General features: G+C 33.4%; 2 protein-coding genes across 4 annotated transcripts; both read right to left on the bottom strand.

Annotated features, from left to right (window-relative positions):
* Nucleotides 1-10,867: 10,867 nt before the first annotated feature.
* On the bottom strand, nucleotides 10,868-21,747 carry LOC145293224 (small ribosomal subunit protein uS9). The gene is made up of 6 exons (XM_080139768.1): nucleotides 21,639-21,747; nucleotides 21,481-21,529; nucleotides 16,089-16,190; nucleotides 14,505-14,601; nucleotides 13,978-14,025; nucleotides 10,868-11,064 (listed from the first exon to the last, which is right to left on the bottom strand). The coding sequence occupies exons 1-6, from the start codon at nucleotides 21,641-21,643 to the stop codon at nucleotides 10,919-10,921; spliced, it is 447 nt and encodes a 148-aa protein (XP_079995894.1). The 5' UTR covers nucleotides 21,644-21,747; the 3' UTR covers nucleotides 10,868-10,918.
* A 16,182-nt stretch (nucleotides 21,748-37,929) lies between these two features.
* LOC145293223 (DNA damage-regulated autophagy modulator protein 2-like) lies at nucleotides 37,930-113,911 on the bottom strand. Of its 3 annotated transcripts, XM_080139764.1 has the most exons (8): nucleotides 113,408-113,911; nucleotides 98,721-98,786; nucleotides 81,574-81,698; nucleotides 74,521-74,588; nucleotides 55,069-55,211; nucleotides 52,139-52,316; nucleotides 47,600-47,670; nucleotides 37,930-45,163 (listed from the first exon to the last, which is right to left on the bottom strand). In XM_080139764.1, the coding sequence occupies exons 2-8, from the start codon at nucleotides 98,757-98,759 to the stop codon at nucleotides 44,975-44,977; spliced, it is 813 nt and encodes a 270-aa protein (XP_079995890.1). In that variant the 5' UTR covers nucleotides 98,760-98,786; nucleotides 113,408-113,911; the 3' UTR covers nucleotides 37,930-44,974. The 3 variants fall into 3 exon arrangements, with proteins under 3 accessions (XP_079995890.1, XP_079995892.1, XP_079995891.1); XM_080139766.1 differs by lacking the exon at nucleotides 98,721-98,786 and having other exon boundaries at nucleotides 81,574-81,700; nucleotides 113,411-113,910; XM_080139765.1 differs by lacking the exon at nucleotides 98,721-98,786 and having other exon boundaries at nucleotides 113,408-113,909.
* Nucleotides 113,912-144,179: the final 30,268 nt, after the last annotated feature.

Below are 144,179 nucleotides of genomic sequence, written 5' to 3'. Positions count from 1 at the left end.
AACTTTGCAGCTAATTCTACCCTATGCGACGAAGGCAATCAACTCCCCATATTTCCTCCTATAACACAGAACAAGCTAGGTAACATACAAATATCCGTGCATGAGGTCGCCAAGCTAATAAAGAACCTAGATTCCAGTAAAGCAACTGGCCCTGATGGCATCCCAATTATAGTGTTAAAAAAGCTTCAACCAGAACTTGCTCCCATACTTACAAAACTATTTAAGCGCTGCCTTAAGGAGAAGTGCTTTCCGACTCCCTGGAAGACCTCTTCAGTTTGCCCTATATTTAAGAATTCAGGTGATAAGTCATCTCCCTCTCAATACAGACCTATAAGTCTCCTGTGTGTTATGAGTAAGTTGCTGGAATCCATATTAAATACAGAAATAGTCAACCACCTCAGCAGGAATAACCTTCTTAGTGACACACAATATGGTTTCCGCTCTGCAAGATCTACCGCAGATGTGCTGACGGTTATATCCCACAGGATAAGTGAATCTCTTGACAAAGGCTTCCTTTCTAGGGCAATTGCTCTTGACATATCAAAGGCCTTTGACAAGGTATGGCAAAGGGTCTACTTCACAAGATTTCCAGCTACGGTATAACTGGAAATGTTTTCTCAATCATTAAATCATTTCTCTCCGATAGGCTCATAAGAGTAGTGGTAGATGGACAAAAATCGGAGGCCTGCAATATAAATGCTGGAGTCCCTCAGGGGTCAATCCTGGGCCCAACTCTCTTCCTGATCTACATCAATGGCCTCCCTAAACACATACTTAAATCATTCGTTGACATCTATGCTGATAACACGACCATCTACGGCAACACATCAAAGGCTGTAAATCACAAAGCTCTCTCTGATTCTCTCTCCTCTGATCTCGAGCGCGTGGTTCAGTGGGGGAAGTTGTGGCTGGTTACCTTTAATGTATCCAAAACCAAACTCCTATCCTTACATCATCAACGCTCTGATCCCCAGCTGGCATCAATTGTGATGGATGGCTCTCGTCTGGGTGAGGCTCCGTGTTTTGACAAGCTTCTGGGTTTGACCTTTACTCCTGATCTGAAATGGAACACGTACATCAAGTCTGTTGCCAAGGTCGCTGGAAAGATGGTGGGATCCTTCTACCGCTCCAGAAGATATCTCACTACTGATGCAATTCTCTATGTATATAAAAGCCAAGTACGTCCAAGGTTGGAATACTGTTGCCATATCTGGGCAGGAGCTGCTAAAAACAGCCTATCCTGCCTTGACAGAGTACAAAATAGACTTCGTGGCTTAGTGGGGGATGCCCTTTTCTCTACCCTGCAACCTCTCTCCCACAGAAGAGACGTTGCGAGCCTGTCCTTGTTTTATCGTTATTTCCATGGTAGATGCTCGTCTGAACTCCAATCTCTGGTCCCCCCTCGCCAATCTTTCACGAAAAACACCCGTCTAGCTGAATCCACTGTGAAAAATTTCCCCCACTCTATATCTGTGCCTAAATCAAAACGCGGATTCCATGAACAAAGCTTCTTTCTTAGAACTGCATGCCTGTGGAACTCTGTTCCGTCTGCCTGCTTCCCTCCGGACTACAACTTGGATGTCTTCAAGTCCAATGTTAACAAATTCCTAATGAACCGCCCTCTTAAGTAAACACTTCAGCAAATCTCCTCACTAACTTAATGTATTTGCAATAACCCTTATCCCTGAGTGGCTTCCGGGCCTTGATAAGTGGTGATCACTGTGTAAAAAAAAAAAAAAAAAAAAAAAAAAAAAAAAAAAATTTTTTTTTTTTTTAAGAAAAACATGAAAATATCTTATTGACGACCGAATGTTGTCTGTTTTTGTATTGTTTTAAATAAACACAGCTAGTTTTTTTTGTGCTTATGTACATATTACCGTGCTATATTTTGAATAATATTTTCAAATTAAAATGAAGTTTCACAATATCTCTTTCGTCGATGAAAGTACAAAATAGTTACAAAATATCCTCCCCATTTTAAGAATGGCTTTCTAAATAACATTACTTAAATTTTTGTTCTCGGTTAGTGGCGGAGAAATCTTTCATGGCTGAGACAATTCTTATTTTTGCTCCTTTTCTCCAGTTTAAAAACAACCCTGGTGTCTAACTCTGCCCTCGTGGGGAGGCAAAGTAAATAGGAACATTAGTTCAGCATGGTAACATAAGTACTTAAGTACCAAAAGAACTTTAAAAAGCTTTTAATCCTTTAAAAAATTAATTAGGAAATTAACCAAAAAGAGTTTTGCAAAAACATTTTTCTTAACACTTAGAAGTGATATATTTTCATATTGCTTTTAAAAAATTATAAAATCTTTAGAAAAATGTGACTGGCGTGGTTGCCGCTGAAACGTCCCATTCCCTATAAAGAGCATATTTATTAAACAGCCCTAATCGATGTAATCTCCCTATTGAATCAACGATTAAATTTATATGCATTAGTATATATTTTATATAGTTCTTTTACACACACATATAACCTTGTCTGTAGGAGGAACGGTCTGCCAATCATTATCGATTTTTGGTCTAGACTTGAAACTTGACATATAGTGGATTAAAAAAAAAAGAAAAAAAAAGCCTGCTAATGGATCAAAATATAAATAAAACCAAGTTAATTTTAAAAATTGATTATATCCAACTGTCCTAAAGTTATATAATAGTTAATACTGCTGGAGAGCTAAATGTTTTGGTTTAGATTCTAACTGATGGCAAAGTTTATTTTTGTTTTAAAATATTTGAAATCATTACTATATATTGGGTACAAGATAAGAGAATTGGATCTCAAAAAATACAAAATCTGCATAAATTAAAATATTTTGAAGCGCATTTTGTTTTATTGGGACGCCTGCTAGTGTGTTTGTATACATATATATATTAGTGGTTTGGTAAGGCCACAGGGAAGACAACCGATGCAGCAAAACAGAAGCTGGCCTGCCAGGACATGTGTGTGTATATATATATATACATACACACACACACACACAAAAAAAAAAAAAAAAAAAAATTTATTGGTCTGAAAATATAGGTTCCTTTTTACCAGTTATCATAAAATTTTAACCATAGAATAGTATTAAAATGTTCAAAAAAGCCTGCAAATTTTTATGTAGTTTCATCCCATAGAACAACAGATATGAACATTTCAATATTCAATTTTGCTACCAGTATAAATATATTCAGAGATACCACCTTTTATGACAATTTTATAAGTTCCAAATCTTGGCAACTATTGATCAGAATTTAACAAATGAAGGCTCGTTGAAAAGGTAATGACTTAAAAATTGTAGTGGGCTATGTGTCATTTGCCCTAAGGTCATACATTAAGGGGATCACCCAAAGCCTATTTTTGACACTTTTTTTACAGCCATAAAATTTTCAGTCATTTGTTTCCCTAGTTTTACATATAGTTACAAAATATTTGATATTTCCCCCAAAACATCTGGCCTTGATAGAGGGGAGACTAAAACTTGCTGTTATGGTTTCAAATGATCTGAAATAACAGCAAAGGAAGACTTGATTCCAAATATTTCTCATGTTATATCTCCCATCTTTGGTTTGCATACATAAAGTAAATTTCAGTGTATGAAGATTATTTGATACTAGAGATATTTATAATCGTACCCTATTTCCACAAGAGGGGAAATATAACATATGAGAAATATTTGGAATCAAGTCTCCTCTTGCTGCTATTTCAGATCATTTGAAACCATAGGAGCAAGTTTTAGTCGCCTTTTTATTTGGGGGGGGGCATCGTCGAATACGCTCCAAGAAAAATCTAGATAAGTGGAAGGGTCACATATGGTTAAAGCAAGGGAACTAAGCGATCCATTTGTTGGATTGATGTGAGTGGCTTCTTTTTGGTTGAACAAGCATAGATTATTTTTATTTATTAGATTTTCAATTTTCTTTCCCTTTCTATCCGTTTCCTTGCATCCCCATAAGGAGTTGTGACTATTTAAGTCCCCTAGGAAAATAAAGGGTTTGGGTATTTGCCCTATTAAGTTCTCCAATTCATTTTCATCTTTGTTTATGTGGAGGTACGTATAAAGAACAAATGCTTATCAGTTTGTGTAAAGTTGCTCTTATGGCAACCGCTTGCAAATTTGTTTTTAATTCAATTTGGCTCTGTGGTATGTTATTTTTAATGAATACTGATACACCACCAGAGGCTCTAAGTCCTGTATTATGAATGTAGTTATATTGTTGATAGTGTTTTATATTCAAATTGTCCTCATTCTTAAGGAAGATTTCTTGGAGACAAATAACCAAAGGATTAAATTTGGTTTGCAACAATAAAATTTCATTGTAATTTGCCTTCAATCCACGGCAATTCCATTGGATTATCTTGTAATTCATGAGGATTTTTTTTTGGTTTGAGGAGTAACTTCAGTTTCCATGTCTTCTGATTTCGTAAATCTATTTATAGTAGTAGTAGCAACTTCTGTTTGTGGTAATTTCTTTATATTATTTTGTTTTTTTGGTAGATGTATCTTTTGTTTGTTTTTCAAGTGTTTTTTTTTTTCACCACAGGGAAGACGTATTGGTGACCTGTGTTCTTTCTTTTAACTGATTTTGCTTTTCCTTAGTTTCGTCTTTTTCAGCATCTGCACGACGTACTGGTGAGTTTTGTGGTCTTTTGATCGACTTTTCTTGGATGTTCTGATTTTGGTTGAGAATTTGTTTTATTGGTAACATTAGTTGATGATTTAATGGGATGATTAATTTTTGATATGTTTAGTTTGACTCCATTTATAAATTTGGGCATCATTTGGTCCCAATTGTAACAATTTGTTTATTAGTATTTGGAGTCTTGGTTAGTGATGTTGGATGATATACAACTTCAGAGTACGTCTTTTCCGTCATGTATCCATCTACTTTCCTGGCTTCGAGGAAGATGTTTTTGGTATGTTTTATTGACACTTCCTTTTCTTTCTTCCAGATTCTGCATGCTCTAGCATAAGCAGGATGTTTTTTCTCCAGAATTTGCACATTTGCAATCAATAGACAGTGTGGTCTAGATCTTTCTGGTCACATCTGTCGCACATTGCTCGTCCCCGAGATGCATCCTCATGGTGCCCAACTTCTGTCATTTAAAGCACCGAAGTGGGTTTGATATAAAGGGTTCAACTTTTTCAACGTTAATAAAATTTTATTCAAATTGATTATGAAGATTCAAAGTTCTACTGCAAATAGGTTTCATTTAGATTATAACAAGTCGCGCGTGCATGGTCCCCCTCTTGTGCTGAATGTGAGATGATGCCACAAAAAAATAGTGAAGAAATGATGAATGTGAGAAGTGTGAAGGGCCAACATTGCCTTCACATTTTCGCTAAGTTTCAGAAAAATCTAATGGATGGGGCAAAAGTTATTAGGTAAAAAGTGTCATTTTTTTTTTTCTTTTTTGCATTTGTGACCCCTTTAGAGCTCCTGGGAACACCGAATCCCAGTGAAAACGGACAAACAATGCAGTTTCACGCCTTAAGACATGTATATTTGAATTCAGCACCATGGAAAACTACCATATAGGTATACATATCAAGTTCTTAAGTAATATGAAAAAAAAGAGCTCCAAAAAGGCATTTTTTTTTTTTAGCCCTAAAAGTCCCAGAGAGATGCAAATCAGAATTTTGCCAGGGTCATCCATACTGAATTTGGCACTTGTATAGTTTAATAAAGGCATTAAAAAAATGAAAATATCAAAAAAATTTTAATTGTAAGTATCCGTTATGTAAGTTCTCAAAAAAAAAAATTTCACTTAATTTCATTTTTTTTTTTTTTTTTTTTTTTAAAAACAGCAAAAAAACAATTTATGATACTGAGCAAAAGGTTCGATTTTTAGGAAGAAAAAAAAAAAAAATAAAGTTATTACCCCGTGATATTTCTAAAAAGATCCAAACAAAAATTTTAAAAAATTCAGTAATGCTATCATAAAAACGTGTTTTTCCACTGTACAAAAAAAAAAAAAAAAAAAAAAAAAAACTACTCGATCAAATCAAGTGAAATTTTTTCCCCGGAGATCTCCAGTTCAAAACGGATAAGTACAATATAAACTTTTTTCGATATTTTCATTTTTTAATATCTTGATTAAACTGTACAAGTACCCTGAATTTATATTAAGAACAATAGCCTCCACATTTTGGGCAAGTTTCAGGAAAATCTAATGGATGGATCAAGTGTTATGGGGCAAAAAGTGTAATTTTTTACCTCCTTGAGTCCCTGGAGATGCCAAATCTCAGTGTAAGTGGATAACGGTGCAATTTCAGGCCTTAACACATGTATATTTGAGTTGACCACCGTGAAAAACCACTATAGAGTCAAACATATCAAGTCTTTGAAAAATATAAAAAAAGAGCTCCAAAAAGAGGCATTTTAGCACAAAGTCCCTGGGGACGTGAACCAGAATTTTGCAAGGGTCACCTATACTGGATTTATATTAAGAACAAGAGGCTCCATATTTTGGCCAAGTTTAAAAAAAAAAAAAAAAAAAAAAAAAAAAAAATCCAATGGGTGGATCAAAAGTTATGGGGCAAAATGTGTCATTTTTGACCTCTTGAACCTCTGGGGAGCGCAACGGGAATTTTTGTAAAAAAAAAAAAAAAAAAAAATTTTCTTACTGTGCACAACTAATTAATGAAATACAATTTGTGGCAAAATTTCAGGAAAAACTAATGGACGGTTATCTGGCAATAGTCCGGACTAACGGACACTACTGAAAACATTGGTCACTCTCCGATAAATCGGGGAACCTAAAACAAGTTTATATAGGAAGACAACACAAAATAGGATTAACTTCCGACAAGGAATCTAATATATACAAAAATTAGAAATTGTATAAAAATGAAATCCTAGGTTATTTTTTAACCTAAATTACATAGAATTTAAGAAGGTTCTGAAAATTAATCTCAAGGTTGGTAATTTTGTCATTAAAAGTTTTCCGACAAGTTTTTTTTTTTTTTTTGTAAGTTTGAACTGTCTCAAAATGATGACATCAGCATTAGTTTACTGAACAAGTAAACAGGATTACCAGGTTACTCCTAGATTCCTTAACATAAAAACCAAGATTTGTGAAGGAGTTTGAAGTTCCTAAAAAAAAACAAAAAACAAAAAAAACTCATTTGCCAGCGTCATTTGATTAAACAGATAAAAAAAAAAAAAACTTTAAAAACCCATTTTTTTTTTAACATAGGCATCACCACTTATCAAGGCCAAGAGGTCACTCGAGGATAAGGGTTAAACAGTGTACAGTAGAAATTGGACAATATAGTAATAGTTAGTAATGGAAATTCAGTAAATTTGTTCAGTGGACCGGTTCATCAAGAACTTGTTTACGTTAGACTTGAAGACAACCATATTGTAGTCAGCTGGAAAACGGAAGACAATTCCACCCCCAAGATCGCCATGGGCATGAAATATGTGCCTACATTAAAGATGGCTTTCCATGTGGTAGGGATATCTCCAGAGAAGACCCTAATTTACCTTATATGTGCTTTCGAGTTGCACTAGCTTACACCACTGCATTTATATTTGCCCTCTATCGTCCCCACAACAGTGGGGTTACTATCTTTAAGAGTATCTGAGAAAATTGATCACATCCTGTATGCTTATCCTTCGGCTAACATTCACATTTGCGGTGACTTCATTATCCATAATGTGGAATGACTGACCCACTCAAATAAAACCGATGACAAGAGGTTTTGTCATGATTTTGCCATTGCCTATGACCTCACTCAGATTGTTCATGAACCCACCCGTGTGCCCAATACTACCAGTTCGTATGTAAGCCTTCTAGACCTTTTCCTCACAACTTCCCCTGAGCTATGATCATGTTCCATTCTATCTCCTCTGGGATCTTTCGACCATTGTTGTAGCAGTTAAGATAAAAATGAAATGTAATAAATCTTCAGACGTACTTCTCCACCATACTGTATATCGATACTTTACGGCTGACTGGGACAGCTTCCATACATTCATATCTGATTTACCTCTGCATTTCATGTTTAAAAAGGATGTGTCCTCTATAGTATCAGACCTGACCGAATGGTTAATTGTAGACATAGACCGATTCATACGATCTAAAAAATTTCAACAAAAACTTAACAGCAAGTCATGGTTCTCCCCTGAACGTGCTGCTGCCATCGTGCACAGAAATCACTTTTTCCATAGCTACCAACGTAATATAATAGATGTACTGAGACTAAAGCTGCTTTCAGGATGCCAGCAACCACTGTAAAAGAGTAATAAAAAATGCAAGAGAGCTATATGCTCAATCTGTTAAATTCAAAGTAGCTGAGCAGTGGCTTGGTTCCCACCAGTTCTAGCAAATAGCAAACAGGATCTTGAACAGAAGTGTGCGTTCTATCCCAATTATTATCAAGGGACATGAGGTCATCTTGTCAGTATCAGACAAGGCCAGATTATTTGCCAAGAACTTTGCAGCTAATTCTACCTTATGCGACGAAGGCAATCAACTCCCTGTATTTCCTCCTATAACAGACAACACGCTATGCAACATACAAATATCTGTGCATGAGGTCGCCAAGCTAATCAAGAACCTTAAAGCAACTGGTACTGATGGCATTCCAGTTATAGTGCTGAAAAAGCTCCAACCAGAACTTGCCCCATACTTAGAAAACTGTTTAAGTGTTGCTTTAAGAAGTGCTTTCCAACACCCTGGAAAACCTCATCAGTATGCCCTGTATTTAAGAATTCGGGTGAAAAGTCATCTCCCTCTCAGTACAGACCAATAAGTCTCTTGTATGTCATAAGTTGTTGGAATTCATATTAAATAAAGTACCTAGTCAACTACCTCAGCAGAAACAACTTTCTTAGTGACATGCAATATGGTTTCCGTTCTGCAAGATCTACAGCAAATGTGCTAACGGTTATTTCTCATAGGATTAGTGAATTTCTTGACAAAAGCTAGGACATATCGAAGGCCTTCGATAAGGTATGGCATAAGGGCCTACTTCACAAGATTTCCAGCTACGGTATTACTGGAAATGTTCTGGATTATTAAATCATTTCTCTCCAATAGGTTCATAAGAGTAGTGGTTGATGGGCAGAAATCAGAGGCCCACAGTATTAATGCTGGAGTCTCTCAGGGGTCCAACTCTCTTCCTGATCTATATCAATGATCTCTCAAAACACATACTTAAATCATTCGTTGACATCTATGCTGATGACACGACAATCTATGGCAACACATCAAAGTTCTAATTCTCTCTCCTCTGATCTTGAGCGCGTGATACAGTGGGGGAAGAGGTGGCTGGTCACTTTTAATGCATTTAAAACCAAGCTTCTCTCTTTACATCATCAACGTTCTGATCCCCAGCTGGCACTAATTGAAATGGATGGCTCTCATCTTGGGGAGGCTCCACGTTTTGACAAGCTTCTGGGTTTGACCTTTACTCCTGATCTGAAATGGAACAAGTACATCAGGTCTGTTGCCAAAGTCGCTTGGAAAATGGTGGGATCCATCTATCACTTCAGAAGATATCTCACTACTGATGCAATTCTCTATCTCTATAAAAGCCAAGTACATCCAAAGATGGAATACTGCTGCTACATCTGGGCAGGAGCTGCTAAAAACAGCCTATCCTGCCTTGACAGAGTACAAAATAAACTTTGTGGTTTAGTGGGGGATGCCCTTTTCTCTTCCCTGCAACCTCTCTCTCACAGAAGAGACGTTGCGAGCTTGTCTTTGTTTTATCATTATTTTCATGGCAAGTGCTCGTCTGAGCTCCAATCTCATGAAAAACACCCGTTTGGCTGAAACTACTGTCAATTTTCCCCACTCTTTATCTGTGCCTAAATCCAAACGTAGATTCCATGAGCAGAGATTCTCTCAGAAGTGCACGATTGTGGAACTCTCTTCTGTTTGCCTGTTTCCCACCTGACTACAACTTGGAGGTCTTTAAGTCCAACATAAACAAATTCCTGACAAACAGCCCCCTTAAGTAAGACACTATCAAATCTCCAATACTATCTCATTGATTACTGTACACGCAATAACCTTTATCCCTCAGTGGCCTTGATAAGTGGTGACACCCATGTAAAAAAAAAAAAAAAAGAAAAAAAGAAGGGGGCATGCAGTTCTAAGAAAAAAGCTTTGTGCATGGAATCTACGTTTAGGTTTAGGCACAGATAAAGAGTGGGGAAATTATTGATAGTGTTTTCAGCTAGAAAAGTGTTTCTTGTGAAAGTTTGGCGAGGGGGGACCATGAACGATAAAGCAGAGACAAACTCGCAACATCTCTTCTGTGAGATAGAGGTTGCAGGGAAGAGAAAAGGATATCTCCTACGAGGCTACGAAGTCTATTTTGAACTCTGTCAAGGCAGAACAAGTACTTTCTAGCAGCTCCTGCCCAGATGTGGCAACAGTATTCCATCCTTGAACGTACCTGGCTCTTATATAGATAAAGAGCATCAGTAGTGAGATATCTACTGGATCAATAGAAGTATCCCACCATTTTTCCAGCGGCCTTGACAACAGATTTGATGTACTTGTTCCATTTAAGATCAGGAGTAAAGGTGAAGCCCAGAAGTTTGTCAAAACTTGGTCTCCTCAAGACGAGGGCCATTCATTCCAACTGACGCCAGATGGGGATCAAAACGTTGATGTAAAGAGAGAAGCTTGGTTTTAAATGCATTAAAAGTAACCAACCACTCCTTTCCCCATTGTACCATGTGCTCAAGATCAGAGGAGAGAGAATCGGAGAGAATTTGGTTTACTGACTTACATGTGCTACCATAGATGGTAGTGTCATCAGCATAAACGTCTACAAATGATGTAAGAATGTGACTTGGAAGATCATTAATGTAGATCAGGAAAAGAGTTGCACGTCAATCCGTTAAAAAACACAAGACAAAGGACTTTTTTTTTTTCAGAAAAATCCTACTTTTATTTTCATAACGAAGTCCATTTTTAACGGTAGGATTTTTGGTAACGGGCACGAGCACCTGGACCACCAAACTTTTTGGGCTCGCAACGTCGGGGATCTGCTACCAAGAGAGACCTGTCATATTGAACAAGGATGTCTTTGATTTCTTTCTTTGAAGCTTCATCCACATCTGAAAAAGGAGACACAAAAATAGACTTAACCTTACAAAGAGAATTCTATTAAGCAGATACTCAACCATTCTAAAGCAGTGTCAGATAAACATTAAAATCACAAACCAAGTAAATTGTAAATTCCAAATTTTTGGTGCATCAATAAAATTTATAAGAATGAAATAAAACTAGTTTGAAATTTTGCCCTCCTATATAAAATGACATTTCTAAGCATTCTAAAGTTTCCAAAACCACATCAATATTGAAAAACCCATGTATAAAACTATTTAACATGAACATCAATATCATAGAATTCTGATATGAATCAATCCAACGAGGTCCATGTTACCAGACTTTACCTTTTCTAAGAGGAGATTAGTTTGTTCATCATCTGAGGTGCCCCTACTGAGTAATGTCAAAATGTGTTGGCTTCTTAAAACTGCACTTAACTGTTATAGTTCATAAAAATCTTGAGGGAGGGAGGTCTTTTTCAATCAATAGTTTTTAAAATCCATTATACATATATATAACTAAACCAAAATTAAATCCATCCAATCCACAATGAAAAGACAAAATGCTTTTCATTCAAACTTACATAGATTATATATCTCTATATAAATAAAATGAACTCTTTTTCCCCGTCTGATTTTGACATTAATAGGATTAAAAATCAAAATATTTCATGCAAATATAATATGCACAAACGGCAGAACAATATCTGAGGTGTGTTATAGGCTTATTATTTCTCAAATTCCTCGATAATCTTAGATTTCTATACTTTTTCTGCTGAGAAGTCACGGCCAAAATCGGTTAAGATCAATGGAAGTGGTAAAATATTTCTCTCTAATAAATTCCTCCTCCCCCTGCCACCACTTAACACCGTTTGGGGATCGTTCACAAGGAACAGTTGAGAAGAGAACACCGGGTTAGCTTCGTAGTTCTTTCATGTGAACTTATTTAAAATCACTAAACTAAGCTGCAGTGCTCTGTGGCGTAGTGGTTAGCGTGCTGGACAATTCACGTTATATTTTCACGTTCGCGCCGACCTACCGTAGTCGTTTTTTTTTTTTTTTTCCCTAAACAACTGGAATGGACTTTTCTTGGTGGCCGAACTGTTAACGGTGCAGATGTTTTTTTTTTTTTTTCACACTTTATTTTCCTACTTTTACTCATGACTCCGGGTTTGATCTTTCCTATTTACCTACCATAACATTTTTTAAAACTCCCCCCCCCCCCCTGTCCCGGAAACAAACACTCGGGCAACGCCGGGTACCCCCGCTAGTATTTAATAAAGTGTACCAGAATTGTTAGAATAAAATGGCTTGGCTGTGCTGTACTTAACGATTTACAAATATAAAATCAAGCAAAGATCACTTGTTTAACCCAAAGCTGAATAAGGAGAATTGTAGACACACAAGAACCCAAGTTTGCCCAGCTGCGCAAACTTGGGTCTTTGTACCGGAAAAATACTCAGTAAATAAAACGTTTAGTAAATCGTTATTTTTTTGCATTTCCATACACCAAACATGGATATAAATATCACTAAAACATCCGCTGGGTCATAAGCTTCATTTTGGTACCTTACTTGCCTGGGTGGATTGCCTGTAGGCTGAGATAAATCGTGTCAAACACACACACAGACATAAGGAAAATTTATAATAAGACACATTTTAAACAAAGTGAATGAAATACAGAAAGATTTGAATTAGCTCGCATCCATCTTGTGTGTAAACTTTTATCAGAGTGCGAGTGAAAAGACGTCCTGATTTCTTAAGGTTCTTGAGTTATTGCCAATAACATGTTTAACTTAGCCAGGTTAATGATGCTAAAGCTACAAGATTTATATAAACATTTTTTTCATCAATTAATGAAAAAAAGAGAGGGGGGCGTTGTACAGTACTTTGCTGTGCTATGTCATGGTTCTACTGCAGGAGTTAGTTGAGAAAGGTGGTTAATAGGATCGACTCCTAAGATTGGTAGGGAAACCAGACGAAAAGACTTCAAAATCACAAGCTACTGGCAATGTCGATACCCTACAAACATTTAGACAGGAAATTTGGATTCCCAACATGCTGATCAAATAATAGCACCTTATGGAATAACTGCTGTTCAGTAGTTACATATATATTATCTAAATTAAGAAACTGATTGTGCAAATTTTATAATTTTAGTCATCAATCACACAGAACTTGAATGCCTACTAGACACTATCCTTGAGTGCCTTAGATCTCTCTGTACAGGCGTTTGTCAAGACAACCTAGCATGAGGATAATTTTCCATACAAGTAAACCCTGATCAAATATTCACAGACCAAATAAGATTTCACTATGGCTAACCCATAGTGGCTTTTACAGAGAATGGTGCACCTTCTCAAAATGATGTTATCTTAAGTAACAGCACAAAGCTGGATACTCCACCAGACTAGATGAATTCTTGCCCTGGAATCCAGAAAGGCCAAGAGACGACAAAGATATACTATAAAATATTTAAATGGTCGATTAGAGAGATGAAAATTATGTTCCAACTTCTTTTTTAACCCAGTATTTGAGAGATAAAGGGAAACAAATGGAATATTTGAATATCTATGCATCTCACGTAGAGATCAAGTGCTAGTCCCCCACCCCAAGGAGGGCGCCTTGATTGTGAATTTTAATTGAAGTAAAATGAAATAAAGAAAAAGGTTGAATCATGAAATCAAAAACAAACATTGAAATGGGAACGAGATCATATGTAGGTTTCTAATCAAAATTTTGTTCATTTGACAGGAAACGAATGTTAAAATCATGTCAATCCCATTTAAGAAAATTACAAAGATTCAAACATTAACAGGTGAAAGTTATTTCATAAAAGAATTTTAATTCCTGAGCATTTTTTTTAAACACATTTCAAAATATATATATATAAGACATTTCTTAATTAGAAAGAACACTTACATTTCTGGAAATAAGCTACCAGAGCTTTGGAAATCGCTTGGCGAATGGCTGAAAAATAAAAATAAAATACAAGATAAAAGTTTTGCTTTTAATCAAGTGATTGATCTTTAAAAATTTTATCTATTTTATGCTTTCTCCCTTCCAATGCAAAATTTAAAATACAAAACATTGAAAATTGTTATATATATATATATATATATATATGAAAATTATGATTCTAGATGTGGTCAAGTCTTTCAAACCAGTTTCTGTTCTATGTTGAAAATTTGTAATTAAATTAGTTTAAAAAGTCAAAGGTTATAAAAAAAAAAAAAGAAAAGATAAAAAAAAATCATTGGTCAAGTGGAAGTAAATCATCTTTGAATATTAAATTTTTAATTAAATTTTGTTAATTTTATCTAATAAAGGAAAAGAATTAGTTTTCTTTCTAATAAAAAGAAAAATGAATTTGTTTTTCAAACAGGTTCCAAATTTTTTCAGTAGATAAAAATGGAGAATGTAAATTTCAATTTTTAAATTCCCCTTACCGTAAATCTGAGCTACATGACCACCACCTCGGACTTTCACTCGGATATCAACTCCTGAGAATCTGTCTTTACCAAGTAAAAGAAGGGGTTCTTGCAACTGAAACATACAGAAATAAAAAAAAAAAAATTATGTACTATAATTAAAAAAGTTTTTTTTTTGGTTCTTATTTAGAATTACATTAAAAAAAAAATCACATTTCAAAAATCATGTAAATTGATCAAGTAGTTTCTAAAACTAAGAAAATCAAATTTTACCAGTAATACTGGAGCCAGGAACCACCCTGTTTTTAGAATTTAAAGGGCGACAACTCAATTCGATATTTCATAAAAATAATTTCATTATTAATTGCTATTTTCTTCATAAAAATAAAACTTGATCAATTTATGTAATTTTTGGAATATGACATTATGTGACAGGTACATCATAAAAATTTCTATACTTTTTAATGGTGCAATTCTAAGTAAGAACTTTTTTTTTCTTCTGACTAGCAAAAATTTAAATGTTTAACATTGAAATTAAAATTTTTTTTGACCATTGCAGACCCATTCATTTAAAGAACATGTTGGTGCACTAGTGCACTTTAGGATCAGAAATAAATTTCATTTGTAAGGGCCAGTTAGTTCCCAGGTAAAATCTTTCATTTATTAATAAGAGCAGGAATACTCATCTAATCTTAAATACCCGTATGAGTATTAAATTGGTCATTGTTTTAACAAAAATCTTTTTTGGAAATCTTAAGTAGGACGGTTCGTGGAGTAACTGTGGTATTATATGGTGATTGCGGATTCTAGCTAGGAACTCTTTGTTAAAGTAACAAAACACGACCATAGGTCGCCACACTTTTGAATGAATGTGCCTTATTAAATTTCGATGAAAGTAAACCAAATTTTTACAATAGATTTTAAGGTTTCAAATGTTGCCTAATTTTCTTTTTTGCCTCCGCATTTTCTAACAAACTAAATGGAAAGGCTAGGACATTTACAAAGAAGCACTCCTTGTCAGAGGCATCATAACCAGAGATCATGAGTAGTTTGATTGCCATGATGACAATGTTTTGGTCAATTTTTATGACGTGCTCCAGCGTATTGTAAGCACCCCAACCACACAATGTTACCTCAAAAGCCGTTCTTAACATGGGGAGGTTAGGAAGATGTTTATTCCAAAAGCCGTTCTTAACATGGGGTGGTTGGAGTGTTTATACTACACTGGGGCAGGTTGTAAAAATTGACCAATGTTTTAATCAATTTTAGTGATGTAGGTGATGTATACACATCCATATTAGTTTTGAGATTTTAGTCTGAATAAATAAAAAAAAAAAATCAATGACATTTAATGTTTCTGCATCTTCATGCAAACCTGTTGCAAACATAGCTTCTTTTTAAAACAGTTGCAGATTTACACCAATTGTCAAAAATCTGAACCTTCGGTAATGTGTAAATTAGCTTCTATTCTTATTTGGTGTGCTTTTTCGTTTCTTTGTTGCTATGGACTTATTTACGGAAATTAGTTCAGCTGCCATGACCAAATGAAAATATACAGCTGTGAACTTTAAAATTTCATTAAGAAAAACAAAACATTCTTACTTTGTAGCGAAGAATTTGAGGTTCCAAGATTTCCAAAGGACGTCCATTTACTTTAATCAAACCATGCCCTCGTTTGCAGTGAGCAACGGCTGTCGCAGTTTTCTGAAAATTAATGGAGACATTAGTTTTACAAAGTAAAAATGCACTGACATTAAAAATTTATATATATATATATATATATATATTTATTTATATTTATTTAAAAAGTGATGAAAGCTAAATTATTAGAAATAACTTCAAAAGACACCACCTCAACAAGAATATGACAATCAAATTTTGTAAGATTATTCAACCACGTGGATCATAAAGTGATAAAGCAATCATTTGCATTACTTTTTAATTAAGGCTTAAAAAATTAAAATTAAATCATTTTTTCATCACTTGTACAGTTCAAAAAATGAAAATATCGGAAAAAAAAAAAAAAAAAAAAAAAAAAAAAGTTATATTGTACGTATCTGTTTTAGACTGAAGATCCTCCCCACCAAAAAAAAGTTTCAGTTAATTTGATTAAGTAGGTTTTTTTTTCAGCAGAAAAACATTTTTATGACAGCGCGTTAGATAGAAACTTGATTTTTTTTTAACACCCCACAAGGAGATAACTCAATTTAAAGCGCCGACACTCCCTCCCCATCTTTAATACTAGCTTTTCTTCATAAAAATCGAACCTTTTTCTCGGTATCAAATTGTTTTTTTTTTCGCTGCAAAAAAGAAAAAAAAGTTTGTATTACTGTACACATAGATCCGAAAAACTTGTCAGAAAACAAATATATAACAAATGTAATCAAAGGCAAGATAAGTTACTTTTCTACCTAACTGGATAATTTTTTTAGTTTTTTTATTTAATGTAACATGTTTAGCAGCTGGAAAAACATACAATGTTTACAGATTTATTTGAAAATTGCAAATGGCTCGCCAGTCTCTGGAAAACACAGTAAGCGTGGGGAAAACGAGTTAAAACTAAAAAATACACAAAATACTTTTAAAAACCCACCGAATATATGTCAGCCTATGTTATGGTAACATATATTGAGCGAGTTTCTAGCAATATTTTTGTTAGTTTTTTTAGTTTTAACTCATTTTCCCAAGCTTACCGTGTTTACCAGAGAGTGCCCCGCCATTTGCCATTTTCGAATACATCCGTAAACACTGTTTTTCAAGCTGAATAAACATGTTACATTAAATAATACTAAAAATATATCCAGTTAGGCAGAAAAGTAACTTATCTTGCCTTTGATAACATTTATTTGTTATATATTTGTTTTTTGACATTTTCGAATCTATGTGTACAGTAATACAAACCCAGAGAAAAAAAATTACTTGATGAAATTCAGTGAAATTGTTTCGGATACGTACAATATAAACTTTTTTTAATGTTTTAAAACTGTACAAGTACCGTTTTTTCTAGTGAAACTAGGTGAAATTTGAATATATGAATTGCTTTGTTAAAACTGATCACACTGATCAATAGAAATTAAATTTCCCTGTAATAGATCTAATTCTAGCTCTACAATATTCTAAAAGAATGTTCAACACAACATATACAATTTGGTGCTTAATACAGAATTTGAACCAAACTTCAGAAAAAACGACCACAATGTATTTGTTACGCTGCCATTTTTTTTTTTTTTTTTTTTTTGCGAATGCTAATGCAGAGTGATTCGTGCTAATTTTTTTAAGCGTGTTTCCACGTTTACTTTAAGTTTTGTTTTTTTATTCAATTGTAAGGTTACAATGTTTACAAAATGTCTACGAACGTGCGTAGACATTTTGTAAACATTGTTTTTAAAAAATAAAAAATAATACTTCTATTATGTTTTAAACGACTGTAATAGTTTATTTTGGAAGTATATTTCATAAAGAAAATTGACAACCCACTTTAAAAACAGAAATTACGAGTTTTATATATTTTATTCGCAGTTTTTTGTTGACTCTTCTGGCGGCCATGTTGTAAGCCATAACGGTATTTTTGGAGATTACCAGGTTAAGGTACAAAACACCCCCTCCCTATGTTAAGAATGGCTTTTTAAATAATGAAGTTATTATTTCAGCACGGATCAATCTCTGCATGGCATGAGTACCCGAATGCGTAACGCTCGACATTACTTGTTTTGAGACAAACAAATATTTTACATTAAGTAAAAACACTAAAAACCTACTCAGCTAGGTAGAAGAGTAACTTATCCTCTTTGGTAACATTTATTTATGATTTTTTTATCACTTTCTCGAATCTCTGGATTATAAAACAAACTCCGAAAATAGGAATTTTATTGGCGCTTATTAAAATTGGCACTTATGGTGACAAAAGTAAAGAAAATACAGAGAATCCTGTATTATGTACGTACTCGTCACAGAACGAAGATGTCATATTTAAAAAAAATCACCTAATTTGATCAAGTTTTTTTTGTAAATTAAGAAAATCAAAATTTACAACGACGAGAGTTGTTTTCGTCGGGCATGATGAAATCCAATAAATAAAAGAGAACTCAAATCGAAGTGTTTAGGTAAAAAAAAAAAAAAAAAAAAGCCTTTTGTTTAATACAGTTTAATAAAATCACCAAAAATTCATTTTGGGTTTGTGTTACTATACATAGATTCGAAAAAGTTGTCAACTCAAATGTTAACAAAACGCAAGTTTTGCTAGTTTTTAGTGGTTTTACTCACTTTAAACCGTGGAATCTTTCGAAAAAATCAATGCTTCTTAATATATTTGAAAAAGAAATGGCGGCGTGCTCGCTGTTGAATACGGTAAATTAGGGAAAATTAGTTAAATTATACAAATTACTGTTAGAAACTCTTAATGTTACCGTGACATATTCGATGGGTTTCTAACAGTATTTTGAATTTAGTCTGAACTCATTTTTCTCAAACTTACCGTATTCAACAGCGAGCACGCCGCCATTTTTCTTTACCAATAAACACTGATTTTTTTTTTTTACCGATTACACGTTTTAAAGCGAATAAAAACCACCAAAAACTTTTGCAGATAGGTAGAAGAGTAATCTTGCCTTTGATAACATTTGTTATATATTTGATTAATTACTTTTTTCGAATCTACATGTATAGCAACACAATCCCATTTATTTTCTTGAATAATAAAAATTGATCGATTTACATCATTTTTGGAATATCTTCTTTCTGTAAACTAGTACAGAACTGAATTTTCTTTACTTTTAATTACTAATTTGAATAAGGACCATTGTATTTGTAGGTATGTACAAAATGAATAACCGATGCTCAAAATGTATAAACATTTTGACTCCCTTAAAAATCAGAAAATTAACTAATTTTAATTAAATTTTCAACATTTATAAAACAATGATCACGGATATTTTTACCGCATGACAAAAATATGCACGCGCTTGCACGTACAACAATGGCCACCACTTATATAACAAAGAATTACATGGCTTAATATCCGGAAAACTGCTTATTTGCGGAAAATTTAAACCCAATATTCGTTTTCAGCACACTCGAAAACCCCAAGGTAGGTTTTGTGTTGGTCTACTAGACCACAATTACCCATTTTATGTTCAACCTTCAACAAAACGTGCATGCCCATCTTACGTTAAATTAATATATTAAAGTGATCCCCCAGGTTTATTTGAGGATGGAAAGATGCTTAGGTGTGTCAGAAACTTGGTGAAAAATATTGAATAATTCGAACACCCCCCCCCGTCTTTCCAAGCTTATAACTTCTCGAAAAATGTAATTTAAACCTTAATTTCTTTTCAATTAAAGGAACAAAGACCAAGGTTTCATTTATAAAAAAAAAAAACTTAAACCTGTTATTTATAGAACTTTTTCGAATCTATGTGTACAGTTTTGTTTCTACCTAACTGGCTACTTTTAATGTTTTTATTTAATGTAAAATGTTTATTCGGCTCGAAAAAGTGTTTACCGATGTAATGTATTTGAAAAGTACAAATGGCGGCGGACTGTGTTGAACGCGTTAAGTTTGGGAAAATTAGTTACAATTAAGAACTATACAAAATAATGTTAGGAATTACTCAATATATTTACCGTGACATAGGCTGACATATTCAGTGGGTTTTTAACAGTATTTTGTATAGTTTATTTTTAACTCATTTTCCCAAACTTAACATGTATAACAGTTCTCCGCCATTTGTATTTTCAAATATCGGTAAACACCTTTTCAAGCCGAATAAAACAAGCAGTATTTGATATATTTGAAAAAGAAATGGCGGCGTGCTCGCTGTTGAATACATTAGGTTTGGGAAAATGAGTTCAAACTAAAAAAAATATACAAAATACTGTAGGAATGTCAGAACCCCACTCAATATGTCAGCCTATGTCACGGTAGCGTATATTGAGCGAGTTTCTAATAGTATTTTTTTTTTTTTTTAGCTTGAAATCATTTTCCCAAACTTAACTTATTATTCATCAGCGAACATGACGCCATTTGTTTTCGTTTTTTTTCAAATAAACCTCCCTTTCGAACTGTCTTACGATCGTTTTCAAACTTTTTAATTTTCTACCTTATCGATTTTCGTAATTTTTGGATATAATCTTAAAAATATGAGGAATACATAGGTACCATTGTTTTCATGTGAAATTTAGTAATACGATTTCCGAAATTGCCCCAATAGTGTAGAAGCGCCCACTCGACACTTGTTTTTCAAACTAAACATTAAAAATTCATTTTTTTTATATAACAAATGAATGGATTTGATAAAATACAAAAAAGGCATAGTCAGTTTGAAAAGGTGCTTGTGCACTTACTGATCCGTGCTATTTTTAAAATCGTGAATTAAAGTTTTTTTTTTTATTCAATTGTAAGGTTAAAGTATAGAATAGGTACAAAACATCCTGCCCTCCCCATGTTAAGAATGGCTTTTTAAATAACATTTCAGCACGGATCAATAAGTGCACTAGTACCGAAGAAAGTCACATTCAATCTTACTTCACTAAAGAAAAAAAAAAAAAAAAAATTAAAAAGAAAATGGCCGCAACCCAATAATTCGTACACGTGGGGGAAGACCAAATATGAAGAAACACGTTTAATACACAATATTAACTAATCGAAAGATGACAAAATATATCACAACTAAATATTTTCATTATTTATCCAATAAAATTGAATCAGGAGAAAAATATATAACAGCGACCATAATCAGATTTTTTTTTTTTTAAAAAGAAAATGGACCCAAAATCTCTTACAACACGAGACTATACAGTAGTGCGATATAACAAGTTTAGATATTAATTAAGCGGAATTTTTTTTGTTTTTAATTGTAGTCAATTAAATTATATCAATCGACAAATTTTAACAGATCACACAAATTTAGCGCCAAATAAATTCAATTCGATGAAGACACGAGTTTAGGCTATCAGTATGCCGCCATATTTTATAATGTCGTAAGATATTCCTTACCTTTCGTCCGTAGACTTGTACGGCCTGGATAGGCTGTTTTGGGGCGCCTCTGAAAAAATAATAAAATAAAAATAAAGAACAATACTCGAAGAAGGAGTTAGATCCAAAAATTGTCAAAATTACTGGTAAAAATAAGGTAAATAATAGTAAATACTTACGGCATGTTGGCGAATGTGACGTTCAATGTCCGGTTGAAAAACCTAAAAGGAAGTAGACGGAGTTTCAAAAGTAAAAATTCGAGGATTACTCTCAAACCAGAGTTCAAAACTTTTTTATTTTTATTTTTCTTTATTACGTTAACTAAAAAGTCACTGACAACATTTGAAATATTATTAAAAGTATTTAAATTTATATTTTCCCTTTTATTTCTTTATTATTAGATATTATTTAAAATTTTGCGATTAGAGATTAAGAAGTTACTTCCGGTAAGATTTGAGTTCTTCCTGTTGGCTACCTTCCTGCTTTGATTTTGAATTAAATTTTAGTATATTTTTTTAGATCACCTTTGGTAAATATCTACCACATAGCTGCAATCTAAAAATTAATTTAATTAATCGGAATACTTTCGATTCTGCACCAAAACTTTATATTAATAATAAAAAAAAAGAACAGTACATATGGAGATATCTACTCCGTACTTAAAAAAAAAAAAGACTCCAATGTACTTTTCTTAGACAAGCAACTTAAAAAAAATAAATAAATAAAAGCGATTGTGATAAAATGAGAGATAAATTTGACGGAAAATGACCCTCCATTGTAGGCATTAATTACCCTCTCTATAATTCAGACCTTGCTCCCTGTGACTTTTTGGTAATTCCCTAACCTTAGAGGCTGCCATTTGGAGATAAATTCAGGTGTGGGGGCGGCATGCTGAAAAGTTAAAAAAAAAAAAAAAAAAAAAACTAATAAATTTTCACTTACTTTCCACCTTAACAATCACTCTTAAAACTGACAACTTTGAATGGTTTTCGGGTATGCTGAAAACGAATATCGCATTTAAATTTGCCGCAAACAAGTAGTTTTCCGGATATTAAGCAATGTATGATGCGTCAACAATAAGGAATTGCATTACTTAATATCTGGAAAACTACTTGCTTGTGGAAAATTTAAATGCCATATTCGTTTTCAGCATAACGGAAAACCTATAACCGTCGGCATTTTAAAGGTGATCGTTAATTTTAAAGGTGATTGTGGAAAGTAAAAATTTACCAAAAAAAATCTTTCCCATTTACCCTAAGTCCGAGTGGCAAGCTCTTCGCTTAAAATCCTTACCACTAACCCTAATCAAAAATGAATCGTGATTTTACATTAATTTTATATGCGAAACTGATCCCTCACTCTAACTTCTATTATAATTGTTTTCCTTTGTTTTGTTTTCTTCGCAAAGTTTTTCAGAGTGTACACACATGAACTGCTAAAAATGTAGGATTTATTGGGGGGGGGGGTACAATATTATCATTCAGAAATAATAGTAAAACATGAATTTTTCACACTTATCAGATTAAGTATTTAACAAAATTTTTAGGGAATGTTACTTTTTAGCAACAAATTATTTGCAAATAAATAAATGTGAGAAATTACTCGAAAAATGATTTACCCATTCATTTGTGACCTATTTGTGTTCTAAATAGAAGTTCTAAGCCTTTTAAGTTGCAGTAAATATCAGTTCTGAGCAAAGTTGCCAACTTTATTTAGTCAAAGTAAGGTTCCTTCACATAAAGAAGATGGCTACTCTGCCCAGAATTTATAATTACAGCAGCTCCAAAGGCTTATAACTTCGATTACAATGTGCCTTCGATAAGTTTCCAGACTTTTTCCTATGAACACTTTTATTACACACATGAAACTCTAGTTCCCTTCAAAGTGATCTTCTCCAACTGTAATGCACTTGTATCGTTCCAATAACTTCTGAAAGGCTCCATGAAAGTCTTCTTGTGTGAGTGTGTCAATGACCCTCGTCACAGCCTTTTTCATCTCCTCAATTGTCTCATAATGGCAGCCTCTAAGGTTTTCCTTGAGCTTAGGGAACAACCAAAAGTCATAGGGAGCAAGGTCCGGACGATATGAAGGGTGAGAAATTGTCTTGATGCCCATCTTGGTCAAATAGTCTGTGACAAGAACGGAGTTGTGAACTGCATACTTGTGACAAACTTTGCACAAATTGTCCGCATCTCCAGTTCCTCACAAATAACTGTAACATCAAACTGTGCACTTATTGTCTCTATAGATGCACGACGGTCCTTATCCATGAAATTCTTTATTTGGCTAATCAACTCTATTTTTCTGACTTTGTCACTCCTCCCACACCTCTCATCATCCCTCACATACTCCCTGCCTTCCTTCAATCTCTCATGCCACACAAAAACTAATGCTCGATTCATGCAAGATGGTCCAAAAGCAGTCCGAAGCATTCTACACGTTTCTGTGGCATTTTTTCCAAGTTTAAAACAGAATTTTATTGCATATCGTTCTTCTAAAATGTCCTCATGTCCAGATTGCATTTTTGAACTTCAATAGCTGTGACAATCAGGCTTTGGTAGGGTCTATTCCAATTCCTGCCGTAGCTGTTCATTGAAACCTAAAATCATAATAATTGATCAGTCATCACATAGATATATGGCAATAACATACTGAATTTTCAAAAATCTACAACAATTTTAAATGACTACAAAAAAAGTCTGGACACTTATTGAAACCACCTCGTAGATATTTTTTTAATGCTAATAGGTCACAAATGAGTTAATAAACCAAAATAAATTGTTTTTGACTAATTTTGTGACAAGGTGGAATGCTTGAGAAAAAAAATGGTCCTATGGAATTTAGAAGCTACTTATATTAGTAAAATATTTCAATTGTAACTTTATGAAAAGAACAAATTATTTCGGCAATATTAAATCTGCACTGTGGTGAGATGGATTATAAGGTTGACAAAGTAAAGTCGTCGGCTGTTTTGACAGACAAGTGTGTTGATAGCTAAGAGTTGATAGCTAGCCAACACCTGCATTCATCACAGCTCAAATGAATATGACGATAGAAGTTTGGAACATATGCCCTTAGCCACATGAGAGGAAGATGGTGCACAAGTCTGAGAAAGAGCGAGGGGTGACTAATGGACAAGTAAACTAATCAGAAAATATATATATTAAAGATGTTTTTTTCAGCTGGGCAACGCCAATGATCCCATTTTATATATTATATAGGAAAAAATGGTCATGAGCGTTTGTGTATGTTTATGTAAGGCTTTTTGCATCGGGCTTCTCACGTCGGTTAGATTCTGCAAGAAGTTTTCGCATACATTCGCAAACGGACATCATCTCTATCTTTTTTTTTTTGATTGAGTTAAACAAAATACTCACTGTGCTGTCATCTCCAGTGTTTGTCTTTTTTCGTATAAATAAAGTGAAACAATTCCAACACAAATGCCTGGCCTTCGGGCCAGATAGTATCTGTTCTGTAATTGGTCCTTGGTCAATGTAGGGGAAACCCTTCATACTGAGACAATTACTATTTATTTGGATACTGCCAGAATGCCCCCTTTTTGGGGAAGCTGGTTTTCCCCCCACATTAAAAACGAACTTGTGTCTAATTTGCTTTCGTGGGAGGTTTAAAAGCAATGCCATTTCTGCAAGTCATCTTCTGATTGACTACGTTAAATTTGAATACTTTAGACTGCCGGTCGTGTCATGGAGTAGCAGTAAGACATCAGATTTTCTTTCACTTTCTTTTCCACCTTCTGCCTGCCTACTACCATTTTTTTTTACACCTCCAAACACCCGGGCAACGCCAGGCACCCAGGCTAGTATAAAAAGAAAGAAAATCTTTTCTTCTAGAGAAGAGAAGAGAGAAGGACGGAAATTGAGAGAGGATCGAAAATTTATTATAGAATTGCCTACAATTAATTCGGTCAATGCGATGAAGATTCACTATTAAAAAGTTGATATCTAGGGTATTCGGGTCTGGTATATACGAATATCACAGTTAAATTTGTCACCAGCAAGTAGTTCAGCGCTTCTACAGAATTGGGACGAGATTTTATGAAATCATAAAACTGAATTTCACATGAAAACAAATGGTGTCCATGTATTCCTCGTATTTTTAAGAGGATTATATCCAAAAATTACGAAAATCGATAAGGTAGAAAATTATTTATTACAGAAAATAAAAAATAGAATTTGATGAAAACGATCCTAAAACACAGGAGAGTGTTGTGGGGCCGGTCTTCTGGGGACAATCGACCCAACAACTAACAAGGTAGACACAGGTAAAAAGTAAACAGCAAAAAAGCAAAGAAGAATGACAGACACAGGTTGTTTGGTTAAAGACGAGGGTTCGCCTTTTGCAAAGGAAGCGAAAAATCGTATGATCTGGATGCTGGTTGTCCGGAAAGTCGCACATCACTGGAGGCTAGGTCTGGAGGTTTGGAACAAGTACTCTAGACGTAGTGTGATTTAGGGTTGTTCGCTCGGGTCTGGAACGATCGGTTGGACGTCAGGGCGATCTGAAATGGACGGTGGACACTGAGAATGAGGGGGGTCAGTGTTAAGGAACGGATGACACTGAGAACGTAGAATCAGTGTGAAGGAATGGACGACACTGAGAACGCGGGGTCAGTGTTAAGGAACGAACGACACTGAGAACGCGGGGTCAGTGTTAAGGAACGGACGACACTGAGAACGTGTGGTCAGTGTTAAGGAATGGACGACAACGAGAACGTAGGGTCAGTGTTCAGAAAGGTAGGAAGCCAAGTGCAGGCGAGGTTGCAGACTGGAGGAGCAAGGTGCATGCGAGGTCGCAGGCTGGAGAAGCGAGGCTCAGGCAGGGTTACAGGCCAAAGGAGTGAGGTGCAAGCGAGGTTGCAGGCCAGAGGAGCGAGGTGCAGGCGAGGTTGCCGAAAAGCTGCAGCAGGAGCTGGAAGGCACCAAGGGCTGGAAGGCTGCAGGAGTGAGCAGGAAGGTGCTGGAGTCTGGAAGTGAAGTTCACTGCTGGTGAGACTCAGGAGGCAAGCAGTAGTGAATCGCATTAGTAGAAAAACATTAGCCTTGATAAGGGCTGGTTGTTTAGCTCTAATAAGGGCTGTTTGAACTGCTGCTGAGAATCCTTCGGCTGGTGGATTCGGTCGACATGACTGGTAGTGTCAGTCGTTGCTCCGAGAGCCTCCTCCTCACCAGTCGATTCGATCCAACATGACTGTATTCATTTGGTAGGAGTGATATTGATGGTGTTGCTCCCTGCAAGACAAACAAACGACTCTAATTAATTCCAGAATGAAATTTATGCAATCAAAAGTAGCTTGGGAGTTTGTTGATTCCATTTAAATTAATTTCGTCTAAAAGTAAAAAGTCAATGGTTTGAATTGTTGATGTTAAGCTTGATATATTTGAATTCCGACGTGCATAGAGGAATCGAGGATGGAAAGAAAGGGAAGGTGAACGTATTCACTGAAACCGGATATCTTCATACGTTTGGTTGGCATTAGCCTATTGCGTCCTTTGTTTAAGGGAAGGGAAGAGAGGGCACAGAGAAACAGCTGGGGTAAATAACAAAGAAAAACAAAAAAAAATGGAGGTAGTGATTTTGAAACTGTGACAAGAGTTCAACAGGGAGATAATTTTCCGTTCAAATTAAACAAAGATGGCAGCAATTTTTCACCTGCTAACACGATTAAACTTTTTTTTTAATAATTCAGTAATATTCAGGTAATTTCGACTGCATAATTTGGAAGCTACCATTGTAACCTTGTTTTTTTATCTGAAAACTCCATTTAATCTGTAGAAAATTAGCAGAAACAATCACATATTGAAAAATAACATGTAAATTGCATTTGTCCAAAAGTTAGTCTGTCTGATACAAATGTTATTTAATGCTATAGACCAGAAAAAAAGGGCTGTTAAGGGGATCAAAATTGAAAAATTAGTACGGGGGAGGGGGGGAGTCATCGGATTTTTATCTGCTTGTCAACTGTTTCATGACTACGCATGCACAAAATTTTCACATGACAGCTTCCTTATGTTAAGAATAAGTTGGTTTGAAAGATCGTGGCCTCATGGTTATCGTACTTGACTCACTGTTTTTAAGTTTGATGACCACCAAGTACCATTTTCTTTTTAAATTTTGACCTCTTAGCAGCTCTTTTTTTCTGGATGAAAACTGATTAAAAAGTTTTCCACATGTCTGAATAACCTATATACCAATTTTCAAGTTTGTAGATCAAAAATTCGTTGAGTATATAGGTTGAGAATTGTCCTCTCTCTCTCACACACACACACACACACTCTCACTTTTATAAATATACTAGCAGATGTACCCAGCTTTGAAACCTAAACGTTTAGCGCTCCAGGCTTAACTCCAGGCTGTTATTTATCTCTCCAGCATCATTATTGTCTGAACTACAAACAGATGGATACGAAAGGTTAAAAAATAAGTTAATTTGAGCTATGAATGCTTAATTTTGCGCATGTGCAAAAGTAACAGCAGGAATAATGTTTTATTCGACTTGCCCTGCTATGGTTAACTGTTTTGTTTTTAATTTTGACTTATTAGCAGCAATTTTTGTCAGCTGAAAACCAAAAGTGTGCTACAGGTCCAAATACCCTATGTATCAAATTTCAACTCTGTAGACCAAATATCTAGTGAGGAGTTTAGTAGAGACTTTTTACACACACACCGCAAAGGTCACACAGACGCACACCTTTCCTTGTGCTAAGACGTTTTCATTTTGAATCTTACACAATTATGCAGAATGTAGAAACTATGCATAAATAGAATTCAGCATAATAGTGAAATGAACCAAATCATCTAATAAGAAACATGAAACATAAAAAGAATGAATGAGTAATTAATTTTATTTATCCATTTATTTATTGCGGACTATTTTCCTCATCTTGTTGTTGTTTCACAATGTTTTAGCCACCTATTCCTCTGGCCGAAATTGGGTAGTTAACCGTGACGGGATAGGAACGCCGATCTCCGAACTGCATCCTCAGCAATTACTGCCTTCCATAGTTGTTGTCGTCTCACCACGTTTTGGTCAACTAATCCTCTGGCCGGCTTTGGGTAGGATTGAAACCGCTATAAATGGATAAATAATACAAACTACTCATCTCAATAATGAATTCCAATTAAATATATACCATTCGGTACGGACCTGACAATGGAAGATCAGATAACAAAGAAACATGGATTTATAAGACCAAAAACTCCAACCTTGATTGCTCTTTGGAACCCATGGTGCAGTGGATAGAGACATTGAATTTCCCAGTTCAAGGTGAGCATTGTCTGAAGATAGCCGTTTCAATCCTACCCAAAGTCGGTCAGAGGATTAGTTGGCCAAAACATGGTGAGACGACAACTATGGAAGGCAGTAATTGCTGAAGATGCAGTTAGGAGATTCGGCATTCCTATCTTATTGCCTGATGAAGACCAACAACCTGATGAAGGCCAGAGGAATAGTTGCGGAAACGTCATGAAACAACAACTAGAAGATGAGGATAAATAATACGAATTACTTATCTCAATAAGAATTCCAATTAATTAATTAATGCTCGTTTTTTTTTTTAAAAGAATATACAAATTAGTTAACCTTCATGTAGTCGCATGCATATCCATTACTGAGTATATTAAGTTTGTTTTAATAATTTTTAAATCGAAAAAGTAAAAAATAAAAAATGATGTGGACATATTTTATACCATTTCGCTTTTAGTGAAACTGGTTCTCCCATACCTCATTCTTTTTATCATTTTGTTTTTAATCCTTTTCTGAACTAAAAGAAAATCACCACACTATTTTCACACGTTTCCAAAATTTTTTCCAGAATATTTTTACGTTTTATATAAGAGCTCTGCAGACCAGATTAAAGATTTTGCCAGGCCGGATCTGGCCCCTGGGCCATAGTTTAGAGACCCCTGCTTTAGATGTTTCCAAACAGTCTTTTCTTCAGCACATCTCATAACGCCTGTATTTTGACTTTCATTATATTTACTACTAGCATGGGTGCCCGGCGTTGCCCGGGTATTTGGAGGTGTATGTTGAGAAAAAAAAAGAAAGCGGTCAATTTTTTTTAACTTTGACCCCCTATTATGACCCCTTAAAATTTATTGTTTTGGGCTCAAATCAAGTTATTAAGTTAGATCCATGTCTAAGGAATCTATATCTAAAATGTCAAGTGTTTAGACCCGAAATTGTCGGAGGAGTTTGGTAGAGTTCTCAAAGGTCAAATTGTTGAACTTTGACCCCTTAATCGTCAAATCTCTGTCCGAAAACCGATCACGTCGATTTCCCCAAATCTCAGTACCCGGTATATCAAATTTCGAGTCTGTGGACTTAAAATTGATAGAGTTATTGCGTATGGAAATGTACACACGCAGACACACACACAGACAGATAGACACATTCACTTTTATAGATATATAGACTACTAATTCAGCCCGGCTTTGCTCGGGCTCTATGTATTCTTCATAACTTTATCTACATATGTATATATATATATATTAAAAAGTTTGACTCATGTCTAGGTAATCTACATCTAAAAGTCCAAAAATTGACAGAGGAGTTTGGTAGAGTCTGCAAAGGTCAACTCTGTAAACTTTGACTTCTTGCCAGCCAAATTTTCGTCCAAAAACTAATTAAAAAGCTTGCTGCAGGTCTGAATATCCTTTATGTAAAATTTTATATGTTTAAACCCAAAACTGGCTGAATAGTTTGCTAGAGACTGACCCCTTGGAAGCCAAATTTTCAGCAAAAAACGATTAAAAATCTTGCCCTATCTCTGAATACACTTTATGTAAAATTTCAAATGTTTAGACTAAAAATTGGCTGAGTAATTTGGTAGAGATCGTAGAGGTCAATTTTTTTAAATTTGACCCCAATTATAACCCCTTAACATTTATTGTTTTGGGCTCAAATCAAATTATAAAGTTAGATCTATGTCCAAGTAACCTATATCTAAAATTTAAAGTGTTTAGACCCAAAATTGGCGGAGGAGTTTGGTAGAGTTCTCAAAGGTCAAATCGTTGAATTTTGACCCCCCCTTGACAGCCAAATTTCTGGCTATAAACTGATTAGAAAGATTTTCCCAAATCTCAATACACCTTTTTTTTACAAGGTGGTCACAACTTATCAAGGCCCCGAAGCCACTCAGGGATAAGGGTTATTGTAAGTACAGTACGTTAATGTGGAGATTTAATAAAGTGTCTACTTAAGAGGGCGGTTCATCAAGAATTTGTTTACATTGGACTTGAAGACATCCAGGTTGTAGTCAGGTGGGAAGCAGGCAGACGGAACAGAGTTCCACAGGCGTGCAGTTCTAAGAAAGAAGCTTTGTTCATGGAATCTACGTTTTGATTTAGGCATAGATAAAGAGTGGGGAAAGTTTTTGACAGTGGATTCAGCTAGACGGGTGTTTTTCATAAAAGATTGGCAAGGGGGGGGGGCAGAGATTAGAGCTCAGACGAGCACCTGCCATGGAAATAACGATAAAACAAGGATAGGCTTGCAACGTCTCTTCTGTGGGAGAGAGGTTGCAGGGAAGAGAAAAGGGCATCCCCCACTAAACCACGAAGTCTATTTTGTACTCTGTCAAGGCAGGATAGGCTGTTTTTAGCAGCTCCTGCCCAGATATGGCAGCAGTATTCCATCCTTGGACGTACTTGGCTTTTATATAGATAGAGAATTGCATCAGTAGTGAGATATCCTCTCGAGCGGTAGAAGGACCCCACCATCTTTCCAGCGACCTTGGCAACAGACTTGATGTACGTGTTCCATTTCAGATCAGGAGTGAAGGTTAAGCCCAGAAGCTTGTCAAAACATGGGGCTTCTCCTAGACGAGAGCCGTCCATTTCAATTGATGCCAGATGGGGATCAGAGCGTTGATGATGTAAGGATAGGAGTTTGATTTTTTAGATGCATTAAAGGTAACCAGCCACGTCTTCCCCCACTGAACCACTCGTTCGAGATCAGAGGAGAGAAAATCAGAGAGAGCTTTGTCATTTACAGCCTTTGATGTGTTGCCATAGATGGTTGTGTTATCAGCATAGATGTCAACGAATGATTTAAGTATGTGTTTAGGGAGATCATTGATGTAGATCAGTAAGAGAGTTGGGTCCAGGATGGACCCTTAAGGGACTCCAGCATTAATACTGCAGGCCTCTGATTTTTGTCCATCAACCACTACTCTTATGAGCCTATCAGAGAGAAATGATTTAATGATAGAGAGAATATTCCCAGTTATACCAAAGCTGGAAATCTTGCGAAGTAGGCCTTTATGCCATACCTTGTCGAAGGCCTTTGATATGTCAAGAGCAATTGCCCTAGAAGGGAAGCCTTTGTCAAGAGATTCACTAATCCTATGAGATATAACCGTTAGCACATCTGCAGTAGATCTTGCAGAACGGAAACCATATTGCATGTCACTAAGAAGGTTATTTCTGCTGAGGTGGTTGACTATTTCTCTATTTAATATGGATTCCAACAACTTACTCATGACACACAGGAGACTTATTGGTCTGTATTGAGAGGGAGATGACTTATCATCTGAGTTCTTAAATACAGGGCATACTGACAAGGTTTTCCAGGGTGTTGGAAAGCACTTCTCCTTAAGGCAACACTTAAACAGTTTCATAAGTATGGGAGCAAGTTCTGGTTGAAGCTTTTTTAACACTATAATTGAGATGCCATCAGGGCCAGTTGCTTTACTGGAATCAAGGTTCTTGATTAGCTTGGCGACCTCATGCACAGATATTTGTATGTTACCTAGCATGTTCTGTGTTATGGAGGAAATATGGGGAGTTGATGGCCTTCATCACATAGGGTAGAATTAGCTGCAAAGTTCTTGGCAAATAGTTTGGCCTTGTCTGAAGCTGACGAGATGACCTCTGGTCCGTTGATAATGGTTGCGATAGAACGCACACTTCTGTTCAGAATCCTATTTGTTATTTGCCAAAACTGGTGGGGACCAAGCCACTTTGGATTTAACAGACTGGGCATATAGCTCTCTTGCTATTTTTTATTACTCTTTTACAGTGGTTGCTGGCGTTCCTGAAAGCAGCTTTAGTCTCAGTGCATCTATTATGTCAAATCTCGAGTCTGTAGACCGAAAATTGACAAAGTTATTTGGTAGGAAAATCTACACAGGCACACAGACATTTTCACTTTTATAGATATACTAGCATGGGTGCCCGGCGTTGCCCGGGTGTTTGGAGGTGTATGTTGAGCAAAAAAATTTAAAAAAAACGCTCAATTTTTTTAACTTTGACCCCTATTATGACCCCTTAACATTTATTGTTTTGGGCTCGAATCAAGTTATTAAGTTAGATCCATGTCCAAGGAACCTATATTTAAAGTTTCAAGTGTTTAGACTCAAAATTCTCAGAGGAGTTTGGTAGAGTTCTCAAAGGTCAAATTGTTGAACTTCGACCCCTTAACAGCCAAATTTCTGGCCGAAAACCGATCACGTCGATTTTCCCAAATCTCAGTACCCTGTATATCAAATTTCGAGTCTGTAGACTTAAAATTGACAGAGTTATTGCGTAGGGAAATGTACACAGACACTTTCACAGATATATAGATAGGCGAGTTATCCTGTTGTACATTAATACACTAACTAGCAGGCCATCCAGCATTGCCTAGTCGTAAAATACGCTTAAATATATTTTGATTCATGCAGATTTCATATTTATTATTATAGAGCTAATTCTCTTTTGATTATTATATTGTACCTAGCTTCAGCCTCTATCCCATCGAGGAAATGTTGCATCGTTCCGTCTGTTCTACAAGTATTTTAATGATGAATGCTCTAACGAACTACCAGCACTTGTACCCCCTCAACCTAAATACTCCCGACAAACAGCTAAATCTCACCCCTACACAGTAGAGATCCCTAGATGTAAAGAAAGCCTTCTACACCAATAGTTTCTTCCCCAGAACTGCTAGACTTTGGAACTCCCTTCCAGGTTCCTGCTTTCCCATCTGTACTGAGATGCAGAAGTTCAAGTGTAATGTGAACAGACATCTTGCTGCTCATCTCCCTTCATAATATCCCTGCAACTTATGTCCCTGACAGTAGCCCCCTACTTCAAAGTGGCACTTTGCCTTGTTTGGGGTTTAAAAAAAAATATATATATATGATTTGGGTGCCATAAGCTAGATTCGAAACCAAAACATGTAACTCTCTAGCCGTATTCGTTACTGTCTGACCCAAATCCATACGTATACAAAAACTTTAATAAATAACATTGTTAAAAATATACAACAAGCCTTCATTTGTTAAATTCTGACCAATAGTCGCTAAGATTTAGAACTTTTAAAATTGCCCAAAAAAAGGTGGTATATCTATGGATGGAGATATATATGGCACAATCACGGTGACACACTGGTTCTCGCCCGATCACCGAAATTAAGCAACATTGAGTCTGGCCAGTACCAGATGGGTGACTATTTGGGAAATTTAGGCGTTGTATGTACCGCGCCAAGTTGTAGAAATTTCCAGGTTGGTATCTGGAGACACATTAATTCACTGGAAGTAAAACACCCCCCAGCCTTCGTTAAGATATGCATCTAGGAGAAGGAAACTGATGTAAAAACCTGCAGTCTACTGTATACGCTGTCCTGTGGCAGTCGTCAGCACTGACAAAGGTTAGCAGTAATACCAAAAAGTGCGGTTGGTTCTACACAAAGTCTTCACCACTGTAAACAAATCATCTGTGTGGATTTCCGAGCAATTTAGTTGTTGTGGTAGAAGCTTATACGTCAAAAAAAAAAAAAAAACGGGAGAGTCCATTTATAAATATATCTATACTGGCAGCCAAATTGAATATTGAAATGCTCATATTTTTGGTTCTTTGGGACAAAACTACATGAAAGTTTGAAGGCTTTTTGAAGATAATACTATTCTATGGTTAATATTTTATGACAATTGATAAGAAAGAACCTATATTTTAAAACCAATAAAATATGCCCAAATTTGCCTACATTTGTGTATATATAGTGTCCTGGCAGGCTTCAGTTTTGCTGTTTGGGATGAATTTTGCTTAGGGTTTGTTTTTTGTTTTTTTGCTTAATTGTCTCCCTTGTGGCCTTGCCATGCCACTAATATGAATAATTTTATTTATTTTTTTTTTTTTATTTTTAAATGTAACAAATGATGTTAATCCCCAGTCTGCTAGAATCAGGGTTGAAACTGTAATTTCGATTTTATTTTATAATTTAGACTCAGAACAGTATTTGTGCTCAAATACAATAAAAAAATTGTGAATTTTTGAGATGAGAATTGATTTTTCATATTATTTGGACTATTCAAAAAGAAAATTCAATAAATAATCAAAACTTGAATTTTTAAAACTTTCTAATAACGTTCCCCAATCCTTAGTGTGTTCACTTTAACAATAAAATCACTTACTCCAATTTTTGTAGTTGTAGTGGTGAGGTGACAGGCAAAGTTCTCATCTTCTATTCTGTCATAGTAGACGTTTTAATAACAGGTTCCTTAAATGTTATTAATAAAAAAAAATAAAAAAAACAAAGAAAACAGCACAATTGCAATTAGGTTTTTAAAAATTTAGGGTTTTTTATTTTTACTAGCAGAGTGCCCAACGTTGTCCGGTTGTAAAATATGCTTAAATATGATATTTTAATTTATGCAGATTTCCTATTTCTTATTATAGAGCCAATTCTCAATTGATTATTATATTGCACCCAATATATAGTAGTGATTTCAAAAGTAAAAAAAAAAAAATAGGACTTTGGGTGTCATCAGTTAGAATCAAGACCAAAACATAGCTATCCAGCATTATTTGTTACCATCTGACCCAAGTCCATACGCATATACAAAACTTCCAAAATAATGGTAAAAGGTATAAATGTATATTTACGCATGCATAGAGTAACACATTTAGCCAGCTTATGCCTGCCAAATTCCAATTTTTTGTTGTAATTTCGACCTCAGCTATTTTTACCGGCTAACCAATTGAATTTGTTCCACAGGTCCAAATCCCTTATATATATGATTATATACATAAAACATTAAACTTCCTCTCTCATTGGAGAGGAGTCAGCAGTAAGCTCTTTCTCAGTCACCACATAAAATTTGCAGCTTTCTGTCTTTGTGACGTCACTACCGGGACATATAGCTCTTGCTCTCATTCATATGGGAAAATTCTACTGAAATTTTAACTTCATGTAGAAATTTATTACAGTAACCCATCACCACACACCCACGTCTTAATAGGGTTGCCGCTGCTAGTCCCCATATATATACAGCATAATCATGTTGATCACCAAAGTTAAGCAACGATGAGCCTGGCCAGTAGCAGATGGGTGACTATTTGGGACTTCCAGGTGCTGCATGTGCTTTCTGCTTATCTCTGTATTGTTTCCAGTCGTCCTGGACCTCTCCTTGCCACTGGACTCAAGCAATGCTGATTCAGGAGAAGCATAGTTAGAGATTGTGCAACCATTGCCACCTCAACGTGCAGCTGCCTTTACAGGGGGTATCCTTTGTCTTTTGAGACTGAACAGAGGCATCGATCGAGGCCCCTTAAAAAAAAAAAAAAAATCTTTATGGTTTTTATACAATGTTTATAATCAAGATGGAAAGAAAATATTGTATATCAAAATCATGTAAGTCAAATTTTATGGTTAAGTGATGACTTGTCAATGTCTTTTTGCAAATAGCTTGAACACCAAGAAAAATAATTCAAACTTTTGAGAGATTTTAGAAAACCATTCTTAACATAGGAAGGAGGGACATTAGGCAAAAATCAAGTACTTCAATGGCTACCCCCCCCCTCCACATAAAATAGTTTTCCAGAAATAGATTTTAAAATCAGTCCTGTACATCATTGTTATGCCTACAAATTCCCATTAATTGTTTAAAAATTTTCTTTAAAAAAAAAAAAAATAAATAAAATACTTGTTCAATTTTCATGGTTTTCGATGTACAATATTTTTTTTCCCACCATGGACGCGTACATCATAAATATTTTTTTCTTTACTTTTGTTTTTTTTTCTTGAGGGTGAGGAGAGTTATAGATAAACACCCCATTGTCTTCATCCAGCATCTTTTGTTCCATCTGCATGTTACCATTGCTTTCTGATCTTTTCTGTACAGAGTTTATGAAAAGATTGAAGTTGCTATCGGTCATATAATTTACTGTCTGACATGAATTATAATATAATTATATATATATTATATATATATCATATAATTTGCTGTCTGACATGAATTAGTTGTAAGATACTCTTAAATATATTTAATTCATACAGATTTTCTATTTATCATTACAGAACCAATTATCTATTGATTATTATATTGTACCCAATATACAAAGTGCCTTCAATAAGTTTCCAGACTTCTTTTTTCATATGGACATTTTTATTGATAGCACATACGTGAAACTAGTTTCTTTCAAAGTAATCTCCTCCGGCTGCAATCCACTTCTTGTACCGTTCCAACAACTTCTGGAAGGCCCCATGGAAGTTCTCTCGTGTGAGCTTGTCAATGACCCTCATCACAGCCTCTTTCATCTCCTCAATTGTCTCATAATGACAGTCTCTGTTTTCTTTAGCTTACGGAATAACCAAAAGTCACAGAGAGCAAGGTCTGAAATATAGGGAGGGTGAGGGACTGCCTTGATGCCCAGCTTGATCAAATAGTCTGTGACGAGGATGGAGTTGTAGGCTGCATTCTTGGAGCAAACTTTGTGCAAATTTTTCCCATCTTCAGTTCTTTACAGTCTGAAGTATTCCATACGTTTCAGTAGCATTTTTTCCAAGTTTAAAACAGAATTTTATTGTATATCATTCTTCTAAAGTGTCCTCACGTCCAGATTGCATTTTTGAAATTCACCACCTGTGACAGCCAGGCTTTAGAAGGATGTATTCCAATTCCTGCTGTAGCTGTTCATTTGAACCTGAAATCAGAAAAATTGGTCAGCCATCTCATAAAATGTATACCAATAACATACTGAATTTTTAAAAGTCTGCAACAATTTTAAATGCCCGTACAAAAACAACCCTGGAAACTTATTGAAGGCACCTCATATAGTAATGATTTCAAAAGTTTGAAAAAATAAAAATGACTTGGGGTGTAATCAAAACCAAAAAATAGCTCTGCAGCATTATTAGTTACTGTGTGATCCACGTTTATATGTATATAACATCTTCCAAAATAAAATTGTTAAACTTATAAATGTATATTTGCGCACGTGTAGAAGGTATATGTTTAGTTGATTTATGCCTGTAAAGTTTCAGTTTTGTTAAATTTTGACCCTTTAGCAACTATTTTTTTACCGGCTAAGTATCAAATCGAACTTGTTCTATAGGTCCAAATCCTCTACATATCAAGTTTCAAGTCTGTAAACCAAAAATTGACAAGGTGATTTAGAAGAGAACGTTCCTCACACGGACAGTCAAGGTCACTCATATACACATATTAGTATCCACAAAAAACAGAAGAATTTTGCAAATTCAAATATTTTATTCCAATTTTTTTTTTTTTCTTAAGAAATATTCTTTGTGATAACAATTTCAAGATGGAGGCAAACACTTTAGAAAAATAGAGGCCGAATGACACAAAATAAAGATAGAATATGAGATGAGCTTTTTGTCTTTCCTTTTTTGTTCTTTTAAAAAAAATATAATTACAAGTTTTGTCTATGTAAATGGATTCTTTTTGTTAATTAATGAAATTTTCCTTAGCAAAAACTTAAAATGCAAAGAGTTAAATGAAAAAAAAGAAAGAAAAAAAAAAGAAAAAGGTGTGCTTATTTATATTGGTGATCTTTTAAACAAGTGCATTTCAGGTGAAAACATCACGTACTTACACGTCATGGTGGAATTAGTATAAATTCCAAAAATTATAAAAAATGATCCAGCAGAAAAATAATTACAAGTAAAAACAGAATTTTTATCGTAGGTTTTAATGTGGAACCAAATCAGTATGAGAAATAAGGGAGATAACTCTTGATTTACATTGACAAATTGAAAGGTCCGCCATTTTTAAACCAACGCATTTCAGAACGTAATTGTGGCTGGTTTTTGTTAAAAATACATCTAGCACATCTTCATAAATTTTGGAATTTATACCCACTTCATTAAAATGTTTTCTACTTCTGTCAATCTAATAGGAGCTTTTGCTTTGCGAGGACATTATTGTCCATCTCTTAAATTTTTGTTTTGGGATGTCTTAAATTTTTATCTTGAGTTTTTTTTTTTTCAAGTTATGTACTGAATATTTGTTAATGAAACCTCGATAAAATCTGTTTATTTCATTTTAAACAATTTTTTTTTTTTTTTTTTTTTAGAGAATTTTAAAATTTTGCATTTGAAGAAAGTTATTTAAAAATTATTTTTTGTTTTAAAAGATTTTTTATGATTAAGATATTATATAGAATGAGAGGGTTGCATTGAACAGTAGGAGGAGAAATACAGATGGAGAAAGGGACACTTATATACCAGTAGAGAGTGAAAAAAAATTTATATTAGACTAAAACCTTGTGTCTGCTTGTCATAATGTTTGTTTTTGTCACACAAATGTAAACAAGCAGAATTTTTTTTGTCAACAAAATTTAATACTATGTGAAAATAACAAAATTAATTACAAAATGCAATTATAAGACATAAAAGTTTGGAGATGAACAAGCCTATATTTCTTTAGGGACCGTCCTCACTTGAGTATACATCATGGTATAATGAAAGATACATGTATACCTTATTAAATGAGCAAGGTGGAGAAAGGAGCAATATCTACAGATTCAATGTACTCTCTATTGGAATTATCATTTCTTGGACCAACATTTTAACATGCTACAAAGGATGTCCCAAAACTAATGCCTCCTATTTTTTATTCCACCTGAATGGATCAGAGAGGATTGCAAATTGCATTGCTGTGAGGATTGAACTCATGCATTCATGATCTGAAAATTTTGTCTCTCTGTTGCAGATATTAATGGTGTGAGACTAAGAAACCAACCCCTGTCATAGACATGCATTAGAAACAGAGATGCATCACTGGATTCCTCCATGCAGAAAATTTTGAACTGATCAACATTCACTAACGCCTGTTGAAATTTGCGATGCAGTTAATGTCAGCAGAGTTGGGAGACTGGTTCATTGATTTCAGAGTGGTAACAGATGTAAGTGACAAAGCATGTTCCAGATTTTTTTTTTTTTTTTTACCGGCTAAAGACAAAATCGAATTTGTTTTACAGGCCCAAATTCCCTATATATCAAGTTCCAAGCCTGAAGACCAAAAATTGATAGAAGAGTTTGGTAGAGACCGATCCTCAGCCAAACAAGGTCACTATATATATATATATATATATATATATATATATATATAGAGCGAGAGAGAGAGAGAGAGAGAGAGAGAGAGAGAGATTTCCATTAAAGTTAAAGTCTTTTTCTTGCATTTTGATTTCTATTGTATTCTTTGCTAGTATATTTTTTTAGCCACTCATCCCCAAAATTAAACCATATCCATTTCTTATAATAAATTAACCCTAATAGCAAGGTAAATTATTAGGTACACACAAAAAGAGAATGCTTAACTTTTGTTATTAAAGCCGAAAATTATTATTCGACAGTTGAAAAGCTACAAAATTACTTTAAAAGAAAAAAAAAAATTGTCATAGTAAAAACATTATCCATTTACAACGCTCATCAATAAAATATAAACTTTGTGTGTCTTTGGTTAGTAGCTTTGGACTTTTTGCTGGATATGCATACATACAACAGTTCTTTATATAATAGCTGACTAATAAACGTCTGACACGGTTATTGAAAAACAATTTTCAAATCTTTAAACTGTTGAAAAATAATTTATGTTATTTAGAATTACACTTAAAAAAAAAAAAAAAAAAACAAACATTTATGATGTACATACTCATCATGGAATGGAGAGGTCATATTTCAAAAATCATATAAATTGATAAAGTAGGTTTTTTTAACTAAGAAAATCAAATTTTATGATTAAGCAAAACATAATGATTTTTGGTCTACCGTATTTATTATCCAGCATAAATAAGGCGAAAACAACTCAATTCAAAATACTGTAATCAAAATCAGCCTTATAATGAATACATTTAGTATTAAAAATTGCTAAAAATTGTAGCTTTGTTTTCTTAGTTAAAAAAAAATACTTGATAAATTTATGTGATTTTTGGAATATGACATCTTTGTTCCTTGATGAGTACATGCATCAAAGATTTTTTTGTATCTTCTGGGTTTTTTTGTTTTTTTTTTAAATAAGTAATTCTAAATGAACACTTTTCTGACTTTTAAAGTAAAGTTTAAAATCAAGTATTATGATCCCTCACTTTTTAAACTAAAAGAAAAATAGTAATTTCTGCATTCACACCTATCGTAAAAAAAAAAGCAACATTTACTCCAGAATCAAGAATGATATCAGTATTTGGTCTTTTTAGTGAAATCAGTATTGGAATGTTTAGGAATATTAATGCAGTCTTGTCACAACAAATCAGTTTTGAATCAAAGATTAAAAAGAAATTTTTGGATAAGACTTTCATGAAAGTCAGGGTCATTATAAAGAAGGTCACACGAAGAAACAATAACAACAGTCGAGGGTGACTTAAACTTCATTCAAAAGTTCATATGAAGAGAATTTTCCTGGTTGAAACATTTTCTTTTTAGAGAACCAACAGATTTGAACTCTTAGGAAAATACTGCTGGAAAAATGGTTCAAATAAAATCATTTAAAATAAAAAATTAGGAGAATGAATTAATAAAAAAAAATTCAATTCTGTAACAAACAGAATGAAATTGGATTAAAAAAAGAAAAAAATATTTTTTAAATCTGCCATGTGGTGTTGTTCACACTACATCTGTAAACATGCGCAGTACTGCATGTTTAGTGTGGTGCGCAGACGGCAAGATGGCAATGAGGAAAATATTTAAAAAAAAAAAAAAAAAACAAGCATCCAAGAAATTGATTGGTGTCTTTGAAATAACTTCTTTTTGGTATGAACATTCATTTTAACAAAACTAAAATCAGACAACTTAAAATTCTACAGAATTAATGTCCACTTAAGATAATAAATCCTAAAGTTTTTATACCTAGTGATAAAACAGCCCATAATTTTCAAGTGCATGCTCTAAGCGACAGACCGATGATAGGAAATGTATCTGGATCAGAATTAGATCGCCCAAGAAATTTGCTGGCTCTTTGAAATGATAATGTAGTCTTGGATGTGAAGTGCCATACTGTGATTGTGAACCATTTGAAACTTTAGAAACATTATGTTCACATGAGATTGAAATCGTAGCTGTCCATGGTCAGTCCGTTTTTATATCAAGTGATAAAACAGCACATCATTTTCTCAGGTAGTATTGTTGTTTGGCCTGTCTTAAATGATAATATTTATACATTCCAGCAAAATCGGCAGAAGATAGTAATTTTTTTTCTCTGTTAATCTAAGAGAGAGAGAGAGAGAGAAAGAGAACAGAGAATGTTTTTAACCTTAAGTGGACTGATATTTTTTTTGTGTTTAGTTTGAAAGAGATGTTTGTCTTTATTGTATATTGTTCAATAGAGAAACCAAATGTCATTTTTTTTTTTTAAACCTCTCAAAATATAAAAAAAAAAAATTGTTACTAGTTTTAAACTTGAGTTGTGATTTTGTTTGGGAAAAAAAAAAAAAAAAAAAAAAACCTTCTGCTCAAGCAGTGATCAAAACCACATGATGCACACTATGACCAGTGTCAAAATCAAGCCCCAAATTCATCTGAAGACAACCAGTAGACGATCACAGCTTGTCAAGTGAATGGACACAAACACAAATTCACACATGAAGAAAAGGGGGTCTGAGAGATATCAACAGCTTTGATTTGATCACATATTGAACAAGAGAGGAGAAGGAAGAGAAAAGCACATATTTGAAATGGTTACCATTGAATAACCTAAGATGGAGTACTGTTGTCATATCTTGGCAAGAGCTGCTTGGAGCCCCCTATCTTTTCTTGACAGAGTTCAAAACCAACTTTGTAACCTGGTAGATTGTGCCCCTTTTCTCTTCTCTGCAACCACAGAAAAGATGTTGCGAGCTTGTCTCTGCTCTACTGTAATTACAATTTTGCTGGATTCCAAAAATCCAAGATATTATTTATCTTAACCGAAAGCAAAAGTTTTGATACATTTACAGATCTGTTTTGTTCATTGGGGAACAACCGATACTTGCAGGTCACATTGTTATGTATTTTTCTCTTTGACAACTTTGTTTTTTCTGATGAGTCCACAGAAGAAATATCCAGTGTTGACATACAAATATCAGTTGTTGCCCCATGAACGAAACATATCTTTAAATGTGCCAAAAATTTTTGTTCTGAAAAAAGATTGGAATCTATAAAAGTTTTAATATATATACATACAACTGAAATTTTGAAATGCTTTCATATTACAAAGCTTGTATAATACTGTAAAATTAAAGTCCATATAAATATTAGTATTAATATTCATAAGACAACTCCAAGCAGATAATAAAGCTCAATATACAAGATAGAGCAATAGTATATGTGAAAATTTGCAATTATATTCTGTAAATTAAAATAAATTTATGCCAAATTTTTTATTTGACAAGGATTACAAAAATTTAAACTTAAAATTTTTGTATTCCTTGTTTGAATAATAAATTTACAATTTTTTTTAATTGATTGAATTTAATCCCAAATTTTCATATATACGGGACATATATATGTATGTGGTATTATACATATGCATGTGGCATTATAATAGAATGGTGGTGATGAGTGGGAAAAAAATTCAACGGAAATTTATGGGAAAATATAGTTTAATCATGTACATTCTGCTTTAATTAACAAAAATTTTCATTTTTTTTTCTGCTATATACTGGAACCACACATGGTTATATATTTTGTGTAGCATAAGAACATATGATTGTGCAACCAAAAAATTGTGGTGTGTGTATGTGTAAATAAGTTTTGAAAAGATGAGTGTCCATTGTACGGCCACAGTTCAAATTGAAATCTTGATTTTTTTTTTTTTTTTTTTATCCAGCCAGTTTTAATGTGAATATTGGTCCCTGTAGAATTAATCCTTTGGATGCGACCAGAAATAAAGCTGAATTTGGGGAAATTGTTTTTAAAAAAACTTATTAAAATATAGTTAAAAATCAAATTAAATTTGGCAGGTTTTTTTTTATTTTTTATTTTTTTTTAATAACAAATGAATTAGTCTAAAAGTTGCCAACATATTTTTGAAAAAATTAAAAAAAATTTTTTTCATGTAACTTTTTCTTTGATAATATGCTACATATGGATAATACTAATTGATATTCAACAAATAACTATCATAAAAAGTTTACTATGAAATAAAACTTCTCTTAATAACATAATAAAAACGGAATTCACAGCCTCAAAATGAACCTTCTACATCAAGATGCTTATTTTTAAAACAAAACTTTTTACAGTGGCATTCGGTTATAGTCAACTAACATACTGTTAGGGTTAACTTTATAAAAAAAAATTAAAAAAAAAAAATTATCTCCTTAGACAGAGAAAAGAGTGATTGCCCTTGGAATGAAAAAGAAGGGGAGTTCGCCATGACACTTTGAGACGAAAACATGCTTCAAAACCGAGAGACTTTTAGGGTTTTGAATTTGTTTCTGCTACAGACTTCTCATCGCACATCCAATGGTTAAAATATCAAAATTAATCGTAACATGTAAATAAATCTGTTAAACGTCCCACTTAGTTATTGTATCATTTTTACGTGGTTATTTCATATTCAACACTCTTTTTTAAACATGTAACATACTTCTAAATTTCCGGCACTCCACGACCGGAAGTGGTAACAAGGCAAATCAGTTCCTTCACTTTTTTCTCTCATGTCTATAAATTATTTGTTATTTTGATCTCAATTTTATTTTTATAATTTCATAAACATATTTCTTATAAAATTATAAATAAAATAAAAACTTCTTTTTTTTTTTTTAATTTATTAAAAGTGCAAATAAAGACTTATTTTTATTTGTATAATTTTGTTAATTTTTTATCGCCCACTTTTCAATAATATTTTATTTCAATAAATCGCTTCACAATGGAAATGCTGAATAGCAATAAAAGTGAAGGAACCAATTTGCCTTGTCACTACTTCCAGTAGTGCTACGCAGGAAATTAGGAAGTACGTTAGCTGACTATAACACGGCATTCCATTAGAAGGAATAATTTGGCATTTTCAACTTTAATATTTATTATTCAGCTTCAGTTATTATAGTTATTCATTTTAAGTAAATACATAAAATTAATGACCAACTCCAATTTTTTAATATACAAACAGAATAAATTTTTATAAACAAAATAAAAGTAAAAACCAAAATTTTAAGATTAAAAAAAATTCCAACGTGTTGAGGTGGAATTTTCGTTTTGTTTCAGATATAAAAAGTTAAAATTAAACAGATTAAAAAAAAAAAAAAAAAGGGGGGAAAAAATTGGAGACAACCACCAATATTTTATCCACGATATGGAAGATCATCTTAATAACGGGGATCTTTCATTGAGATAATCCGACATAGAATCGTCCAAGTGGCTCACGGAAACACGTCCTGAAATGTCAATTCCGACCTTTCGGAAGTCTTTGATGTATGTTATGAAGAAGGAGAGAAATGATATTGCCAATAACCATTCGGCAGCTGTGCTGATGATGTGTGCTGTGAAACCCTGAAAAATAAAGTTATTTTCGCATTAATTTTAAAACTTTCGATATCAATATCGGAAAAAGTTATATAAAACTTAATGACGATCATGTATCTGTATAAAACTTATACCATTATTTCAAGATCCCAAACCATACTATTGCTTCGATGTCCCAAACTATATTAGTTATAAACAAGCGCGACCTGTGGAAATTCCACAGGGGACGCATTCATTTGTAATTTATTGATAATGAAATTCTGTAAATGTTCAGTGTAAATGGAGATGCTCTGATATTATTGTAGTTCTTTTGTTAAAACTGCAAAAGTATTCATCTAAGCTAGCAGGGAAGCCCGGCATAGCCCAGTTGTAAAGTTCGCTTAAATACGATAATTTAATTCTTGCAGATTTTGTATATATTATAAAGCTGCAATTTCCAAAATGAAAAATATTCATATGACTATATATATATATTACTTTAGTTCCTTCAGCTATAATTGAAACCGAAACCAAAACTTATAAGAATTCTTGATAAAATTATTTATAAAAAAATAGATTACTGGAGTGCCATAAGGTATAATCAAAACTGAAACCAAAACTTATGAAGAATTCTTGGTAAAATTATAAAAAATAGGTGACTTAAGTGCCATCAGCACTGCTAGCAACCAAAAAAATTCTTGGTAAAATTATTCATTACAAGAAATGAAAGTACATAACAATTAAACTGCAGAAAAATCTGCTCTGGCAAAAATTTACTTTCACCATGTCTAATGTTTGTGCAAAATTTTTAAAAAATCTAAGGAGTGGTTATTGAGAAAAGTGCAAACAGAAAAATGAGAGTGAATTACTAGGTCCAATCCCTTCTTTGTCGGAGGGGGGGGGGAGCCCAAAAATAGAGAGAAAGGTAGAATCACTTCAAGACAGACAAAACCTGGAAAACAAAAACAAAAAACACTACCAGCTTTTAATCTCCTGGGCTCCAAACAGGCAAGTCAAAAAAGCCTTTAAAGAGCCCATCAGAAAAGGAAGGGGCTGGTTGACATTGTACATTCAAGCGATTCCTCAAAACAATAGTAAATTGTTGTAAATTATGTTGCATATGCCACTTTGAGGTAAAGATAAGGAATAATTTTTGTGATGTTAATTTTTTAAACTAGAAAAAGTACAAGTCTTCATTTTTTTGTAAGAAATAAAAATGTTAGGTTTCATCAGAAGATTACAGGTGCAACACTAATTTTCCAACGTCTTTGATTCAAGAGTTAGATTAAACATTTTGCCAGACCATCCAATTTTAGCTTCATAATAATTCATCTTTTAACCTAATTATATAGCCATCATGCCTCAAAATCAGCAGGTTGTTTTGTTTGATGGCATATCAACGCTTTTATGGTTATATAATGCTGATCGCAGTCATTTCCATGAGAATTTTTATGCTTCAAGTTCTTTATATATATATCCAAATATTTCCTCATGTTATCTGGTTTGGTTTAGTCTGATTGTTTTGTTTTACGGCATATCAACCCTTTTCAGGTTATTTAATGAGAATACAGTCAGTCATTTTTGTAAGGGATTTCACGCTTCAAATTATTTATATCTTTAAATATTTATTTATTGTGCTTGGTTTGGCTGTTTTTTTGTTTTTTTAGAGTAAAATTTTTTTGTATTTGGCTCTGCAGAACATGATTGAGTTTTACAAAGGAGGGGGGAGAAAAACAATAACATCAATGCTCGGTGCATTTTTTTTTTTTTTTTTTTTTTTTTTGGCCACCAGGCCTGATTTGGTAACACCAGTAAAAATTCAGCAAAAATTGTTAGAAACTTAAACAAGCATTAAATATAAGTAAATAAATTAAATGAATTAACACCACAGCTGCGATTTTAATTTGCTTTTGAAACAATAACATAAGATTAAATATAAGCAGAAGATCATCACCTCCGTTCAGTCTCATGTAATTGTGAAGCAAGGGTTGTGCAGTCTTCAGTTACACTTTTGAATCAGCACTGCTTGATTCCAGTGGCAAGACGAAATCTAAGACAACTGAAAATAATGCCGAGATAAGCAGAGGGCACATACAGCACTTGGTATTTTCAACTGGTTACCCATTTTGTGTACTGACCAAATTCAATGTTGCTTAACTTCAGGGATCTAACAGGAACTAGTGCGTTAAACTTGATTATACCGTATACAGAAGTAAAAGATATAATCTCAAAATAAAGGGAGACTACAATTGGCAGGTGCAGTGTAAACATGCAGCATTTAGTTTAAAGTCATATACAAAATCATACACTAATCTGAGTGTACCAAATGATTCTAGAAGTTACTGCAAGTAAATAAAAAAAAACTTTAAATTAAAAAAAAATAATTTAAAAAACAAAAAACAAATAAACTTTTTAATTTAAAAAAAATGAATAGAAATAAAAAAATTTTTTCAAATTAAAAACAAAAAAAAAAGTTTTGCTTACTTCCATATCCGGTTGCCAATGCAATGGATCATCTTTGTATTTTTTTCCTGCAACCGCAGCAGCAGCAAATGCTAAGAAGAAAGAATTAAAGAAAACAATGGATCTTTCTTTTTTTCTTTATTCAAAAATAGACAACCATTCATCAAAAATACTATTTTTCTTTGTCTTAGTAGCACGAACCATATATATATATATATATATATATATATATATATATATATAATTAGCAGAGATTAAATTAGGATCAACAAATGTTCTACCTCTTCAAATATTTTTTTTTTTATTGTCATCGAAATTGGTGAAATCGTCCATTTTTCAAAATCAAATAGATTTATTGCCTGCTTTAGTCAGGGACTCATCGCAGTGCACCAGGAAGAAATTTCACATGCCTCTTTGCAGTGATAGTCTACAATAAAGTGTAGTCTACATTGCACTGTCGAAAACCTATGGTTTATTTTTTATATAATGGCCTGAATTAATATCTTAAAATGCAAAAGTTAAGTATCATGGTTTGACTGTGCTCTAAACAGAAACATTCATTTCGAACGCGCCTCTGTCTTATCAAAGAACCTATTACTGATTTTATATATTTTTTTATTTGATATTCTGATACAAAACCTATCCAAGAACACTTACAAACACAAAGTACATTTGTGTGAAATATCAAAAAAAAAAAATCAGTCCAGCCATTTTGGAGTCCATAGAGAACAAACACACACACAAGCAAAGTGTCTTTTATATATAAGTAGAGATAAATGATTTGCTTTGATACTTTATTTCAATTTCATAGTATCAAGGCATATTGCCACCAAGACGTAGAGCCTGTTATGGTAGGGGCAGATTTATAAGGACATTCTAAGTGGAGAGTTGTGCTGCAAGATATTTATTACCATTGCATTTAAATTTCTACATGTTAGTACAGTCAGGAAAACGAAGTAGGAATGGAACTCCAAAAGTTAGCAGTCCAAGGAAAGCTATTAGGGTAGACAGTTTTATGGCATTAAAGTTTTGATATCAGTCTGTCCTTAGGTCATATGGTAGCAAATACCACTAGAAAGCTAAATGTTTTGGTTTCAATTCTAGCTAATGGCATCCGAGTTATGTTTTTAAAAACTTTTGAAATCACTACTATATAATTAATAATCAATAGACAATTGGCTCTATAATAATAATAACTACGAAATCTGTATAAATAAAAATATCATTTAAGCATATTTTATGACCTGGCAATGACGAGCAGCCTGCTCGTATATATATATATATATATATATATATATATATATATATATGTATGTATACATATATATAGTACATACATATGCACAGTCGTAGAAATTTCCAGGTTGATATCTGGGGGTGCATTAATTCACTGGAAGATCCACCCCCAGGCTTTTTTAAGACACACATCTAGAAGAAGGAAAAACCGATATAAAAAACTTGTGGTCTACTCTATGCTCTGTCTTGTGACAGCCATTGCACTAACGAAGCAGTAATACCAAAAAGTGTGGCTGGTTCTACACAAAGCTTTCACCACTACAAACAAATCTGTGTGGATTCCGAACAACTTAGTTGTTATCACAGAGCTCATATGTTGAAATCGACAGGTGAGTCTATTTTTTTTTTTGTTAATAGAAAGTAAACAAAATTAATCCAAAATCATTTACTTATGTTTTAAGAATTCAAACAATAACTTAAATTTGTGTACAATCGTTTTTATTAATATACAATCTCATCAGCACAAATGTGCGTGTATTGAGGAGGTATTCATGAAGGTTGCTAGCAATGCAGTAAAGCCAAATATACTATTCTAGTTTTTTTGCATTGTTATCAGACTTCATAAATAATCACATACTTATTTATCAACAATGCTTTAAGCAAAGACTATATATTAAACTGTACTACCTGTACGCAAGATTTAAACACCAGACAAAAGTCACCTTCGATTTGCATCCGGCGCCTTTATTCATACGGTTTGAAACAGCTATATGATATAGAAGTGAAATATTTCTATTATTTCACAAACATAGTAAGCTTCCAGATGTCCATCTTACCTAAAAGGGGAGGGAACTTCTGTAATATTGCTTTAGTTAGAAGCTTTTCATATTTCCTTTACAGAATTCTCTACCCTGAAGAGAACTTTAAATAATCATTTGACACTTTTTTTAATTGAATAAGTTCTTTGAAAATGGACATAAATACATTCAATTTAGAAGACGTTTAACAATTTAAAAAATTTTAAGACTTGTCTAAAATACACTTAAATATATTTGAATTAATTTTTTAAAAATTACTTGGATGCCATCAGCTAGAATTGAAACCAAAAGTGCTCTAGCTGCATTCCCTTATTTAGCATTCCAGCCGCATTCGAGCTATAAATAGATAGATAAGAAAGATTCAAAATTAAACCACTTCAAGCTATGAATGAATTTGCGCATGTGCAAAAGTAATAGAAATATGTCGGCAAGTTGAAATTAACATTTTGCATTTCAACTTGCCGACATTTCTATTAATTTGTGCATGCGTAAACTAAATCATAGCTATAAGTGGTTTAATTTTATAACTTTCTTATCTATTAGATAGACTCAAATGTGGTTGGAGCACTGAATGTTCTGGTTTCAATTCTAACTGATGGCACCCAAGTCCCTTTTGTTTTTAATCTTTTGAAATCAGTAATATATATATAATTGTCTACTATAATAATTAAATACATGAAGACATTAGTGTTTCATCCTTTCGTGAATCTTCAGCACAGGGTGTCACGATTAACACCAGTCGATAGATTCGAACCCGGCAACACAAGCCATCTCTGGTTTGATTAGCAAAGACCGTATCTAATCGCCTACCATTAACCACGTGAAATAACGTTGAAATTAAACATTTTATTTTTTAAATGTTTGTTATGTCAGTCATAGTGATCTAATCATAAGAGCTAAATTGACTGACTTAATTCAACGATAAGAAACAAGTTTCTTAAAGCGGCTGACATAATTATTTACTATAATAATTAAATACCTACTGACACTAGTGTTTCATCCTTTCGGGAATCTTCAGTGCAGCATGTCATGATTAACAGCAGTCGATAGATATATAGCATTGCTACAAATATAATTTGCTGATTTCTTTATGTCCTCTGATGAGAAGAATAATATAGGGTGACCCCCCAAAAAACGGGCCCCAACTCTAATTAGGCCCCATTTCTTAGTGTTTTGTCTGAATAAAATGAAACTTTGGTCATAACTAGTTTATTATATTCAAAACATCACATCAAAACACTAGGGTCTTTGGCCTTTTTTTCTCCATTCTACAGCATATGTTCTAGATGGCCCCCATTTAGCTTTTGTTTTTTAGGGGGTTACCCTGTAAGAATAGCATTCTTTGAAACTCCGCGGAATAAGGACTTTGTAAATTGTTTTTTGGAGTATTCAGTCAAACAATAAATTTTGATTGTAAAGTTCAACTTACAGTTTTAATTTTTTTTTCTCATATATATATATATATATATATATATTTCATATATTCAATGGAGAATTGCTCTCTAATAATGAATATGAAATTTGTATGAATTAAAATATAAGCACAGAATTTTTAAACGTAACCTTTATTTTATCCATGTGGATAGCATACTCTCATTCCGGCAGCCGTGAGTCCTAGAGATTATATTTTTTGGGGGTCACTCACACTGAGGATTGAACGTCCAAGAGTATAACTTTTACAACTGAATCTTGAACCCAATCATGGCTTACGAAATGAAAACATGTTATCCCTGTGGATTAGATAAAGAGTTTGACATAAAGATTCTGAGTTCAACAAGATACACCTGAAGAAGGTCGGAAGTTACATCGATCGAAGCATTGTGCAAATAACCCTCAAGATGAGGACAGCAGTTTAAAAAATCCAAATAAAACAAAGATTTCTTATCTAAATATTAATTTACTTATCCATACGTCCAGTGTCCACTAACAATTAATGAAAAACAGAATTACCTCCCTTTATTGTTGCTCTTTATCAGTTAAAAATCATTAAAACAATTTCCTCTCCAAAAATTTAAAAAACATGGCTGACTGTTTACAGTTTCAAATTGGCTATTTTATTTTATAATTAACAAAAAAAAAAAACATGTTGAAGAGACTAAATTTTTTTTTTATTATCAGAGATTTTTTTTTTTAAATTAAAAAAAAATGTGGAAGTGAACTGACATCTGTTCCTTTACAATTTATATAAAAAATTATTCAGAAAAAAAAATAAAAACAATGTGTTGTCTGTTGAATTTTTATTGGAAAAAAAAAAAAAAAAAAAAAAAATTTAAATTTTTTAAAATTAATTCTTTTTAGCTTTAAAAGCTAAAAAAAGAATTTGCTAAAAAATTTCCACAAATTCTGCTAGTTTCTTTTATTCTATTAAATCTTTCGAAGCTTTTTTGCAGATAATCCCCACCTGAGCACAATGGTAGCAGTTTTGTTTTTTTGTACATTTTTTTTAAATGAAAAGTATAAAGAAAAACAACAAAAAAAAAAATGGTTCAGCAGTTAAAAAGGATACTGGTCACAAAGCAGGTGGATGAGAGGCATGAAATGACCGCACGTGCACGACATACTAACACACCATTGTAGAGGGGATACATCTTGTAAGACACGACAGACTGTAAGATGGCATATAGTGTACCAATTCCAAACACCATTAAGGCTCCGATTAAGTGAACAATGAGCACGTTTGATTCCTGAAAAGATTTAAAAATTATGATTATATTACACATTTATAAGATTATAACATTATATTACACATTTATAAGATTATAACATTATATTACACATTTATAAGATTATAACATTATATTACACATTTATAAAATTATAACATTATATTACACATTTATAAAATTATAACATTATATTACACATTTATAAAATTATAACATTATATTACACATTTATAAAATTATAACATTAACATTATATTACACATAAAATTATAACATTATATTACACATAAAATTATAACATTATATTACACATAAAATTATAACATTATATTACACATAAAATTATAACATTACACATTTATAAAATTATAACATTATTACACATTTATAAAATTATAACATTATTACACATTTATAAAATTATAACATTATTACACATTTATAAAATTATAACATTACACGTAAGATTATAAAATATTATATTGCACATAAAATTATAACATAACATTATATTACACATTTATAAAATTATAAAATATTATATTACACATTTATAAGATGTAATTCTTGTTCATCCATAGAAAAATTTTTAAATTTTATATTTATTTAATGTTTTCATCTGTGTTCAGATTTATCATTAAACTGATTTCAATAAACCTTACAATATTTATTGATTATATATATATATATATATATATAAAAAATCAATAAATGACAAGACTATATTTCAAAGTTCATGATGTTGACCATCTTATAATTTATTCCTTTAATTCAGTTGACATTTACAATTCTTGACAGTATCTGTTTCGTAGTATAAAATCAATCAATTATTATATCAATCAGTGAATCTATTACGTCCTTAACTCATCAGAAGAAATAGCAACAATCAATCCATCAAAAGGAAATAAAGTGCGTTTTGATATGACTAAAAAGTCTGAAAATTGGAAGAGAAGCCGTAAATACCTTTTAATATGTTTCCATTACACCATTTTGAATTCAAAATGGTGTAATGGAAACACGCACACACAAATGTGACGCTCGCTCTTTGTTTATAAACACTGATAAAGTAGTGGATGGATGTTTGTTTAGACATTTGGCAAGATTATTTACAAGCGCTGCTCCCGTGGGTCGATTGGTAGAAATGGTTCTAGGTTCAATCCTTGGCTTGGAATAGGTGCTAGTCTAGCGGCACTGACGAGTTGTGATACAACGAAACAGGACTGTATGTCAATGACTACAAATATAAATATATATATATATATATATATATATATATGCAGAAAGTTTGCAGATTTAAAATGAAAAAGTGTTTGTTTTTTTAAATCTTTATTTGCACCAATAACAACCTTTACTCTTTATAAGTTAGTTCTATCTGTGGACAAGCTTATAAATGCTTCACTTATAAAATTCTTTGTTTTGATGTGAAATATAAATCTAACTCATGTGCAATCTTTTTTTGTGATATTAACCTAAAACTATCTAAATGGTTTTGTAATCTCTGAAATAAGTGATCACTGGAGCGGGCTAGGTCAGGAGAATATGCAGAATAAAGCAAGATTTCCCAACCAAATTCTCTAAGGAGACTGTTAGTCAACAGTGCTGTATTTTGAAGGAAAAGTTAAAGATTAATCATAATGATATGTTTAAGTAATAATAATATGCATAAAATAAATTGCAATGGTTTAAAATACCCCATCTACAAACCAGCAATAAATTTTTGTACTGACCCGATATATATATATATATATATATATATATATATATATTATATAATAGAATGTCTATGAAAAAGACAAAAGGAAAAATAATTTAAAAACAAGTAGAGACTATCAAAATTGAGATTTACTGGTTCATTTGAATTAACAAATGTCTTCAAAAAAAGTTGTTAAGCAGAATGAAACTGGTAAATCTCATTTTTGGTCATTTCTTTTTATGTTTAATTTATTTTTCCTTTAATCTTTCCCATACATCTTGTCAACACAGCATTTCATTCCATGATATATTGTGCATTTTATCCTCATAAGGATATGTATGCAGCTATGTGCTTTGGTATTTACTTCCACAGTGATCAATACACGATTAGAACATTAATTTTATTACAAGAATCTAAGTCGTAAAACTGCATAGCTGATGCCTGACAACATAAGGACTGGCTGAAGTTTTACCTGAATTTTACTTACCAAATTATCTCATGTAAACGTTGATAACTCAAAAAACTATGTATTTGATTAGGCTGAAATTTTAATTGGTGGTTACTCTTATCAAATAGCATCAGATTTATCCATCTTGTCAGGGGTAAAGTCATAAAATGTGGGATTTCATTGGCTACAATATGGGCCAAGTAAAGAGTCTCTACAATAAACATAACCAAAAGTGTTTTTCTTTTTTGGTGACCTTGACGTTGGCATTACAAAATCAAATCAGTTTGAAGCTAGACTCTGACCGATATTTTGGCTAAGTTTGATGACGATTGGTCAAGCGATGTTGACACTAAGATATATGCAAGCAAACAACAGCAAACTCAACGAAAAGCATAACCTTTTTGGCGGAAGTAAGAATATACTTAAAGAAAGCTACAGAGAAATGTTTGGGTTTCATTTTATGAGAAAATTTCTTTTCAAGTCTAAACTTACTGATCTACACACTGATAATAGCAGTTTGATTTTTATTTCTCTTTTTGGATTCAACTGATTATTCAACATATTCTTCGCTGATGAGACCATTGAAGAAATTTTGTTCTTTTGTAAAATACAAAAAAAAATTTTTTTACCTGAAAATTTCCGACAACACTCATCCCAAAGGCAGCAATAATTCCTAAAGCAAAACTGATTTTATTGAGAAGATGAATTCGAGTGTTGTCTACATTAACCATCGTTTCAATGAGTTTGTAACGGACATACATTGTGGCAAAAGCTGAAAAGAAAAGAATAAGAAAAATTAAAACAATATGAAAAACAAAATATACATATTGTAGAGGTAACAAAGGAGGATTGCTAAGAACAGTGGTGAGTTATTCCCCTTTGGGCAGAGAGACCCAGACGACTGGACAAGATTCCAGATGGTTGAATATGAAAGAATTAAATTAAAAACCCTACCATATATGGTAGAAACCACTATGAGTGATGAGTAACAAGCCCTTTTTTATGTTACAAATCTACTTTATGATTTAATTTGGTTGTTTTACGGCATATCAACCCTTTTTGGGTTATTTAATGCCGAATCCAGTTGTTTTGGAAACAGTTTTGATGCTTCAATTTCTTTATATCTTCAAATATTTATTTGTAGAGTTTGGTTGCTTTATGGTATATAAACCCTTTTCGGGTTATTAAGTTGGTGCAAAAATGATGTCATTTTTTTTTTATCAGATATACGCATGTCAAAAAACATTATTTTTGCACCAACCTAATAATGCTGAATCCAGTTATTTTGTAGAAGATTTTTATTCTTCAAGCTCTTTGTATCTTCAATCGTTAGTTTTATAGTGGATTTTATCGTTTTTGTTCCCTGCCCTTCAGAACATGAATGAGTTTTGCAATGGGAAAGGGAAAATTGATTGATTGATTGATTGATTGGTTTTACGGCATATCAACCTATGTGGTCATTTAATGCCGGAGTCCTTTTTTTTTTTTTTTTTTAACTTTTTTTATTGGGAGGGGGGGAATGACTTTTTCAGCCTTTCCTCCCTTTTTTTATAAAATTGAACTAAGAAATTAAATGTTGTATTTATACATGGATGTGTATATTTGGATGACTTTAAATTTCCTTAAATTTTCTTATATAAATTTACTTTCCTTAGGTATGCTAGAATATTTGCTGAGTTGACCTTTTCAAAAAGGTCTTCCATATTGCTTTCTGTATAATATAATTTTCTAGTTGGGGCAAGGTCATCACACCCAACTAGGATATGTTTTACTGTGAGTGTCTCCTGGCATGGGATGCACTCTGGCGCCGATTCTCCATTTAGTATATAAGAATGAGTAAAGTTGGTGTGCCCTATGCGCAGCCGAGTCAGTATCACATCTTCTCGGCGTGATCTCTTGATGTCCGGACATCGTTCCTTAAGTTCAGGTTTGATTGAGTATAATTTGTTGCCCTCTTGCTGACTCCACCGCAGTTGCCATTTTTCCTGTATGTATGCTTTTATCTGGGGTCTAAGATCAGTATGTGGAATCTTAAAATTGTCAGTTGGAAGGTGAGAAGATCTTTTTGCAGCTATATCTGCCCTGTCATTGCCTTTGATCCCCACATGGCTGGGGATCCAGACAAGAATAATGTTTTTAGTAGTTGAAAGGATATTGATTTTTTCTATTAATTTTGTTGTTAGTGGATTTTCTTGTTTTTGATTTTGTATAGATAATAGGACTGATAGAGAATCTGTGAGAATGATGAAGTTTTTGGTGGTTTCCTCTGAAATTATGTTGAGTGCTAGATCGATAGCTATAGTCTCTGCAGTGAATATAGATGCTTCATTTTGAAGATTTCTCTTCATTGTGGTTTTATGGTACGTTGCTGCACATCCAGTGTGATTGTTGCTTTTAGACCCGTCTGTGTAGATAAAGGTGTAGTCTGAATATTGTAATTTTAAATGTTGAAGTTCGTCGTGGTATTCACTAGGGTTTGTGGTAGATTTGGACTTTTTGCTTAGGTTGAGTTTTATTTCAACTTGTTTCATGGTCCATGGGGGTGTTTTAGGCAGTATGAAGTTGTGAATGCTGGAGATTGGAATTTTCGATTCTTCAATGCTTTCCTTCATTCGGAGCCCGAACGTTTTGATAGTTTTTCTTCTCATGTTAAAGAGTTCTTCATATTTAGGATAGAAGGTACATTGGTATGCAGGGTTGTTTGGGCAAGACTTCAATTTCAGTAAATATTGAAGGGCTAACTTTTCTCGCCTTAGATCTAGTGGGGGTTCGTGTGCTTCCGTGTATAGACTGTTCACGGGGGAAGTTCTGTATGCTCCTAGGGCCAATCTTAGGCCAGTATGGTGAATAGGGTCTAGGCTTTTTATATATGATGTTCGGGTTGATCCATATATGAAACAACCGTAGTCTAGCTTTGAGCGGACTAGTGCTCTGTAAAGTTTAAGGAGTGTTTCCCTGTCTGCACCCCAATCGGTATGTGCTACCACTCTCAAAAGATTTACAGCTTTGTTACATTTTTTTTTCAGATAGTTCATGTGTGGGATGAATGTTAACTTTTTGTCAAATAAAATCCCTAAGAATTTGTACTGGTCAGTAACTGGTATGGGCATTCCTTCCATGGTTAGGACAGGATCATTATGCATGTTCTTTAGTTTGCAGAAATGCATGCATTTCGTTTTTCTTTTGGAGAATCTAAATCCATTCTCTTCCGTCCATCTCATTACTTTGTTTAAGCACAATTAAAGCTTCCTTTCTATTATAGATATATATCTAGATCTACAGCATATTAGGAAGTAATCCACATATAGGGAGCAATCTACCCCAGGGTTAAGGTTTTTTACAATGTTGTTAATTCGGATACTGAACAGGGTCACTGACAGTATACTCCCTTGAGGTACTCCATTCTCTTGTTCTTTCAAGTCCGAGAGAGCTGTGCCAACCTTTATTCTGAACCGTCTATTTTTTAAAAAATTTTCAATAAAAATTGGCATTCTGCCTTTTAGTCCAAGCGCCTTCAGATCCCTTGTAACACCGTACTTCCACACAGTATCGTAGGCTTTTTCCATGTCAAAAAACACTGCTGTTAAATGTTCTTTCCTTGCAAAGGCTTCTCTGATGAAGGTTTCAAGTCTGACTATGTGGTCTATTGAACTTCGGTTTTTCCTGAATCCTGTTTGAAATTTTGTAATAAGATTCTCTGTTTCCAGGAACCAGATTAGTCTTTTGTTTATAATCCTTTCCATGGTCTTACAAATGCAGCTTGTTAGAGCTATTGGCCTGAAATTCAATGGATCTGAGACGTTACTTGATTGGGATTGGATGTTTGAGTTTTCAGATTTGGGGATTGGTATTATTGTGGCCTCTTTCCAGGTCTCGGGTACGTTTCCACTGGACCATATAATATTGAAAATTTCAAGTAGGTATTCCATTGAGGCTTCTGGAAGTTTTTTGAGGATTTCATATGGAATTTCATCGGGCCCTGTAGCTGTGTCATGGGATTTGGTTAGCAATTCTTTTAATTCAGGCAAGGTAAGAGGTTGGTTGTATTTTTCAGCATTTTGTAATTTAAATAGAATTTTCTTTTTCTCTTCCTTTTCTCTAATCTTTTTGAATTTCTCTGTTTGTCTGTCACATGATGAAATTTTTGATAAATTATCTGCCAGGTTATTGGAAATGTCTTTTTGATCGGTGTATATTTTGTTGCCTTTAGAGATGTGGGATATTGGTGTACTACTACACTTTCCTTCTATTTTCCTCATCATGTTCCAAACTGTTTTTGCCTTGGTATTCACATTAATTTTGGATATATAATTTCTCCAGGTTGTTCTTTTGGATTCCTTTATGATATCGTCTGGCTTTTGCTCTGTTGTTTTTGAAGAAATCCAGATTTTCGCTTGTTGGATACTTTTCGAATTTTCTCAAGGCAGCTCGTCGAGCTCTGATGGCTTTTCTGCATTCTTTTGTGAACCAAGGTTTGTTGTGATTGTTGGTTTTGGTTGTTTTCGGTATGGTATTATTTTCTATGTTTGTGAGTGTTTTAATGAAGTAGTTCAAATGGTTATCTTCATCTTTCTTTTCGATAATTAATTGGTTTTTGCACTGTTCCTGGAAGTCTTCCCAATCCGCTTTATGTAGGTTCCATTTGGGTGTTTTTTGTTCAGTGCTAGTACTTAGACTTTCCAGGATGATTGGGAAATGATCACTCCCACAGGTGTCATTGTGTACTTTCCAGTCATAGTCCATATATATGGAAGGATCATATAAGGTAAGGTCAATGGCGGTGTAAGTACCTGTTGCTGGGTACATATAGGTGTAGTTTTGATTATTAAGGAGGCATAGATTATTTTTATTTATTATGTTTTCTATTTCTTTTCCTTTTTTATTTGTTTCTTTACTTCCCCATATTACATTGTGACTGTTGAGATCTCCTAGTAGAAAAAAGGGTTTAGGGAGTTGTTTTATTAATTGAGTTATCTCAGTTTCGTTGATTGTATCTTTTGGAGGGATGTATATTGAGTAAAGTGTTATAGTTCTATGTAGAGTCACTGAAACTGCAATTGCTTGCAAGTTTGTGTTTATATTTATTTGTCTTTGAGGGACTTCATTCTTCACAAGTATTGATGTGCCTCCAGAAGCTCTGTCCGTATCTTTATTTATGTAGTTGTAAGATGTGTAGTGTTTTATGTTGATGGTATTATTTTCTTTCAGAAAGGTCTCCTGTAGACAGACAAGTGCTGGGCTCATATTTGTTATTAATAATGTGAGTTCATTTTGGTTTGCTTTTATCCCTCTGATATTCCATTGTAATATTTTGTTCATCATTTGGAATTGTGTTCAACTTCCATTGTCTCCAATCCCTCAAATCTATTTTCTGTCGGAGTCCCTGTTCGAGATATAGATCGGGATCTTTCTTTTCCTGTTTTTGTTTGTTTTTTTTTTTGTCTGGGGGGATTTTTGATTCTTTTCTGGCTTGTGATGTGTTTGATGGTTGTTCGGTTGTTTTTGTAGAAATGGTTTGTGGTTTTGTTTCTTTTTGTGGTTCAGTAGTGTCTTTACTTAATATTATCCTTGGATTGGTTGCAGACATTGCACTATTCATTTTCCTCATTTCTTCTAATAGTTCTTTCATTTCCTATTAGTTTGCTTAGGACATCAATTTTCTTGTCAGTTGTATCCGTTACATGTATATGACCATTTTGATTGTTGACTGGATTAGTTTTTTTTGTTGCATCTGCATATGTTTTAGTTTCGATGATTTTCCTGGCCTCTGGGTAGGATATATTCTTTATATGTTTTAGTTTGGTCACTTCTTTTTCTCTTTTCCATATTTCGCAATATCTAGAGCCAGCGCCATGGTTTCCCAGGCAGTTGGCACACTTGAAATCTTTTCTGCAGTCAATGTGTGGGCCACTTTCTCCACATCTTCCACACACTGGTAATCGTGTGCACCGATCTTGATGGTGTCCAAACTTCTGGCACTTGAAGCATTGGAGGGGGTTTGGAATATAAATTTCTACATTTATTTTCATATATCCGACTTTCACTTCTTTGGGTATGGTGAGGGAATCGAAAGTTAGTATATATGTATTGGTATCGATTTTCTCACCGTTTTTTTTAATTTGAACTCTGCAAACATCTAACACATTCTGTTTCTGTAAGTTTGTCCGGATTTCCTCCAAGAGACAAAGTGCAAGTTCGTGGCTTTTCACTACTCCTTTGCAGGTATTTAGGGTTGGATGTCTGTAGCATTTGATTTTGATGTTTTCAAATAATTTTAGTTTCAATATTTCTTTAGTTTGTTCTTCGTTATGGGTTTCTATTAGTAGGCTGCCGTTAAATTGTTTTTTAATAGACTTTGGTTTTAGAGTTTTAAGATTTTTTTCAATTTTAAAAGGTGATAGTTTGCTCAAAGGAGTTTCCTCCATTGATTCTATTACTACGAATGTTGAGTTCCTTGGTTTTATCGTCTCTTCGTCAGAGCTACTGATGTCAGAGACATCAGAGTGGGTTCTCTTTGGGTGGTTTTTGGGAGGAATAAGCCATATATTTTGTTTTCTTTTTTCGTCATCTTTGTTCCCCACCCACCTCGGAGTCCTATTTGGGAAGAGCCTGGGGGGAAACCCATTCGCCCAGCCTCTACAGGGATACAATGATGATATAACCGACTTTGGTGGTATCATAATGATTATCTGTTCTCTCTTGATATTGCTATGGGATCTGTAGCAATCCTGAGGGGTTTACAGCCTCGTCATCGATATTCACACCTAATCGATTGACCCTCAGCCACAGCTTTCCATCATATATTAGGGAGTAGGGTTATTTGTGGGAGAGGGGGGATGTGTTGTATTAGTAGTGGGTTTTTGGAATGGGCAATATATGGTGGGGCTTGGCGTGACTGGCCGATTGGTCGGATCGGGCCTCTCCGACCGCCCGTCTAATCGAAGTAAGGGCCAAAGTAATGTGTTGCGGTGCCTAAACTTCTATGTATCCTGGTTTAGGTTCGCTCAATCACCAGGATCACGTCCTAAGACTTTACGGGTAGCAACCCACGGCTAACTGGTTGCCCCATTGAGGGATTTTTACCCTCTGCAGGGGGACAGTCGGTTTGTTCTCATGCCCTACCGACAGGGCAAAAAAAAAAATAAATAAATAGATAATTTAATAGAATATATTTGTTTTCTTTTTCTTTCTTTTTTTGTTGTTTCTTTTCCTTTTTAAAATCTGTTTCTATTTAACCCATAGTTGGGACCCTAACAGGTACTACCACTCCGGGTCAGGGTGGACCTGGGAGCAATGGCAATTAAGAGGTGGCTTCACACTCCCCAAACCCGTAAGCTGGACCTCACCATCGGATGTAGTTTAAGGTCATATCTAGGACCGGGAGTAAGGTAGGAAAAAATAAAATAAAAAGGGGGGGGGGAATAGACTGTTGTTTTTGTTTTTGGTTTTGCAGAACATAATTAAGTTTTACAAAAAAGATCAGAAAACAAAAAAACGTCAATGTAGGTGCATTTCGTCTCAGGAAGCCACAGGGCAGCCTGATCTGGTAGCACCAGGGAAAGGGAAAAGGGTTACAGTATGGTACTGTAGGGTTACAGTATTTGATACATTTTAAGTTAAGAAACCAGTCAGGAAGTGGGGGAGAAAGGAAGAAAGAAAAAGGGGAAAAGGTGGGTTTTTGGCTTTGCAGAAAATAATTAGGTTTTGCAAAAGGAAGTAGAAAAACAAAAAGCATCAATGTTAGATGCATTTTGTTTCAGAAAGCCTAATCTGGTAGCACCAGTTTACTTTATGTTTGTCCATTTATAAATAAAAAGTATATTGTATTTGGTCATACTTTTCCCTTATTTTGTGTGCGGCATAGCATTGAGTTTAATGTATATGTTTTACTTTACAGAGTGACAAAGGTAACAAAAACAAATACTAATAATATAAATGTTTTGTTTTTATTCATAGTCATACCGCTATAAAAAAATAGTTTTTATTTGTATTCACAAAAATAAGCAATTTTATGGAATGAATAGTCTAAAAATTATATATTCTTAGAATCTTTATTAAAATTTTTTTTTTTGTTTTCTTTTTTTTTAATTTCAAATATTTACTTTATTATGCATGACACAATAACAGGTGTAACCAAGTTTGTTTCTATATCAAACTATGAAAACACAAAACACTTATTACAATTGATATTTAGATGAGCTCCAATCTATGGTTTCCCCCCCCCTCCCTCGCCAAACTTTTACAAAAAAACACTTGTCTATCTGAAACCACTCAATAATTTCCCCCACTCTTTATCTGTGACTAAACCTAAACGTAAATTCTATGAACAAAGCTTCTTTCTTAGAACTGCACACCTGTGGAACTCTCTTCCGTTTCTCTGTTTTCCAGCTCACTACAATCTGGTAGTCCTCAAATCCAATGTAAACAAATTCTTGATGAACCGTCCCCTTAAGTAATTCAATTTACCAAATTTCCACTATTAATGATTACTACGATATTATCTCATTGACTACTATACACTCAATAACCCCTATCCTTGAGTGGCCTCCGGACCTTGTTAAATGGTGATACCTACCTATAAAAAAGAAATATTAAAAAATAAAATCCATAAAACATCCAAACAGACTGTTTTATACAGCTATAGTTTAATGCAGAGAAAAACATCACAACACTCATGATTATATCATACAAGACATTTAATGGGTCTTTTGTAATATATGCAAGAAATTGAAGAAATTTTTTTTTTCTTGAAAATTTCCTAAACGCTCATCCAAAAGGCAGCGATAATTCCTTAAGCAAAACTAATTTTATTGAGAATATAAATTCTTATGAAAGTTTAACATAAAATATCCCCCCACACGATTTTTAAACTAGTGTTTAGCTAAAAACACGCCCATTTACAAACACCCTTTTAAAATTTTGAGTTAAGGGATCATTTTATGTTATACTTAGACAGCAAACTAAAAGCTAAATATATGTCAAAATTTTCTTTGTTGTCAAGGAATAATTAGAAAATCAGAGTTGTAAAAACTTGCAAAATATTACTAAATCGTCATCCTAACTCTGTCAAGAATGAAGTGCCAAAAGATTATGAACATGTTTGCTAGCGTTGAGATAATTATCGTATATTTCGGCGTATAAGGCGACCGTTAGATAAGACGAGGTACAAAATTGGAGCAAATTTTAATAAATGTATCATATATCAGTTGTATAAGGTGACTACTAAATCCCGAAACCATGTTTGTTTAGCCTAGGCTAGAGATTGCAACACACAGTATCTTATGAAATATTGGGTTTTAAAGATGATTTTTTTAACTTTAGGGATTGTCTTGTATTCCGAAATATACGGTAATCAGAATTGGAAATAGGGAAAAAAATAGAACTTATATGGGTATTGGTATCAGAACATTTTTTTTTTCGATTCCAAAACGATTCTTTTTATTTTCCTTTTTTTGTTTGTTTTTATTTAAAACTTAATTTTTCATGGCTTGTATTAGGTAAATATTTATTGATTTTAAACTGTGAATAAAACTAAAATCTATTAATTACCACTAACAAGTGTATTTTTTACATTACTGTAAATATATGCATATATTATATGGGTTTTGCGATAATCTCCCACCTTCAATGAAAAACTATATATTTAGAAATTTAAAAGAATCGGAATCAGTAATCATATCAGAATCAAAAAGTAGAAGAGAATCAGGAAAAATATTCGCATCATCCCATCCCGCTAGAACTCTCAAATCCACAGAATCCTCACAAAATGTAATTATCTCCAGAACTTTCTCAAAGGCGTCAGAAGCAACAAAAGTCACCTTAAATAACCAGTAATATATGTGCAAATCACTCCTTTCTGGTAAGAGGCATAAACAAAACCAGGAGAAATGCTTTTAAATAACAAGTAATCAACACATATGCAAATCAAAAGACATCTAGCCCCCCTCTTCTCCAATCAGCAGCAACCCGATGACACGTAAACCATTCAACTTATTTTTCTCACGATATTGAAAGTGTTAATTTTTGATTAATAGTAATCTGAAAAGTTTCCAATATAAAAGACAAAAACAAAAAAAAAATGCAATTTGAATCTGTCATTTAAATTTTCTTGTTTTTCTAAAATCCTTTAAGCAGGGATTGAACTCTCTATAATAACCCAACCAATGCTGTTATCCACTATGCCAGGTATCATGTAACAAGTTGATTTTCTACATGCAATAACAAATGTTCAATTTTCTGAGAAATGGCAACATTTATACGACTCTTCATTAAATTCATCATCATGCTTATCTAGTGCTCTGGCCAACTCTAAGGTCATCTGCCACCCCCACGGCAAATCATATCTAAGCTTACCTTTCAAAATATACTAGCAGGGCTACCAAATGAAAAAGTAATATAACTTCTATCTCTCCCCCCCCTCTTTCTTTCTTTACCTAGCCCATTTCTCTCTCTGGACATACATAACTAGAGTCGGCATAAGAGAAATAACTCTGGAGAAAAGCCAGAGTTACTCCCCTTTACATCATGTGTGTACATTAGGCACCGCCAAAAATGGCCGCAAAATCAAGTTGTTGTTGTTTTTTAAAACTAAATTACATTTATTAAAATCCATTATTTCTGAGTAACTTTTTTTTTTCTAGAAAGATAAAACCCTGAATTTTATCATATAGAAAACAGAATAATGTAAAACTTTTTCTACTATTTTTAATTAAATTTTAAATGTTAAATTTTCCCAAAAAGTTAACAAGTGACATCTTTTGTCTTGCACAAAAAACGTACTTAAATATTTAAAAAAAAAAAGGTTTTTGAAATAATTAATTTATTTATTTATTGTCTAACTAAGATTTAGGATGATTTTCTAAGAGAATATGCAAAAATATTATAATATAAGTACCTGAATTTCAAATAATTCCACTTATTCATATAGGTAACTAGATATTTCGCGTCAATGTAGAGTCGAGATCGACTCTGTTTACCTTTGCGTTTTATAAGAAGAAAACTATGGAAGACCAAACAAGCCAAAAAAACTTATTTTTCAGTGACGAAAATTTCAATGTATTATTAAGCTGAGGCTGGCCAGTACCAGATGGGTGACCATTTGTATGAGTTTGGTTTGTAATGTGTATGTGTGTGGGGGCCAGGCTCCCCAAAATGGGGGGGGGGCAATTTAAAGCAGAATAAAAAAAAATTATTTCAGCGCGTTTGGTCCACCGTAGTCGAAAGGCGGCAAACGTTTTCAAACGGGATCGAAAAAAATGATGCTATTTTTAACACAAAGGGCACAACATTTATCGAATTTTTTTTTTTTGTATCGATTATTCAAAGCATGTCCTGTTTAATAATGTTCATGCATTATTCGGCTCGCTAAAAAAAAATTGTTAATTTATTTATCAAAAATTTTAAAATGGCTTTTTTCGTATAAATATTAAAAAAAATTTTTTTTTGTTTTGCTTAACTTAAATTAATTATTTTACTTAAAATATTCACCGAATTTCACACTTCAAAACTCAAAAGCGGGATAATTAAACACAATCGAAGTTCTGATATTCAGACGTCAAAATAAGGTATGCAAACAATTTTTTTTTTTTTTTTTTTTTAAATCTATAAATCTGTCCCTTACAACAACACAATATGTTTTGTTCAGTTTCAGATGATTATTTTAAGCATATTTGTTCCCACTTCAAAACAAGGGGGGGTTTTGTAAGCAAAAAAATATATATATATAAATATCGTTTATGAAAAATAAGTACACTGTTATAAAGTTCATTCTTCTCCTAATAATCGCTGAAAATTTTGTATTGATCGGATAATTACCTGATTTTTGGTAGATTTTTAAAAAGACGGTCCGTCAAAAAGTACTGACCTGCCCCCCCAGTTTTGGCGGTGCCTAGTGTACATCTTGATAACATTAAATGATATAAAATGGGCATCCCCTCAAGAAATCTTTTATTATTTTAGATATTATATACCCAAAGTTATACAGATTTTAAAATAATTTTGTGGGTGTTTGTTGTGTATTTTTTAAAATTTAATTAGCTTGACATACGAACAGACATTTTATAATAGATTACTATAAAGTTCAGCATAAAATGTAAACAGCAATACTTATTTTCTGCCATAATACACCGGCACGCTTGTAATGTATGTATATCTTTATAACAAAGTTATCTTGTTAGATTTTCAGAGTCAGACTCAAATAGCATTTAAACTGAGAAATCAAACTTTGCTTCTGATGAATCAATTTGTACAGTGTTATTGATATACGGCATAATCATGTTGACACACTGGTTCTTGTTAGATCACCAAAGTTAAGCAAGGTTGAGCCTTGTTAGTATTGAAATGGGTGATCACTTGGGACTTCCAGGTGCTCTATGTGCTCTCCATTTATCTTGGCATTGTTTCCAGTCAGTCTCAGGCCTCTTCCTGCCACTGGACCCAAACAGTGGCGATTCAGGAGGTGTGGTTTGAGATTGTGCAACCCTTGTCTCACAATTACACACACATCTACCCTTACCGGTGTGTCCATTGTCTCTTAAGACTGAACGGAGGCATCGTCTGTGTTACTGGTAATATGATAATATACTTAGCTACAATTTATTTTTAAAATTATACTTAGGCTAGCTCAAATGACTGCGAATAAGAAATGGCTTTAATAAATCGTTTAAAAATGAAAATCAACAAGGGAGATAATTCATTTTTTAATTGAAGAATATAATACAAGTTTTCTACCTTAAGTTAAAAAATACGAAAATAAAGAAATAAAAAATAACTTCACTGCATTTCAAGCAACACCTGATAGATACAGCTAATATTAGTATATCAATTTTGTATATTCTATTGCTAGACCTATGCAGATTGTTGGTATTAGGGGGATACGATTCTTGTTTTTTTTGTTTTTTTAAGATACCAATCATTTTATTGTCAAAACTATTTTACTTAACAATGGATCGATTTATCTTAATTGAGGAGTTGCTTCTGGCTGGATCATCCTTACAAGAGTATGAAAGTTGTAAAAAACACTCTTAGATCTGATGACCTCAGAGAAGAATAAATCTGGACAGTATAGGATGATGTGTGCAGAACAGGAGACTTTGTTGTCTTGGTCACATTGAAAGAATGGACAAATGTTCTTGGGTATATGTAGAACAGTTGAGGTAACAGTGAGTCTTCTGGAGGTTGAAGGTTCAATCCTCGCTATGAGCAATACTAAGTGAAACACTGTTACAAGCAGGCGTACATTTATTTGATACGCCTTTGTTATCTTTTCATGTACACTTGACAACTCCCAAATCATGTGCATTACATACTGCTATGTTCACAGGGGAAAGCCAAGGAAAACATGTAAGCAAGTGATGATGATGGATTTGAGAGAAAGAGAAATAGATAAAGACTTGGCCAGAGATAATTTGGAAGTCAATTTCTAAAAGCATTTGAAGACATGGCAGCATGTAAAAACTAACATTAACTGCAGGTTTAACAGTAACATAAACAAAAACATTAGTGTGTGTGTGTGTGTGTGTGTATTAATTTTGTTCAAATTTTTTTTTTTGTTTTGTTTACTTGCCTCCTCACGAGGGCAGAGTTAGACACAAGGTCGGGTTTTAATGTGGAGAAGATGCAGCTTGCCAAAAAGGGACACTCTGGATAGTAACATAAATAAATGTATCAGTCATGCAGGATTTCTCTTCCATTAACCAAGAACAAAAAATTGAAGTGTAGCATCAGAACAGATACTACACTTTGATCTTGGCCCGAAGGCAATAATTTTTTTTTTTTTTTTAAATCATGATATTAAATTTTAAAACTTATGAAGCAAATGTTGGCTATATTTTTGAGTGCATCAAGGAATAAAACGTCAATGATCTGAACTTGGAATTCCCTGTCTCTATAATAATAACAATAATAATCTATATATCTATCAAAGTGAAGGTGTCTGTATATCTGTGTGTGTACATTTCCCTACACAATAACTCTGTCAATTTTAAGTCTACAGACTCGAAATTTGATATACAGGGTACTGAGATTTGGGAAAATCTATGTGACCAGTTTTCGGCCAGAAATTTGACGATTAAGGGGTCAAAGTTCAACGATTTGACCTTTGAGAACTCTACCAAACTCCTGACAATTTTGAGTCTAAACACTTGAAATTTTAGATATACATTCCTTGGACATGGATCTAACTTAATTTGAGCCCAAAACAATAAATTTTAAGTCATAATAGGGGTCAAAGTTTAAAAAAATTGACCACTTTTTTTCTTTAACATACACCTTCAAATACCCGGGCAACGCTGGGCACCCATGCTAATAATAATAATAATAATAATAATAAACGATAACAAACAATAATAATAATAATAATAATAAAAAACAATAATAATAAATAATACCTTAGGGAAGCTTGTTGCCACCCAAATTCCAGTGGTGACCAATGGTTGCTGCCCGTGAGAGGTCAACGGTGGATGGCTGTTGCAATGGCGCAAATTCATTTGTAGAGTTTATCTAAAGAAGCAGAGAGTACTGGAAATCTGGAGAGACTTCTTGCCACCCAGACTCCAGGGAACACCACAGGTTGTTGGCAGAGAGTAATCTGATGATGGCTTGTATATATATTAATTTTGCTCAAAATTAATTCTGAGTCTTTTTTTGGGGGGGAGGGGGGGTCATTATATAAAATTTTGAAACTTGTTTAGAAAATGTTGGCTATATTTTTAAGTGTATATAAGGAATGAAACATCAATGATCAGAACCTTGAATTCCTTGTCTGTATAATAAGGAACAATACAAAAAAATTTTGAATAAAAAGAATGGGAGAAATTAGGATCGGGATGAAAGGCTGATAAGATACGACGGATAGCAGTAATGAAAACAGTTGAAATCTTAAGGAGAACCCTTAAATGCAGAGACCAATCTACATGAACTACAAATGTTAACCAGCCATATATAAAACGGTAACAGAAGTGGAACAGGCGGATAGATAACACCACTTGGAACTAAGAAAACTGATACCACAAAATTGTAACTACACACACACAAAATTAAATTGTGTCAACATCGATTAACATCACATCAAACAGTTGGTAAAAGCCGAAAGACTGAGAAGAGAAAGCACTGAACAGACCTCCACTGGATGAGTGCGAAGAGGACTGGGACCTGGGGGAGGTTTATTGTCACCCAAATTCCAGTGATAACCAATGGTCATTGCCAGTGATAAATCAATAGCAAATGGCTGTTGAAACGATCCAAATTCGTTTGCAAAGGATATCGAAAGAGATGGAGAGTACTAGAAATCTAGATAGACTTCTTGTCATCCAGACTCCAGGGAACATTACTCGTTTTCAGTAAGCAATCTTTGATGACTTGTGTGAGAACTCCCAGTAAGCGCAAAAAATAAGAATAAAGATGAAAAAATCCTGCCATGACAGAGTTCAAAATAGACTTTCTCTTCTCTGCAACCTCTTTACCATAGAAGTTGCAACCCTGTCTCTGCTCTATCGTTATTTTCATGATAAGTGTTTGTTTGAGCTCCAACTGATGCCCTCCCTCTTGCCAAACTTTCATGAAAAACACTCGTTTAGCTGAAACCATTATCAATAATTTCCCCCACTCTTAATCTGTGCCTAAACCTAACCAGATTCCATGAATAAAGCTTCTTAGAACTGCATGTCTGTAGAACTCTTCAGTTTCTGTGCATTCCGGCCGATTACAATATGGTGATCTTCAAGTCCAATGTAAACAAGTTCTTGATGAGCTGTCCCCTTAAGTAATCCAATTTACCAAATTTCCACTACTAACATTTACGAAAATATTGTCCCATTGACTACCATACACTCATTAATCCTTATCCTCGAGTGGCCTCTGGGCCTTCATAAGTGGTGACTCCTTTGTAAAAAAAAAAAAAAATAAAAAATAAAAAATAAAAAAAGCTAAATTGTGAAAATCTGTAATAACGACAAACAGATTGAAGAAATTACGTTTTGAAGCGGCTTTGAAAATAATATTTGACGCTTCTACACTATCAAAAAATACGAGGAATACGTAGATACCATTTGTTTCCATGTGAAATTTAGTATTACGATTTCCAAAATTTCGTCTCAATAGTGTAGAAGCACCTAATATTTACTTATTTAGCATGTTTATCAGTAGATGTCATGGATAGAATGCATGAATTCTACAAACATCAACCTTAGGAGAGGAAATTAAAAAAAAAAAAAAAATTCCTGAAAACAATATGCTACTGCTCATTCCAAGTTGTGAGTGGCCAAGTATTTTAATAGGAAGTGATCTGATGAACTCCTAGCACTTGTGTCCTCACAACATAAGTAGTCCTGACTAATTAGATAAGCAGCAAAATCCCACCCCTACACTGTAAAGATCCTTAGATGCCAAAAAGCCTTCTATTCTAATAGTTTCTTCCCTCAAGCTTCCAGGCTTAGGAATTCCCTCCGTTTCCTACTTCCTTTACTGTACTGACATGCAGAAGTTTAAATGTAATGTGAACAAAAAAAAAAAATCTTGTTGCTCAACTCCCTACATAATGTGTCTGTAGATATGGTTCCAAATAGTAGTCCCTTACGTTCAAGTGACACTGTGCCTTGTTTGGGGTGAATAAAAAGAAAAAGAAATTAGGTATGATTAAATTGTTCTGAAGCCGGCTGATGCAGTAGTAGTAGTAGTAGTAGTAGTAGATTTATAGTACATTTTTCTATGCTATCTAAAGTACTATTTAATAGTCGGATTGAAGTTAAAATTTTGGTATTGTGACATTGCAAATGCGATTCTTCATGAATAATAGACTTCGTGGCTTAGTGAGGGATGCCCTTTTCTCTTCCCTGCAACCTCTCCTACAGAAAAGACATTGCAAGCCTATCTTTGTTTTATCGTTATTTCCATGGCAGGTGCTCATCTGAACTTCAATCTCTGGTCCCCCCTTGCCAATCTTTTACGAAAAACACCCGTCTAGCTGAATCCACTGTCAAAAACTTTCCCAATTCTTTATCTATGCCTAAATCAAAACGTAGATTCCATGAACACAGCTTCTTTCTTAGAACTGCACGCCTGTAGAACTGTTCCGTCTGCCTGCTTCCCACCTGATTACAACCTGGATGTCTTCAAGTCCAACGTAAACAAGTTCCTGATGAACCGCCCCCTTAAGTAGACACTTTATTAAATCTCCACACTAACTTACTGTACTTACAATAACTCTTATCCCTGAGTGGCTTCGGGGCCTTGATAAGTGGTGATCACCTTGTAAAAAAAAAAATAAATAAATAAATAAAAAATAAGTTGCTTATTTATTTGCCATAGATTTACTTATCTCCCCTTCCAACCGAACCTAACAGGAAATTACATTGCCTTCAGTTGGCCAACATTAGATTGTAATAATGTCTATTGCTTTAATAAAAGATAATCATGAGTCAGAAAAAAGAATGAAGAAAGAAACAGGCAGAGAAAAGATAGCGAGAAAGAAAAAATATAAGAGAAGAGAGAGAATGAGAAAAGAGAGAATGAGATGCATAAGTAGTGAGAGTGAGAGAGAAAGAAGAAAAAGTAGTTGGGAGAAAGAGAAATTTCAAAAGAAACATACTTTTTTTTTTTTTTAAATTCTATTTTCGCCAGTAAATGCTGGATAGACTTGCTAGCTTTCCATAAAGAAAAGATAGCAAGGACACACCTTTCTAATTCATCCTCTCTGAACTATAACTATGTGCCCAATTCAAGCAATAAACCGACAACTGAACCTGTAGCTGATGCATAAGCTTTCTCCATATAAAAGATTTAATCCATCTATATATATAAAAGCGAAAATGTGTGTATGTATGTATATCCGCAAAAGGATTTTTTTCGGTGGCTTCTCGAGGCCGTCGCTCATTTTTAAAATTTTTATATGCTGTCTAAATGATAATATATCCAACTTAACAAAGGGGGTCGCCTGTCTATTTAATTTGCCCGACTTTGAAACGTTAAATATTTGACATTTTGGGATCGTCGCATGTTTGCTTTCGTTTTTCGGTATAAAAAAAAGCAAAACTCGATTTGAATCCTGGCCTACGGCCAGTGGTCTCTAGAAAGCGATGTAACGTTTGGTCAATGTCAGCTTACCATTGTCATATCAGACGGTTGCTTTCATTTCAAGACAAGCTACTCCCCTAATAAACGGGGGAGCTGTTTTTCCGCAAACTTAGGTAAAAACAAACAAACTGGGTTATTGACCTCATTAAAAAACTGTCCTGCAGAAAATGTTCACAGATGAATAGCTATTGCTTACGTCGTCGTTATAACGCTCACACAAAATGTTAACTCTACGACTTCCACTTGCCGTCATATAGTGCGGGCAACTGTCGACTTTGTGGGTTGACCTCCCACCAAGAGGTTTTGCAGTCGTTCCTGCAATCTTAGATAAAGAAAACCCCAGTCCATCTGGACCTGAGAATCCTGCTTCCTTCAGCAACCGACTAACCAGCACCATCGGTATGGAGAAGCATTCTCTCTTCATGTGCTTCTGCAATTGTGAGTTTGCTTTTGGTAGAGGATAATCCCAACAGTGGCGGTACGCTCACTCAGAAGAACTTAACCAGGACAGGACTACTAAAGTCTATCCTGGTTGAACAAGTTCCAAGGATGACACGTGGTTGCAAGTATGTGGAAGAGATGAAGTACTGATTGCAGACAAAGGTGGAGATGTGCACTGTTATATCTTCCATCCTTGTCCACTTAACTGTGAAGAGACATCTTTGTCGTCTGGTTTTATCTGTAATCTCCAATGAGTGTTAGAAGTGCAAGCTCTCCTGTGGTGAACATGGCAAAAAGGTGTGACCTTTTTGCATCCACTGACCGTTGCCAGACTCAATATGAGGTAAAAATACTATTTAGAGTTTATATCTTTTCCCTTCCACCCACACACTACAGAGCCAGCTTCCTTCTCTCTGCATCTGCACTTGTCACATAATAACCCCCCTCCCTCCCATCACTTACTGTTTACTGATTTGGTACCTCTGACTTAAATTTCTTAGCAATAAAAAAAGCTTAGAGTTATATAACAACAAAAAAAAAAAATCCATCATGACATGAAAATAAAAACACTCTCAAACAATTCTGGCTAGTATCTTTCTCTTACACACATGCATTTTATATATATACTAGCAAAAGTATCCGTCGTTGACTGGGTTCAAAAACAGCCTACAGAAAATGGACTGATTTAATGAAGTATGATAGGTTATGAAAAGGAAGGGTTGTAAAGAGATAGCTTCGAATTTGGGGGGTATCAAAACCAAAGAAAAATATGATGAAAGTAAAAATAAAATAGATAAACCCCATAATTTATTAAACCATACCTGTTCACACTGAAACACTTATCACAATATTCTGTGGATCTATATTAAAAAACCTTGTTAAACTTTGTGACATATTTCCATTCTATGGAGGTCAGGTGCGAATGAACACCCCATAATTTTATTATACCATATTTCTTCAAATTGAAACATAATTATCAAAGTATGCTTACGCAGATAGATATGAAATGTCTTTATCAAAGTTTGTGCCGATTTTCATTGTATGGAGGCCAGGCGCGAACGCAGACTCCACAATTTTATTATACCATCCCTATTTAAGTTAAAACATACTTATCAAAGTATTATTATGTACATCTATATCAAAGACCCTTGTAAACGTTTTTTTTTAAATTTTTTAATTTTTTATTTCCATACTTTGTGGACCAGGTGCGAATGCAGACCCCACAATTTTAATGAACTACCGTTCTGCCAGATCAAACATACCCATTCCTGTGTCTCGATACATCTTCTATCATTATATGTAATCAGTTTTTTAAAATAGTCAACCATATAGGAGCCTATTCATGACCAGACACACACCAACAGACATTCAACTTTATATTATAGATATATATATGCATGTTGGGACGATCAATCAGAATATTGGAATTAAGAATAGATGCTACATTTTGTTTTAAGATTACAATGCGAATAGTTTTGGTTAGGAAAAATGCAACATTTCTCAAGATTTATTTATCTTTTGTTCATGGAACGGGTACTGTAGTGCAAATAATGTGATTTTTTTTAACTTACCAAGCATTGTTGATATATTCAACATTTGACCAAATATACAACTTTCAGGACTTTTAGCACCTGTATCACTGGAATAAAAAAAAATATGTGTAAGAAATCAGTTCACAAGAGAAAATCTTCGCTACTAAGTCTGATATTTTTTGAATCAATCATTACTTACTCACAGCCACCAAAGCAGACCAAAATATACAACGTAAAACATTTTTTTAAATTTTTTTTTTAATTGAAATCGCTTCAGATAAAGCATAAAGTCACTTAATATAAAGAACTAAAAGAAAAAATAGTACTTCAAGGTCAAAAAATTTGCAAGTGATAAGTGCTAGATGGAATATATTCTGACCTAGAAAACAGCAATTCTTCTCTCTTTGTCATAAATGTCACTAACAAAACGCGAGGACTAAAGAACAAATTAATGGAAGTAAGAGCTATTTGCTCAAAAGTTAGTAATGGTAAACATTGATTTTTTTTGCTAAACAGATGAATGCACTCATTTGTCCATTTGCACAGCATCATTTACGGGAGGAGTTATTTCATGCAAAAGCAACTATTATAAACAAACAAGTTAGTATTTACCCATACGTGGAATAAAATTGCGGATTCATACTTCCCCCCCCCCCAAGGGTTTTATTTTATCTCCCTCTCACAGCGATAAAATTAGGAAAGCAGGATTTGAAAAACCAGCAACTTAGAGGAAGAGCACTCTGACTGACCCAAAAATGCCTAGGCAGCCCTATAAGTACTCCCTACTCAGGTGATTAGTAATAAACTAACACCTTTTCAAAAGATGAGAAGGTAAAGCATGGGAAGTTGGACCTTCTAGGACAGCACATGAACATACCTCAGCCCATCAGAGAACAAACCACTTCAACAATGACCTAGACTAGCAAACTGATTTTCTTTTCCCAAGGGTGTTAAGGGTGTTAGTGCATAAATCATGATATATTCAATTAGATTCAAACACACCATAATATATTTTTCAGCCATACCATAAGCCGCAAGCGTATCCAATAATGCACCTCAACCCCAAAACAAACGAAAAGCAACAAGTTAAATTATATAAGCTGAGACAAGAAAATTCCCACATTTGCTATCATCCTTGAAAGAAATCTCGGTGCTTATACAGGTAGGGGTACATGTGAAAATTGCAATTACAAATAAGTTAACTGAAAAAACTCTTTGCTATTTGATTAAGCAAAAATAAGTGTCTACACTAAAAGTTAGCAAAAATTATTGAGTAGCACTTTAGTTAAAAATAAAAACTAGTTTTATTGTATTTTACCAATCTGCCATTTGTAAGAGTAGAAATCCCATAAAGCAGGGGGAGATAAATCTGTATTATTTAACCAAGTTACAATGAATGGGGCCTTTTGGTCAAGATCAGGGTGTAGTGTCTGTTCTTCGGATGCTGCACTTCCATTTCTTGTTCTCTTTCTGTGGAGGAGCAGTCGTTCACGACTGAGACAATTTTTTTATTTTTGTACCTTTTCTCCACATTAAAAAACGACCCTGGTGTCTAACTGTCCCGTGGGGAGGCATTGTAAATAGGTACAATGAATGGGGTATTGGAAAAATACAAAAACTGATTTTTATCTCTAATTAAAATATTTTCAATACTACTCAATTTTTCCTAACTTTGCAGGATACCTAAATATATGAAATAGTTTTTACATGGAATGCAATTTTCACCTGTGCTCCATATATATATATATATAAAAGGCGAAAGTGGTGCGCGCATTTTTGTATGTCCGAGAACGGCTTTTTTTCGAAGGAGGGGTGGGCTGTTAAGAGGGTTACTATTTTTTTTTTCTTTTTACAACTTTTTATATACTCGCCAGATCATAATATCTACGATTTGCAAACAGACATCATAGCTAAATTTTTATTACATTGACTTTAAAAAAATTCACATTATTCCGTCCTTTCGCATATTTGTTGGTCTTTTTCGTATAAATAAAGCAAAAATCATTGAAGCAAAGCCGTCAGAGGTCTTTCATGCTGGGACGTCTTAAAAGCAATTAGCTTTGATCAATGTTGGGAAAACCCTTCATATCAGACAATTGCTATTCATTTGAGAGTTCCCCTTTTTCGGGGGAGCTTGGTTTCCCCAATGTTGTTGCGAAACAAATTAAACGACGGAAAGCTGAACTGGCCTTCAGCCAATGTTCATTTCTGCACTTGCGTGAACTTATTCACTTAGCAAGTCAACGTTTTGATCGACATTGATAAATTTGAATGTTTTTCACTTCCTCTCGCGTCTTAGCGTTGCAGTAAGATGTCACGTTTTCTTTCACTTTCTTTTCCACCTTCGCGTCACGGGTTCAAGCCTCCCTGCCTACTAACGCTTTTTTTTTGCTGAACACACACCTCCAAACACCCGGAAAATGCTGGGTACCCCCGCTAGTACCGTATAAACACCAAAATCTCCCATTGTTGCCGGCTGAAAAGAGCAAAATGTATATTTGGAGGCTCCTTTCCACACGGGACATCATTGATTTTATATACTTCCCTCGAACACTTTAAGCACATCTGATCTAGAACTAACTGGGTGCAAGACAGTTTTTTATCTTTGTGCCAAACACTCAGTACTATTAGGTACTAGTAAAGAAGGAGATAATAACTGGGAGGAGGTTATCAGTCAACGAACATATACTATACTGACCCTCCCCTATCAAAGAAAGAGATAATGCCTAGGAAAATGGTATCACCGTGAGCAAACATACACTACACCGACCACCATAGAAGGAGGTAATGACTGGGAGAATATCATGACAAATGGATATATACTACACTACCCCACCAAAAAATGAAATTATGCTTGGGAGGATGGTGTCATGGCAATAAAACAGACTATAGAAAACCCCTCCTGAATTAAAGACAGTACATTAGTCTGAAATAGTAAGTTCGGCTTCAGACAGAGTGAAGGTGGTCAACTCCTGATGTGGCTCACAACGTTTAAATCAGACATGGAACTCATGTCTGATACTCGCATTTTTTGTGTCCGACACTGGAATCGTAAATAGCTAGATCATGCCGTTGACTCTGTTGCCGATCGATAAAGGAGGACAGCCTTGACGCACGATATGGTTAAAACCATTGGAGCTAGCGCAACCCACCCCGCGTGACTACAAGTATAAGTAATTTACAAGAGTGTCTTGAACAAACTTTGGTTAATTCCCAACATTATTCAACCTGGAAGACCATTATTGAGGATGGCTTGCTCTCTGTCAGTATGGGATTTTGTTGTGGTTAGCTCTTGAAGGTCTACCTACCCAGGCTTTATTTTGTCACCCTTTGAGAAGGGGTTAGTTTAATACTAATCATCTGAGGCGTCCCTAACGAGAAATGCAGACGGGGTTGCCCAGTCAATTTTTTTGGCCAGAATGCTCTTCTAGGGCGCTGGCTCCAAAATTCCACTTTCTGACCTTGTGTCACATCTTCCCATCACGGGAGGGAGATAAACAAACTCCCACAAAATATGCCTTGGAATTGTATGTCATTTGTTAAAAAGAAAAAAAAAAATCATTCTAGGCATATATCACTTGTTTACGATAACCAATTGTAACGGAGAAAGATACGAGGGCATTTCAAAAGTAATGCTTCCTATTTATTTATTCCACCTGAATGGATCAGAGGGGATTGCAAATTGCATTGTTATGATGATTGAACTTATGCATTCATGATCTGAAAGCTTCATCTCTGTCTCTCTCTCTCTTTTGCGAATATTAACGATGTGAGACTCAAAGAAATCAAACCCTGTCATGGATATGTGTCAGAAATCAGTTATCAAATTCCTGGCAAAAATGCATATAGAATGGTGGTGACTATGTAGAAAAATTCCGGAGCACAAAAGATCACTTGTTTTAATGGTACCACTCCCATCTTCCTAACACTTGAACTTTTTGAGTTAAAAAAATAAACAAGAAAAACAGGAGGCTTTACTTTTTGACCGACACTCATACATTTCGAACTTGAAAGGAATCAAGAACAAAATAAGTAAAAACCGAGTTAGCTAAAATTAATAAGCATCGAAAATAAACTAATATGATAAACAAGTTCTCCTATGCTAGAATTCTTTTTTTTTTTTTTTTTTTTTTTTTTTTTTACTACTGGGGTTATTACTTAAGGAGGATAAAAGTTAATAATATAAAAATAATTCCTGTCGAAAGAGGAGGAACACTATGGGAATACTAGCAGTTACCAATGGTCTAAACTGCATTTGATTACTCATGAAGCAATCTTTGACAAGAATTTGTTGACGATCAAGTGGTAATCAGCAGGCCAGCAGTCCTGCGGTGATGCATTCCATAGACGAAAAGCCTTTGCAAAGAAACTGCTTATGGAAATCCTGCCCGATGCTTGGCACAGGGAGGAAGAAAGGAAAGTCTTTTTTTTCATTGTGGTAGAAAGAAGAGTTCTTATGAATATCTTTCAAAAAGGAACCAAAGACTGAAGTTCAGTCGAGCAGTTCCCATGGAAATAACTCGAGAGTAAAAAGAGACTAGCAACATCTCTTGTGAGTAAGAGATTGCAAGAAACAGAAGAGATTCGCCCCCCCCACTAGATTGTGAAGTTCATTTTGCACTCTATCAAGGCAAAAAAAGAGTGCTCTCTGCAGCACCTCCCTAGATGTGGTAGCAGTATTGATTGTCAAACGATTAATATTATGTCATTTTTTTTTTTTTTATCTTTTATAGTGCTCAAAGGCAAATATATAGTTACCAATTAAACTAGAATATTACATACGGGAGCTGTGCTTACATCTAAACGCAAATTCCATGAACAAAGCCTCTTTACTAAAACTGCTTAGCTAACCTGCTTTCCAGCTGACTACAATATGGTCATCTTCAAGTCCAATGCAAACAAGTTCTTGTTGAGCTGTCCCCCTAAATAATTCACCTATACCCTATTTCTACCATTAACTATTACTACACTGTGGTCACAGTGACTACCATACCTCTCATTAACCTTTGTCCTTAAATGGCCTTCAGGCCTTGATAAGTGGTAACTCCCTTATAAAAAAAAATTTTTTTAAAAAGATATATTACATATATATGTATATACATATTCAAGGAGAATAGCAAGTGAACCTTGAGTTTACTTTCAGCAACCTCATAACTCTCACTTTCCTTATTTTGTCCTTTAGTCCTCACATTCCATGAGTAATGTTTATGACAAAGGGAGAAGAAATGCTGTTTTCTGGATCATGATCTATTCCATCTAACACTTATTGTTGGCTAGTTTTTGACCCTGAAGTAGTATTTTTATTTTTAGCTCTTTACAATATATTCATGCCTTCATGCCTTATGGAGAAAGATTCCGATAAAAAAAAAAAAAAAAAAAAAAAGACACTGATATTTTTGAAAGTCATTGCCTCTTTTTTATTGTGTAGCCTTAATTTAAATCTATGTCACTTCCGGTTTGGCGATGGGTGCAATAGCTAACGCATCACTTTTTTTTCCAAGTTCTTTTCCTCCTTCACGATACGGGTTCGAGCCTGCCTGCCTACTACCACTTTTTTTTTTATTTGCTCAACACACACCTCCAAACACCCGGGCAATGCCGGGCACCCAGGCTAGTATTACATATAGGACAGCTTGTAAAATTTTCACAGGTCCTAGTAGTTTGAATAAACACTGATTTTGTAGTTTCTTGTAAAGACTGGAGTTGTGTTTTAGAAAGGGCTTGTTCTAAAATGCACAACAGATCTCATGTGAGTTTAATCCAAACGTACATTTTTTTTTTCTTTTTTTTTTTTTTTTAACTCACTCGTTGCCATGTCACCAATGTGGGCAACCATTTTTTCCTTTGTATAATTAGTTGCAGGAGTATGTGTAATCATATCTGTGAATCGGGATTGGGGGCAGCTGCCATCCAATTTTGTCGTGTATCACGGTGACAGAATAAATAAGAAACAAATCACATTACTTTGGCCAAATCTTATCGTTCATTCATTCTCAAATACATATTTAAGCAGAATACGATTACATCATGTATGCATTACGTAACGTTCCCAATTATCATATGAGCATTTCATCGTTTCCTTTTCTTTTACCTTTATTTTATTTAACACTAAGAGTTTTTCTCCCCCCACCCCAAGAGTCCCCACTTATCAGGACCCAAAAGCCACTTGGGGATAAGGGTTAATGAGTGGACCATAAGGACAACAGCATAGTACTTGCTAATGGTGAAAATTGGGTATAATTTGATTTAAGGGGATGGCTCAACAGGAACTTGTTTACAATGGCCTCTAAGACAACCACATTGTAGTCAGCTGGAAAGCAGGCCAGCAGAACAGTGTTGCATGGAGAAGGCAATTCTAAGAAAGAAACATTGTCCATGGCATTTGCACTTGGATTTAGGTATGGATAGAGAGGTGGGGGAAATTGGTGATAGTGGTTGTAGCAAGACGAGTGTTTTTTTTTTTTTTGTTTTTTTTTTGTAAAAGTCTGGCAAGAGAGGAGACCATAGATTGATACTCAGACGAGCACTTGCCATGAAAATGATAGAGCTCTCAATGTATCTTCTGTGAGAAAGAGGTTGCAGGAAAGAGCATCACCTACTAGGTTTCGAAGCCAGTTTTGAACTTTATCAAGGCAGAATAGGGTGCTCTGAGCAGCTCGCGTATAGACATAACAACAGTACTCCATTTTAGGACGTATTTGGATCAGTATGTATGCATTTCCTCATCTAAAGACACGTTTGGTTTATTTGGAGCATTCAGATAACTGTTCTCATCTTGAACGTTATTCTCACGTTTTGGACAGTATAATCTCTGACCTTCTTCAGGTGTAGAAGTTACACAAGTCAAAACGTTGTGCAAAAAACAACCAAGATGAGAACACTAGTCCAAATGATACAAATTATCAAGCCTCATCAAAACAATTTAGAAATATAATTGGAAATGTTTGCCCGAAATCTGTCCACTGTATGAAAACAAGATTAAGAGAGAGAGAGGAGGGGGGGAATAATTCCAAACCTTTTTATGGACAGGATAAGCAGCAGGTCAACTGAATCTGTAAAGAGAGCAAAGTGACCAACGGCTGATTAACTCACCTGATATATGGCAGGTAAGGTGTGACATGCTTTTGCTCCACAGCGATTATGTATGTTGTAATGAATGTAACCAAAGAGAGGACCACTAAAGATAGCGGCAAAATTTCCAAGCCCATCAAACACATCTGAAATGCAAAGAAAAACAAAAGGAAAGCATTCTTAGTGAGTCATCATATATAAAACGTCACTTTTTACAATCAAAATGGAAATCAGACAATTTAGCAAGATAAACCTGAAGAAGGTCGGAGTTTCATTAATGTCTTTGTTTTACTATTAATTGGAATTGAGGGGGGGGGGGAATCAGAATTTTGAAGGGTATTGAAATTGGTATCTGAAAAAAAAAAAAAAAAAAAAAAAAAAAAAAAATCTAACTTTTTTCTAATACCCAAAACGGTTCATTCAATTTTTTTTATTTTTTAGTGTTTTTGTTTAAAAAAGAAACTTAAATTTCCATTTCTGGTACTCATAAATATTCATTTATTTAAAACTACCACTAAAACTAAAATCTATAGATCAACCGCCATAAGTGTACTTTTACGTTTGCGAAAATATATGTTCATACTAGCAGATGTACCTGGCGTTGCCCAGTATTAAACATAACGTTAAACTCCTTCAAAAAATAAATAAAAATAAAGTAAAAATAATGCAAAGAAACTGGGACATGTACATGTGAGTATTATATTTTTTTTCTAAATAGTTCATTTCTTGAAAATAAAATAAAAAATACTCGAGCTGAGATCAATACCAAAACCTAAAGACAAGTCATTAGGCCTGCTTGCTATGATCTAAAAAAAGTGTTTTCAAACCTATTTATTCTTAACATAATTTGTCATGTGAACGATTCACACATGTGCATTCGAGAAAAAGTTAGCCAACAAATAAAAACCCAATGACCCCTCCCCAATACCAATTTTGACGCCTTACACCTTTTTCCAAATGAAAACCAATTAAAGTTTTCCACATGTCTGAATACGCTATATACCAAATTTCAAGCCTTTCATTGAGTACATAGATTGAGAATTATTCTCACTTCTATAGATAGACAGATAGATAGATTACATGGTGTTTTACAATAATCTATCTGAAAACAGAACAACTATATATAGCTAAATATTTAGATTTTTTTTTTTTTTTTTTTTTTTTTTTTAAATCAGAATCTGTAACTATTCGAATCAGGAAAAATATAGAAATTATCTCAGCACGAGCTATTATTATCATGCAGTATTTTTTTTTTTTTTTTTTTACATAGGAGTCCTCACTTATCAAGGCCAAGAGGCCACTCGAAGATAAGGATTAAAGAGTGTACAATAGTCAATGGGATAATAATTGTTAATAGTGGGAATTTGGTAAATTGGATTACTTGAGAGGACGGTTCAATAGGAATTTGTTTAAGTTAGACTTGAAGACGACCAAATTGTAGTCAGCTGGAAAGCAGGCAAACGGAAGAGAGTTCTACAGGTGTGCAGTTCTAAGAAAGAAGCCCCATTCATGGAATCTACATTTAGGTTTAGGCACAGATAAAGAAAGAGTGGGGGAAATTATTGATAGTCGTTTCAGCTAGACGAGTGTTTTTTGTGAAAGTTTAGCAAGGAGGAACCATAGATTAAAGCACAGACGAGCACTTGCCATGAAAATAACAATAAAGCAGAGACAAGCTCGCAACGTCTGTGGGAAAGAGGTTGCAAGGAAGAGAAAAGGGCATCCTCCACTAGACTACAAAGTCTATTTTGAACTCTGGCAAGGTCTTTCTAGCAGCTCCTGCCCAGATGTGGCAACAGTACTCTATCCTTGGAAGTACCTGGCTCTTATACAGGTAGAGAATTGCATCAGCAGTGAGATATCTACTGGAGCGGTAGAAGGATCTCACTATTTTTCCAGCGACCGTGGCAACAGATTTGATGTACATGTTTCATTTCAGATCAGGAGTAAAGGTCAAGCCCAGAAGTTTGTCAAAACAAAGTTAATGTGTATATGTTTATATATTTGTATGTATAAGATTCACTCCTAAACTAATTAACCTGCCTTGATAGAGTCCGAAACCGGCTTCAAAACCTAATAATAATATGCATTTTTCTCTTCTCTGCAACCTCTTCCGCACAGAAGAGAGGTCGCGAACCTGTCTCTGCTCAATCGCTATTTTCATGGCAATTGCTCAACTGAACTCCAATCTATGGTTCCCCTGCTTGCCAAAATTTCACAAAAAAAACACTTTACTAACTATATATGATTCTCCCCACTCTCTATCTGTGCCTAAATGTAAACGAAGATTCCATGAACAAATCTTTTTTCCCAGAATTGCTTGCCTTTGAAACACTGTTCTGCTGGCATGCTTCTCGGTTGACTACAACATGGTCGTTTTCAAATCTAATGTAAACAAGTTCCTGTTAAGCCGTCCCCATAAATAATCAAGTTGGGCAGCAGCAACAACAACCATACTTTAATTTTTTCGAAGGGAGGGGGGGCACGCTTCCACTGGGCAATGCCGGTTAGCAAGTACTGCTAGTCATCAATATAGTCAAATCAATATCCTATCATCGATATAGTCAAATCAATATCCCTATCATCAATATAGTCAAATCAATATCCCTATCATCAATATAGTCAAATCAATATCCTATCATCAATATAGTCAAATCAATATCCTATCATCGATATAGTCAAATCAATATCCCTATCATCAATATAGTCAAATCAATATCCTATCATCAATATAGTCAAATTAATATCCCTATCATCAATATAGTCAAATCAATATCCCTATCATCAATATAGTCAAATCAATATCCCTATCATCAATATAGTCAAATTAATATCCCTATCATCAATATAGTCAAATCAATATCCTATCATCAATATAGTCAAATCAATATCCTATCATCAATATAGTCAAATCAATATCCTATCATCAATATAGTCAAATCAATATCCTATCATCAATATAGTCAAATCAATATCCTATCATCAATATAGTCAAATTAATATCCTATCATCAATATAGTCAAATCAATATCCTATCATCAATATAGTCAAATCAATATCCCTATCATCAATATAGTCAAATTAATATCCCTATCATCAATATAGTCAAATCAATATCCTATCATCAATATAGTCAAATCAATATCCTATCATCAATATAGTCAAATCAATATCCCTATCATCAATATAGTCAAATCAATATCCTATCATCAATATAGTCAAATCAATATCCCTATCATCGATATAGTCAAATTAATATCCCTATCATCAATATAGTCAAATCAATATCCTATCATCAATATAGTCAAATCAATATCCCTATCATCAATATAGTCAAATTAATATCCTATCATCAATATAGTCAAATCAATATCCTATCATCAATATAGTCAAATCAATATCCCTATCATCAATATAGTCAAATTAATATCCCTATCATCAATATAGTCAAATCAATATCCTATCATCAATATAGTCAAATCAATATCCTATCATCAATATAGTCAAATCAATATCCTATCATCAATATAGTCAAATCAATATCCTATCATCAATATAGTCAAATCAATATCCTATCATCAATATAGTCAAATCAATATCCCTATCATCAATATAGTCAAATCAATATCCCTATCATCAATATAGTCAAATTAATATCCCTATCATCAATATAGTCAAATCAATATCCCTATCATCAATATAGTCAAATCAATATCCTATCATCAATATAGTCAAATCAATATCCTATCATCAATATAGTCAAATCAATATCCTATCATCAATATAGTCAAATCAATATCCCTATCATCAATATAGTCAAATTAATATCCTATCATCAATATAGTCAAATCAATATCCTATCATCAATATAGTCAAATCAATATCCTATCATCAATATAGTCAAATCAATATCCCTATCATCAATATAGTCAAATCAATATCCTATCATCAATATAGTCAAATCAATATCCCTATCATCAATATAGTCAAATTAATATCCCTATCATCAATATAGTCAAATCAATATCCTATCATCAATATAGTCAAATCAATATCCTATCATCAATATAGTCAAATCAATATCCTATCATCAATATAGTCAAATCAATATCCTATCATCAATATAGTCAAATCAATATCCCTATCATCAATATAGTCAAATCAATATCCCTATCATCAATATAGTCAAATCAATATCCCTATCATCAATATAGTCAAATCAATATCCCTATCATCAATATAGTCAAATCAATATCCCTATCATCAATATAGTCAAATCAATATCCTATCATCAATATAGTCAAATCAATATCCTATCATCAATATAGTCAAATCAATATCCTATCATCAATATAGTCAAATCAATATCCTATCATCAATATAGTCAAATCAATATCCCTATCATCAATATAGTCAAATCAATATCCTATCATCAATATAGTCAAATCAATATCCCTATCATCAATATAGTCAAATCAATATCCTATCATCAATATAGTCAAATCAATATCCTATCATCAATATAGTCAAATCAATATCCCTATCATCAATATAGTCAAATCAATATCCTATCATCAATATAGTCAAATCAATATCCCTATCATCAATATAGTCAAATCAATATCCCTATCATCAATATAGTCAAATCAATATCCTATCATCAATATAGTCAAATCAATATCCTATCATCAATATAGTCAAATCAATATCCTATCATCAATATAGTCAAATCAATATCCTATCATCAATATAGTCAAATCAATATCCCTATCATCAATATAGTCAAATCAATATCCTATCATCAATATAGTCAAATCAATATCCCTATCATCAATATAGTCAAATCAATATCCTATCATCAATATAGTCAAATCAATATCCTATCATCAATATAGTCAAATCAATATCCTATCATCAATATAGTCAAATCAATATCCTATCATCAATATAGTCAAATCAATATCCCTATCATCAATATAGTCAAATCAATATCCCTATCATCAATATAGTCAAATCAATATCCCTATCATCAATATAGTCAAATCAATATCCCTATCATCAATATAGTCAAATCAATATCCCTATCATCAATATAGTCAAATCAATATCCCTATCATCAATATAGTCAAATCAATATCCTATCATCAATATAGTCAAATCAATATCCTATCATCAATATAGTCAAATCAATATCCTATCATCAATATAGTCAAATCAATATCCTATCATCAATATAGTCAAATCAATATCCCTATCATCAATATAGTCAAATCAATATCCTATCATCAATATAGTCAAATCAATATCCCTATCATCAATATAGTCAAATCAATATCCTATCATCAATATAGTCAAATCAATATCCTATCATCAATATAGTCAAATCAATATCCCTATCATCAATATAGTCAAATCAATATCCCTATCATCAATATAGTCAAATCAATATCCTATCATCAATATAGTCAAATCAATATCCCTATCATCAATATAGTCAAATCAATATCCCTATCATCAATATAGTCAAATCAATATCCCTATCATCAATATAGTCAAATCAATATCCCTATCATCAATATAGTCAAATCAATATCCTATCATCAATATAGTCAAATCAATATCCTATCATCAATATAGTCAAATCAATATCCCTATCATCAATATAGTCAAATCAATATCCCTATCATCAATATAGTCAAATCAATATCCCTATCATCAATATAGTCAAATCAATATCCTATCATCAATATAGTCAAATCAATATCCTATCATCAATATAGTCAAATCAATATCCTATCATCAATATAGTCAAATCAATATCCCTATCATCAATATAGTCAAATCAATATCCTATCATCAATATAGTCAAATCAATATCCCTATCATCAATATAGTCAAATCAATATCCTATCATCAATATAGTCAAATCAATATCCTATCATCAATATAGTCAAATCAATATCCCTATCATCAATATAGTCAAATCAATATCCTATCATCAATATAGTCAAATCAATATCCCTATCATCAATATAGTCAAATCAATATCCCTATCATCAATATAGTCAAATCAATATCCCTATCATCAATATAGTCAAATCAATATCCTATCATCAATATAGTCAAATCAATATCCTATCATCAATATAGTCAAATCAATATCCCTATCATCAATATAGTCAAATCAATATCCCTATCATCAATATAGTCAAATCAATATCCTATCATCAATATAGTCAAATCAATATCCTATCATCAATATAGTCAAATCAATATCCTATCATCAATATAGTCAAATCAATATCCCTATCATCAATATAGTCAAATCAATATCCTATCATCAATATAGTCAAATCAATATCCTATCATCAATATAGTCAAATCAATATCCCTATCATCAATATAGTCAAATCAATATCCCTATCATCAATATAGTCAAATCAATATCCTATCATCAATATAGTCAAATCAATATCCCTATCATCAATATAGTCAAATCAATATCCTATCATCAATATAGTCAAATCAATATCCTATCATCAATATAGTCAAATCAATATCCCTATCATCAATATAGTCAAATCAATATCCTATCATCAATATAGTCAAATCAATATCCTATCATCAATATAGTCAAATCAATATCCTATCATCAATATAGTCAAATCAATATCCTATCATCAATATAGTCAAATCAATATCCTATCATCAATATAGTCAAATCAATATCCTATCATCAATATAGTCAAATCAATATCCTATCATCAATATAGTCAAATCAATATCCCTATCATCAATATAGTCAAATCAATATCCCTATCATCAATATAGTCAAATCAATATCCCTATCATCAATATAGTCAAATCAATATCCTATCATCAATATAGTCAAATCAATATCCTATCATCAATATAGTCAAATCAATATCCTATCATCAATATAGTCAAATCAATATCCTATCATCAATATAGTCAAATCAATATCCTATCATCAATATAGTCAAATCAATATCCTATCATCAATATAGTCAAATTAATATCCTATCATCAATATAGTTAAATTAGCTTGATTTTATGGGTATTTGAGATCCTGGGAAAAGTTTAATAACCAATATTGGATTGGACTTTGGAATTCTGAAAAATTTTGGACCTTAACTCTGGCATTCCTCTCCTGGATGTTTTCTGGTAATTATTTTATAAACGAAATTTGATTGCCATAAAGCAATTTGTGATTCATATAGAGTATAAGATGGGGATTCAAAATATATATAGTTCATCCATCTCCATAAGCTATCTGTCAGGTGTAATTTAAGGGTGAACAATGCAAAATATCTGGCAGATTTTTTTTATGAAAAATAGCTATTTTTTAACCCTATAAGTTCTGAAAAAGGGTCAAACAATTATGTTAATGATTTTATAGTCCATATAACTTTAAAAGTTGGATATCAGCACTTACAAATAGATAGAATTTGACTTGAGTAATATCCAAAATATTACAGAATTTCATAAAATATCAAGCAGAAACAAAATACTAAAGTCAGATTTTTTTTACTTTTTTTAAATTTGTGATATTCAAAAGATCAAATTTGTTTTAAATAAAATATTAAGCCAATTTTTTTTTTATTGAATCAGAAATTTTATCTACTAGCAAATGTGCTTGACGTTGCCTGATATTAAATGTAACGTCATTTTTTTTTTTTTAAAGTAACCAAAAAAAACCGGAAAGAAACAGAGATGTACATGCGAGTATTGTTTTTTTTTTCTAAACAGTTCACGTCTAAGTAAAAAAAAAAGTAAAAATACTCAAACCGAGATCAAAACCAAAACCTAAACACAGCGAATCAAGTATGATAACCATTAGGCTAGTGTGACACGATCTTTAAAGGGTGTTTACAAACCACTTATTCTTAACATAAGCGGTCTGTAATGCGCACTCTTCACACATGTGCATTCGTGAAACAGTTAGCAAACAGATAAAAATCCAATGATTCCCCACGTACGAATTTTTCAATTTTGACCCCCTGGTAGCCCTTTTTTTTTTTCCGGATGAAAATGGAGTAAAATTTTTCCATATGTCTGAATATCTTACATGCCGAATTTCAAGTCTGTAGAGCAAACATTCATTGAGTATATAGGTTGAGAAGTGTCCTCACACACACATTTTCACTTTTATAGATTTTCCAGAAGTTTTGATTTTGGGTCTCTTGCTTGATGGTCATTTTTGACGAAATTACCACCTCTGAGCCCACTCTGACATGGTGTCCAGATAAAACTACTAATCGATTATGAAACCACATCCAACAGCAATATTACAATCAACTCAATCTAAAGTCCATTTCTAACAAAAACTTTATATGGCATAATCACGTTGGCACCAGTTCTCATTAAATCACCAAAGTTAAGCAATATTAAGCCCGGTCAGTACCAGATGAGTGACCATTTAGGAATACCAGGCACTGTATGTAAGAAAACATCACTACCTCCCAGCAAGAACTGCAAAAACGTAATGTTGTCATCTCCCCATATGGAGCCCACTTATGAATCTGATATTCCCATGGAACTTCCTTCTTCAGATGAAATCAGTTCAATCAGAGTAAATGCCACTTCAAAAATACAGGGTGACCAAAAAAAAAAAAATACAAAAGCTAAATGGAGGCCATCTAGAACATATGCTGTAGAACGGAGGAAAAAAGGCCAAAGACCCTAGTGTTTTGATGTGATGTTTTGAATATGATAAACTAAGTTATGACCAAAGTTTCATTTCATTTGGATGGACAAAACACTAAGAAACGGGGTCTAATTAGAGTTGGGGCCCGTTTTTTTTTTTTGGGGGGGGGTCACCCTGTGTATATATATATATATATATATATATACATACCAAAAGTTTTCAGGCCAACTTACAGGCCACACAGGCAACTGGGAATCGTCTGTGAATTTAATATCCCCTTGACACTTCCTCCTTTGGAGGAATTCGGTTCAACCTTCTTAGGGTTAATGCCATACAGCAAACAACAAACTTGCAGAGATTTCATGAGATCAGGTGATGAAAATGATGAAATGCCTTTGCAAACAAAATACACTCAGCTCAGACTGTAATCTGCCCATATTCGAGTCAGTATAAAATAAAAACCTTTCTTAACTGGAGAAAATATCTATTATTGCATAAGATTTAAGCAGTATACAAACAAGCAATTCAATTTATTGTCACTTTTATATTAGATGTTCATAACAAAAAAGAAAAGCATGCCATTGCATGGATATAATCATATGACCTTTTCAAACAAAGGTTAGCGTCTAACAGCTTTCCGACACAAACAATTTGTGGGTTTCATATATAAGAACACAGACTAAATTATCATTTACAAGAATCTATTGTTTGACAGGATATCAAAAAGAAATATTAATTTCCTTAATCCGTGGAGTTTCAAAGAATGATCTTTTCAGAGGAAAGATATTAGCAAATGATTATTATAGGGAAATTATGAATTTGCTGGCACTGGCATAAATTGAAGCTGCATTCTTTGGAACTCCGTGGATAAAGAAAATCTTAATATTTCTTTTTGATTATCCTGTCAAACAAATTCTTGTAAATTATAATTTAGTCTTAAATTGTATTCTTTCATGACAAGCTCTATATCCTATATTGGTTATATTGAGCTTTTTATTTGGTTAGGATTACTATATAAATATTAATATTCGCTTTGAGTTAACAGAAGCTTTTGGCTTGTTAACTTAATTTTTGCTTCTTGATTTTATATATATATACTAGCGGGGCTACCCGGCATTGCTCGGGACCATATAAACAATGAGAAAATTGAAGTTGATTTTGAACATATTTGTTATTCTTCGGATAGAGGAATTTTTAATGTCTACGTATCATTAGCTTTTTCGAGCAAATGAATATTTTACCTACCCTAGGACGGGTATTACACGTATCAAATAATTGTACCTTATCTAGGATAAGTAATTTATACCATATATATGAAATAATGTTTCCTTTGCAGGGATGGGTAAGATATAACACATATTTAAAATAATTTTACCTACCCTCGGACGGGTAATTAAAATACATACATGAAACAATTTCACATACTATCAGCAGGTATTGTACAACATGTTAAATAATTTCTCTTACCACCAAGGCTACCATAATTTTAAGAAAACTGAAACAATTTTTAGAAAGTAGCTCTGGACCGTGTAAACAATGAGAAAATTAAATTTGATTTTGAATATATTTGTAATTCTTAGGAGTGAGAAATTTTTAATGTCTGTATCATTTGCTATTTCGAGCAAAAGAATATTTTACCTAGCTAGGACGGGTATTAGACGTATGATATAATGTTATCTTACCCAGGGTAGATAATTTACAGCATGTATATGAAATAATTTTACCTTTGCAAGGACGATGAATATACAACACATATTTAAAATAATTTTACCTTTGCAAGGACGGTGAACATTTAAAATAATTTTACCTACACTAAGACGAGTAATTTAAATAGATATATTAAACAATCTCACAAACTTCTTTTTACCCCAAAACGAACATTACTTTCTCCAACTTAACCCCCAAAGAAAACTCAAGAGCACGTTTAAAATTAACATAATCATGCTTCTTTCTACCCACTACTACAACTATCACATCATTCCCGGGTGAATACATAAAACATTTTAACAAATATAGATCACCCCCTATAGAAACTGGCCTAGGAAACTTTCATAGAAAGCCAACAATATATATGTATTAATCTAATTGTGAGATCATTAACTGTTTAAGTCAGATCTGGAATCGACTTCACAAATGAAGTAATTTTGAGATAGAAAATTGTTTAAGCCATTTTCGGTACAAACTTTATATTTCACCACCCTCATTTAATCCAGGGTGACGCTGATTATTCAACTAATATATATTTGCCCCTATCTCATTCAATCCCGGGCAACGCCAGGAATTTTGCTAATATATATTTCCATCAATCTCCTTCAATCCTGGGCAACGCCGGCGATATTGCAACTAAATTATCTCGCGTATCTCATGCAAGCTTGAGTAATGCCGGATATTCTGCTTTTGTATAAGTGCAGCTATCTAATACAATCCCGGGCGACGCCAAGTATTCGTCTATCTGTATTTGTACCTATATCATTTTATGCCCAGACTCCATGTTGCTTAACTTTGTTGATCTACATAAAGCATTGGGTATTTCCAAGTAGTAATCCATCTGATAATGACCAGGCTACATGTTGCTTAACTTTGGTGATATACATAAAGCATTTTGTATTCCCAAGTAGTCACCCATCTGATAAAGACACAGCTATATGTTGCTTAACTTTGGTGATCTATACAAAGCATTTGGTATTCCCAAGTTTTCACCCATTTGTTAATGACCAAGACTATGTTGTTTAACTTGGTGGTCTACATAAAGCATTTGGTATTCCCAAGTAGTCACCCATCTGATAATGACCAGTCTACTTTGCCCCCCCCCCACTCCCACAAACGTCACTCGAAAATAAGGATGGCCTTCTAAATAATGTTTTTAGTTCAGATGTGATTTTTGGAATATGACGTCTTGTCTCAATCTAGTAATCGATAAATATAAATTATGCATCTTTTTATAATAGAAGATAATGCTCGGTAGAAAATTAAGCTGTATAAGACGGTTACTTGGTCTTTTGGCTAAGATCAAAGTGTAGTATCTGCGCTTAGAATTCAAGCGGTCTCATCTTTCGTAGAAACAAACGTTACTCGAAAATAAGGAGGATTTATGCCTGGGATGTGATCAAATCCATTCACTCTTATTTTGTATATGTAATGTTTTTAGATGCATTGTTTACATTTTAAAACATAGTAAAACGAATCTCGTTTCCTGTCTAGACATCTCTCTCTCTGTCTCTCTCTCTCCGTCTTCCTTACTCTAAAGAGAAATAGTGTTACTAAAAAAGAAAAATGGCGTTTGGCTTTGTTTTTTTTTTTGTAAAAACATCGATCTTTAATTTTTTTTTTTTTTACTTCACATTTTTGGCTTGTTATTTTTCGTTTAACTATCGTATCTAACTATTTTTAACCTGCTAATTTACTTTGGTAACGTTTTCATAATGTGAAAGTTAATATTTTGATGTGTATGATAGTCGCCTTTTTTACCGATAACAAAGTCTTATTATAATCAATGTTTTCATATACCGACCGCCATTACAGCTTGCTTACGTCAAGGTCACGTGACATGACTCAGCGTTTATTAAATTACGTATAAATATTGTTAAAATGTCACTTTTTGGGGGGGCCTCCCCATGTAGAAAAAGGGTCAGCTGACTAACTTAAAGTGGACCTTTCGGGCCAAAAATTTGATATTTGTCGTCCGGAGGGTGGGGCTTTCATATGAGATCAAATTTGTGAATTTTTGTTCTGTCCGTCGAAAGTTTTTAGCAGACATACAAACACACATACATACAAACACACATTTTCGCTTTTATATAGATTATCAGGCCGCCCAGCATTGGCTGGTTGTAAAATAAGCATATCATATTTTAATTAATACAGAAACAAGAACCCACCAGTGAACCAGGAGGAAGCTTCACATGTCTTCCTGTAGTGATTTAGTTCATAATAATTGTAATCTATATTGCACTGTAGAGAACCTGTCTATTTTATGAAGTTATTTTTATACAAGCAGGACCCATGTAGTGGCGTTGCCCGGTGGAAGTATGTCCCCCACCCCACCTGTAAAAAATAAAAAACAAACTACGGTTGTTAGTGTTAGACCCATTAAAATAGCAGGTACTGGCACCCATGACCAAAATGAATGTACCGTGGTGAAGTACTGATGCATTTCATATATATATTGAAGTGTTTAGCTTTCAAATAATAGCGTCTTTTATATTAGGATTTAATTTGAAAAAAAAAAAAAAAAAAAAATGGAATGTTACAAAAAGTAATATGTTTGTTGTGGAAATAAGATTGTTGGCAAAATGTTTCGTTCAAAAAACATCCATATTTGTTTCTTTTTCGGCATAATCAGAAAAAAAACAAAAAAAAACGCAATTTCTGGGGAACTAACTTCAATTTAGTCATGAGTTAGCACGTTCAAGATAGCCATACTAATTTTTTTTTCTTTATCGGCATAATTTTAAAAATCCAAATATTTGGGAGCTAATCTCTTCAATTTAGTCACAAGTTAACATCATCAATATAGCCATATTCTCTCTATAGCATTAATGAAGATAATATTCAAGGGTAAAAAAAGTTAAATTTGTTGTTTCTTACCGCCCTTCACATTCATCCTAATTTGGCAATATTTCTAGGTTTTCTGTAAATGAATAATACATGTAAAATTATCGCTGACAAATAGTCTTGCCACAAGTCAAACAATGTGCGTACATGCATTGTTTGGCTGGCCGTCAGAAAGCATTTTTTTGGCATCAATTGTATATGCAGTATTTAGTATCATAATACCAGAAAACATAAAATGTCGTCAAATCACATGTCAAAGAGAGAATATGTTAATTGCTCTCTCTTTTACACTTCTGTATTTTGTCAATTGTTTGGGTTTTTTATTGTTTTTAGGAAAAATCTTAATATAAAATATGCAAATATTTGGGAGTTAAACTCTTCACTGTATAAATATATATGAAATGCGATGGTTTGAAACCTCATTAATATACACATAGTATGTCTGATAGTAAAAAGAACTAGAGAAACTAATTTTGTTGATGTTGTAACGAAGACGTCAATGACGAAGAAGATTATTATAATGGATAGCGTGTTTTAAACTTTGTATAAGAAAACAAGTAACTGGCTAATTTAACGTTTGTTTAGTGATTTTCTCTCTTGTAACTTTTGATCTTATATGCCTGTAATGACCTATGCAATAAATGAACTTTATGCCAGGCGAAATAATGTCTCTTAGTGATGCCAATTTTAATGTTACTAAGTGTTCATTTATAAAGAGAAAAACTGCATTCGAGAATATGAAAATCTTCAGAGCTTAACCAATCAGAGTGGACGGACTTTGGTAAGGGAGCCTTTATTATTTATGAATTGGAAAGATTATGTTAGGTCTATGTATCTATTAGCCAGTTACAGCCTGTGTACTCACAGAATCTGTAGAACATGTAGAATTCGTCTCCAGTAACAACTGGTAACAGTAGTAGTATTTAGAGAGAAACATAGCGACTCCATCTAGAGATGTTGCAATTGTGATGGTGTTGCTCATAGGATACAATGTAGCATTTTATTATCACAACTGAATGTGTCTTAAATGGTGTTTGAAATTACATAAGATAGTGGCGATTAGCCTGGATGAATTTGTATGTGACATCTGTTACAAACCTATGATACTTTGGTTCAGAGGGGAATTTCTACAGTCATTTTATTATATAGAAGATAATGCTTTGAATTAAAGTTTAAAATGCAAAAGTCAGGTATCATGGTTCAATTGTGTTCTAAATGTTCTTATCAAAAAAAACTACCGTTGATTTTATACAGCAGGCCCTTCTGTTTGTGCAGTGATAAAGCTTCTCAAATGCACTTGTGCTTTTAGGTTGTATATAAGGATGTTAACTTTAGTAAAAATCAAACTGTTCCTTCTTTAATCGGATTTTGCAATTATCCATTTTTGATACTTATTGTTGGTATTTTGACACAAAAACTATCTAAGTGCACTCCCAGACTTGAAGTACATTCGTGTAAAATTTCAAAAGAAAAAATTGGCCTAGTTGTTTCAGAAATCATAGAGAACGAATCCACACACACACACAAATTACCTTTTATGTAAGTAGAGACTTCAATTGTATTATTCTTGTAGCATTTCTCCCCATGCAACGCATATCCTCACGCCTCACTAACCAGGTTTCATTTGCATACTTCATCACACTGCACACATATGCTCGACAGGCTTATTCATCAGTCAGCTGGAGATCATTATTAATTATAGCAAGGACTGAAGAACAATTAACCATCAAAAGAAGCATTACCTCCCAGGCTTAACCTCCCCAATGGCACTAAAGAAACAGAATTGCATTTTTCCTGTCTATAAAGATTTATTTGTTTAATTAACTTCATAGAAAAAAGGTTTTATGCATAAGAGAACCAGTTCCTAAAAAGAATTGAATCTCAAGGGGACTCAGAATAAATCCGATGTTTTTGGGATCTTTATAAAAAAAAAAAAAGAAGAAAAGGTCACTGGAGCTGTAGTTATTTTTTTAATCTACCTTAGGTGTTTCAAAACATACCCTATACTTTCCATATGTATAAGAGGTATTTAGTTCTCTCCCACTGCACCAGGGTCAGAAAGTGGGATTGAGAAGTCAGTGCCCCCGAGGAGGGGCACTCTGACTTGCAAAAAGTGCCTGGACAGTCCTGTCGGCATACCCCGTAAGGGCGCCTCAGGCGATTAGCAATAAACTAACCCCTTCTCAAGGAGAGAAAGTAAAGCCTGGGAAGATGAACCTCCTAGAACTGCATGAACCAGCATTACAATGCAATCAACAGGGACCAGGTCATTACAGGAATGGTCTAATCTTTGTTGACCCCCCCCCTCCTCCTGGATAAAAATCCCTAGCCATCTGTGTAAGAGAACTGGAATAAAATCCCAGAGGAGCTCAGAGGTAATCACTTTTGCCTGTGATATCTTTATGAGTCAGGAAAGGTCAATGGAGTTGTACTTATGTTTTAAATGTATCCTAGGTGTGTCCCAATACACCCCATCCCCCATGTTATGTTGTGACATCTTGCCGTTTGTGGAAAGATAAAAGTCTACATTCAACACATCAAATATAATTCCTTTTCATCAGATTAAAAAAAAAATTTTTTTTAAATAAATACATAAAAATAACCTTACTCTTTTGCATAAGTTTTTATCTAAATTACACAGGCTAATTATTATTTAAATCTCATTTTTCATAAAAAATTTTGTTTTTGGCATTTTTTTTTTTCTAAGAAAAAAAACAAAAAAACAAAAAACAAGTGACTTTGCTTATTTGCATGAAACGGTTTTTGTTTAAGATCGTTGTTCAGTGGTGTGCAGTCAGCTGGAGAAAATCTTGTTTATCATCAAGAAACACCTCACCGGACAGGGAAAGGCTGAATTAACGGCAGGTGAGTTTCTAATTGCTTTATAGTTCACGAGAACTCGAAACTTCATGCTTTTCCAGCAAAGTTTCATTATGTTGTGCCTAATAATAACAATATATCAAAATTCCAAAATACTTTGTGTTGCATAATAAAAAACATTTGAATGAAAAAATTTAAGTGACACCTAGATGTGAGAGGTGACCTTAGTAAAACAGAAGTCAGTAAAATCATGTGACTTCAGAGAGAGAATTTTCTCTCTTCCGGATGATAATTTTCAAGTAAAGGAGACACATAAAAGACATCGGCAGAGAGGGGGGGCGGGGTGCAGACAATGTAACTAAACAAGCTATCTGTCTATCCTTCAGGCATGCAACTCATCATTTTAAAATGATAATTTCTCCTTCGATAAAGGGGGGGGAGGTCGCACAATGTAACCAGGTGTAGCTATACAAGCTAGCTGTCTTATCTTTCTCTTTTTGGGGTATGAAGGTCACTTTAAAATAGTAATTTCTCTTTGTTTTTTTTTTTTATTATTCCTGCAAATATTTCTTTCTGATCCAATGACAGTTAAGGTAATATCAAAAGTAACAAAGTCTATCCATACATAATATATCAACTTTATGTCTTGATTAGTGTTGGGATCATTAATCAAAATTGGAATCAAAAAAAAAAAAAAATCGGAACTTTGGGGACAGGGGAAGGGGGATATCAAAGTCATAAAAAAAAAAAAAAAAAAAAAAAAATTCAAGCCAGAAGAGTAAAAAGTGGATCTCTTGTTTAGTTTCGGCATACTCCTAACTAGGGTTGTGACAACAGCATATTCTTTTCATTGTTTTGACTCTTGAGTATATATCCGTTAATATCTTATGTTTTTATATAGACTGATGTGGTTCTCGGTTGACAGACTGTGTCAGATATATACTAGAAAGTCAAAAGAACGAAAAGAATATTCTGTTGTCACAGCTCTACTCATAAACTCTCGCTTCCCTTATTTTGTCCTTTAGTCCTCACACTCCATGAGCAATGTTTCAGACAAGGTGTGCGTGTGTGTGGGGGGGGGAGTACTGCAGTTTTCTGGGTCAGAATCTAGTCATGTAACACTTACCGTCAGTTTTTGATCTTGAAGTGATTTTTTTTTGTTCATTAGTTCCTTACATCAAGTGGTTTCATGCTTTGTTTGAAGCAATTTCCATTAAAAAAAAATTTTTTTTTTAAATTGATATGCTGACAATAAATTTATTCAAGTTTTACACTTAGAGACAATGGTTTTATCAATTAACCCAGTATTATTTTGGTATTCTATTACACCAATGTTATTGTCAAAATGAAAAATAATACATAAAAAATTAAAAAAAACAAAAAAACTTGAATTTCAATTGCTTGGTTTTGTAATTCAATATGACAATTGAAATTTATATTAACATGCATTTGATTATATCAAGCATTATTCAGATTCCTTAGTGATTCATCGAAGCATTATATGAATTTTATGATTTTTTTTTTTTTTTTTTTTCACAATAGAGATAAATATATTCAACCAATTAAACTTTCGATTACAGTTAAAAAGTAAATAAGAAACGGTAATAACATATTTTTTATTGGAATCCTTTGAGATTAGTAATTTGTATATTTATTTTATTTATGGACTGTTATCCTCATCTTCATAGTTGTTGTTTCACCACGTTTCAGCCAACCCATCCTTGGGGCCCGTGGCACAGTGGATATGCATTAAGTCTCTACAGTTCCAGGTGAGCATTGTTTGAAGAAGGTGGTTTCAATCCTACCTAAAGCTGGCCAGATGATTAGTTGGCCAAAACGTGGTGAGACAACAACTATAGAAGGCAGTAATTACTGGGGACACAATTACAAGACTCGGCATTCCTATCCCATCAGTTAATCACCCGAAGAAGGTCAGAGGATGAGTTGGTCGAAATGTGGTGCAACAACTATGAAGATGAGGATAACAGTCCACAAATAAATAAAATAAAGGTAATAACAACTAAGCAAAATGTTCAACATCAGTAATATTTCAGAAATTTAATAGATATTAAATAATTTTTAACTGAAAAAATTAAGAAAAATGGGGAGGTAAATAATAATAATATCTACTTATATATAAACGTGTGTGTGTGTGTTTTCGTTCCCTATCGATTCCAAAACGGCCAGGTCAATTTTTATGTAATTTCACACAAATGTGAACTTTGTGGCTGTGACTGTTCTTAGATAGGTTTTGTATCGAAATACCTCCAATAAGTATCAAAAATCAATAATCAAATACAACCGATTAAAGAAAGTACAGTCTAACATCACAAGTGCGTTTTAAAATTTTTATCCCCGAACAAGCAGATGTTTCCGGCATATAAAATCAACAGCAGATTCTTTGATATGACCGGGGGGGGGGGCGTTAAAAAAGAACGTTTCTGTTTAGAGCACAATTGAACAATGATACTTGACTTTTGCATTTTAAGCTTCAATTCATTATATAAAATAAATTTCATAAAATCAACAGTAGGTTCTCTACAGTGCAATGTAGACTAATGTATTGTGGAGCAAGTCGCTGCAAGGAGGCATGTGAAGCTTCCTCTTAGTGTACCTCAGTGGGTACCTAACTTACGATTTTGTGGGGTAACACAAGTAGTGATATTATCCTCTTTCAATATTTAGTTCATCTTGTATTTATATTTTGTCAAAATTTATTGCAAACTAGCACGCTGCCCGGCGTTGCCCAGTAGTAATATACACTTAAATATATTTTAATTTATGCAGATTTCATATTTATTATTATTAGATTGGTGCAAAAATGTTGTTTATATATATATATATATATATATATATATATATATATATATATATATATATATATATATTAGTTGAACGTCAAAATACACTGTTTTTGCACCAACCTAATATAAAGTTAATTCTCTAGTAATTATTATATTGTACCCAATATATAGTAGTGGTTTCAAAAGTCTTACAAAGACATGATTTGGATGCCATCAGCTAGAATCGAAACCAAAAAATTTGTGCAGGCATCTTATCTGGATTTAAATGTGATATATATATATATATATATATATATATATATATATATATATATATATATATATATTATATGCATACATACATACACATAAGATTCAAGCAAGCAAGGATGTCCGGACGGTCCACAGAGTTTCATAATTAAGATATCTCTATTTTGTGAAATTTTAACAATAAGTATTAGACATCAATTAATAAATATTCCCCAAACTTCAGTTTCTTGAAGAATTTTAGAGTTTGGGATGGGAAGGGGGGCATAATATGGGCACAAACTTATGTGAATTGAATTTGATCGCTAGTCATAAAACCAATTAATCAAGATTCCCTGTATTTAGTTTTCTTCTTAAAAGCCTTTAAGTTTAAGCCTTAAATTTGAAACATTTTCTAGAATCAAAATCATGTAATGGATTTTGATCAAAATTAGAATAAGGATTCTAGAGATAAAGTTTAGTATCATATTTTGATTTTAATCTTTGTAATGGGACACAAAAGTGGTGCAAAACTGTTCTGTTGGAGAAAATTAATTTTACCTATCTTGGGACGGGTATTCTAGTGGTTTATAAAAATAACATGAATTCAATATTACTTGTTTTCTACTTGGTAATTCTTGTATAGCAACTAAGCATTTCTGAATATTTTTACGTGTAAATCAATTAACGCTACAGTATTTTCTATCGTCAATTGCATTTTCGCTATAGTGATACACTAATTGAAGATCCAAAAAATGGGTCAGTCCTCCAAAAAGGAATTTAAAAAAAAAAAAAAAAAAAAGATTTTTAACAAACAAAAATGTAAATTATTTGCACAGAATATAATCGAAAATTGCATAACATTCTTACAAACATTCATTCGTCAAAATCATTTTTTTTTTTTTAAATGTGCCTACACTTCTAGTTGATTAAGTTTTCACTTTTCGATTTGAAATATATCATCACGAAACGTGATGATTGAAGGGACGCATCTTATTTGAGAGCAGTCCAAGTATCTGTCAGTCACGCTTCAGTTTAATTGATTTGGTTGTTTTGTTTTACGGCATAGCAACCCTTTTTTGGTTATTTAGTAGTGATGGGACGATTCCAACATTTTTCTTGATTCTGATACAATTCCTGATTCCAATTCTTTATAAATCCCCTAATATTTAAGTATAGTTCATATTTTTTGGATTCATCAGATGTTCTCATCTTGAGTGTGATTTTCACAACGTTTCGGTCGACGTAACCTCTAACCTTTTTAAGTGTATTTTGTCGAACACTGGAATGTTTCTGTCGAATGAAGGAATTTGGATGGAATTTCGAGTGAACCCCTTTATTTACTTCACGGGGATAGCATGCTCTTGTTCCGTCAGTCATGACTGGATAGAGGTCATAAATAATTCGCAGTTGTATTTTTTGGTTGCTCACACTGAGGATTGAACCTTTGTAAGAAATTCTGAGGAAATAAGCAGGCTCCTCATTGGTCAGTTTGTCTGGCCACAATTTTATTTGAACCTATCAGATTGTTCTTACTAACTGCCGAGGCTATTCTTGGTGCTAAATTTATCTTTTTAGCTCGGCAGTTTTCCCCAGAACACAACTGGTCAAAATGGGCATACGAAAACTCACTCGAGGCTTGTAACCTCAAAACCCCGGTTTCATTAATACACATAATACCCTAATGTGGGTCAAAATGTTATCATTTGAAAACGACAATGTCCTTATGTTGGGCAAAATATTATATTCATCACACACTGTTGTGCTCTGTGAACTTTGACTTTCATCATTATTCATAATGTCTCTCAAAGACGAAATTAAGGTCTACATTTTGACTTCTCATTTGTCTGCCATCCGGACGGTTATGCACAGTGAACTCCATGAGGACTGCCGGACTAGCAGCATTCATCTTTGCAAGGCATCACTTAACTCATCGACCTGTTGCAGCTTTTCTTCAACAGCGGAGTTAAACTATGAACTATTACCCTTTCCGGGTGTTACCAACCTGCTCGGCAGATAGGATAGCTAAAGATGACACATCTTTTGCAATTTGGATCTTTTTACTTTTATAAAATTTACGTTGAAGTTTTAAAAAGGTGAGCATGTAGTTTCTGATTGTTTTCTTCCATTCTGCCAAGGGCAAAACCAAGGTGAGAGAATATCTCACACCTTCAATAATCAGGAAAACAGTACTCTGATGAATCCAAATAATACGAATAACCAATCCTCATCTCAAAAATTCAGCAACATCATATAGGATTATTGTTTTACTCAAATACCGTAAGAACACATGTTAAATGTGCATATATTTTCTCAAACGTAAAAACTCACTTGGGGGGTGGGGGTGATCTATAGATTTTGGTTTTATTACTAACTTAAAAATCAATAAATATTTATTATTCCATCATTACTACCAACAGTGGAAGATTTTTCCTTAAGCAAAATCAAATATAAAAAGACAATGAAAAGAATCGTTTTTTGGTATCAGAAAATAGGCACGAATTTTTCTGATTCCAATACTCCTAAAAATTCTGATTTTTCTAATTCCTAATCGGATTAAAAAAAAAAAAAAAAAAAAAAAATTATGCCTCAAGCTCCTTATATCTTAAATATTTATTCGAAGTGTTTGGTTTAGTGGTTTTGTTTTATAGCTTATCAACCCCTTTTGGGTTCGATTGTTTTGGTAAAAGTTTCTATGCTCCAAGTTCTTTATATCTTAAAATATTTATTGATGCTGTTTGATTTATAGAGAAAAGTTGGTTTTGCAAAACATGATCAAGTTTGGCAAAGGGAAAGTAAAAACAAAAAAATAAATAAATAAACTAACATCAGTGCTTGGTGGATTTTAGGTCAGGAAGCCGGTATTTTGAGACCGCCTGATCTAGTAGCACACATGTTTTAATTCAGTTCTAATTGAAATATGATTTTCATAAGTAAACGAACAGATTAAAATGGACACATCGTAAAAATGTTTAGTAAGACCTTAGTCATTTTCTCTATTATAAAAAGTACAGTAGAACCCTGGGATATGGTGGCCCTTGGATGCAATTTTTTCAGGTTACGATGTGGAATACAATGTTTTTCCCGTTCCTGGTTGCGGTATTTACCCCGCCTTAAGGTGTTATTTGATTATATACATGTGTATTATACATTGTACTGTATTTTGTCACTAATTTTTAATGCCGTATCCCAGGGTTCTACTGTAATGGGTATTTATTTCTCTCTCTCTCATATATATATATATATATATATATATATATATATACACACACACACACACACACACACACAAGGATAGTTCCAAAAGTAAAGCCTCCTATATTTTTTTTTTAATTAAAAAAAAAAGCTGAAAAGCTACGAAACAGCTAGGCAGATTTTTTTTTAAATTTCACACAAATATACTTTGTGTGTCTGAGAGTGTTCTTATGTACGTTATGTATCGAAATACATCTGATAAGTATCAAAAACTGTTACCTGAAAAAAAAAAAAAAATACGAAGGAACAGTTCAACTGTGAAGAAAGTTAACATCCTTATACAGCCTAATATCACAAGTACATTTGAGAAGTTTTATCACCACACAAGCAGACGGGCCCAGCATACAAAATCAACAGTAGGTTTTGTTTTTATGACAGAGGTGTATTTAAAATTAATGTTTTAGTTCAGAGCACAATTGAACCATGATAGTTGACTTTTGCATTTTAAACTTTAATTTAAGACATTATACATAAATTTTTTATAAAATTAACCAGACGTTCTCTACAGTGCAATGTAGACTACAATGTATTGTTGACTAAATCACTGCCGAGGCATATGAAGCTTCCTCAAAGTGCATCATGGTGTGTCCCCAACTAGAACAAGCAATCAATCAATTTGATTGAAAAATGGTCGATTTCACCGATTTCGATGACAATAAAAGTATTGGAAGTGTAGAATATTTGTTGATCCGCATTCAATCCCAGGGAATGTAGAGTATCCCTACTAGTACTATCATATATTGATTTTAATCTTAAAGAGGCGTAAAATTGATACAAAACAGTTCTGTTCAAGGAATTCATTTTACTCATCCTAGGACAGGTATTTTTCTAGTATATCTATATGATTATAAAACTCTGGACTGTCCGGCCGTGCTTGCTAGAATCTTGTGTTCGACTGAGACGATTCCCTCTATTAAAAAAGGGATGACAGGAGAATTATATATATATATATATAGTGGGACCCGAATATAAGAGAAATTCTCTGGTCCCAAATTAGAGCCTGTGCTAATGTACAGTGTAACCTGGATACAAGAACCTCAGAATAAATGCAACCTGGATATAAAAGAGCTGTAGGAATCGGAGACGTCTCTTATATCCGGGTTACACAGTATATGCGTATTGGCGTGGCTCAGAGGCTAAGGAATGAGAATAGAGAGTTGTATGTTTTGGTTTCAATTCTAGCTGATGGTACCCAAGTCATTATATATATATACATTAGTTTTGATCTCACTACTATATCTTAGGTTCAATATAATAATAGAAAATTGTTTCTATAATAATAAATACGTAATCTGCATGAATTAAAATATATTTAAGCAGATCTTATGACCGGGCAACTCCAGGCGGCCTGCTAGTATTTTAATATTTCGAGGATAAAAAAAAAATACTCTCATATTTATTTACCTACTAAGAGTATGGAGGGATGAGGACACGACAGTCAGCCAATGTTTCTATTTAAATGATGCTATTCAATCTTCCCAGATCTTTGATTTTGTTTTCACTTCTTCGTTGCCGTAAGGTGTTTACTTTTTAAATTTAAATCTATAAAACAAATAGATATCGATTTTTGTTTTTATTTCAATAAACAGATGAACTGAAAAAAAAAAAAAAAAAAGGGGGGGGGTATGCGAGATACAGCAACCATAAAAACAACTTTCACTTCCATTCAAAATTTCGAGATATATAGTTTTTGTTTGAGACGGGGAACTTCAAAATAAATGACAGAAAAATATTTTCTCAAATAAATATATGGTTTATTCCAAAGATTATTTTTTTAATTTATAATTGAAGTGCAATTTTGGGCATATGGCCCTTGCAGCTTGTGCGTATATGGTGTAACTTCGAGGTCTGATTTTCACAAGTTTACACATTAAATTAGGCTCTATCTCAGCAATAACACGCTAAATGTTGTCTTCTAAGTGGTCTATTGTATCTGGTTTATCAGCGTAGACATGGGAATTTATGTATCCCCAAAGAAAATAATCTAATGGGGTTAAATCGCATGAACGAGGTAGCCAGTTGATAGGTCCATTTTGTGAAATTATTCGTTCATCAAATGTTTCTCTCATAATCATATCACACTGTGTGGCATGTGCTTCCATCCTGTTGAAACCACAGTGAATAACAAAACCAAGCTGAACTTAATAACTAATAGTTGCCAAATCTGCAATTAAAGAAAATATACACTAGTCAATTTAAAGTTTGCCCCCTCCCCTCTAAAAAAAAGAAAAGAATGCCCGTTATATGATTAATAGCTGATTTTGGCAGTTCGTTATTGTTTTGCAAAGTTTTCTATTTAAAATATTAATTTAATTTAAAATAAATTAAAATCATTTCATTCATAACTTTGTTTTAAGCCTAAAACAAACTCTTTCCCATTTACTCATAAACTTTAACATTTTCGTAATTCTGATGCAAATTTATTTCTTTTAAATATGACTAAAGAGGGACAAAAGAAAAATTCCTCTTTTCACTTGCAATTTAGAAATAGATCAGAATCTGTTGAAAATAAAGTTGGTCGATCTAAAAGAAAGGGACATCTGAACACAACAAATATTTGTCCAATATAAAAAAAATATTGCAAAATGTTGCATTGAAATTAAACAATCGTGAAAAAAAAAAAAAATGGGGATCAGTGGTAGGAGTAAAAGTTTCTTGGGTTTCTCATTTTTAAAGGAGAACGTCCGGACACGGGTCTCGCTAGTTATGGATTTTTACATGGTAAAGAAATAATGAGTAACACCAACAAGTTTTATTATCTTTACAACGTCCTTGTCACCATTTCAAAGTTTTAGTATTTGAAAGAGCATTTGTGATAAGTTTATCATTATTGTGCATGCTTTAAACTAGATTTGTAACCAACCATATACACTCAGTTGTTGCTAGGAAATCTTTACTTTCATTTTTGTTTAGTTTTTTCTTTTCTCTTCTAAATTATTTTTCTTTGGTACTTGTAAGGAATAGGCACCCAGATGATTTCAGTTCTTATGAAGTCAATTGATGAAGAATCTAGAGTTAGTTCCGAAAATATCCAAAACAGTTTACGCTTTGAAAGCCACTTTTTTTTTTTTTTTTTTTGCAACTACTTTCTTATAAGGGGCTAAATTTGGTGCTACACCATGGTCACCGAGCTGTGGTTACATCCTCAGCTGAATTATCCCCCCCCCTACTTTTTTTTTTTTTTAAGGTAATTATGTTTGAACATCTTGAAAAATTTGGCAGAACAAGAAAAGAAAAAAATAAAACAAAATTATTGTAGGCTTTAAAGTGGGGAAACCAGTTTTGCATATAAATTTCATGTAAAATGATTTAGGAAATCATTTCCTATTTCCAAGTCATTCTAGTGTTCTAGGGCAGTTGACCTTTTTTTTTTTTTTTTTGTCAGAGATAAATTGTGCAAGTTTATTTTAAGGGCTTTCTGCTTTTTTAAGCGATTACGTATGATTTTTACAACCTTGTCACTCGGATTTAGAGTTAATGGCAAAAAATGTGGTTAACTGCACTAAAAAGTTAGAATGGGCTAGAAATATGAGGACCCTTTTACGTTAAATTCATATATGAAGCTGATCCCCTCATCTATATTTTAAAAACCTTTTTTGCTAAGTTTTTCACACGTAATCGCCCAAAACTCAGTACAATCTCATTGTGGGTGGAGAGTTAAACTACAAATTTACCCAATTTTTAACTTCTAACTTTAGCATGCTCAGTGTCGTCTGCCTTTTTACATTTTTTTTTCCTCGTAGCTTATTATAAACTATAATTTTAAACTGCTTTGACCATTTCCGGGATTAACTTGGTATTTTCCCCATCAACCTACTCCATAAAAACTGTCATTTTCTGAGTATTCATTCTTCGGGAGTAATTTACGCCCCCCCCCCCCCGAAGTTTGAATTTAATTGAACCAATTTTTTTTTTTTTATGAAATGTTACACTTGTTTTCCTCGATCGGTAAAGGAGAGTTCCTTCTAGATTGAGGATTTTTTTTTGTTGTTGTTACAAAGTGGAGGGTATGGAATGAATTTTCGTCACGTTAAAAACCGACCTTGTGCCTTCCTTACTTTGTCCTCATAAGGAGACAAGTAAATAGGAACTAAAATCAGCTCTATCACATCTACTATACCATTTCTCGTAATTTATACTAATTTCGACAGGACACAAGTATGCTTTCCCTGAAATGCCTTTGTTTGAAAATACATGAACTAAAAAGAAGCTTTTTATTTTTTTAATTTTAAAAATGCGATTTTACCGCAACTTTTTTTTTTTTCCTGGTACAATTAAAGTTCAAAAGTTCATGATAAACCGGAATATTTGTATTTTAAGTGACCAGTATTGATATCGATTAGCCCTAAAATCGGACAACGAGTTGCAACAGCTGAAAAACCATACAAAATTAAAGTCTGGTTTCTGGAATAAAAAAAAAAACATCTTAATCTGTTTATTTATAGACAGATTTTGGAAATTGTTGCCTTTTATTGCTTTTGTTTTGTAAATTTTTACCTGGTTTCCACCTTAACATTTTCCTTTAAAATGACGAATTCTGGTATGCTGAAAACGAATATCGCATTCAAATTTTCCTGATATTAAGCAATGTTATTTATGTTATTGCTGATGACCATCTTCATACGCGCTTGCGCTTAGTTTCTCGGGGGGAGAGGGGTCTCGTGCGTACCAAGATGCCCACCGTCCCACCAGTGATAACATAAGAAATGACATTGCTCAATATCCGGAAAACTACTTATTAGCGAAAAATTTAAATGCGATATTTGTTTTCAGCATACCCGAAAACTCAAGGAAGTCGCCATTTTAAAGGAAAATGTTAAGGTAAAAAATTTACTTTTTTTGTATCAGAATTTTTGTAGGAATTTTTGACACCCCTAACACGAAACTGCGAATAAAATATAAAAAACTCGTAATTTCTCTTTTAAAAGTGGGTTGTTTATTTTCTTTATGGATTATACTTCCAAAATAAACTATTAAAGTTGTTTTAAAAGTAATAGAAATATATATATTTTTTGTTTTGTTATTTTAAACAGTAATGAATTTTACGAGCTCAATATTTTTCAATTTTTAAACTTTAAAAATCTATCAAAATTTTTCTATTGATTCTATTTTTACGATATTTTCAGGGTCAATGTGAAATTTTATGCTCTTTCCAATAAACCGAATATAATATTTTAGACAAACGTTTTTTTCTAAATTCACGCCCCCCCCATTTTCAAGTGTCTATTAAAAAGTAAATAATTAATTTACTCAAAGTGTTATATATCACAAATTGAAGAGAAAAGTCAATAAATAATATATTCAAATTTAAAACAAAAAAGTAGTGTTTTTTTTTTTAGAAATTTACCTGTAAAGTTCGAAGTTTAAAACCTTTTTTTTTTAACCACGTTGTTTGTTTTTTCGTCTTTTTTTTTTTAATGAAACCTTGGTTCTTGCTCCTTTAATTGAAAAAAAAAAAATTAGGGCTTGAATTACATTTTTCGAGGAGTTATAAGCTTGGACAGACGGGGTGGAATTATTCACTATTTTTCACGAATTTTCTGACACACGCGGTGAGGCAGAAGAATTGGCGACTCGACACACTAATAAATATAAACAATCATTTACAAAAACAAAAAGCAACAAAAAAATACAATACAATTACATTGTCGCATTGTATTTTGTTTTGTTTTTTTTTATAAATGATTGTTTAAGGTTGTTTATTCCGAAAGCCGTTTTTAACATGGCGAGGTTGGGGTGTTTATAATAACGCTGAGGCATGTCGTAAAAATTTACCAAAAAAAGATATCATAGATTCGAAAAAAGTTGTCAAAAAACAAATATAGAACAAATAAATGTTATCAAAGGCAAGATAAGTTACTTTTCTACCTAACTGGATATATTTTTTGTGTTTTTATTCAGTGTAACATGTTTATTCAGCTCGAAAAACATGCAATGTTTACCGATGTATTGGAAAATTCAAAATGGCAGCCGACTCTCTCTCGGAGAGGGTACGTTTGGGAAAAGGTATTATAAATAATAAACTAGACAAAATACTGTTAGAAATTCGCTCAATATATGTTACCGTGACATAAGTTGACATGTATCGGTTGTTTTCTAACAGTATTTTGTCTAGTTTATTATTTATAATACCTTTTCCCAAACGTACCCTCTCCGAGAGAGTCGGCTGCCATTTTGAATTTTCCAATACATCGGTAAACACTGCATGTTTTTCGAGCTGAAATAAACATGTTACACTGAATAAAAACACAAAAAATATATCCAGTTAGGTAGAAAAGTAACTTACCTTGCCTTTTGTTTTTTGACAACTTTTTCGAATCTATGTGTACAGTAATACAAACCCAAAAAATTAATAGCATGTCCGTATAGTGCATACTGCATAGGTACCATATATTTTTAACTGATATATTTCGGAGGTTGGGGGTGTTTATTCCGAAAGCCGTTCTTAATATGAGGCGGTTGGGGGTGTTTATACTACGCTGGGGCAGGTCGTAAAAAATACACTTTTTTTAATATTAATAAATTGTTAAGTGGAAGCACAGAATAGTTATAAACACCCTCCCTATGTTAAGAATAATGACTTTCAAAGTAACGTTATTATTTCAGTACGGTACACAAGCAGTCGGGTGCTACTGGTGCTTGCGACAAGAAACCCCCCTAACAATTTAATCAGGAAAGATATTGTAACACTTGAATTTAATTTGAAAATACTATTAAAAAAAAAAAAAAAAAAAAAAAAACTAGCACGGTCACGGTACAGAACAGAAGTGCATAAGCACTGTTTATTAAATTGTTAGTTGAAAGTACAGTTAAAGAAAAAAAGGTCAACTGATTATTCAACATGCAAAGGGTGTTTATTTCGAAAGCCGTTCTTAACATGGAGATTGAAAATAAGAAAATGATTTTCGGAATAAACACCCAACCTCCCCATGTTAAAAACGGCTTTCGGAATAAACACCCTTTGCAGGTTAGACAACCAGTGCACATTGACAAAAAAGAGTCTTTATGTTAAAAAAAGGTGTTTCTAAATAACGATATTATTTCAGTCAGCACTGTCCATATTCTAGGTGTATCAGAATCGGCCATTAAAAATGCCGTATATGAATTATCTTTCGGAGCTTATAACTACTTGAAAAATGTAATTCAAACCCTATTTTTTTTTAAATTAAAGGAGCAAAGACCAAAATTTAAAAAAATAACAAGTTTAATAGCAAATTATGCAATACTTGTTTTTTTTTTTTAAATAGGTTTTCTTTAAAAAAGATTAAAAGAAAATCAACGAAATTTTACTTAGTTCGATTATAAAAAATATATAAATTCCAAAAAATCACTTACCTATAAAAAATTCTATTCAATGTGTACTTCCATTGTTAAGAATTTATACATATTTATACTTATATTCCATGTCCTTTTTAAATAAAATACTTTTTTAAACAAGGATAAAAAAAAAAACAAAAAAAAAACGCGAACTCAGATTTATTGACTGTTCAAATAAGAGAAATCCATTACCTTACTGTGACTTATAAACGCCATGATTAATATCTCTTTATTCCATGCTGTTAACCAAAAATAGTATTTTGGGGCCTCCGTAGGTGAAAAAAAAAACTCATTCACTTATAAGTTTTTGCCGTTAAACAAAAAAATCCAGTCGACCGATTTTGTTTTTAATTCTCTTAATGAAATACACAAGATTTTGATTATTATATCTTATTTCTACTTTATCGAGTGATTTTTTTTTTTTTAATGTCTAATAAAAAACATTGAATGAAATAGAAAAAGTTGCCATCAGCGTCCGGTATTTACTTTATGATGTAGGCATAATGAGCTTTCATTAAAAAAAAAAAAAATCAACGTGGTTTAAACAAACAAAAAAAAAAGTTTTACACTTTGGACAGGTAAATTTCAAAAAAAATTTTGTTTTTGTTTTAAATTAGAATATTTTATTTATTGATCTTTTATCTCCAATATTTTAAGACATTTCAAACTGGCGGGGGTGAATTAAAAAAAAAAAAAGTTTGTTTAAAATATTATATTCGGTTTATTGGAAAGAGCATAAAATTTCATACTGACCCTGAAAATATCGTAAAAATTGAACCAATAGAAAAATTTAGATAGATTTTTAAAGTTTCACTCGTAAAATTTAATTGATTTCATACGTAAATAAATAAATAAATAAAATAAAGGCTAGTTGAACGCGTACCGGCACTTTGTAAACACTTTTTTTTTGTTTTTTTTTTTTTAATAAAAAATAATATTTCTATTATTTTTTAAACAACTTTAATAGTTTATTTTGGAAGTATATTCCATAAAGAAAATAAAAAACCCACTTTAAAGAGAAATTACGAGTTTTATTTTTTATTCAGTTTTCTGTTTAGGGGTGTCAAAAATTGCCCCCAAATTCTGATACACCTATCTGTAAAGTACAGTTTTTTGTTGTTGTTTTTTTTTTAATATACAATAATGTAAATAAAGCCGAAAGTGTTTTGGGTGTCTGCCTGTCTCTCGTTTCAGGAACTCCGGTTTAATTTTGTGTAGTCTTTTCGCTGTTGTAACTCGTTGCCAGATTTTTCCGAGCTGATACTGGCAGCCATGGGGTTGATCTATATAAGTATAAACTCAAACAAATGCTTCAGATTATAAAATTAATATTCAGAATAGTATTTTGAAATTAAAATTTAATTTTTATGACATTATTCTTTGTTAAATTGTTAGGTGAAAAAGTACAGAATAATTACAAAACAGTAAACACCCTCCCTGTGTTAAGAATGGGTTTCTAAATAACGTTATTTTTTCAGCACGGTCAATTTAGTGCACAACCGAAAAAAAAAAAAAAAACGGAACCGTTCAATATGTTTGTTTTGTTTTTAAATTATTTTTAATTCCAAGCAAAAATGCCAAAATATAAAAATATATTTACTTCTTAGCACAAAAAATTAAGCTTAAAGGAAAAAACACACACAAAACAAAAAAAAAACGGTGCTTATGCATTTTTTTGTGCATAAGTTATGCACTTATGTTACCGTGCTATCTTTTTAAATAGTATTTTGAAGTTTCACGGTATTTTTTTTTTATTAAATTGTTAGGTGAAAGTACAGAAGTGTTACAAAACACGCCCCCCCCCCCAGTCCTCATGTTAAACATGGATTTCTAAATAATATTATTTCAACCTGGTAACATAAGTACAAATAATGGTACTAGTGCAGAGAGAGAGAGAGTGATCCGGACGTAAATAACGTTATTATTTAAAAAGCCATTCTTAACATAAGGAAGGGATGGTGTTTTGTACCTATTCTATACTTCAACCTAACAATTGAATAAAAAAAATTAAAAAAACATATCAAACTTTAATTAAACTTGGAAATACGATTTAAAAAATAGCGTGGATCACTCTCTGCATAAAGCACCCAAATAATAATAATAATAATAATAATAATAATAATAATATGAATCCAGTTGTATTTAATTTAAAATAAATTTACAAGTAAAAAAAAAAAAAGAAAAAAGAAAAACAATAAATTAAAGAACTCACCTTTTTTTTTCTTTTTTTAATTAAGTATTTCACCCCAAAATAACAAATGATTGTTTTTAATCAGTTGTTGCAAAATTTTTTAAGGCTAATTAATTGTAAAAAAAAAAATGTGATCGCCATCAAAATACTTAAATGTTAAATCCAGCAGTGGTCTTTCGTTAAATATCCAGTGTGACCCAACAACTTGGATAAATAATTTTTTAAAAAAGAAAAGAAAACGTTGTGTTGACAAAGACTCATGTGACGAAAACACCAACACAAGCGACTCCTCCCTTTCTTTTCTTCATTAGATTATAGTTTATGCTCTTTCTTTTTCTTATTAAGCTTCCTTTCTCTTTCACGTAAAACCATATTGTTTACTTTCATACTTTTCTTCGAATGAGGAAGAAATAAGTGACGGAGATTTACGGAATGTTCCGAACTATGCCGAAGACAGTTTTTCACCTAATTTTCGCATTATTTTACCTTTTCCGTGTATTTTTTTTTCATTAAATTAAAACAGTTGATGTAAACCCAGCCCCTCAAAAAAAAAAAAAAAAAAAAAAAAAAAAACTATCTGTAGGGTATACGTATCTGTGACGGAAAGAAAATAAATTTGTACACCAAAAAATTGCTTAAATGAATTAAGTAGTTTATTTGAAAAAAAAAAAAAAAAAAAAAAAAAACAGATTTTATGGTTAAACTACGAGCGACGACCTCACGACACCATTTTGAAAAACAAGGGAGATAATTCTAAATAATTCAAACTTTCATGAGATTTTAGAAAACAATTCGTAACATAGGCAAAGAGTCGGGTACTTGTACAGTTTAGTCAAGACATTAAAAAATGAAAATATCGAAAAGATGTTTAAATTGTATGTATCTCTTATGGGACGAAGTTCTCTGAAAAAAAAAATTCACTTAATTTCATCAAGTAGTTTTTTGTTTTTTGTTGTTGTTTTTTTTTTTTTTACAGCGGAAAAACGTTTCTATGAGACCGCGTTGAAGGAAGCCATCTTGAATTAAAAAAAAATGTTTGAATTTTAGAAATGCCACAGGGAGATAACTCCAGTTAAAGCGCTCACACCCCTTCCCATCTTTAATACTAGCTTTTCTCCCTAAAAATCGAACATTTTGCTCGGTATCATAACAAATTGTTTTTTTTTTCGCTGTAAAAAAAAAAAACCTACTTGATGAAATTAAGTGAAATTTTTATCCAGAGAACTTCGTTCCATAACGGATACATACAATTTAAACTTTTTTCGATATTTTCATTTTTTAATGTCTTGACTAAACTGTACAAGTGCCAAGAGTCGTATTGAAAAAAATTCAAATTTGCTTTTAAATTATTTTCTTTATAAAAATAAAACTATCTGATCAATTTACATGATTTTTTTTATTTACAATATTTTCTTTCTATCACGGGAACATACATAACATTTGTATTCGTTTGTGCATGCGTAAACTAACCATAGTTAAAAGTGGTTTCATTTTATAACTTTCTTATCTATCTGTCAGGTTAGCTCAAACGGTAATGAACATGGCTGAAGCACTAATGTTTTGGTTTTGAATCTAGATGATGTCACCCAAGTAATATTTTTAAACTTTTGAAATATATATATATATATATATATATATATATATATATATATATATATATATATATAATACGTGGGGCCCGAGCAAGGCCGGGCTGAAGTGTTATATATATATATACTAGCACTTCAGCCCGGCTTTGTTCGGGCCCTACGTGCTATTCATAGCTTTATGTGCATATGTATATATATATTAAAAAGTTTGACTCATGTCCAGGTAACCTACATGTAAAATTTCAAGTGTTTAGATACAAACTTGGCGGAGGAGTTTGGTAGAGTCTGCAAATGATCAATTCTTTTAACTTTCACATCTAGGCAGCCAAATTTTCGCCCAAAACTGATTAAAAAGCTTGCTGCATGTCTGAATACCCTTTACGTAAAATTTCAAATGTTTAGACCCAAAATTGGCTTAGTAATTTGGTACAAACCGCAGGGGTAAAATTTTTTTTAACTTTGACCCCTTAACATTTATTGTTTTGAGCTCAAATTAAATTAAAATGTTTGATCCATGTTCAAGTAAACTACATCTAAAATTTCAAGTGTTTAGACCCAAAATTGTCGGAGGAGTTTGGTCTGTAGACTGAAAATTGACAGAGTAGTTTGGTAGGGAAATGTACACACACACACACACGCACACACACACACACACACACAATTTCACTTTTATAGATATATAGATATATATTCAATAGAGAATTGGCTCTGTAATAATAAATACGAAATTTGCATGAATTAAAATATATTTAAGCATATTTTATGACTGGGCAATATCGGGTTCCGCCTGCTAGTGTTTGAATAAATAATAACAAACGCTAAAAATTAACACCACTATCCTAACACTATTTGTGAGGTGCCCTTTTTAGTAAGATAATGGAATTGTAATCTATAGAATCCATAATCATCATCATCATCATCATCACCACCACCACCACCACCATAGGGGGGAATAGGTGCTTGTGTAATTGTAAGAGTTAGAAGTGGAAGGAGTAAGTTCAGAGAATTTCTGTCATTACTAACCAGCAGAGCATCACCATTTCCAATCAAGGAAAGTCTGTCATGCATGCACACGCAGTGTGATGGATGATGTACGTCAGTGAGGGTTGAGGACATGCGCTGCATGAAGAGAAACAATATGAGAATGATACAATGAATGTGTAATGTCGGTCTTAAAGACAAGCTTAGTTCTGATGAGCTCAGAGGAAGATTATATAACAGTTACGTAATTACGTGTTTTTTTTTGTTTTGTTTAGTATTTTTTTCTTTTTTTTTTTGCACTTAGGTGTTATCATTTGCAGAGTAATTAGTCTGTGTTCGGTAAGTACACACTGGCTTGTTCTCACTCACGAAGGGAGATTAGACGACTGTAAGTTCGTGCCTTTTTTACATCTCTGCTTGTTTGTGAACATTTCCATTTAAGACATCATCAAGACAAGTCATACATTTTTCTTTTCATCTCTCGGAGTGTTTTGTTTTTTTTAAATGAAAATCACTCTAGACGATACATAAAGCCACTTGATCTAAGGAGCTAAAAAAAATCATGTCAGTGTCAAAAACTAACCAACATTAAATGTTATATGGATAGATTTCAACCTAGAAAACAGCAATACTTACTTCTCCCTTTGTCAGAAACGTCGCTCAGAGAATGTGAGGACTAAAGGACGGAATAAGTAAAGTCCATTTTTTACTCTTTTGTTTTTGCTGGGATGGGGCATTCTACCGGATACCAGACATTCATTCACTATTCCAATCACTCCAACAGAGAGATCTTTTTAAGATTCTAACCGTTTCTTTTTAATGTAATTGTTTGTATGTCTCTTGCACTTGGTTCACTAGGTATATTTTCCAGGTATTTTTTTTTTAATTTTTTTTCACGAGTCTGGTTACTCCTGTAATTACTGGAATGATGAAGATCTTAAGATTCCAATTTCTTTTCATGTCGTACACAAGGCCTTGATATTTGGTTATCTTCTCCCTTTCCGCTCTGTTAAGGACGACATCATTAGGGGAATTTGCTTTAACTAGGGTTGCTACTTTCTCCCTCTTATCCCATATCACTATATCAGGCTTAACAGCTTTGTTTTTTAAGTATGTAGCCGTAGAAATTTCATAGTCATAATGGATGGTATATAACTTATTTCCAACTGTTGTTTCTGGTAAACATGTTCCCACGACTTGCTGCTACACTGAATATTTAGCTTTTTACAGATTTTCCAGGGGAGATATTTACACCCTCCATTGTGTTGAATTGTATAATAGCTGTCATCCAGCAGAACTCTATTCCATGAACAAAGTTTCTTTCTTAGAACTGCACACCTATCGAACTCTCTTCCTTTTGCGTGCTTTCCAGCTGACTATAATATGGTCGTCTTCAAGTCCAGTGTAAACAAATTCTTGATGAGCCGTTCCTCTTGAGTACTCCAATTTACCAAACTTCCATTACTAACAATTATTACAACATTGTCCCATTGATCACTATACGCTTATTAACCCTTATCCTCGAGTGGCCTTTGGGCCTTGATAAGTGGTGAATCCTTTGTTTTAAAAATTAATAAATGAATAACTATATAAAGAATTGCATTGTCATAGTGGATAGTGTATGACTTATTTCCAACAGTTTTTTTCTGGTATATGTTGCCAGGACTTGCTACATTTGCTATTCAACTTTTCACAGATAATCCTCTTTTCAGCCAGACTATAGAGTCTTCTTTATCTATATAGTCCTGTGTTCATACAGGAAATACTTGACATACTGTTAGTTGGCCCATTATTCCAGTTTCCTGCAATGAAAAGTCTTTATCTATTTTTGCCGACTTTTCTGGGCTATTTCCGTTGTAGGCTTGTTTTCTGTTTGTTTCATTTGTAAGATAGTTTTGTTCAAAATATTTGGCCAGTTTTGTGATGGGGAATAGTTCTGGCTCTTCTTTCTTGGTGTCTACTGGCTCTTCTTTCTTGTTTCTTGGTGTTGTACCATCTTAAGATTTAGATTCTGGGAGCTCATCAGATATTGCCTGGTGCTTACAAAAGTGGCTTTGTGTTGGTAGTCAATTTCTGAGACTCATTACCACCTACTCCTCTGGGCAGAGAGAGCCTTGGCAGACACTAGTTTCTGTACATTACTTTGTATAGTGTCGGCATTTTTCTTGTTTTAGTGTCTTGTCTATTAATATCCATTTGTGGCCAGTCAATAATTCCAGTTATATGTTACTACTGGCATGACAAACTGGTTAATGGCAGTTATTTTGCTTTTGTCTGCGAGCTGTGTTTTGCAAATTTTTTGTACATGGCGTATCTGCCTATTTTTCCTCTTATTCTACCATGTTGAATTGAGTCATTTTCTTTTATGCCAAGGCATTTGAACAAAACTATCTTACAAATGAAACAGAAACAGAAAGCAAGCTTACAGCGGAAATAACCCAGAAGAGTCGGCAAAAATAGATAAAGACCTTTCATTACAGGAAACTGGAATAATGGTCGAACTAACAGTATGTCAAGCATTTCCTGGATGAACACAAGACTATATAGATAAAAAGACTCTATAGTATGGCTGAAAAGAGGATTATCAGGAGAGAATGATAATAGCTGGCCAAGGTCAAGGCTTGATGACTAATGCTTTTACAAAGATGAGTGGTTTCAGTAATGTTGCAATATTTTGGACGTATAATGGGGTATGATCCCACACAGTCGGACGATTCTATTTATAAACGATGCTGCTAGGAACTGATGAATTGAATTAATTCACGTTCTGCTAACAACCAATCAGAAACCAGAATTGCTCCATAAATATTAAACCTTTTCTGTAGCAATTTCGCATGTTTTTTCCGTCTCGACACGGTAAGAATATTTTGCTCTGTGGAACTGTCTACTGCAAACCAGTCACCTCTCAGGACTTGTGTGGAACAACGAACCACCGGAAACTGTCCTGTCTACTGCAAACCAGTCACCTCTCAAGACTTGTTTAGAACAACGAACCATCGGAAACTGTTCTGAAACTAAATATGGCTTACACTTCTAGACAAGTGCAGGTTCTGCCAGAGAGAAGTAGAGAGTGTAAGCCAACTGACATCTAGCTGTAAGGTTCTGATGGGGGACGGCTATTATACAATGCGACACAATGGAGTATGTAAATATCTCCACTGGACGATAGATCTGTTCTTCTAGGTCTTTAGTGTCAGTCCAGTCGTCAAGCTGTATGCTTTTTGTTTGAACCTACTTCCCAGCTCTGAGTGAGCTCTTGGCACATTTAGACCAAATTTCATTCAAATATCTTCTATCAAAAAAGGTATGTACAATCTGTAAGAGTCAACCTAAGTTAACGACTGAACTGGCATTCAGCTTGAGATCATCCTTGAAGAGCAGGTGGTTGACCTTTTGTTTGGATCTTGTTGGTGGTCTTGGCTCAAGTTGTAGGCATACAACTTTTATTACGTAGTTTACTTAGCGGATCTATCGTGAAGCAAAAGAGCAAAAAAGATAAACTATCACCTTGGAAAAATCATTTCTGGATCCTCACATCAGGGATTGTTATTCTCCCATTACTGTGATTTAATGTCAGGGTTGTCTGCCACATCTATGTGTGCGTAATAGAGTGCGAACGTGCATATGGCAGCAGCAGCAGCAGCAGCAACAGCCAATACTGAGCCATGTGTGAGGTGATGTCACAGCAAGGAAGAAAGAAAAAGATTATAAAAAGAAGAATGTCTGCACAGACCGTTAATCATATTAAGGATGGGAGAGATAACGGTCTTACACACATGAGCCAAGAGCGACAGGTTTGAACAAGAGACAAGGCAACCAAAATGTTATATGCGTACAGCTCTGGTTGTCTTGATTATGGGATGGATCTTGCATTGCAGTATCCACGTGTAGGGAACACTATCATACCTTTTGATAATCGATTCAAACCAGGCTTAAATTCCTCTGCCTCTTCTTACAGTATTTGAGGATGGTATTATTAATCAACAACTGGTCTTCGGCGCCTAAGCACTTTCTCCTGCTTGTCCTTTTTTCCAGGTATACTCCAGAAAAGAGGTATTCATAGATGCTATCTGCAACCAGGCCAATGAACAGCTTATATGGGTCTATATTTATAGGGTGACGTGTCTCACTCGATTTAGATATTAGTGTGGTATCTCCTCTCCAGTATGTATGCCTATATGAACTTAAAACAGAAGAACAGCGAAAAGCCGTAGTATGTGGAGAGATTGAAAAATCGTGTGTAGTTGTTCCATATCTGGAAAGAAAAGGGAAACCATCTACCATTATGGGACGAAGTAAAAATTACAGACAGAGAAGAACAGTGGAGAGTAAGACAACTGAAAGAAGCAGCATATATGCTGGGGAATACTCAATTATTAAGTAGACTTACTAAAGAATTTAATACGATATGGGAACCATTAATTATAAATAATAGATAACATATACAAGTAATAAGTAAAAACATTAATATATATGTGTATATATATATACGTTAATATATAGTAATAATTAGTAATAAATAGTGATATTTACAACTAGAAATAAAATAGGTTTAAGGCTCCTAAAATTTGTATCAGAAGCATGCACAAGGATCTGTGGTTCAGTGGTTAGAGTACTTGGAAAGATCAATTGTAAAAAGTGATATTGAGGGTTCAATCCTCAGCATGGGCAACCGAAAAATACAATTGCAAATTACTTAGGACGTCTATCCAGTCATGACTGACGGAACAAGAGCATGCTACCCCCATGAAGTAAATAAAGGGCCCCGCTTGAAATTCTGTCCAAATTCTCGAGGTCAACAAGATATACATGAAGAAGGTCGGAGATTACATCGACCAAAACGTTGTGAAAATCACACTCAAGATGAGAACAGTAATATGTATATGAACTTTATATTTAAGTTAATAATAATTTTAAATTGGATTGAGTTGTTGTTGTTGTTGTTGTTGTTGTCAAGATGATTAAAATAGACAAGTATTCGTCAGTCTTTAATTGTATATAATGTACTTACCTGTGCATTGGTTCAAGGCAGATTTTTATGGCATTAACAAGATTCCTTGTTGTTTCAAGTACCTTTTCATGGAGATAACAACACGTTCTGTGGTTACAGGTACCATTTGACTCTCCCTGTGTTTAACATAGTTTTCCATCTGCTACTTTTAAAGTTTGCGCTTTAATCTTGGCTCTGTGTCTCCCTCTTGCGGTCAACATCTCAAACAAGCAAAAAAAAATAACCCATATATATATTTCTATACTAATTTTGTTTTAGATGGGTAGTACTAAGGTAATGTTATTGTGCAGGACGTAAGTTTTGATTCTGGGTTTAAGATCAAAATAAAAAGAATGAAACAACAAACAAATATTTTTGAAAGAAATGAACAAAGTAAGAATATTCCTTGTCCACGACGTAAATAGTTCAAGAAGCACAACCAGTAAAAAAAAAAAGAAAAAAAAAAGGTATTTATCCGAGGAAGTACTGAGCAAGGAATCCGGTCACAGCTGTTGACCACTGAGTTGATATTGGATGACACAAGTAAAAGTTATTTAATATGTGAACTGTTGATGTTACAGAGAACAGAGAGGCTGACAAATGAGACCGACTGGTAGAAAAGAAGAACGAAGGAGGAGTAGTGTACCAACCACAGAGCCAAAACTCGTTTATCCATTTGTGAATGAATTTAACTAAGAAATAAAACCATTTTTATAACCAAAGAAGGAACGCGATTCTTGCTAAGTTTTGTAATCCCAAAGGAAGCAACTTGGCAAATTTTTACATTAGGTCCACCTCCACAATTTTTAACATGGGTAAGTTGAAGGTGTTTATTCCAAAAGCCGTTTTTACCATGGGGAGGATGGGGGTGTTTATTCCAAAAGTTTTTCTTTAAATGGGGAGGTTGGGGGTGTTTATTCATGGCTGCCAGTAAATTATAGTGCATAAAACAGGTTTTTATATCTCGAAAACTACTTGTCTCTGCAAATTTTAAATGAGATTTTCTTATTCCGCATAGTCAAAAGCCTATATAGGTAGTCATTTTAAAGAAAATTGTGGAGGTGAACCTAAAGTAATAAAATTACCAGCAACTTTGCTTTAATGGGAAACAAGAAAGTAAATTTAATTATTTCTCTTACATCTGATCCTTAAAATTACCCAGACGATCAGTAAAACTTGGGCTGATCTGATTACATTTCTATTTATTACTATTTATTGCTTTGTTGTAAAATTGATCGATAAATATTGTTGGAATTATTACCTGCGTTTGTTTTGCTTTCTTTCTTTTTTTTTTTTTTAATCACAGACCGAGAAATTAAAAGGAAAACCAGAAATTGCCTGTATATTGTAGCAGTTCGACTTCTCAGTGATAAGAATGAATGAAATGAACAAGCATAGATAAAGCAGATAAGAATAACAAAGCAGATACAAATATCAGTCGAGAGAAGAGATAATTGGAAAGAAGGTGCCACGGTTCCAAAAACGCGCGCGCGCACACACAGCTGTTATCTTAATAAACAAGTAAGAAAAAACAAAACAAAAGAAATCATTAGTAAATACTCTAATCTAGACATAGACACTGATTTTCTTGTGCATATATGAGACTAGCAAGGCCGCTGGGCGTTACCCGGTCATAAAATGCTTAAATATGATATTTTAATTAATGTAGATTTCGTATTTATTATTAGAGAGCCAATTCTCTATTGATTATTATATTACACCCAATATACAGTGATGATTTCAAAAATTTAAAAAACAAAAAATATGACTTCGGTGCCATCAGCTAGAATCGAAACCAAAACATATAGCTTTGCAGCATTATTCATTACCATCTGAGCCATGCCCTTACGCATATAAAGACTTAAAAAATAACATTGTTAAACCTATAAATGTATATTTGCACATGCATAGAAAGCCACTTTAAGGCGACTTACGCCTGCCAGGTCTTAATTTTTTCAATTTTGACCCCTTAGCTATTTTTACCGACTACAAACCAAATCTACTTTGTTCCACAGGTCCAAATCCCTTAGATATAAAGTTTCAAGTCTGAAAACCGAAAATTGACAGAGGAGTATGGTAGAGACCGTTCATCACACAATCAAACAACCAAGGTAACTTTTATATATATATATACTAGCAGGGAGATCCAACGTTGTCTGGGATTGAATGGAAATCAACAAATATCCCATCCTCGCATACATTTATTGTCATCGGAATCGGTGAAATCGACCTTTTTTAATCAAATCGATAGATTGCCTTGCTCTAGTTGAGGACCCACTGCACTACACCAACTTCACATGTCTCCCCACAGTGATAGTCCACAATACATTGTAGTCTATATTGCACTGTAGAGAATCTACTGTTGATTTTATTGAATTATTTGTAAATAATGGCTTCACTGAAAGTTTAAAATACAAAAGTCAATTGTGCTCTACACAGAAACATTCATTTTGAACGCGCCCCTGTTGTATCAAAGAACACCTTGTTGATTTTATGAAATGATTTTTACGTCATGACTTAAATTAAAGTTAAATGTACAAAAGTCAAGTATCATGATTCGCTTGTGCTTTAAAGAGAAACATTCATTTTGAATGCGCCAATGTCTTATAAAAGACTCTACAATTGATTTTATAGGCTTGGCCTTTCTGCTTGTTCTCAAATGCACTCGTGATGTTAGGTTGTATAAAAATGTTAATATTGTTCAAAATCGGACTTCTTCCGTTAATCAGATTTTTTTCGATTATCAATTTTTGATACTTATCAGAAAAATTCTGGTACAAAATCTACATAAGAACACTTCCAGACGTATCAAGTACATTTGTGGGAAATTTAAAAAAAACATCAGGCCAACTGTTTCCGAGTCCATAGAGAACAAAATCACACACACAAAGTTCCTTTTATATAAGAAAAGAGAAAAGATCTCTATCTCTTCTCTACTATTATATAAAAAGAAACTTTGTCTGTGTGGACTCCAAATGGCTGGACTGTTTTTTTTTGTTTTTTTTAAATTTCACGCAGATGTACTTTATGTATTCAGATAGGTTTTGTATTAGAATATCCTTGATAAGTATCGATAATCGAAAACATCCGATGAAAGAAGGAACAGGCGATTTTGACTGAAGTTAACGCCTTATACATCCTAACATCACAAGTACATTTGAAAATTACCAATTACCAAACAAGCAGAAAGTCCTGGCATATCAAATCAACAGTAGGTTCTTTGATATGACAGGGGCACGTTCGAAATGAATGTTTTTAATTAGAGCACAGTTGAATTTTGCTTTTTAAACTTTAATTCAAGTCATTATCTAAAAATAATTTTATAAAAATCATATATATATATTAAAAAAATTGTTTAAAAATTAAAAAATTATATGGGCTCAATAAAAAATTTAAAAATTATATATATATATATATATATATATATATATATATATATATATATATATATATGAGCAAACAGTTAATAAAACATGTTAAAAAACACTTTGAAAAAGAGTTAAAAACATATTTAATCTGAAAGGAAACACATGATAAGTGGATAGTCCTTAATCCGCAGAGTTTCGAAGAAATACTTTCCTTCTCATCAGAGGGTAGGAATTAGCAAAATGTGGGATCGGATTTTGCATACAAAAGCTCTATCTCCTATTTGGTTTTATCGAGCTTTTACATCTGGCTGAGATAACTTTATAAATATTAATTCTTTAATATTTACAATATACTTTAGTTTTACCATCTTGGATCATTTTGGTAAATTTAATTGTAATTTTTATTTTATATATATATATATATATATATATATATATATATATATATATATATATATATATATATATACTAGCAAAGAGACCCAACGTTGCTTAAGATTCAATGATGATCAACGAATGTTTCCCACTCCGATACTTTTATTGTCATCGAAATCGGTGAAATCGACCATTTTTCAATTAAATCGATTTATTGCCTGCTCTAGTTGGAGATCCGTGGCAGTGCACCTCGGAAGAAGCTTCACATGCCTTCCTGCAGTAATTTAGTCCACAATACATTGTAGTTTACATTGCACTGTAGAGAACCTACTGTTGATTTTATAAAATTATTTTTATATAATGGCTTGAATTAAAGTTTAAAATGCAAAAGTCAAGTATCATGGTTCAGTTGTGTTCTAAACAGAAACATTCATTTCAAACGCGGCCCTGTCATATCAAAGAACATACTGTTGATTTGATATGCCGGGCCTTTCTGCTTGTTCATTTTTGACGATCTCCTATTCTGAGAAGTAATTATGTGATATATATCAGAATAATGAGATGAATTAGATCACAGATTAATGAATCTTGTGATTTCAAGTCTTACAAAATACTTTTCGGAGGTAATATTTTTGTGTAAGACAATCCTAGCCAAATAAAATTGCTCAATATACTAGATAGAGCAAATTAAAATTTACAGTTTTTATATTTAAATTTCATTCAGAAATTGTTGAAGACCATCTACTAGTTGGCTAGTTGTATACAAATCACAAGAGCAATAGGAGTTTTCTGTCATATCTGAAAGTGACACAATGTTCAACAGTAAGATCAGAGATGCGCCTCTGTACAACTCATGTTCTCTACCAATCCAAGTTATGAAAACAGGACCATTACCAGTACCCTCAAAATCCAAATCCGGACGGTTCAATGCTTAAGGACACAGCTCAATGAAATCTCTGGTTATGGTCTTTAGTGTGGTTTCAAGTGAGGGCCACATCACGCCACCTCACATCTTCGAAGTTGGTTTGAAAGTCAACACCAAAGTATATCTGGATGTGCCGAAGAGTGTGGTGATCCTCTGGTGCAATCAGGATGCCACTAGCAGACCCTGGGTGTGGCAGCAGGGCTCGATGCCGGCCCACAAGTCCAAAGAGGCCATGGTTTGGTTTTAGAACGAGTGCTACTACTTTGTACTCCTGAATCCGCTGGACTACTTTATTTGATCATACGTCAAGAACATCACCAATATAACCTCCCACAACACCAGAGCCAGCCTGATTGTCGCCATCTGCCAAGTATTCACCGAGCTCCCACCAGCGCTAGTGGAAAAGGCATGCACCCAGTTCCAGACCCATATCGAGGCAGTGATTGAAGCTGAAAGCAGCTACATTGAATAGATGTCAGCTCTACTACATAATTAAGTTACCTGAATTGATTTTTTTCAATAAAAGTTTTAACATAAAGTGTTGTTTTCTTTAGTGCGACGTTTCACCTTGTATTTGGGGCTAGGAATACGCTTTAGAAATAACTGTAAGTGGTGAGTATAAAAGTTGTGCATAGGAAGTGTTTAGTTATTAACCTATAATGTACAAAACCTATGGGGGAAAATTGTTCCCGTTTTATTAACATAGATAAAAGTAAGATTAAAATTAAAATTAGGGAAATTATGAAAATTGATGAAATTAAATGCTAAATACTAAAACTGCAGATTCTTGTCCGGGGAGAGAGGTGAAGATGTTCAGGAAGTTCAAAGATTTGGAGTTTAGGGTGTGTACGTCTTTTAAAACTGTACTGATGTGGGTTGGACGTGGGGAGGATCAATTACATTTTATGTTATAGCGTTTATAATATATACATGTGTACATGTGTGCGTGCGTGTGTGTGTGTGCGTGCGTGCGTGTGCGCGTGTGTGTGTGTGTGTGTGTGTGTGTGTGTGTGTGTGTGTGTGTGTGTGTGTGTGTGTGTGTGTGTGTGTGTGAAAATGTATGCAAAAACTAGGGCACACATGTTACACCCTACTACTGTACCCAGGGATTAAAAAATTAAAAAAAAAAAAAACAATTAGAAAGTATTTTTTATTAAATTTTTTTTAATTTAATCTTTGAAATATTTTAATTTGATTCTATTTCCTATTTTTATTTAATATATATATATATATATATATATATATATATATATATATATATATATATCTGTAGAAATATTTTTTATTCACTTATATTTCCTTTTTATATATACCAATCCTTATTTAAGAAGCTCAATGTAATTAAAGAGCATATAATGAATGAATGACAAAAGTCTATATTCCAAATTTCATGATGTTGACCATCTTACAATTTATTCTTTCTGACAATTACATTTCTTGACAGTATCTGTTTCGTAGCACAAAATCAATCACTTAATTATTATATCACTCAGTGAATCTATTTTGCCCTTAACTCATCAGAAAAAATAGCAACAATCAATCCACCAAAAGGAAATAAAATGCGTTTGGACATGATTAAAAATACATTGATATATATGTATATACTAGCATGGGTGCTCGGCGTTGCCCGGGTGTTTGGAGGTATGTGTTGAGCAAAAAAAATAAAAGTGGTAGATGGGAGGCAGGTTCGAACCCGTACCACGAAAGATGAAAAGAACGGGAAAAAAATGTGACGTCTTTGCTGTTACAACCACCGTCAAACCGGAAGTGATGTAGGTTTAAATTAAGGCTAGACAATCGAAAAGAGGGCATGACTTTCGAAAATATCAGTGAAAAAAGCGACCTCTCCTTGTAGAAAAGTGCCCAGTTGAGAGTGAAGAAATTAATGTTTTTAGCCAATCTTTCGGTATTTGTCGTCTGAAAGGTTGAGCTTCAAAACGATACTGATCTTGTGAAAATTCGTCGCCTCTGTTGAAAGTTTTAGGCAGACATGCAAACATACATACATGTATACATTTATATATTGGTAGCTCGCATTTTCGACCCAAACTGATTAAAAGTTTGCCCTATCTCTGAATACCCTTTATGTAAAATTTCAAATGTTTAGACCAGAAATTGTCTGAATAATTTGGTAGAGGCCGCAGAGGTCAATTTTTTAAAAACTTTGACCCCCTATTATAACCCCTTAACATTTATTGTTTTGGGCTCAAATCAATTTATTAAGTTAGATCCATGTCCAAGGAACCTATATCTAAAATTTCAGTATGTGAAATTGTTTCATGTATGTATTTAAATTACCCGTCCGAGGGTAGGTAAAATTATTTTAAATATGTGTTGTATATTACCCATCCCTGCAAAGGTAATATTATTTCATATACATGCTATAAATTACTTATCCTAGGTAAGGTACAATTATTTGATACATGTAATACCCGTCCTAGGGTAGGTAAAATATTCATTTGCTCGAAAAAGCTAATGATACATAGACATTAAAAATTCCTCTATCCGAAGAATAACAAATATGTTCAAAATCAACTTCAATTTTCTCATGGTTTATACAATCCCGAGCAACGCTGGGTAGCCCCGTTAGTACATGTATAAAAGCTGATAATAATGCAGAAATGTATAGATTAAAGCATATTCCAAATGAAGTCCAGGCTCGGTGAAAAAGAAGTTGAAAATTGGGATATAATTTAAAGAAAATACAGATTGGTTAGATGTATTATTAATATGCAAGTGAAATAGTCCAAATGTAATTGTAATAATCCAAGTGGTTGATCGGTAAATACAAGTAAATTCCAGATGTGAAATTGGCTTCTTAATATTGCGGAAGATTTTTTTCACGGAAAAAGGTTCTAAGTGGAAAACTTACTATTGTCCAAACAATGAAAGAGAAAAAAGATAAACTCTTGTCATGAGGTCAACAGTAAGCTTTTCACGAATAACGCTGGACAGTTAAATGTTTTGGTTTCCATTTTTGTTGATCGCACCCAGGTCATATTTAAAAAAAACAAACTTTTGAAATCACTACTATATATTAGGTACAATATAATAATCAATAGAGAACTCCATCCATAGTCCTTGAGCCCCTGGAGGGGCATAGGCCATCTAAAACTTTGTAGATGCTTTTGTAGCGAGGAGTTCTTTTTACAGGGTGAGGGTGCTGGCCCCACGCACAACCTTCCCAGAAGTTACATACAGCGCCCAGCCTTCCCAAATGGTCACCCATCTGGTACTGGCCAGGCTCAACGTTGCTTAGCTTCAGTGATCTGGCGAGAACCGGTGTGTCAACGTGATTGTGCCATACTAATAAAGAATTGGCTCTATAATAATAAATATGAAATTTGCATGAATTAAAATATCATATTTAAGCATATCTTACAACTGGGTAATGCCGGTTGGTGTATTAGCGTAATTAATAAAGCAACCATAACTAGCACACACATATATATAGTAGCTACTAGTGATGAGACGATTCTAACATTTTTCCTGATTCCAATACAATTACTGATTCTGATTCTTTATAAATCTCTAAATATTTAACTACAAAATAGTTATTTTTCCCCCCAATTACCATAAAAACGCATCTTAAATGTACATATATTTTCTCAAATGTAAAAACTAGTGATGGGACGATTCCGATATTTTTCCTGATTCCAATACAATTATCGATTCCGTACTAAATTCCCGATTCTGATTTTTTAGAAATCTCTAAATATTTAACTATAAAAGTGTTATTTTGTCCCAATTACTATAAAACACACATCTTTAATGTGCACATATTTTCTCAAATGTAAAAACACATTTTGTGAGGGGATGATCTAGATATTTTAGTTTTACTGGAAGTTTAAATCAATAAATATTTATTATTTTATTATTACTACAAGCAGTGGAAGATGTGTAGCAGACACAAATAGACCCCTTTTCTTTTCGCGCATTCGCTTCCTCTGAGTGAGTGATGCGGCCTTAAACTGTCCAATCTGAGTACTTGCATATGAATACGAATTAACCCCTAGGGACCAGATAGCTTCCGGTCCCAGAAGAAAACTCTCGCTCTTACGCTACCAGCCTTCGACGGTGCAAGACGTCTGTTCGCTTCGCTGCCCCTACTAAAGGTATTGACGACAGCCACTGGCTGTAACTACCTCATAAGGCAGTGGAGACCCGACTCTACTTTCTTCCTTCCTTTCTTTCTAAAGTACGCTTTGCGAATAAACCTTTCCCTTGTTAAGTTGAAGAAGTTGTTTGTCATTTGTTCATAGAATTGTGTTATTTTATTTTATTAGGGAAATTCCCTAAAGATGTTTCTTAAACCAAAATCAAATAAAAAAGATAATTAAAGGAATTGGTTTTGGCATCGGAAAATAGACCCAAATTTTTCCGATTCTGATATCCCAAAAGGCTCCGATTTTTCCGATTCCGATTAATCTTCCCAACACTAGTAAAACACACTTGTGTGTGTGTGTGTGGGGGGGGGTAATCTATAGATTTTAGTTTTACTGGTCGTTTAAATCAATAAATATTTATTATTTTATTATTACTACAAGCAGTGGAATCTTATTTTTAAAAACAAAATCAAATAAAAAAGATAATTAAAGAAATTGTATTTAGCTTCGAAAAATAGGCATAAATTTTTCCGATTCCAATACCGATTCCGATATCCCAAAATCTTCTGATTTTTCTGATTCTCCATTCCAATTATGATGAATCGTCCCAACACTAGTAGCTACATACATTTAAGTGTAGCTATACTTATAATATGATATTTGAAAATGAAAAGTATAAAAATAGTACGAAATTATGTAAATATAATGGATAAAAAAATAAAAACGTAAATAGTAACATTAATTGGGAAAATTTTAAATCAATACCTCCTAATATAAATAGAAAGAACTGTAAATTATATGCAAAGGAAAAATATAAAATTATAAACTAAAGCAATTTATTTCAAATTTATTTATTTTTACTTTTTTTTCATTTCAAACAAGGCATATCGCCACTTGGATGTAAGGAGCTACTATTTTAAATCAAATCTAAAAAGGACACTATGTAGGAAGTTGAGTAACGAGATATCTTTTTGCATTGCTTAAATTTCTGCATGTCAGTACAATCAATGAAGCAGGAGACGGGGAGGGAATTCTGAAGCAGTTCACTTGTAAAATTCTTTAGGCTTTGATGTGAAATATGAATCTAACTCATGTTCAGTCTCCTTTCATAATGTTAACCCGACGGTCATCTCGATGGTTTTGAAATGCTTGCAATAAGTGATAATCTGAGGGAGCTAGGTCAGGAGAATATGTAGGATGAGATTTTCCAAACAAATTCTCCTAGGAAATCTTTGGTCAGTAGTGTTGTGTGAGGATGAGCATTATCATGATGGAAGATGACTACCTTTTCTGTTGACTAAAGAAGTCGTTTTCAGGTCAACATGGGCGAGAAGATTGCAATAAAAAAAAATGGATGATGCTTTAATAATCTGAAAGAAAAAGTTATCAATTAATCGTGGTGCTATGTTTAAGTAAAGTCCAGAGGGGAATTTCTGCTATCAAAATATTATATACAGTGTGGACTAATGCATTGTGGACTAAGTCACAGTTGGGAGGCATTGGAAGCTACCTTCCAATATACTGCAAGGGTGGGGGTTCTCAACTAAAACAGGCAACCAATCGATGTTATTGAAAAAATGGATGAGTTCACCGATTTCAATGACAATAAAAGTATGGAAAGGCGGAACATTTGTTGATCCTCATCCAATTCTGGACAACATTGGGCTTTCCTGCTAGTAAATGATAATCCAAGGGAGCTAGATCAGGAGAATATGCAGAATGAGGTCTCCTAGGAGATATTTGGTCAGCAGTGCCGTGTCAGGACGAACATTATCATAATGGAAGATGAATCCCTTTCTGTTGATGAAAGAAGGTCGTTTTTGGATCAAAGTGGGTAAGAATATTGTGGAAAAATATGAATAGCGCTTATATAATCTGAAAGAAAAAATTATAAATTAATCTTAGTGATATGTTTAAGTAATAACAATATGCATGAAATAAAATACAATGGTTTATAAGTGTTCCTCCTGCAAACCAGCAAAATTTTTTGCACCGACTTGATATAAAAATAAGTAAAATTATTTTTTAGGAGTTCAATTTCTTGTTATATATGCTCATTATAAAGGTTGCCAAAACATGGGACAACTTGCACAAGTGGGTCTATGTACGGTGTGCCTGGTGTTCCTGTGGCACCGACAGCAGACTATTGCACACATCCTCACAGACTGTTCCCTTCGCGAGGCATGCTCTGATGTGGCCTGAGGGATGCCTCAGACACTGCCTGATGATGGACCTTGAGATGGAGTGATATGATACTTATAAAACTGACAATGGGTAACATTGATGCAAGTATGGTGGCTTTATACAAGAGCTGAGCCATGTGCAAAGTGACGTCACAATAAGTGCTGAAAACTTTGTAAAAAAAATGAAAAATCTTTATTATTTTTTTTTTATCACCCAACATTAAAGAATAGTCCAATTTTAATTCAATTTTCAGTAAATTATATTTTCCGGGGAATAAAACAGCATTTTTTAAAAGAATAACAGAATGCAGACGCACATATGGCGGCTATATGCAAATACCAAGCTGTGTGTGAAATGATGTCACGGTAAGGAAAAGAAAATGACTATGAAAAGGAGAGAGAGAGCACGTTAGGGAAGATGATCATGTTAGAGATGTGGATAACGTTCGAGAGCATGTCCGTGAGGAACGTTTAAGAGCATGTCCGTGAGGCACATTCGAGAGCATGTTCAAAATGACGTTCGAGAGCATGTTAGAGAAGACGATCACGTTAGAGATGTGGAGGACGTTTGAGAGGACAGAAATGAATCGCTATATTTGATTGAATTCAAAATTCATCCCTGGTTAACTCCCCATTAATAATTTCTCCAGAGTCAGAGAGAAGGAGCACGATCACGTTTTATTCAGGAAAGTACTCAGAAATAAATGTTGTTATAACATGAAAAAGTGAGTTGAGTTATTACTTGTATTCTGTTCCTTGCGACGTAGACTGCATACAACGTGTGGGTCTTGTGGGTAACGTTACAAACATACCGTCATCATCATCATTGTCATTATTAACCCAACAATTAAACTTTTATTTAGTTAAAGAGATCTTCATACCGAAAATTAAAACATACTAGAAGGCCACCAGGTGTTGCCCAGTCGTAAGATATGCTCAAATATATTTTGATGTATTCAGATTTCATATATTTATTTATTGATTATTGCATTGTACCCAATATATAGTAGTGCCTCCTCCAGGCATGACCTGGTTGTAAAATACATTTAAAATATACTTTAATCATGCAGATTTTTTTTTTTTTTTTTAACAAGGAGGTCACCACTTATCAAGGTCTGGAAGCCACTCAGGGATAAGGGTTATTGTATGTACAGTAAGTTGTACGTTAGTGTTGAGATTTCATAAAGTGTCTACTTAAGGGGGCGGTTCATCAGGAATTTGTTTACGTTGGATTTGAAGACATCCAAGTTGTAGTCAGGGGGGAAACAGGCAGACGGAACAGAGTTCCACTGGCAGGCTGTTCTAAGAAAGAAGCTGTGTTCATGGAATCTACGTTTTGATTTAGGCACAGATAGAGAGCGGGGAAAATTTTTGACAGTGGCTTCAGCTAGACGGGTACTTTTTTGTAAAAGATTGGTGAGGGGGGACCAGAGATTGGAGCTCAGACGAGCACTTGCCATGGAAATAATGGTAAAACAAAGACAGGCTCGCAACGTCTCCTCTGTAGGAGAGAGGTTGCAGAGAAGAGAAAAGGGCATCTCCCACTAAGCCACGAAGTCTATTTTGTACTCTGTCAAGGCAGGATAGGCTGTTTTTCGCAGCTCCTGCCCAGATATGGCAACAGTATTCCATCTTTGGACGTACTTGGCTTTTATATAGATAGAGAATTGCATCAGTAGTGAGATATCTTCTGGAGCGGTAGAAGGAACCCACCATCTTTCCAGCGATCCTGGCAACCGACTTGATGTATGTGTTCCATTTCATATCAGGAGTAAAGGTCAAGCCCAGAAGCTTGTCAAAACATTGAGCTTCTAGACAAGAGCCATCCATTACAATTGATGCCAGATGGGGATCAGAGCGTTGATGGTGTAAAGATAGGAGCTTGATTTTAGATGCATTAAAGGTAACCAGCCACGTCTCCCCCCACTGAACTACACGCTCGAGATCAGATGAGAGAGAATCAGAGAGAACTTTGTCATTTACGGCCTTTGATGTGTTGCTGTAGATGGTCGTGTCATCAGCATAGATGTCAACGAATGATTTAAGTATGTGTTTAGGGAGATCATTGATGTAGATCAGGAAGAGAGTTGGGCCCAGGATGGACCCCTGAGGGACTCCAGCATTAATACTGCAGGACTTTGATTTTTGTCCATCGACCACTGTTCTTATGAGCCTATTTGAGAGAAATGATTTAATGATTGAGAAAACATTTCCAGTTATACCGTAGCTGGAAATCTTGTGAAGTAGGCCTTTATGCCATACCTTGTCGAAGGCCTTTGATATGTCAAGTGCAATTGCCCTAGAAAGGTAGCCTTTGTCGAGATATTCGCTAATCCTATGAGATATAACTGTTAGCACATCTGCAGTAGATCTTGCAGAATGGAAACCATATTGTGTGTCACTAAGGAGGTTATTTCTTCTGAGGTGGTTGACTATTTCTCTATTATAATAGAACCAATTCTCTATTGATTATTATATTGTACCCAATATATAGTATATCGGTTGTAAAATACACTTAAAATATATTTTAATCCATACAGATTTCATGTTTATTATTATACAGCCAATACTCGATTGATTATCATTTTGTACCCAACATATGGTAGTGATTTTAAAAAGTTTTTCAAAATATGACTTGGGTGCCATCAGCTAGAATCGAAACCAAAACATATAGCATTCCAGCCTTAGTTGTTAAGTTTGAAGAGTTTGCTAGAAATGACGTCATGATGTTAAAATTTGAGACGGTGACAAACAAATTCAGACTTTTAGTATCATAATAGATATAGTATTTTTGAAAATATTAACATGTCATGGTCATGATGATGATCATCATCGTCATCATTATTTTTGAAAAGATTAACGTCATCATCACTATCATCATTATCATCGTCATCATCACCACCATCATTATTATCATCATTTTTCAAAAGATTAACATGTATCAGTGGAAGTTTACCCTTTGAATTACCAAATTTACTGCCTAAAATCGTTTGTGCAAATGCGGCTTAGAGCAAACTTCCAATTGGATTAATAAATACAGATACATATTTTTTAGCCAATCAGAGACATCTACCGGGGGTGGGGGTTGCCTTATCATAAAATACGCTTGAATATGATATTTTAATTTGTCCAGATTTCTTATATATTATTATAGTCGTGATTTCAAAAATAAAAAAAGGATTTGAGTGCCATCAGCTAGAATCGAAACCAAAAGCAAAACTGTAGTATTCAAAGCTGGTGACGTTACCACTGTACCAACGTGATACGCATATGAACTGATTAAAAATAAACTAAGATGAATGTACAAAATGTATTACGATTTTAAAAAATTTTGACCCTTTTTTTGACCCCTTAAAAACTATTTTAACCGGCTAAAGACCCATAAAAGAACGGTCTGTAAAAATCCAATCATTTGAGGCCCCTAGCGCCACTCTGTGACTTTTATGGAGACAAACAGACAGACAGATATAGTGAGTTTTATAAATTAGATTATCAACTTGTTGTTTTAGACTTCAGAGACTCAAGTGTCTGTAAAAAACGAAAATCTTATAAGTAGAGAAACTGAATCATGGCTATTTTGTCTTGTGAACATTTTATAGCACTTTGTGAACTAAACCCTATTCACTAGTTCATCTAATTGCCCCCTTCCTTCCCTTGTCTTCCTTGAAAACTTATACTGATGTCGTTTGTATTCATCAAAGCCATTATCGCCTTTTAGATGCTTCCTGAATCCCTTTTGTCTTGCAAGGACACTTATCCTCAAAACAGGTATTCTTTTGTTTTGAATCTTTATAAGCCACCTGTTTGGATGTATTAAAATACTCTTTTGTGAACAAGTGTTTTTCTTAAGCCTTATTTTAGTGTATTTTCTTTATATTATTTCTCTCACTCTCACACAAAAACTCAAACTGCAAAAAATCACAGCTCGATGGAATTTAAGTTTTGGGCCAGATTAACACACGTAACAGTAACGCTTTTATTTTTATTTATTTATTTATTTTTGTTTTTTAAGTTTACCAGCAACATTTAAATAAAGTCAAAAAGATATGACTAGGAGCCTTTCATTTCCACCATACACTATTAAAAATAACTGTTTGACAGACAGACAGACAGACAGATAGACAGACAGAGAGAGTGTGTTGCACCCGGATGCAAATATTTATTAATTTTGTGAATACATAAAAAATAAGTCTTTCTTTCTTTTTAAAATGGTTTCCTTGTAACAGTTATATAAAATGTCGTTATATTGTTTTATATACATTAAAAATAAAACAATATAATTTTAAATCCATATTCATAATGTATTTTCTGAGAGCCAGTCTATTTTTTTTAATTCCTTATCTCATTAAAATATAAAAAACGAGGTTATAACCAACTATATAACCAACTATACGTCCCTTATGATTTCTGTTAGCCTGTTTCTGTAAGCAGTGATAACTCAGAACAGTCACCTTCAGCTTTTTTTTTTAAATTATTAGAAATGTTTTCTATCATGAAATTATATTAATAATATTTGTATTTTGAAGCAATTTATTGAAATTTAAAAAAATCAAATTATTGAAAATTATAAAAATAATTTTTATTTGCACTTTTATAATAAAAATGTTAAATTAATTTTTTAAAGAAATAAAACTTTTTATTTGCACTTTCATAATAAAAATATGCTTATGAAATGAGTTTTTTTTTTAAAGAAAACTTTATTTAAATTTTTAAATAAAAATATGAAACAAGGGTTTTTAAAAAACTAAAACTTGCTGATATTAACTCATAAATGACATCAGGTGAACTCACATGAAAAAGAAAATAATTGAAAGAAAAAGATTGCAAAAAAATGTTTTCAATAAATCTTAATAGTAAATAAGTAAAGATATTATTCCTTCACTCGTATTATTCAGATTCTGGTTATAGTCAAGTAAAGTCTCCTGATACTCCTATAAAAATAAAAATAATAAAATTATAAAAATAAAAATAACAAAATTAGTCTAAATAAAACTTCTTTTTTGAACTTTTATAATAAATGTGTTTGAAACTGTGAGAATTTTAATCTCACATAGTTGAGAACTTTGGCAGAGCAAAAGATAGACACAACACCGAAAAGCACAATTATCTGGTTGATTAAGGCAGGTCATCTCATCTTCTCAATTGTAAAACCATGTTGCGTCATTTTGCTGCTCAGCTGAGCCTGGTAGTTAAGACTTTGTAGGAAGTGGTAGGGAAAAAATATTCTGAGAAGATTATCATTAGTCCATGGCTTTAGGTCCATTTAAACAATGCTCCAATAGAAAAAGGCAGATAATTCCGTTGAAAAGGTAAAACCAAAATCAACATTCTTTGCTGAGTAGAAAGACGATATTTATTTACGTCAAGAAAAGAACACCTAACTTAGTAGGTTAAGTTGTCTCAAATGTATCATGACGATATTGGATGGCAAAGCCCTTAAATTAATAAGAAATTAAAAATGAGTCCATCATGCATGAAAGATTTGCTCTGACTAAAGTTTTCAGTTTAAACACGCCTGCACTTGCGGGTTAAAATTCAAATCAACCAATGAGAAAGGCTGTAATTAAAACAATGTGTTAAACTAATCAACCAATGAAGTGACACAATGTAATTTCTCACAAAACAGACATTTCTAATAAGTAAAAATAAAAACAACAACAAAAGCAGAAGGGACTATTTCGAGTCCTCATCATTTTTGGAAACAGGCTCATAGAAATCGTAGGGGAACTTTAGTTTACTATAACCAAAAACGGTTTTATTTCTTTACTAATCCAATTTAGAAATTATCTTATGGTATAGCTGTTTGTAAGCAACATGGTTAATTTTTTAAGATGACAATTGCACAAATAGTTTGTATTTTTTTTTTACTTGACCTCAAATTGGAAATACTATTTTAAATTTTTCTTTCAAGGCAAAAATTTTAAACATGACTGCATTTGAAATTATTTTTTCCCAAAAAACTTCTGATCAGCAATATACCATTAACCATTACCATATACAGGGTGACCCCCCCCCCAAAAAAAAAACAAAAGCTAAATGGAGGCTATCTAGAACATATGCTGTAGAACGGAGAAAAATGGCCAAAGACTCTAATGTTTTGATGTGATGTTTTGAATATAATAAACTAGTTATGACCAAAGTTTCATATAATTCGGACAAAACACTAAGAAATGGGGCCTAATTAGAGTTGGGGCCCATTTTTTGGAGTCACCCTGTATTACATATACCATTAGTAATATATCCATACGGCCATCACCAAGTGAAAAACCATTAGGCTGGCATAAAAGAACTTTCCATTGGATGCAATGAATAAAAATGCATTGAATAAAAAATGCAAGGAATAAAAGAAAAAGTTTTATTTTTAGAAACCTGTTTCCATGTTCCTTTGTTTAAAATGTCTAATCTGATATAAAACTTGTAACTAAATAGTGTCATCTATTTTTGCTTTAGTCCCAACAAACAAGTTCTCTCAATGTAAGTTGTGAGAACTAATCGTGGCATTGTTCCTAGTACTTACGCAGTAATTAATTTATTTTTATAACTAGCAGGACCTGTTAACTGGCGTTGCCTGGTGGAAGCTTGTCCCACCCCCTTGCAAAAAAGTAAACCACTGTTGTTGTTGGTGGCCACTGCTATCCCTGAACAATTGCAGACACTGGTGGCCGTGACTGAAATGAAATAATCTGGCTAGCAAGGAGACCCGATAATGTTCGGGATTGAATGAGAATTACTACTATGTACTTTTGCATTATGCTCATACCACTATATTGCTTTCTTTGTTTTATCGACCTCTCTACTCACATTTCGCCCCCTAATGTAGTCAGAAGAAACTAAGTTGTTGGTACATTTCATTAAAATCAAATATACACATTTGAAGTTTTGAGAGTAGAATGCGGACACCATTTTGCTTCTTTTTTTTTTTTTGCTTGTAAGCAGACCTTATATGCTACACACACTCATCCAGAAATCTGTCCATCTATCTATCTACTATTATATAAAAAGAACTGTGCTTGTGCGTATGTGTGTGTGTGTGTGTGTGTTCGTTCCCTATGGACTCAGAAACGGCTGGGCCAATTTTTTTTTTAATTTCACACAAAGGTACTTGATTTATCTGGGAGTGTTTTTACATTGGTTTTGTATCGGCATGCCACTGATAAGTATCGAAAAAATCCAATCAAAGAAGAAATTCTGATTTTTATCAAAGTTAACACTTTTATACAACCTAACATCACAAGTGCGTTTAAAAAGTTTTATCACCACACAAGCAGAAAGGCCCAACTTAAAAAATTGGCTGTAGAGTCTTTAATAAAACAGGGGTGCATTCAAAATGAATATCTTTTTAGAGCACAACTGAAGCATGATACTTGACTTTAAGTAATTATGTAAAAATAATTCCATAAAATCAACATTTAGTTCTTTGATAAGACAGGGGTGCGTTTGAAATGAATATTTCTGTGTAGAGCACAATTGAACTATTATACTTTTTTTTTTTTGCATTTTAAACTTTAAGTGAAGCCATTATTTACAGATAATTTAATAAAATCAAAATTAGATTTTCTATTTTTTAGATTTAGAAATAAATATAGACTACAATTTATTGTGGACTGTCATTGTGGGGAGGCATGTGAAACTTACTCCCGGTACATTACAGGAGGGGGGGGTCCCTAACTAGAGCAATTAATCAATTGATTTGATTAAAAAATGGGTAATTTCACAGATCGATGGCAATAAAAGTATGTGAGGGTGCAACATTTGTTGATTCAATACGGACAACATCGGATCCCCCTGCTAGTTTGATCTAAATCTTTTCTGCACTCTTATTACTTGCTATAAATAATGACAAGTCATGTTATCAAAGAAGACAGATTATATTCATTGTTTTAAAAGGATTTAAATTGCAACAATTTTAAATATTAGGTTGTTGCATGTTCCCAGCATTTTTTTTTTTTTTTTAAGAAAATCAAAGAATTTTAACAGCAAAAGTTTGTATGGAATCCAAGCTCCAAGTTTTTGTGTGAATCCCATCGATTGGAGGTGACATACAATTGTCGCACAATCACACTTCATCTTTCCACTCAATTGTCTATATGTCTGATGGGCATCTTTCTTCAAAAAATACCAAGTTGGTTTTCGTCTACCTTGATTAGTCATCCGGAATTAGGAGTGTCATTGAGGTCAAACTTACCATGTTTGAATCTGGTAAACCAATCTCGAACAGTTCTCTCAGCTATAGCGTGTGCTCCATATATGGCACAAATATCCTTGGTCACTTCACTCGCTTTTTGACCTCGATTAAAGGTGAAAAGAAGGAGTTGTCGAAAATGTGATTTTTTTTTTGTACCTTCTTGACGATCTATTATTTGACAGTTCTGAAAAACGAGAAAAAAATTATATGAGCCAAAAATGATTATCTTGTAGAACTGAATACGTGCTTGCTAATGATATGTAACACTTTGCTAAATATCAAAACATGTTTTAGAGCAAACATTTTTCATAAAACGGTGGGACTTTATGCAACAACCTGATAAATAAATATTGTTTTGTTTGTTTATTTGGCTGACAATGACTATTGTTACAGAAGAAAAAAAAAGAGTAGTTTTTTTGTTTGTTTTTCATAATAACATTGATCCTGAGAGACATTTATTAATTCAAAAGGAACATTATTATTAACAGTCATCATCGTACCATATGAATCCAAAGTTGGCGTTGGTTTCCCCGATATCTTTCTTGTGAGAAGTTTTTTTTTAACGACATCGGATTCTTACAGGAGGAACCATAACAAGCTTGCTAATATTCTAAGTGAAAGTAATTTTTGTGGAATGAACTGGATTCGAACTTGGAACAGCCAGGTGGTCAGTCCATGTTATTAACCACTAGACTACAATCAATTACCATTATTGACAGTAAATTTTACAGATTGATGTAAAAAAAAACACTGTGGGATTTCCACAGGGTCTTGTTAGTTTAAATAAATATGACGAAATTCGTCTTTTTGGAATTACACTGTTTGTATGTTATTTGCGATTGACTCATCACTGGTAGATACCTAGACATATTCATTTTATTTATTTAAAGAATATTTGCTGCTTATATAGTATTGAGCACAAGTGAAAATCGCATTTCAAGAAAAATTCTTTGATATATTTGGTTATCATGCAAAAACAAGTGTCCTCACCAAAAAATTAGGAACTATTATTGAATAGAAGTTTGATTAAAAATAAAAATCGGTTTTCATTTTTTTTGTTCATCCACCATTCATTGTGACTTGGTTAAATAACAGACTGACTTATCTCCCCTTTCTTTACAGGATTTCTGCACTTATCAATGGTAGGTCGGCAAAATATGATAAAACTGATAGTTATTTTTTGATTAAAATTCTACTCAGTAATTTTTCCTAATCTTTTGTAAGTATATCAAAAGGGAATGTGGAGTTGCTCCTTACTAACATTGCTCCCAGCTTCATTTTTGCCTAGAGTGGTAATACTTGTTAGGATATTCGGTAGTACTACCAGATCAGGCTGTCTGAAGATACTGGTTTCCTGACCAAAACTGCGCCAAACATTATAGATAACTGGGGACCGCCTGTGAATTTAATATTCCCTTGATACTTCCTCATTTGGAGGAAGTTGTTCAACTCAATTAGTGTAAATGTTGTACTACAACAACACAATATCAAAAAATTTCCTTGTTAATTTGTCTGGAACTGTGATTTTCACTTGCTTGTATTATTTTGATTCTTCGCACTACTCTTCTCATCTCGAGTGTCATTTTCACAATGTTTCGGTCGATGTAACCTTCAACTTTCTTCAGGTGTATCTTGTCGAACTCAGAAAGGTTTCTAACTTGGGAATCTGGATGGAATTTTGAATAAAATTCTTTATTTACTTCACAGGGATAGCGTGCTCTCATTCAGTCAACCATGATTGGATAGAGGTCCTAAGTAATTTGCAATTGTATTTTTCGGTCGACCACATTGAGAATTGAACCTTCAACCTTTACAACTGATTTTTTTCCAAGTACTCTAACGTGTCCAATTGCAAATTACTTAGGACGTCTATCCAGTCATAGCTGATGGAATGAGAGCATGCCACTCCTGTGAAGTACATAAAGGGCTCCATTCGAAATTCTGTCTGGTTTTTCTGAGTTTGGCAGAAATGTTTCTGAGTTCAACAAGATACATCTGAAGAAGGTCCGAGGTTACATTGACCGAAACATAGTGAAAAATGACACTCAAGATAAGAACAGTAGTCCAAAGAATCCAAATAATATGAATTACTAATCCTCATCTCAAAAATTTAGAAACGTAATTTTCACTTGTGTTCAATATTATATTGTTGCATTTTTTGGCTACTACTTCAAGGAAGTGGGAAGAATTAACGCCACAAATTTGACCTTTTAATTGCTTAAACGTAAACGTTTATCTACAAAAGAAATATGTTTTTTTTTTTTTGAACCGCGTCATACACGTGCATCTATTCGCATGTTACTTGAGAGAGAGAGAAAGAGAGAGGGAGAGAGAGAGAGAGAGAGAGAGAGAGGGAGGGAAATAGAAAAAAAAGAAAGAAAGAAAGAAAGCTAGGAGTTTTTGGTTTGGATACGAAAACATCTTCTCGTATTTTGTATCATAAACTAGATCATGTTTTTTTTCTGTAGCCGTTCCAATATAAACACCAAATATTTAGCTGACAATGGCAATTATGTTTATAAAAGGAGAAGAGAATAATAGCTTATCTTAATATTATTGATTTTGAGAGATATTTATCGTTTTAAAAAAAGGAATATTGTTATTAACAATAAATTGTACAAATTGATGTAGAAATCATCATGGAATTTCTACAGGGAGTCGCTAGTTTAAATAAATATGAGGAGATTCATCTGTTTGGAAAGACACAGTTTGTATGTCATTTGCGATTGACTCATCACTGGTAGATACTGAAATTAGTATCTCGTCACGAGATACTGGGTTGATAAGATAAAGATATTCTGACACAAATGCTGTCGATTTGTTCAGAGTTTAATCCAGATAACAATGGCAATCAAGAAAGAATTCCAGGTGATGTTGAGCCTGGTTAGTACTAAAATGACTTTTTGGGAATTCCAGGTGCTGTATGTAAAATAACACTTTTATAGTTAAATATTTAGAGATTTATAAAGAATCGGAATCAGAATCAGGAAAGGGAGCTCACTCTGCACTTCCGGGGGTTCGTATGGTGGTTCTAAGTGAAAGTAAAAAAAGTTAAAAAAGAAATGTATTGAAAAAAATTTTTTAAATAGTGTTTTGTATGATATTTTTATTTAAATTTTTTTATTTTGTAATATAGAAGATATCTACTTCGTCATGCCCGACCTGTCTTAAATCAGATATTGAAAGCCACTGTAGCTATTCAAGGCATAGACAAGGTCAACAATAGATGTTCCAGTTCATATTGCCCATGAATGTTAAGCCAATGAGTTTCAAGGAGAATTCTTAGGGAGGGTGTTATTTGTCAAGTGTAACCCTTTTACCAGAGTTACACTTGGCTTTTATGTAATAGATTATTTCAGCATGATTCGTAAACTGCAGAAAAACGTTTTTTTTGGGGCGGGGGGAGGGGGGTTAACTTGGTCCTTGCAATGTTTGAAGATTTGTTTCTGATTACTTTTAAAGTCTTAAAAACAACAACAAAAACATAAAAATGAAGGGGGCACCATTAGCTGGAATCAAAACTAAAACATTTACAATGTCAGTTTTTCACTCTATGGACTGAGCTAATATACACATATATATGTATATATTGTTGTGGACCAGGATATAAATATCCTAACTCGCTACAAAAGAAAATAATGAAACGAATGGAATGAAGGAAACAAAAACTCAATTGCTGGATAAAATAAACATGTCATTTATTTTCTGTCGAAAATAAAGGGTTTAGGTGAAACACGTGTTCATTCAGTCATTAACGACTACGTGCGTGGAAAAGAAAGGAATAAAGTAGAGAACGAGAAATGGCAGTCCCGCATGGAGAAAGGGAAAGAGAAAGCGAGTGTTGGACTCAGCAAAACCGTGCGTTCATGATAGCAGTCGTCCATGTGGAAGAGTCTTCAAGCCAAGAGCTATGGACGCCGAACTTGCCTGGTTGACGAACCCAGGCAAAAAGGGAAGAAAAAGGAAGTTGAATGGTTGTGTTGACTTTTATATCGGAGTGAATGTTCTGACTGCGCATGTCTAGAATTCCTTTCAGGGGAAGTGACGTTTCCCATATGTGCGTACATGTGCGCATATGTGTGCGTACATGT

This window comes from Euprymna scolopes, chromosome 14 (genome assembly GCF_053919585.1).
Source record: "Euprymna scolopes isolate OS-2025 chromosome 14, ASM5391958v1, whole genome shotgun sequence".
NCBI lineage: Eukaryota > Metazoa > Mollusca > Cephalopoda > Sepiida > Sepiolidae > Euprymna > Euprymna scolopes.
This window is presented reverse-complemented; position numbering and strand designations above follow the sequence as displayed.

Excerpts from the sequence above, each read along its gene's own strand:
- LOC145293224 (XM_080139768.1), bottom strand. Across the intron at positions 16,191-21,480 it reads TACAAGTCTACGGACGAAAG|AAAACTGCGACAGCCGTTGC; the intron begins GTAAGGAATATC and ends ATTAATTTTCAG. Across the intron at positions 14,026-14,504 it reads TCATGTAGCTCAGATTTACG|CCATTCGCCAAGCGATTTCC; the intron begins GTAAGGGGAATT and ends TTTATTTTTCAG.
- LOC145293223 (XM_080139764.1), bottom strand. The coding sequence starts at position 98,759 with ATGAACAAAAAAAAATCACTTCAAGATCAAAAACTGACG. Across the intron at positions 74,589-81,573 it reads CCTTACCTGCCATATATCAG|TGATACAGGTGCTAAAAGTC; the intron begins GTGAGTTAATCA and ends TTTTTATTCCAG. Across the intron at positions 47,671-52,138 it reads ATCCACCTGCTTTGTGACCA|CATTTGCTGCTGCTGCGGTT; the intron begins GTATCCTTTTTA and ends CTTTCTTCTTAG.